General features: G+C 39.6%; 1 protein-coding gene across 1 annotated transcript; it reads right to left on the reverse strand.

Moving 5' to 3' along the window:
- Window positions 1–3773: 3773 nt before the first annotated feature.
- ATP10A (ATPase phospholipid transporting 10A (putative)) lies at window positions 3774–114426 on the reverse strand. Its single transcript, XM_036392339.1, has 21 exons — window positions 113914–114426; window positions 71377–71581; window positions 53870–53955; window positions 47321–47427; window positions 47089–47220; window positions 44615–44748; window positions 42743–42995; window positions 32471–32688; window positions 30789–30983; window positions 28752–29313; window positions 23346–23449; window positions 23049–23175; window positions 20813–20997; window positions 19132–19453; window positions 16732–16808; window positions 13253–13378; window positions 8788–8988; window positions 6499–6579; window positions 6304–6408; window positions 5766–5953; window positions 3774–5074 (listed from the first exon to the last, which is right to left on the reverse strand). The coding sequence occupies exons 1-21, from the start codon at window positions 114354–114356 to the stop codon at window positions 4369–4371; spliced, it is 4557 nt and encodes a 1518-aa protein (XP_036248232.1). The 5' UTR covers window positions 114357–114426; the 3' UTR covers window positions 3774–4368.
- Window positions 114427–144179: the final 29753 nt, after the last annotated feature.

Genomic DNA, 144179 nt, shown 5'->3' on the forward strand with positions numbered 1-144179 from the left:
AAGGTGGCTCAAGGCACAGCAAAGCAGTGCTTGTTGATTAAGTGGTAGAGCCTTCAGGAGATGTGCTGGGAGCAAGCACAGACTGCTGCCCTGAGCAGTGAATTGGGTGTGAATTAAATGATAAGACAAAGTTCAATGCAAGGTCATTGAGGAAGTCATGTAATAGAAGCAAGAGCAGTCTCTGAGTAATCTGAAAAGGTCTGAGGAAATTTTATTCAGGGTGTATGGTGTGTGGTTTCACAGCCAGAAAAGGAGGGTGGCAAGCAGATTCATGACTGAGCACACAGAACAGTGATGTATAGATGGAAAAGCCTGGAAAAAACACTGGAAGGTTGTTTTGTTCCTGTTTTGACAGTTATATGCCCAGTTCCACTGCCCTGGCATATTCATGAGGTATAATTTCTGAGATTAGAGAGCCATGCTGATAGAACACTCCTGTCTGTTTCTAAAAGATCTTTATACATCCAGAAGGAATTTTGGAAATGGATAAATCACTGAGAAGTTGGTTCACATAAATAAGACTAAGAAGTATGGATCTCTGTGGTGCTTAATTCACAACTCTCTTCCTCTCAGTCATTAATTTCATCTGGACTACTTCAGCCAGCAACATCAAGCAGACACAGAAGTGCTTGCAGAATTCAGTGCAAATATTTCAAACAGTGTACTGGGGGCTGTTGTTGGTAAAAGACCAAACATGGGTACTGTTTTAATTGCCTTGTGGAATCTTTTCATAAATAGTTGCATGCTTTTTGTGGATTAGCCTTGCACATTTAAAGCTTTGTTTTGCCTGATACAACAAGTGCTCAACTGCACCAACAGGAATAGCTTTACAAGTTTTTTCTATTTTATTAAAATCCATGTATACAGCTTCAAAAAGCAATTAGTGTTTATTTAGCTAAAATGTTTCAAATATTAATAGCAGCTTCAAAATGTTGACAAGTCCTAAAACCCAGCAAATAACATGCTTTGATGTGTTTGTCTTCTGGCTGCTGAAGGGAGAACTGATTTAAAATGTAAATAATTAGTTTGCTTAATATTTTCTTTCCAAATGTGGAATGTTTGCGCTTTTTTTCCCCTCCAAACTGTGGTTTAAATTACATTTTATTGATATTATTTTACAATGTATCTCAAAAAAAAATGCAGACAACTTGCTTGCTAACATCCAACTGACCTTGTTCTTGCCTTCAGGTAACTCTCTGTGCAGGTTTGGCACACGTTGGCCTCAGTGTGGCACATCTTCCTACCCATCTCTAGGCACACCAGCGACCCTGCTGAGGCCACTGCTCCATTCAGGTCAGCAGGATCATTTGGTTTATTTCAGATTAAAGTAATACATTTTTGAAGTATTGCTGCCACAATAAGGATATTTTATCTTTTAGTACGAAGGGATTAATTTACACCTTAGGTATTTCAAAATAGATCTCTAAAGATTTTTTAAAAATTTTTATTTTGCAACAAAATAGAGCAGTTCAGAGGCCTGATTCCCAGCTGGGGTAAGTCAGCTTGCAGATACTGGAGATGCTATGATGTTACAGCAGCTGAGGATTGAGATCTACAGTTTCCCTAAATATATGATGCAGATGTACAACTCACACCCACAGTGGCAACTTAACACATCTATCTGGCAGTGCATGAGCACCTCTCAGTCCCAAAGGAATCCTTCCATGCCTTACCTACAAAAATAATCTTTGAAACACTGAAAGCACAACAACTAAACCAAATCCTGTACTGCAAAGGCATGGCCAGAGAGGAATTTAGGTTCTTTCTGAAAAGAGTATAATGAAATATAGCCTTGAGCCAAACCCCAGTGATGCTCCAGCCCCTTCTGCTGCCAGCAAATCCCACGAAGGCCTGTGGGACACCAATCCTGCTGTGAAAAGGAGGTGACTGCTGAGGCAGAGGAGTCAAGAAGCTCAGGAGATACTTACCTGGCTGTTAGGGCTGCTACTGAGAGTAACTGAGAGAGGGCAAACACCTGCAACATCTCTAGCAAGCTCCTGCTATGACCCCGTGACACTCTTAGACTGCATTTAACATCCTGCAAACCTATGAACTCTGCCCACCCAGTATCTGACACTGTGTCCTTCTGTGAGATCCTGTTTTACAAGCAGATGAAGGTTTCTAACCAGATGGCAACATTTACACATTTCAAAGTGTCATTTGACTTCTCCTCTGACATTAAAAGACACTGCATCTCCACACAGATGAGTTATTTACAATGGCAATCTCTGCACAGGCCGTGTTCAATACAGCCAGCTAACCTTGCAAAAAGATTACCTGCAAAGTCATCCCAACAGTTACTATCCAGACTGAGCAGGCTGGTAGAGCAAGCAGAGATACCTGAACAGGGGCTGTCTCCCTCAGCTAGAGACCTTAGCAAAGGAGCTTTCTGCAGCTGAGCCAAGTCCTGCAGGCTCCTCACCAGTGAGTGGAGAGTGCTGTGACAGCACAGCACCTGCCCTGCTTCAGAGGGGTGTGCCAAGACCCACACTCCTGGCTCCTGGTGGCACTGACAGGGCAGATGCCCACCTGCCTTTGTGGAAACTGAGTGGCCACTCGAACTGCCCCATTTCTGTCACAATTTGTGTAGCACAGGAGTGCCAGCACCTTTGCAGCCAGTAATAAATGAGTCAATAGGTGTGCTTTCCTCCTAAAGCCATACATATAAACCAATGTTCCTCTTTATCTCAAGGGTAAAAGGAAGAAGTTCAGCTTCATTTTTTTTCAAATCAATCATGCTAAAAGCTGTTCACAGGAGGCTGAAATAGTGAGTCCCTTAGTGCCTTTCCCCTGTCCCTAGTCAATTCTAATCCCAAAATGCAGTTTAGTTACATGTGGATGTGTCATGTTTCATGAGGGTAACATATTTACAGGCTGACTGCTCTTATTTACATTGCTTTCATCTCTTCCTTTCATTGGCACTTTACAGTATCATATTATCAATTCAGCCTTTGGGAAAGAGGCCAGTGTATATAAATCTTTGAGGAAAAAAAAAAAGATCCTGAGTGAATTAGCAAGTGACAGATGGTAGGTACTGAGTCTTACCACGCTGAGGCAATCCACATGGCAGGCAGGTTGCCAGGCACAGAGCATGGCACGAACAAGTTGTGGCCTTAGAAAAACTGATGGCAAGCAATTAAAAGGCCATGAAATCCTGCAATGAGGAAAAGAAGTGCAGCAGATATTTCACATGTGGTCATGGTGACCAGGTGTGAAAGAACCAAGCAGCATTCCAGGCTAAAGCCCCTGGGATCCATCGGGCTGGCAGAGGGCAGCTGCACACCCCTGTACCCCTGGCAGTCTGGGGTTTACAACCACATGAGCTGGGCTCAGAGATAGCCTCAGAAAGCAGTGCAGCTTCCTGCTTTTGGGACTGGACATAGCCTGCTTTGCACCAGGCTCAAATAGCTCTGCTTAGCATGTACCCTCACAGCTGGTCATTCGGCTTCACCACCCACAAGGACTCCATTTAAGCTGACTGAAACCACAGCAAAGGTGTCTCACAAAATTCCACTCTGCCAGTCCTTCACCCCACCAACGAGCAGAACAGACCTCTTCCGTAGCAGTGGCTGTGGTAGTGCTCCAACACCCAAGATCACAGGCTTCCCAGCTCAAACTCTAAAGCAGACATGAGGCACCAGCTCTCTGCCACCAAATCCTTCCTTACGAACAAGCAGCAAGCTTTTTGTACAGCATGATGGAAGGCCATGCCCAGCCAGCCACCAGCTACTCCAAGGGAAGGGCTGAGTTACAATTAATGCCAGACTGGGAAGTCACTTTGCAATATGGATGTTCATTTATTTATTGTTTTATCATGGCACATCAAATGCTATGGCTGCAATATCAGAACATGGTGTCATTTATAAAATATCAGTATTATTAATACGGTGGTAAGATATTGTTAACATTTACAGAGAGGTGTATAATAATTCCATAGCTTTGCCTCAGTGACAAAATACACTGGCAAGCAGATGATGGATGGAATACAGTGACTCTTTATTATCATGGTTTTTCCTCCTTGATTACTGAATGGCCTATAATGATATCAATAATTGTTGCTGAATCTAATCCTTTCAAATATGGAAGATAGATCCTTTGCTTTTACAGTATGTGTCAGAATAAAAGAGAAGCATCTGAAAAATAAAGAAAAGGCATTTCTTTACAAAATGAGATGAAAAAATAAAACAATATAAATGGAACTTTCAAGTGTTTCTTTTTATATTTAAAGCTCTTAATAAACTGTATTTAAACATTCTTAAATAATCATTCTGTACCTTTGATTTTTTGTTTCACCTTTGGAAACAAATAGAGTAATCTCACTATAAATGTGTGCAAATAGAAAATATATAAATATATTTAAGGCCCACGTCATAAAAAGGTGGTCTCAGAATTGTCATTTTTACAATGATCAGTTGGGCTTCCTTTCATTTTGTTCTGCAAGTTATTTGAGCTCTCTTCTTTTAAGCCTTTGAAGTCCACATGCAAAGAAGAGCCAAGCACACACATACTGTCCTGTGCTTCATTTTGTAAACTGCTTGATGACACCTGTAAAACAGTCCCAATGTGACTGAACAGTGGAGTTGATGTGATCCACTTCAACAAACTGAAGTCTGCTTGGTCGACTGATGAGCTCCATGGGAATGTTGTTCCCATAGGCAACGACTCCACCTCTGAAGGGCCACACTGAACTTCATGAAACCCCATGGACCTTTCCAAAGCACTTGCTGATGAGGGGAGCTTGTTTTCCTCATACAACACAGCACCCTGGGGAGAGGCAGCTGCAGTCGGATCTGTTTTATGGTCTGCCTTTGTGTCCTCTCGGAGAAGTGACTCCCTTGTTTGAGGAGAGGCTGGCAGAGGAGTGCTTTGGTTATCAGCCTTGTAACAATCACTAGCATTTGAGGCAAGGCTCGGGGAGAAGCTGTCTGCAAAGAGTCGTGTCTGACACATTGTCTCCTTTACATTCAACTCGGTGAGAAGCTGGGCGCGAGTCTCTGGGGACAGTTTACTCAACTGGCGTCCAAGCTGAAGCTGGGTTGGGAATAGTGTTCCCTGAAGGGTTCTGTACAGGAATCTGCAAGATGACAACAGGTATGTGAGAAGAAATGAAAGAGGGAAATACCCAATACATTATTAAGGGAAAACATCCAAGAAAAAAGTACAACACAGAAAAATAAGACAGTTCTATGTGCTGTCCCTATGCTCCACACAAGAAAGCTTGCAGATGGACAGTTCTGGATGCTGTGCTAATATTTTGATGAATAACTTAATAGGCAGTGTAATAAATCTGTATCTTTAGCCAGTGATCCACCTTGTGATTACACACAGTCTGTCATCTTTCCTGATGAGGAAAGGCAATAAGGGTAAGTCTGCAGAGCAAGCTTCCTAGATCTACAAATAAGCAAGTATCTTCACAACATACTATCAGAATTAGGGTACTGTGCATTTTATGTGAGCATGGACTGAATCCAGAAGTATCACAGAAAACCTCACAGGGTAGCAAACCTCTGCATGGCAGGAGGTTTGACCAACAGTCTACAATTATCCCATTCCTGTGGTCTTTGGCCAGGAGCTGTGGTCTGTTCCTGCGGTCAGGAGCACAGAACAGGTTAGACAACCTGACTTCAAATAATCAGCTGCTGAAAGAAACTCAGTTGGCTGTTAGACAAAACAAAAGATGGGGAGTGGAAAATGTTCTTGCTCTCCCAATCATATGCATGGAGTGCCTGTACATACAAAACAAGACACGAGAGAAGATACAATACCTGGGCAGCAATGCAACAACTGGTGATATAATGCAAGTGAAATAGAACATAGGGTCTCCCATCAGCCTTTCCATGGTCCAGTAGGGATTGGATGGAGGATGGCAGACTGGGCAAGAAGCATTGTAAACCAGAGCCACAAAGAAAAATAAAACTATACTGAAGATGCAAGATGACCAGTGGAGAAAAGTCTAGAACAAAAACCAAAAAAATCAACAACATAAGTATAATGATTCTTTATTTATTCTGAGAAGTTTGCTGTGACTTATATTAAAACTCCTTAATTTCTGGAGTCAAATCCATGCACAGCAAAGAGTTTAGAGACTTGTATATTTAAAAATTCTTATAAATACAACACTACAAAGCTGTTTGCAGATCATATTTTAAAACCCTTTCCATGTTTTTTTAAAATGCCTGCTAAAAACAAAATGTGCTGAGGGAAAGGAGCAACCATCTTATGTTTTTGAAAGGTGGCACTAAGAGAAGAATTATGTCTATGCCAGTGGCTGGCATACATCTATGTAGGCTGTGGGTACCTTACCCAAGTTTTGGTTTCAATAGCCAAATGCAGGATGATGGTGAAAAGAGCTATTGTGGTGATGGGAGTTCCCCAGGAGAAGATATCCACCTCTGAATCATAGAAAGTCTGTAAGAAAGAAGACAGAATTTAGCCCAAGCTGTGTTGCCAGTTCTCCTCCAAATGCTTGAAATAGAATGGCTTAAACCAAACACTTACAAAATAGGGGATGAAGAAGCAAACCAGGCTTTGATACATAGCATCAATCATGTTCATCCAAAACATGTGTGGTTGGTACTCCTGTGTTGTTAAAAAAAACATTAAGAAGATCAGATCATAATGAAGATCCTCTCTGCCAGGATAGGTATTTTGAGGGGATATTTCAAGGGCAGTTTTAAGGGCTTGGGAAAATAGCTTCATAACTTTGCCAATCATTTAGCTACCCAGGGGGGTGAAGCATGAACAGCCTACCTACAAGTCACTCTTTTCTGGGGTATTTTGCCTCTTTTTTTTTTTTTTTTTTTTTTTTTTTTTTTTTTTTTTTTTTTTTTTCCTGACAGAGGATGTAATTTTAATCTGATTCTCAGGACAGGTAACATTTATGAAGGTGCCCTTTTTCATGCACTACAGTCAGACCACTAATGAACATGAATAAATGGGTTCTACATCACATAAGCACAAGAACAAGCACAGGGTATTGGTATTTATTAGCAGAAGAGAAAACAGAAATGCACATGTACTTAGAGAACATTCACAATAAAGGTCTTTAGTGGCAATTTATGCAGCAATGTATGCTACAAATATTTATATAAAACATATATATATATATATACACATATCTCTAATTATGTGCATAAAATTGCTTGCTAAAAACCAATATTAAACTAACATTTTGGTTTACAGAAATATACCATTGCAGGGATATGGATGGTCATATAACGGACCTAGATATAAAGAAAAATAGTTTATAAATGGAAAAATGGTTGTATAATTTTGATATATATTCTACATCTCTAACAACTGGGTTGATCAGGTCTTCTTCCTTTTATGGAAAATATCATTGCAGACTAAAAATGGGAATGGAAAGATGCTTAGAAAGAATTATGGTGTTACTTGGCCTCCTGAACTAACATGGTTAATTACTGCATCAGGTTGCTCAGAGGGATTGTGGAATCTCCAGTGCTGGAGACATTCAGAACTGGACTAGTTAAAGACCTGAGAAACCTCATTGTAGTTTGAAGCTGTTTTGACCAGGGGTCCAGATCAGATGGCCTCCAGAGCCATCTAAACTATTCTATAATACTATAGGCCCTTTTTGAGAGAGATCCCACCCCAAACAAGATTTTTAAGTTTTTAAAATCCCTTTTTAGGTAACTATAAAGGGAATACGATCTATAGATTAAAAAAAACCCAAAAAAGAAACAAACAAACAAAACAAAAAAAAACAAAAAAACAAAGAAAGAAAAAACCAAACAAACTTAGAATGATTTCTGGGCTTCTCTATGAGAAATATCTGTACTGTGAACCTGGGAGACTTCTCAGTTTGCCAGCTGAAGACAGGCAGGCATAACTTCCCAACAAGCCTTAAGGCATTACAAGATTTCTATCATCCTAAAAATGTGCAAGAGAGGAAGGTATTAATAGTACAGATCTTTCAAGTGTGATGCACTGAAACAGAAGAAATGTAGAAAACAGAAAACAACAGATGAAAAGGACAGAGTTTGGACTAATGGGCTAAAATACGTTATACGCAAATTCTCCTTTCATCTTTCCAGGAGGGTATCTAGCAATGCTACTACATGTGTGGGGTACCAAATACACGTGTACACTTGGAGGCAAAAACCACTTACTGTGTCCTCCAAGAGGACAGCTTTGTAAGACATTTTTAAGAAGGCTTTTGCCTTCAAAACAAGGTCCCCATATAGATAGTTTTGCCAAACAGCAAGATTTTCCCACGGTACACTGTACCTCTAATTACCAGGAATGGTTTGGCTCAAATTCCTCCTGCAATTCCTTTTGTTTTCATTGTGCAATTCAAGCAGATGGGGACAAGGTGTTTTCAATAGATATTTCAGCTGAATCTGTCATCTGTGACTACCTCCCTCAGAGACTAAGTTTAAGTGCTTACTACCAAGGCCATCTTTCTCTTCTTTTTGTAAAGGGCTGGAAGCTGAAGTTTTGAGTAACAACTGTGAGTTTATTCTGTAAAAGCCTGCACTAGCTACAAAGTGCAATCTGTTTTATTTTTTTGGTTATTTGTGAGCCTGGACCATGAAGGAGGTGTTCAGTTTAGGTTGAATTAAATAATCCAGCCTTCTCTCCTGACACATATTAAAAATATGGCTGGTTGGGGCTTTTTTGTTAGTGTGCCTTTTGTTTAGGTGTACTTTTGGCATTTTGACTCAGATAAGAAGTACCACAGAGTAATAACACTGACTTCTCAGGCCGGTTTTCAGTCAAAACTAAAGATGTTCAGGAAAGAAATTGCAGCAATCAAGAAGTTTTTACCTCCATATTCTGTCCACTTTTATAAAGCTGAGGTACAGCAATTAACACTTCAGCTGGCACATCCTTATCCAGCACACCAGTAACCAGTTGTGGAAGAGAAGAGAAGAATAAATTAAAGAAGATCAGATACCACTGATCAATCATTGATGAGCCAGAGAATCCGCAGTAGAACTGGTACCAGAAGAGAAGGGCCACAAACATCTGAAACAGAACAAGCAATGCTGTAAATATAACAAGATAAGGATGATCATCCTCCCACTGTGTTCTGAAACCATTCTGATTCCAGCTCTGCAAGAACTTATCTATGAATGCTGAACACGTGAGCAATCCTTGTGAGGATGCCTGCTCTTTAACTCACTTCCTGATGCATGGACCACTTGGATAAGCTGCAAACATCTGGCACACCTGCAACTCTTTGTGCTACTGCAACCTTAGATCTTGGGCATCACACAAAATTAACTTTCAGTTCAAGTGAAACATTGAGGTGCAATGTAACTAACTGTAAAAAGCTCTCCCAACCACCACTGACCTCTAGGTAAATGAGTACTGATGTCACAGCACTTACACAGCTACTGTAAGAACAAGAATTGACACAATAATGTCCTCTGCTGGCTGCATATGTTTTGGGAGACTTCTGCAGTCTACAACAGATAAATGCAGAGCTTTTTCTCAAGATCAACATGAGACCAGTAGCAGTAAGGAAGGTGAAACGGTAAGGTCTAGAAAAGTCATCTTAACTATTCAATCTTTGTGCTTTGACACTCAGCAAATTAGCAGTGCTGTAAAGATTCCTCAACTTCCCTTCTTCTTCAGCTCGAGAAAGAAATCAGCTGCATACACAGATGCAGAGGGGTTGTTCATCTACTTGGGTTGGAATCACCCAAAAAGAAACAAACCACGCAACTCGTTTTTTCTACAATGTCTTCAGCATGGAGAATCCAGAGGGTTCAATAAAGGTGCTGATTTCAGATGCTGATAAAGGATTTGAGGCCTAGAAAAAGATAGCCAGCTTCCTAGAGAAGGAAATAAGTTCCTGGGCTTGGTTCTTCTAAAACTAAAATTTTTATTATTCTTTGTAAAGTGATTAAAACCAGAAAACTGCTGGAAACTGTTGAGGGTTTTCCTCCTTTTAATGATGAAGATGGGAAATGACATGACCTCTCACTTCCTCTTCTTTTTGTATTCTGTTCTCAAAAAGCTTTCAGTCAGATGGAGAATGTTAATCCTTCATGAATTTTAGATATACAGAGAAAAACACAGATCTGTTGTATCTGTGTGCCCAAATGTGATTGAAAATTAAACATAGAAGGAAAAAAGAGGCTATAGTGTGCTTAGTCAGTGAAAGCTGCTTTAAGGAGAGTAAACCTGTCTTCTAAAGGGGAATTGCCACAGAATAAGAGGAAAGTCCTGCAGTACACAAATGTACATATGTGTATGTGTGTGTGTGTGTGTATAGATATATATGTGTGTGTGTGTGTGTGTGTGTGTGTGTGTGTGTGTACACACATATACACATAAAGTAGATAAATGCTCAGGGAAAGTTCACATACTACATTGAAGTGGCTTGTATATGAGCAGCAAATACACCTCACTCTTAGTGAACCCATTCTATAAATTACCCTAAGGAAAGTTAAATGGTAGTATTTTTCTAAACACAACCTCTAGAAATGTTTCTGTAAGTTTATTTCAAGAAAAATATCTTCCTATGGCCCAAACAAGACTGAGTTACCAAAGCTTACCCTCTTCAGTACAGTTGTCTGGGACATGGCAGTTTCATTCCAAAATTGAACATATTTTGAAAATTATTTCTTCTCCACACCAAAACAAAAAACAAATTTCTTGAGTAATTTCTCAAAAAGAAATTACAATAAATATGTGAATTTATGTACTTTTTTCTTGTTGTTTTAAAACAAAATGCAGCTAATCCTGGACATGGTGAATTTTCTCTCTTGAGCCTTGCTAACCTGCCTTGGGAAAAATTTGGTTCTGGCAAAAATAGGTAGTTTGATGAAAATACAGTCAGCTGAAAATCTTCTTACCACCTCTACTATGGGTCTTAATAGTGCTGCTGAAGAAAGCTTTACAAATAAATGAAGCTTAAATCAGATCTTTTTCTCCTGAAATTTTATTTTGTATTAAACAAGTTTTTTTATTTTATTTCAAATGTTCTGTCTTGCCTCTGTGTATTACCTCTCTGAAAAAGACAAAACAAATTTACATAAAGATTTTAAGTAAAAAAGGTTTCCCTTCTTCCCCTGCCAGATGAGACTGTTTTATGAATGTGGTCCCAGAGAGAATTTCTCAGTGAATGAAGTATATGTTAAAAATTTTTCAGTGCTGCCTTGCAGAGACAATGTATAAACAGGAAGATGTGCAGGTAAAATTTTGTTTATGTGAAATCCCTTTTCATCAAGCTCAGATATTGCCAGTCATGCTATGTTTTAGTTTATATTTTACTTGTATTTTTATCATCTCCATGAAGCTAAACATCTTCTTGGATAAGTCATCTAAGTTTTGAAATGACTTTTGCAGCAATGTGAAGATTAAATTGTAAATTAGCTAGGTTCTAGTGGAGAATGGAAAATTTCATAGTATGAACAAATGGGGAAAGAAATCACTTAAGCAAACAGAAAACTTGCAGAACATCTGCAGTGTAGGTATCTTGACTTTCTGTGGAGAACCATCCAGAATAGTCTCCTTGCAGAAGGTTCAGGTGCTCCTATCTTTCCATTTTTGACAATCTTTCCTTAAGGGCAGGCACTGTGTCAGACAAATTCATGTCTATATGCTGGATATCCAGCTACAGTTTTGAGTCAGAAGCAACAAGTATTTCTCAGGAAGCTTCGAAGGCTGCCAAAACACAGCCAACACAAAGAGATCTCTTCAGTTATTTTCTAGCCTTGAGGCAGTAGCTTCTGAAAATGTCTTATTAAAAATGGCATGAGAAATAATACTTGTAATCAAGGGCAGTTGTACCACAGAAAATGGAAGATTTTACCCAAGCTGAACAAAAGCATTGATGTATAAGCAGAATCTCTGGCTGCTGATTGCTGTAGTGTCTTATGTGCATTACTTGTGGGTTTATTTTTTTAATTTTTAGTATAATATTGTTATGCATACAGCTCTTGGAAGTTCAGATTTGAGAGTGTCAATGGGTACCTTGGAAACATCCAGCACTAAGGATGGGAGTACAGATGTTCAGCATCACTCAGGATTAAGTCTTAAAACTGATGCATCTGAACACCACCACGTTTCACTGCTGTACTTCAACAGGTGGCTCTCCACTCAGTGCAGCATTACTTAAATCTGCTTGCTATCTCTGACTCAAGCAGCAGCTCAGATTACAAAGTCCCTTCATTCTTCTGTGTCTGAAAGGGCACTTGCATGCAGTCCCTGCTCTGACCACAGAATGTAATTAAACATGCTTGTTTTAACAAAAAGACACTTCATTAATCCTTTAGCACCCTTTGGTATTCTGGTGATGTTCAAAATTTTGAGCAAATAATTGTTTTCCTCTGAAAAAAATTGAGGATTAGATTAAAATTGGAAAGCAACTTTTACAAAACTGAAAGCCACTTTTCTTCTGATACTGAGGACAAAATCCAGTCTCCTGCACACAATTCATGCATTGCCCTTTGGAGCAAACAGAGATATGAGAGCTCTATCTCTCCTCTTTTTCTTGCTTCTTCATATGCCTTGCTCCCAAAGTGATTTGTAGCTGTTGCAAGTGAACAAATATATGTGCCTGCCAGTGACTCCCACCCAGCTGGTGGTATTCTTGGTTTCCTTGTTAGGCTGTTTTCAATCAATCAACTTTGTATTCCAATATCAATGCAAAGGGCCTTTGTTGAGGCCAAGGAGTTGAGCTGCTTCTGGCTCACTGCCCAGTACTGGATTGAGTCCTGTTTCATACACCAGGGAGAAACACAGTCCCGTCATCTGTTCTTTACCACCGTGTGCTTCCTTTCTAATGAACTCTTTTGATTAGTTGGAAATAAGATAAATCAAGGGAAAAAAACCTTCCCAGTCTCTGCATCTGAGACACAGAGAGGACTCAAATTATCTCAAGGCACTAGGAAATATGTACAGTGATTCATAAACAATGATGAGATACAGTCAGGAAGAGAAAACACACTCAACTGCTACTTGGGACCAATGTTGGATGACTTTGGCATTGAAGACTCTCATATCCAGCCAGCTAAATTCTGCAAAACTGCTCAGTAAAGAAACTTTTCTTCAGCAGTGCTTGTTATTTGTGTTACCTAATTTGCACATTCAGCAGCACACTGTAGCTGTTATGGAGTGGGTCCCGTATTTCTGCAAATGGCAGCCAGCTGTCTTTCAGCTCTGCAAATTTCTTTGCAGCTTATTTATAAACCATTTGAAGGCTGACCTAATGCTCACTTAGCACAAAATAAACCCTGGAAACATGTGGTGCCATAAAGCTGCCAAGTCAAACACTTACTGCATTTTTGTAGAAGAAATACAGCACCATGTTGGCGAGTCGGGAATAACACCAGTGGCCATGAACAAGCAAAAGCTTCTCCAAATGCCTGAACCTCGGGATTGCAAAGTCGCTCGCCATCACCGCCTTTAATGAAACAAAGGTTGGAATCATTATTGTGAAGCACCACCTTCAACACTAACAATGAATCTAGTCATCTTCTCACCTTCTGCAGGCAGTGGAAGTTGTACTCATGAAGAATGAAACTCATGACTCTGCTTATGAAGTGCAGCTATTGCTGCATGGATCTGAAATATCCATGAGCTAATGTGGCAGGACACACAAGGCAACTCAGTCCTCATCCAGAGGAGATTACAGCCTACATTGCAGATGGTGATAAGCAACAACAAAAAGCAGGAGGTGGGAGAATGGCTGGCAATTGCAGTTGCACGAGCACGAAGGCCCAGGGTTCATGTGTGAAGACCCTGGCGGCTGTATCTTTGTCTGTAAAAACTACAGTGTACTTACAGGGCAAAATGAATTTCCAGAGAATAAGATAAGAACAGCACAATTAAGTGGTTGCATCATAATGATTTGACTTTAAAAGAAGAAAAACAATAAAAATATTAGTTTTAATTTAATTTGCAGACCTGGTTTATACAGTTTACTTGGCTGTCCTGAGATATCAGTATTTTGAGGGATTTTTAAAATCACACATTTTCTGTAACTGTGTATGTGTATTTTCTGTTACTGTGTAACTGAGAAAAAATCACACTAGATGAGAGTCTGGGACTGTGCAGATTGTCAGATGACATTGACAAAATGAATCACAGTTTCTCTCTAATTCTGACTAAATTTCAGGGTACTGTATATCTAGATGAGACCAACTTGTGCTATCAGGTGTGTTTCATGATTTTCCTTATCCCTAAGATCACACTAAGATTTAATTTAGTATTATTTTACATTTCTTTTTCTGTTTTGGTATCACCTTTCTTCTCACAATTCAGTTCAGCAAAAACAGGAGGAAAGGTGAAAACCTCCAAAGGAGCAGTATCTTCCTTACGCTCTGCTGGATATATTTTGGCTGTATTTTTAAATGAGAGACATATTTCCTTTTAAGTTTTCGTAATTCTCTTTCTTGGTAAAACATCAAAAGGGCTTAGTTTTCCCAAGTAGGTGCTTGTAGAAGCTAATAAAATCAACTCTAAAACAGTATGCAAGAGAAGGTGTAAAAATGCATTGCAATTTAAGCAGTAGATATATATGAGGACTGAGAAACTTTTTAATATGTTGACACATCCTAGGATTTCTCAGGTACTGAGACACAGTTGTTATAACCTCCCTGCACAGAAGTCTGATTTGTCTTGCAGACACACAGCTATCTTGCAGTTTGAGGAGAAAACAGCTATGCTATGTCTGCTTCCTTGTCCTCCACCCCATCTCAGCCTATTCCAATGTCAAAACAAACCCGTTAGCTTCATTTGTGCTTCTAACATAGTATTTCTCAGCAGGCTCTGAGAAGTGTCACGATTTTTTTTTTTAATTCCATTTTTATTATGGTGAGGAACATAGAGAGAAAGATATGTTATCCAGTTACATTTGCATGTTTACTTAGGCTCAAAATACCCACTTGATTTTCACATTTTTTTTTCTTCCGCTCCACATGCTTCCACAGAATGTGGAAAGAAAATAAATCAGACAGTATTGCTGTCTTAGGCATCTAAATGCTCAACACCTTCTGAGTACCTGCATGTGTGCAATTCTGACAGTTGTTCCTATTAAAGAGGTCTGTGTGGGTCCTTAGGACTTGCAGTAAGGGAAGGATCTATAAACATTTTCCACTCTGCTGAACTCTCATTTAGAAATAAAATCAGGTACTTTAATGAGTTAATGAGAAAACAGCTTTCAGACCTGGATACACTGCAAAAGCCAGAGGATTTGAGAACCAGTTATAAGTGTATGAGCTGAACTGAAAGTGGCATAAAGGGGCAAGGAGTAAAGAAAATGCTATGAACAGTTTATGTCTGTCTAGCATTAGGAAAAAAAGCATCTGAATTAATACATATATGATGGAGCTTATTGGTAAGTTCATAAGAGATGGTAAGACCCAAGAAAAATGTTTGCAGCATATTTTTTTGAATTTATAGGTTTAGAGGGGAGCAGACAAAACCAACCTTCTCTGAGCTCTCTGAAGCTTGGACTATCTGCAGGATTTGAAAATGCATACGCATTGAAAAGTGCATGACAAATAAGAAAAATATCCACTGACTTTTCTCCAGTGACCTGTCCTAGCTTCTGCTGATCAGGAGTCAGAAAATGCATAAAGTTGATACCCAAGTTCATAGCTCAATTACATTTTTGTTTTATAAGCTTTTTTGTGTCGACCCAAATAAATTACAGTGTTCATGAAATCCCATTAAATAAAACTCTACAGCCAACTTGTGCACTGTGTGAAGGAGGCCTCTCTTCCCTTTTGAGCAAAACATCCAGCCAATGTTGCAAAAAATGCAATTTGGGTCAGAGAACCACCCACTGGTAACTAAGTTAAGGAGCATGCTCATCTGCTCAGGTCCTCAGGATGGAAACACTTCCCACTTTCCTGGTAGAGCTATTTGACATATACTCAGCTACTCTGTTTTCTCTTGCAATCAGCCTGCCCAAATACAAGGCGGGTTGTGGAAATAAGGTATCCTTCTCATTCTCTGTGTCTTACTGCCACGTCTGGTCCTAACACTGCAACTGATCTGCACTAGCAGTAGAGGAGGCTGATATAATACATACATCCTATACAAATACATCCTCTCTTCTGGGGCTGAGAGAAGTACCTCTTACACAGGGGTAAATGCAGTAATCACAGGTGGAACACATCCAGGAGACTACAAGGCAAGCACCTACTATTCCCTGTGACTGGAAATGTGGCCAAACCAAGACTTGCTATAAGGTGTAAGGAGCAGTGGTTCTGCAAAGGGCCACAATTTCTACTTTATTTACTGTTTTGCTGTCTGAATAAGCTGAGTGAGTGAGATGTGTGGGTGGCTGGGCTAAGGGTCACCACCACACCATACAACTAGCTACATCAGTTGTACTGGCTTGCACAGCCACTCCATAGAAGAAGTATACCCAAGCAATACAGGAGAGAGGGGAATAACATGAACCTTTATTTCTTAAATAATGCATAGTTGAGTTTTTTCTTTCTCCTTTAAACAATTATTTAGCAAATTATTTCTTTAATCATATTGCTTAGAGAGATCTGGTAAGTTCAATCTTCTGAGAAGTCAGAGCGCTTCTAAACTTATCATATATCTCAGAACAAGTGTGAGCTCAAACTCAAGCTGCGAGAGCCCTTATAAGACAAAACTGGCACTGGCACTCCTCAGCACAAATGCTGCTTTTCCTTTACTTGTGCTGACTATCCAGAGGCAGTCTGAACAATCTGACCTATAGGAAGTGGCTGTTTCATGCCCTCATGGGAGTGCTTGCCACTGGATGAGCAACATTACCTGCATGCCTTCTTGACCAGAAATCCCCACACCAACATCTGCCACTTGGATCATGCTGACATCATTAGCACCATCACCTAAAGATGACAAAATGCAGTTTTGCTGTCACTAGCAGACCAACAACAGCTGGCAGCAACAAAACAAAGGAAAAACAGTTGTTATTGAGTGTTGGTTGAGTATAGTGAGAGAGACATTTACTAAGTGTTGGTTGTTTATAGTAAGGAAGATGTGCAGTAGGAGAGGATACACCTTTAGAATATAAGGTTCAAAGCTTGCAAAGTTTCCAAGACATTCTGATCTTTTTAGACATTTTTATCACAGGAAAATAACAATAAAACAAATCCATCTCTTTTAATAATACCTAAAATTTAGGTATCAGGCCTGAACTACACCAATAGTAAACAGTAGAATGATGAGAATAAGCATTCCCAATACTTCTGCTTCCTGATTAAGAGTCCGCCTGCAATCAGGTATGACTAAGAATTAAATGTGCAAGAAGGCCTAAAGCCAATGAAAATGTCTACACTGTAAAAAATACTAAAAAAGTTAAAATGATGAATGAAAGAAAAAGTCAAGAGAGTAGGGTTGACCAGTCCAAGATCTTCAGTACATGCAAGACTGGTAGATTTAATTGGAATGGTTGCAGAGCCACCACCCCCTACTCTGCTTCTAATTATGATCTCACAAGTGATAGGTGCTGTAGACAGGATACCAGAATGAGATATGTATCTAGTTCTTAACGTCTTACATTTACAGCCAGGGTACTAATGGAAAATGATGTGTTAGGTTATGACAAGACACTTGGTTTTAAACTTCAGTGGCTGAGGTTCTCACCACAGTTACCAGTCTCCTTGCTGTTGGCACATGTAAGAGTGGGATCCACTCACCAAAGCTGATGTCTTTGTGACTGTGTGATACAGAATCAGAGAATCACAAGGTTGGAAGAGACCTTCAAGATAATCAAGTCCAACCCATGCCCTTAACACCTCTACTAAACCATGGCACTGAGTGCCATACCCAATCTTTTTTTAAACACATCCAGGGATGGTGACTCCACCACCTCCCTGGGCAGACTATTCCAGTACTGTATCACTCTTTGTGTAAAAACTTTCTCCTAACATCCAACCTATATTTCCTTTTGTGCAGCTTAAGACTGTGTCCTCTCATTCTGTCAGCCGCTGCCTGGAGAGAGAGACCAACCCCCACCTGACTACAAGGAAGTAGTCCTTCCTTTCAGGGAGTTGTAGAGAGTGATAAGGTCACCCCTGAGTCTCCTTTTCTCCAGGCTACAACCTAAGTTAGCTCACGTTGGTTAAAAGGGAGGATGCATACAGCTAGGCTTTAAGCCAGAGCAGGAGCTTAAGCTCAACTTGTAGGCTCAAGATGCTCAGAAAGAATGAACATACAAGCTGCCCAGTCTCCACTACTGTTTTTAAGCATTCTGGATAATTCAAGTTAATGAGCCAGATGTTTTTTTTACAACATATGTAAATTATTATGTCCACAGTCAGTTAGCCAAAGATATAAATTCAGTGGGAGGGAGGCATATTTGAGCAAGATATAATACATTCAGCATGAAGATTGTAATAATCAGCACATATTTGGTGATGTTGATGTCACACAAGTCTGGCAATTTTTTATGTACTTAGGGTTTCTCACGGGCAGGTCCCACCCATGTGTGTTCCAGACATAATTTACCAACACAGATAGATGAAAACGAGGGTATTTCTGACAGTATATTGCTGAAATCATATCTTCAAATGAAACAGGAACCTAAACTTGAGATAGGGTAAGAAGAGCTGATTGACTTGTGTAAAAATCATAGAAACATGGAAGATCCTGTCAAACTTAAGAGAGATGGACTGCCAAAATCTCCCCTTTGCCAGTTGAGTGATTAGGTGGGAAGTGTAAGTGTTGCTATGATACCAGTTGTAAATCCACTCTCTATAATGACAAGGCCAAGTCATAGCCTGTGCTGTATGGGTGACTTGTGATGATAAACACAAAACCTTGAGTTTAGGCATGATTGGATGAAACAGCACTGAGCACAGTATTTTTGGGTGTAATACAGTGATTGCAAAATGGTGTTTTGCCCAGCATAAGATAACCCAGTTCTTCACAGCTGTGTTTAGACATGTCAAAACCTCTTAGCATAACTAGGTCCTGATTATCTAACTTCTGAAGGAAGAAATCCCAAATACTACTCCAGAGCTTTATCCTGGTTTTGAGTAAGTATGTTAGAATAAATATATTAGAATTGTTCAACATGTTTCCTGACAAAACTGGAAGGCTGCTTAACTTGTGAGGCAGCTGGGAGGGTCCTGTTGCATGTCAAAAAAAATCAAAATTTTCAAGACACAGTATACATCAAGGCAGACTAGTATGAACTGAGGTATTTACCTATTGCCAAGGTCATTGCTTTGAGTTTGTCTCTGACTAGTTTCACTACCATGCTCTTTTGGAGTGGGGTTGAGCGACAGCACAGGACTGAACGGCATCGCTTGGCTAGCGCAAGGAATTTATCTTCTAGTGTGGGTTCCAGGGCATAAGCTAGAGTCCTTCCATCAATGACTAGGCCCAAGCTGGAAAGCACAGGGGAAGAAGGTGGATAGAGAGGGGTGAACCCAACAGTCATGTTTCCAGTAGCTCCGTCTATTGTGTTGTTTGAAAACTTAGACTCTACGCATTGCAGACACTGTTCCAGCAAGACAGCACATGTCTCCTGAAAAGAAATTCAAAATAAAAGTGCTTGAGAAAAAAGAATATGTATTCAAAAGCTTCTGTTTGCTGTATGTTTAGGCATAACTAATATGGGGAATGTATTATTTGCTATGCTGTTGAAGTTTTAATTTCTAATAATCTTCTACTTGTTCTGAACACACTTAACTCTTGCAGAAGGTATGACAACAGTAAAGAGTAGAAAGGCTTAAAATCTAATTCTTCTTTAACATGTACTTTTGTATGCTAAATTTCTTTTAGCTCCTTCTCAGAATAACAGTGCTGAGAAATGATATATAATTGGTACCAAGTTAAGTATGGTGATGAACACCATTACGGTGATGAACACCATGTATACGCCCACAACTCAGATCAAAGAGTTATGCATTGTTAAAGGCCAATTAAAGGTTATTTAAGCTGAAATCTCTCTCCTAGCCATACTCAACTAGAAGATGTTATTGAGAATATAAGAACATTTAAAAGAAATGCTATTGGTCTTACAGAAAAGTATGACTAAAAAGAAAAACCATGGAAAATTAATTTACCAGTTCAGTTGATACACCCAAGAATGGAAATTGCTGTTATCTTTTCTTCCTTTTTGAAAGAAATTGGAGCTGAATACTGATGGCCTACCTCTCCTCTGCTGATCTGAAGTCCAATTTTATCACCCCATAAAAGGACTACAGCACTATCAGTCTGGTTCCTTGTATGTTAGACAATATCAGTAAACTCTTTGTGACTGCTTGCAACAAACTGAGCACAGGAAAGATCAGTAATTCAGAAGGATTAGAAAAGGTCTGTTAGGAAGCAAGGCATTATTGTAGATGTGGTTTTCTGCCTCTCAGTGTTAGTGTCAAAATTTAAATATTGCTTCTATCTCCAGAGAAAAAGCCACCTGAGAAAACATGAATGACTGAGTTATCTAAATACTACATTTCAGTGCATAAAGCAAAGCACAATTTCTCAACAGGTTATTAATTGCCTTCTTTCTCAACATGTACTTAATAACAGGTTGCTTTTAGACCCATTAGTGCCAATACACAGAAATAGGGATGTTTTGAGAATGCATACCAAAGAAAGTGATTTATGCTGCTAGGGCATATTTTCATTCATGGTGGAGTTCACTGCACACAGTTATATATTTTCAGTAAGGTAATGATACATGAGGCTATGGTTTAGAAGCATGATTCACTGAAAAGTATTCAAAGCCATGTCCTACCTGAAAATTATAGCTGAAGCAGAAAAAGAAGCAAAAAAAAAAAAAAAAAGGAAAAGGAAAAAAGCCATCAAACTTTTAATTGTAACAAGTTGAAAGTAAAGCGAAACTAGTTAATTAGTCAACTTGTATATTGGATCTGCTTACTGGTGATTCAGCATTCAAAGTGATAATTTCTTCATCATGATCTAGTAGCTTGCAGGCATATGCAATATTAACAGCTGTTTCTTGCTTGTCTCCAGTAAGAACCCAGATCTGCAACCCAGCTTTGCGCAAGCGCGCGATGGTTTCTGGAACACCATCCTGCAAGCGGTCCTCTATGCCAGTTGCACCTAAGCACATAAAAAAGGCAAAATATTCCATATTAAATGAACATTTAGGGCTGCCCTTGAATTTTAAGCTTAGATTACAAAAAAAAAACAAAAAACCACCCACAAAACCAGACCAGCAGCCACTTTTACTAGGAGACAGCTAAACTACCAATAGTTGCAAGATTTGGGCAGCTTTTGGGGGTATTGAGAAGGAAGAAAGGAAAGTAGCTGTGGTAAACAGTTGTAAATAACAAATCCAGAATTCAAAATGTCAAAAGCCACCAGATGCCACTCCTAGTTCCAGAGGTTCACAAGGCTAATTGTCTCTATGCTCTATATCTATATTATTTCTGCTGAATGTTGCTAGAGAAGTATTGGTCCTTGGAGATAATTTCAGTTCCTAAAGGTCTTAACTGCCTTTTCTCAGCAAGAAGAGAGTGGGTCACTAGAAATTTCTCTTTTGAAGGGGACTAATAGCAGGACTGCAGATTGGCAACATATTAGACTGCAAACATAAACCTTTTAGTGCCTTCTTGCTGCTCTTGACTCTTGCAGAAAGATGCTAGTGCCCAAATGAGATATAGCAGAGAATAAATCATAAATCTGTTGACCATGATGTGACAGTAAAATGTGCATTTTCATGCTTTCAATGCATCTTTCTACCTGTTACAAGACATTGGGTATCTGTTTTAAGCTTACATAAATCAATTGACTGAGACAAGATTTTCATATATATGAGAAGTGGCAAAAAGGCACTCAGGACCAAGCTCTGTGTCACCACTGGTACATCAGTATTCCACTGAGTGTCAGAGAGACTTCAATGTAAGGAAATGCAAACCCTGCCACTAGCAAATGAGGAAGTGACAGACATACAAGTTACCTGGAACAACAGGAAAAATAAATAAACTTTTCTCAGCTAATTATTTCTTCTATGGTTCTTCCTTGAAAAAAAAGAATTAACAATAGAAGTCCCCTTAACTCTGAGCACCAGTCATGAAAACACATTCTTAGGGAAATGTTGGGAAAGCTATTGCTATCCAAATAAAGAAAAATATATTCCATACTGAATTTTTACTCCCACAACCTAATGATTACTGATCATTGCAGGTTACAAACCACATTACGAGGTTCTTAGGGAATGACTGAACTGATCGTTTACTACTGGCCAGATTGCCAGAGCTCACTTTTTTCTTTTTTTTTTTTTTTTTTTTAATCTCAGAGTGCAGCCAGAGCCAACAGGTACACCCATGGTGGGATCTTGATTACTCTGGTCTGAATTAGGCAACTCATGCCCCCCTTTAAGTCAGGGAGAGAACCAGACACTTTAAGGCATGATTCATCTAATCCTAAAGCAGATATCTAAGTCAGATCAAATGAACTACACTTTTTTGTCTTCTCATTTTGTCTTCTCATCTATATGTCGAGCCTTAAAGATCTGTAGTAGACGCATTAGAAGTTGGGTGAGGTGGATCTGTCTCCCAGATCCATGCTGGCAATTAGTGAACATCTTTCAACATCTCAGCTTAAAAGAGTATGATTTACCTCTTGCAATACTTTTTTACATACACTGGTTTTAACTGCACTCCCCCTGCCATAGAATACACAGGCCCTGAGTGCATGCGCTGAACCTGATGTATATGAAAGTTGATGCCTCTCACAGATGCAGTTTGTGAGCTATGCTTTGTGTGTCTCTGGTGCCCCTGGAGTCAGGGAAGCCTCTGACACCTTGAAGCAGTACTGAACTAATGAAATTCTGTAGACAGCTTGGGCCAAGTCTTCCTCTTCTTTAAAGCAGCAGTTCCCATTTAGGATATTGTGTCAAATTCATCCCTGCTATTACTCCACTTACTTCACTAGTGATAAAATGAGGAGGAGCAGGAAAACAGGGTATGTCTTTTATGTTAATTATATCCTATTCCTTTGTGGTGCTGCACATGACAGCCATGATAAAGTCCCACGAAAGCCAATTGCTATACTGTCAGAAACAATTTAAGGGAAAGAACGGATTTCATAGCCAAGCTTTCAGAATTTTTATCACATTTTAATTTCATGTCCAGCTCTCATTTCATTACCTAGCAGATGCAGATTCTTCTCTAACCGCAGTGCTGACTGAAACAGAAGTTCTTCACGATTTTCAATAGAGGATTCTGCTTCTAAATGAGTTTTTAACCAACAGCCATACTCTTCCTTGCTGAGAACCTGTTACAAAGAGTATGTGAGGGCACAGTCAATATGATGCAAAGGCATCATACTTTACTGAATAAAATGAAAAAGAAGTTAGGAATCAAGAACAATAAAATAATAAATATCTTCAGTAATCTTTGTAAAGACTCTCCTTAAAAGCTAAGTAAAAGCCTGCATTTACTTACTCTTTTTGCAATACAGAGAGTCCGCAGCCCATCTACAGCATAAAGATTAAGGTAATTCTGGGTTTTGCTTCGTATTTTTTTTTGATGTTTGCCCCGAGGGTCATCTAGATAAGAATAAAACCATAAATTACTTGTTGAAAAATAACAGCAGCTGAATTGCCTCAGAGAATAAAAACTTGTATACAGTGCTTACTGTACCAGCACTTTATAACTGATACTTTTAAAGATGTGTTGATATTTCCTGGGAAACTCAAGTTGTTTTTTTTTAAAAAAAATATCTTTTTGTTTCTCTTCTGTTTTTCTTCTTCGAAAAAGTCACTGTGAAATTGAGAAAGACCTATTTTTTTACTCAAGTATTTCTTTCACCCGAGTATTTTAAGAAATCACTATAAACTTCACAGCAAACAATACTGTCAGAAATAGAAGTATGATTTCAAATATGCTACTAGCAAATGTTTTTCCTGCTTCTCCACAGCTCATCATGTGCAGAAAAACAACACTTAAAAATAGCACTCAGTCTTCCACCAAGGCTAATATCTGGAAAGAAGTGGAAACAGTGCTCTGTATTGAATATCTAAGTGCATGAAGGTCCTTTTGTCTGTTACTGCTGTACTGATACTTCCTATCAGACTGAATCAACACAAGTTCTGGGTGTGACTGTGATTTCATTTAGAGCAGAATTTGCACTTGCAGACCTCACAGCTAACTTCTACCTTGGATGTATCAGCAAGACTTCCACTTAGTTTAACCCTTCACTTAAAGCCATGTGTAACTACTCAAAATGAGGACTGAACATCTGTTTCTCTTCTCTCTTTAGCTGGGACTAGTGCACTGTGCTCACTCTGTGATCAACATAGAGTACTAAATATGATGGCAGCACATTTTGTTCCATCTTATTACATGAAAGAATGTCTCCAAAAATTAAAAACAAGAGGTAATGCATCTTTTTTATCATCTAGGATTGAGACAAGTTCATGAAAAATGTACTGTAGTAGTAATCTTTAATAATAAGAATTTTAGGTGAAGGTTAGGACTTAAGTAAATGTACAAGGGGGGAAATTTTTAGATCGGAGCCATTGAGTAAGAATGACTCGTACCTTCTGGTAGGTATTCTACTCCCTGATGTGATACATTTTTTTTAACTAAAGTCTGAATATTTTGGGGCAATGTAGAATCATTTCAGGATATAATTCTGCAACTAGAGCTGTTCCTAAGTGCAATATTTGAATTACTGGTACCTGAACAATAACCAGTCACTGAGTCAGGTGACCACTCCTCACCCAAAGTCTGGGCAGCTCAAGAGACCTACTACATACAGCACTGAATGTGCTCATCTCTCATACTGAGAGCCTGTGGGCACTATGCCATTATACTAAGCACTTAATACAGGTATACAAATTTGATGGCATAAGTAACTTACTGTTTATACTTTTCAGTGCCCATTAACCAGTGTGCACTCATACTGAATTTGATCTTGCTATATGTTGACTGCATACCTATATCTGTCTATAAAGTTACATAGCATTCAGCACTTTCATATTTATACAGCAGCAGAGTGCGTAATTGGGCCTCCAGATGCTCCAGACAAACTCATACAAGTATTGATTTTGTAGAAATAAGGGAACTGTGAGTTTGGAATCCAAATATTTGGTTTTTGTTCCATTTATCTCAACCATGTATGAGAACATTTAACTCACTGTACAGCTACTGTCTCACCTTTAAAGACTTTTCTGTCCTCTCTAGGTCTGCAAAGCTGACAGTATACGTACACAGTTGTTCCTAAGGGACTCTGAAGATAGTGGTATTTCCTGCATATGTTCATTTCAGCTCCATCTGATTAAAGTGATGTGGTGAACACTGACTGGTGGGAATATTCTCATGGGCCTGTCCATCTACCTGTTAATACTACCTATGCTATCAGCATTGATTGTCTCAAAGGGACAATACAGATATATTATTCCAGAAGGTCATCCCTACAAGTATTACTTGCAATTGGAAAGCCCTTTCTTACATTATATATGGAAATAAGCATATAAGAACCAGCAGCCTAACACAGTTTCATTTTGTTATTTTTCTACCAGTACATTATAACCTTTTTGGCACATGTGACTTTGCTGTGTAACATAGGAATTTTATTTTCTGGGAGAAGTACTGCAGCAAACCTTCTTCGGGGCTTCTTGTATTAGTGAGGGTTTTTTTTAACTTTACAACAATAAAGCAGGCAAGCATTCTTCCCAATTTATTGTGAAACATTAACATACTGGAGAAAAATGACATATTTTTTGCATATCCCACAAGAAATTATGTTATGGGAGTGGCTATTTCAGTGGCTCACTGACTTCAAATGATGCAAACTTCAATAGGTGCTTAAACACATCAAAAGCTGTTTCTATCCCTTTAAGGTTAAGTGGTGTTAATAATTTCAGATCTGTCTAAATACCACAGGTGCTAATGCAGTGATCATAATGTTAAATGCTCATACCTCCTTCAATGAACAAAGACAACAACTCTCTACAACTAGAGATGTGTATACTATTTTCTGAGCAAGTTCTCATTCCCGGCATAACAATGACAGCTAAAGCCCCTTACAGCTGTTCATATGCCTTATCAGTCCTACCCTGAGATTTATCTTGTGCTCAGAAGTTAGAAGGAGGGAAGGGATCTCATGCAGACAAAACACAGTTGCGGAGATGTTTTTTTTTAGCTGGGATGCAGTGTCTGCTCTGAGCAGTGTGACCACATGCCCCATGTCAGTGAAAAACAGCAAGGAAGTCCCCTCCAGAAGAATGATAGAGAGCTAGTGGCCTTCTGCTTCTTCATTTCCTTCCAATAATCTCGAGCTGCAATGACTGCAGCAAGGCAGTGCAGTCACTGTGTTCTCAATGATTAATGTTCACAGCTCCTGTGCGAGCTGGGTATTGACTCAAACAGTAACTTTCTTATTTATGAACATGGTGACTGGTGAGATAAAGTAAAAACAATACACTCTTGGGAATCATTTCAAGGCTTTTGGAAATATCTGTTTGCTATCAGAATACACTAGGTTCCTCAGTCTTAACTAGATATACAGGCAGAGCAAATGGAGTCAATTCATAATCTTTTTAAATTTTGAGGCTGATGACACTTTATACTTTTCTATAAGACATAAGGAAGCTAAAACATAATACTTCTGCTTCTGATTTCAGGCTCTTTCTCTCATTATATTCCAAAATACTTATCCTTCCAAACAGGAATCTTTGTTTCATGCCATGTGGTATTTGAGCTGGGAGACTGCAGACATGGTACTGCCTTGGTCCTTCAGTCTAAGGAGAGAAGTCTCAAGACACATGCTTAACTAGTGTACAGTTCACATGTCCCTGAAGCACTAAGAGAGCAAAGACCGAGTTATGGGATTAGCTGTCGTGTCCATTCACTTTTTAGTCATTTCCTTAAAATGATAAATGACTGAATTCTTGTAGCTCTACATCTCCCCATACACACATGTTCCACCATCACCAGTGAACTGGATAAAACCAACGACAGATCCCACAGTACAGATAACAGCCATAGCATAAATCTTTTTAGGCTCCCTCTACATCCATTGACACTAAGATACTTCAGGCAGAGACAGCAAATTCAGTTCCAGGCATGAAAGATACTCAAGAGAAATGTCAAATGCTTTACAGACAGATCTGCTGAAACATACAGAATTACTGAAGCCAGCAGGGGCTTAAGAGGACTAGAAAAAACAAGGGGAACTGCTTATGGTGTTCTAGTGGCTGCACTTTACATTGCTTGCAAAAGCAAAGCACACCAGAACTCATTCAATTTGGGCTAAAGAAACCCCAAACAAACAAAAAACCCAAATCAAAACAAAAACCTTCCCTCACAATTTCAGAACCACTTTCAATTTGCTTGCCTGTAATGATGGTGGAATCTGTATTTGCCCAGCTACAGACACTGCTCATTTCCACAGTGTCCTTCAGGAACTCTGCTTCTTCTCCGGCATATGTCACCTTTGATAATGTCACCATTTTAAATTTTCTAACTGGCCTTACTGTTTTTACCTAGGTGGGTTCTAGACCTGCCAGAAATTTCCCTGAAAATTCCTTAATCCATTGAGTCTACTGTGAATGGACATTGCAACTTTGAACACAGTCTGTTATATGGTGGCAAAAAATTTAAGACCTGGCATAAAATATTTTTTCTTTTCTAAATGTTCAGTTCTCATTCTCAGAAACTCATTTCCAATCGTTATTTTCTTGGTATTAGAAATTTTCAGTGCTAAAGATTCTCCATTAGTAGTTTGGAAGGAAAGAAGTTTCTATACATGATCTACATGCCTTCTGTAATATCAGATCTTTAATAGAAAATTATTCATGAATACTTTGTTGTTAGTTAAGGACAAGTTGTTCTTAATTTTTTTGGCTCAGCTTTGATTTATATGGCTGAAACCAGAAAACTAATGCCAACATTTTTTCTGTGTTTTGTTAAACTAAAATTACACAGTGTAAGCCTTTCACAATTGTTTACTCCAACTAATGTCAAAATAACCACAAAGTCAATGCTTTAGTGAAACATGGGAAGTAACTTTAGCACTTTGGGGCTCTGTCCATTCATATTGGGGTAATCTTTAAACACTGCATGAAATTCAGTGTTGAAAATACAGTAAATTAGATGCAAACTGATTAATGCAAACTGAAACCCATGAGTTTCCTCTAACTTATGAAAACTTACAGGATTCTTTTTGAAACCAACTGATTACAATTAGCTATTTAAAGTTATCCCTGCTTCCCAGGACATTTGGTTGCTGAAGAATTCTCCATGCTTTAGGGAAATTCCATGTTCACAGCTACATGTCTGTTTCTTGCTAGTCAATTATGTATTTGAAGCCAAGATTTCTTGTCTGAACAGCATCTCTCCATCTTTTGCCACAACCTTTCTGTTTTGATGGCTGATTGATTCACACTGCCCTTTAGCAGCATAGTTAAACATGAAAAAATGTGCTGCTTAATGCAACATATTTCAGCAAATGGATGTAAGGACTTACAAATGAAACAGAGGGAAATAGGAATAAAAAGTACTTCAGTTTCATATAAAATATTCAACTGTCCAAGCATTGCCAGGCAGGTTTTTCTAAAGAAATGTAAATTGCTTTGTCTCAGTTGTAAGAAATTCCTTTAAAATAAAGCTTACAAGTAGAAGATCTTCTACAGAAATTATCTTCATTCTTGTGAAGTAAGGAACCAGTAATTTGTTACAGAAAATTTGCAATAATTACAAAGTATTATAAAAGAAGAGTAATGGTTGCCATTCTACAAAATTAAAAGCATGCAAATCTACTTGCTAGACAAGGCATTAAGATATTATGAGATCTTCAGCAATTGACTGGCCCCCAACCCCCCCAAAGGTAAGTAAGAGGTGTACCTGAAGAGCAGGGAAGAAGAAGATCCATAACAACTGAATCTGCTCCTTTAGTGTAAACATTTATTTCATCTGTGAGAGGATGCCTGACCACTACTGACATCCTCTTCCTGACGGAATCAAAGCCCAATGTATGTAATACTTCAAAGTTTAAGGTTCCCAGGTGAGGTAGCTCCACTGATACCTGGTCAGACAGCCTTCCAACCAGAGAACAGTTATATGCCCTTGCTGCATAGACGAGAGCAGCTTCATCCGGACTCTCTGCTTCATAACGGAGTTCTCCTTCCTCAGGTGCACCCCCCAAAGCTGTCCTGCCTTGCTGGGAGCTGTAGCCATTGTTATTCATCTGTGCAGAGCATGCCAGCTTCTCTTCCAGTTTCAATAAAGTGCTATCTGTAGATGTAGATGAAAGCGTGCTCAGACCAAACCTGTGCATTGATTTGCTTGTAGCTAGACTAGAGGAACTGCTGCTGTTAGAGCCAGAGGTCAAGCGACTTGGAGTGAATCTTCGTATGAAGTCTTCAATGGTTTTTACTGGAGATTTTAGTTCAAATCGGTCTCTAACCTTGAGATGAAGAAAACCCACCAATGAACGAATGCCAAAGAAAAGTTGAACAAGAATTCTGACACTGATAGTCAGTCTAAGCATCTCCAACTAAAGAGTACAATTTCTTTGAGGACAAAAAGTAATGGTATTTGTATTTTGAGAAATGAAAGTAAATGGACAACACTGATATAACAACAACAAAAAACTCACTAGAACTTCAGAATTATACCTGTGTACGAAAGCACATATGTTTGTATTAAACCAGTTTTTTTCTTCTTTCACCTCTTCAGCTACGACAAATAGATAGTCTATCAATGTTGCACCATCACCATCAGCAGTGCATACTAGAAGCTACCATTAGTATGAACTTGTCATCCTTCATGCATATTCAGAGAAGGTAGTGAAAAAAAAGTTAATGCAGTATTTTTCTATTGAGCAGGGTGGTATCTTGCAGAAGTAAAGTTTAATGAGAATATGCCAACGTTGAAAATATTCTCAAAAGACACATGTTGCGACAAGTAATTTCCCCCATCGCTTTCAGCATTGAAGCATTTTGCTTCAGACTTACCATTCATCTCAGTTCACACAAATCTGTTCTAAAGACACAGCAGCAACACTAGTAATAGCATATTCATAGTAATATATATTATATTATTGTATAACAGTGTAGCATTCCTGAAATAGCCGAACTGAGCATTCTCCAAATGTTTCCTTGGCACAAAACCACATCATTTTGCAGACTAGTTCACTTTTTATTCCAATCTGGAACAGAAGCAAAGTGCAGAATTTTCTCCAGAATGGAAATTCCAGCTGCTGGCGAGCTTTAATATTACATTCCATTATAGTTTTGTCTTACAGATCATCTTGGGAATGCATTCTTGAAAGTCTCATTCATCAATTACACTAGTTAAAGGCCAATTTAAGCCCTAACGATCATTATTTCTCATAATGAGCTTAAGATGCATCTTTTACATAATTTGAAAGTTTTAAGTGATGTTTTTCAGGTATATTTCTCTTTTTAAACTTTTTAAAAATATCTCATCATTTTCTTAATTTAATCCATATATATGAAATATTTATTCACTGACAGCTTATATCCCTTTCTGGTAAGTTTTGCACATTTACAAATGAGTTTCCACACATGCTTACATATTTATGCTTATTAAATGAATAAATTACAAGAAATCCGGAGAGTTTCAGAGGTATCTTAAAATTGTCAATGAAAGAATATCTTGTCATGGAGGCAAGTGAAATAGCTGACACGCTCCATTCAGCTAATGCATTATTAAACTCACTCAGTTCTACAAGTCATCAGCGCCCTAGCTGTTTCTCAGTAGAACAGGAGGTTTTCATTTCCCTAGCTTACCAGGGATAATTTAGTAATTGGCAATAATTAATTTGATAATTTAGTATCAAGGCAAATAAAATAATTTGATAATTTAGTATCAAGGCAAAAGAAGCCTGAACTCTCTTCTCCTTTTTCTTTAACTTACCTTCTGTCGGGGCTGATTAGGTGCAGTAACCACGACTGTGTTACAAATAGTCAAAGCTATGAAGAAGTCGAAAACGTCGCACAGTTCTGGACTCAGATGGGATAATGGCTGTTCGTGGCTCCTCATGACCTCCAGATGCTTTGCACATTCATTCACCTTTTCTAACAACCTGGGGTCAGGTGTGATGTCCTTCTCCTAGTAACAAATACCAGTGATTAATATCTGTGCTTCTACATTTCCAAAGCAGCAACGTGCAATTAAAGCATCCACAGCAGTGTCAATATTAAGAGTTTTTTGTGTGTTTTACATCACAGAGTAGAGGTGGAAAGAACTGTAACACACCCATTCTAGACAATAAACAGTTAACAATGAGCCTACTGGTAGAAATGATGTGAAATATTTATAGCAGCAATATTTATCTACTTTGGAGGTAGTGGAAAGGAGGAGAGTTACATCCTAATTTTCCTCCCTCTTTCCTGTTTAATTCAAGACATTTATTATCTAATACTAAAGTATGGTACACTGCAGACCAGAGGTGTGGAAAAAATAGACGGCAATGACATTTAAAGTTTGGCTTTACATCAGCACTGTAGAAAATAAAACCATCTTCAATTGTTTCTTAGAGAACAACAACCACCCACACATTTGAAGTTAATTCATGAGGGTTTTTTACACTGAAACATTGAGCCCTTTCAAGTCTATTTCATCAGTATTTTCCACTTATTTAATAGAATTCTTGTCAGAGCAAACTCCAGTATTTTGCAACACAGAGGGAGGCAAGGATACAAAAGATTAAAAGATAAACTGATCTAAGCCTCTTTTCTCAGTAGAATATTATCTCTTGATGCTCAGCAGCTGATGAATATGAGCAACCAAAGAACTCCATGTATAAAATCTGCAGCTTGGAATTTTATCAAAAGAGCTTACTCTTCTTGAATGAAATCAAGAAATTCACCAGTGCAAAAAGCATCTTTCATTGTCTATATTTGTAATTTGCTTTAAGGGTGAATTATTGTCAACAGTGCAACAATGCAAAATCCTGAATAGACACAACTTGGCTCCTCTCTCCTCTTATTACCTTTTAGCTGATGTAAAACTTACACAGAGTCACAGCAGTATAAAATAAACCAAATGAAGTTGTAAGGACATAAAGTCAGCAACATTTTGAAATGTAAAGATGTTTAGTTTTCAAAATACAACACATGCAGTCGACTGATAACTACTGAAACACACTAAAAATTATGCTATGGTGTATGCCAACAGTGTCTAAGAATTGTAATACATGGTGTCCACCCCAGCACTTGATAGTTTTAAAATTCTCTGACAAAATATAAAATAATTTGCATATGCAAACAATTCAAGTCCTTGACCTCAATGCTATTCTGAGCTTCTGTAGATAAAAGGAAGACATACATTTTCTTTCCAAACTCAAATTATAACTCAAACCAACGTTTCAGATTGTCTTTACCTTCAGCTTGTTTGCGCAGACAAGGCATTTTGATAAGATCTATGCCAAGACTTCATTGTTTTTGTACAAACAGCTGTGACTACAGAAGGAAAACACCAAGATGAAATCTATAAAGAGTCACACAATGTGCTATGGATTTCTTTGCCTTTTTCTTTCCAAGACATGGTTCTATTACAAGATACAGGACACTGTGCATTTAGTTCTCATGACTTACCATTGGGCTACTGAATGCAGTGTGCTTCGAGAGTATGCTGGCTCTTTTTGCTTCAGCTCTGCTCCCCGTGCGCCGGTGGGTTTTGGTGCTCTGGCTCCTGTGAATCACTTTGATGCTCTGATGGCTACAGATACTGTCCCGCTGGGACAGAGTTCCTCCTTTTGGGGCTGCCTCTTCTTCTTCTGAATCAGGTTCTTGGTACATTGCTAAGCGTTTGGCTATCAGTAAAAAAAAAAGAGGGACAAATGTTGCATATGTTCAAAGTTGCTTAGAAAGAGGGAGAGGGACATGGTGACTTTTTTTCAGGTGATCTGATTTTAATATTATGCTGTGCTTTCTCAGTAATAATCTCCATTACCAGGAGATATAGTGTAGTCTTAATTGAATGGTAGTATCTAATGGAGGATGCAGATAACATAATTAGAAATGTAACACAATGCACTGTCTCCCTTGTCATCACATTCTCTCTGAAAGGCAGTTAGACTCTGCAGTAATTCAGTGCATCCCTGAAGACTATTCTCCAGCTCTGCCTGATGAAATTAACCAAATAATTTGGTCTTCACTTGAAATCTGAGTAGGAAATAAACAATCCAGAAATTTTTCATGTCATTTCCAACACAAATTTCAAATTAAGTATTTTCCAGCCAACATGTCACATCTACTGAGTACCAGTTACTGACACCTGAAATGTACCCAGAACACCACACCTACAGAGCACTACTGGTTTTGCTTTACACACAGAGATGAGGTACAGACAGCATTAAAGCCTTGCTTAAGCTCAGGGCCATTTGCTGCAGAGTGGAGACATGAACCCAAATTCTAGCCTAGTGTTAAAACCACTGTGGAGCCTGTGCCTTCTTCTCTGCATGACAGGACAATGCAGCATGCAGTATGAAAAGCAGGGGACCCTCACCTACTGCAACACTTGTTCCTATCACCATCTGCTGCAGTGACCAATTCCTGGTTTACACAGAATGAGTTATTCCAAATGATATATTTTAGATGAATACTTCCTCAGTGAAGAATCCAACCAAGTCAATTAATGCTAGAAAACAATCCTGGCAGTTGGATATAGAGAAATCAAAAAGGAAACAGAAAGCAGAGGTGTGAAACAGCTGTGGAATCCCACCCTTCTAATGACAGGCTGTACAAAAGCCTGTTGTACAGGCTATATACAAAAATATGTATAACATATTTTTTCATTCCTAAAGACCATGGACATTTAGTATCTGGGTGATTCATTAGGCAGGCAAATGCCACTCTAACAGGTATCTATTTATTCCTTCATTATGTATTCATTGAAAAGTTTTTCATTATGCTTTCAAAATAATCTACACCATACAGTACAAGTTACATACTTGTGGCTCAGTTTGCTTTGGTTATCCAGTGTAACAAATTAGATTTTCATAATAGCAAATGATAAATCACTAGCATGTAAGTTAATTATTCAGGCCTTTAACAAACAAAGAAATTATTTCAAAATACTTCCTGAGAATAATCTTGCATTTTATAGGGTGAGTTTGGCACATGATCGCTTTTATTGTAGCTGGCTTTACAAAGAAAAACCCACCCTCACTATCCACTGCAATTTCCAAACACGTTTTAGCTGTCAAAAAGCAGCTGGAGGAGTTGAAAGCAGACCACACACAGTACATGGTGATAGCTCTATCACTACAGTATCATGCATCAGAGGTTTTTTCAACTCCATTTGAAACATGTATAGGCTTTGTCTGAAATCCAGGAAACGGGAGTTTCTCAGTCCTGGCTGTGACTGCTCACCTGGTCACTGCTCTAACTCTGTGCCTAAATATGCAATTCCTCCACTGCACTCTGGCTCCTCCTGGCAAAAAATTCAGACCATGGATGAAGAATGGACCATAGCACATTTGGAGACAGAAAGGACACACTGCAGTTCACTTCTGCCCCACAGCTTGAATAGAGCCCTGCAGCCCAGGTCCTGAGGCTGATGGTGAATGACTGGGGAGTTTTCTTCATTAGCATTATTTGGTGGGATTCATGTTCCTCTGTGTCATGTGGCAGGAGGCTGAGCAACATCACATTCACTGCTGTGTAGGCAGCTGCTCCTTGAGCCACACAGCTTCCAAGAGAATACCACAGCACTGCTGCCTTTTCCTTTCAGGACCTGCCTAGTTCTATGATTTGTATTACAGAACCTACAGGACAGCTCAAAGAATTAGGGAGGCCACTGGTCTCCTTGGCCCTTTTATTGCATGGTAATGAGCTACAAGTAAATGAAGTTCATTTCACCTCCAAAGGCTGCTTCCTGCAATTTCATGCATGTGCTTTTGGCCGGTGCAGTTCTAACCTCTCCCATCACTTCTGCCAACTAGTTCCCACTTTCTTCTGCTCTGTAAGCTTCTGTGTATTTTCCCAGTGGAAATGCAGATCCCTATAGTGTGAATTTAATTCAACTGATTATAGGTTTGTCTCTCTCAGAAGCAGTCTACACTGAGGGTTGAAACTGAACTGCAGCACCTACTAAGCAGAGATCCAGGCCCTGGATCAAGAGGAGACCCAGACTGTGCCAGACTGCTTGCTGCTCAGGAAGGGAGGAAGGAGCCATGCGGATATCACAGTATGTTAATTTAAGATGATGCCTCAAGAACCAGAATGGACCATCACACTGAAGAGCTTTTGTCCTTCTCTCTACTGGGGAGGTATGATGGAGTGCACACCCCAGGATGAGACCCATGCAAGGGCAGTGCCCAGTCAGACAGTGCAACGTCTGCCTTCATGATCTTCTGCAGGCTCCTTGCTACACACTGCTAACCCCAGGCTGAAAAAACATTGCTCAAGATGACACAGCAGTAAGGTTTTCCACACTTTACCAACATTTAAGATTTAAATCAAGTGTAAGAAAAACATTTCTGTGGCTCATTTTCTCTAGAAGCAAAACCAGCCTCAAGCAGAACTAGTGCTGCCTATGGACATGGCCACTCTCAGGAAAAGCATAAGAAAAGTTTGGATTTGCCACAGGGATAATATTTTCACTATAGATGCTGGACATTTGAATGCTAGACAGAAATCTGAGCTGCTTCTTCTCATAACAGGTAACATGCCTTGACAGGGAAAGAGATGTTACAATTACTTCAGCTTTGCAAAATGTGCCACTTAGTTGGTCCAACTCCCTTACAAGCAGAGGTTTTTTTTAAAAGGATACATTTTCTTTAATAATCACACCTACTTTAGGTTTCTGCTCTGAAAATACGTCTTGAGATATAAGACCTCAAAGATCCTGAACTGAATATAATTTTATTCCCTGTATAAAAACCCTATGGTTAAGCAGAGAATGCATTTCATGTACAATACAGTTATGGCTGCATACCATATCTCTGGATTCCTCATTGCTCTTTCTTCTATTACATCTAAACATATTTTGTTTATTCAACATAGCAAAAGCTGTTTCCTAATGCAGCAGTTTATTTATTAGCATTACACTGATAGTGTGGTTCTTTTTAGTCTCTATAATAATAGCTATCTCTTGCTCCCTATACAGGTTTTATTGTAACACATCCATTTAATTGTCCTTGCCCCTGAGAAAAAGGAGGAAAAAGGAAAGTAGGAACAAGACTAGAATCTCATTTAACCAAATCAAATGCAATTCTTTTGATACAAATGGTGTTATTTCAGTTTATACCAAGGAAAACCTGACAGCAACAACAAAAAACAAGCCTGAGCACCTTTCAGCATTTTCTCAAGTGCAGTCTTACACATTATGCAGCAAGAATTGAAGAGTTTAAAGAAATAATGAAGCGCGGTTCAATCGTTATGCTCTGGCTAAGGTTCACACTGCTTCAGCTGTGCAGTGCGTGCCTCTCTGGGAACATGCTGTTCTCTCCACCCACTCAGCTCCCTCCAATTGAGAGCCTTTTCCTGTGAACATTATAACCTGAGAGACATTGTTGTGGGATACTTTTCAGTTTCAGCACTAAAAATTGATGGCCTTGATCTTTTTTTCTATCCAGTTTCTTATTAAGGGCAAAGACACAAACAACTTTGGTAACACAGCAATGCAATTTATGAAAGTCAGATTGCACTATCCTGTACTCCATTTTTCATTTATGACACAAAGAAGAAACAACAGTTAATACTTATTCCATTAACCTTCTTTTATTTTTCATAAGACTGCAGAAGCTATAAATAAAACTCCTGTAATAGCTGCCAAGTATTGAGAAAATAAATTCTTTATCTTCTTGAAGATAAATTCTTTTTATTTTAAAAATCCTTTTCTTTAATTTCATTTTGATTTTGGTTTTTTTTTTTCTGTTTTACCTTCCATGCCATATATGCTCTATGACAAGGAGTCAATTTCTCAGGCTGACAGAGACTGTTGCCACACAGCCAGATGTTCCACGAACTTGAAATGTGAGATTGGGAACCTGTAAAGAATTTCCCTTCAAGCAGCATGAAACTGCAGACCCCTCAAGCCAGAATACTTAAGCTGTCTCATTGTGTGGGCACTATTTCACCATGGAAAAATTCCATTTTGCCACAAACCAGTCAATAAGGCTGCTACTGAACTGTCACTAAGTAAATCTGTATGTGCAGCACTTACACCATCACACCATTTTATTTCTTTATTATTTTATAAGTGCAAGTTTATTTCACTCTAAAGTGCACTCTAGCGTCTACATAAAGATTGAGACAAGCAGCTAGAATGCTATAAATTTGTACAAGTTGGCTAACATAAATTATTTTGCTGGAACTTGCCCATAAGAGCAAGCCTTGAGATAAGAAAGCACCAGAGATTTCCCTTCCTCTAACCTTTTGACATCCCCTGACATCCCCAGGGGCTTAATAACCTTAAGTCCTCTGTTAAGAACCCTTTACTCAGAAACTGAGATGATTCCTTTTTTTCTTGAGATTTTTCAGAGAAAATGTTAGTGTAGGTATATGGTTAGAGAGAAGTAGAGTAGTACTTGTCTCTAGGGATGAATTATTCTGTCTTTTATAGGATTTAAAATGGGGCACTCACTCCCTATGTACTGAGTTTTACATCTCCTCATACTGGCTCTCTCCTTAGTTACCAATTAGAAATTTCCAAAAAAGCAGTAAGAAAGGTAAAGAGAAAGTACAAAAAAGCTACACAGAATGCCTGAAGCACCCAGTTCTGCTAAAGATTTTCAGCTTTCCGGGAAAGGCTAGATGGACTATCCTGGTTTCTGAAGCTTGTCAAATGTTAAAGGTGGCAGATGAGAAATCCCTTTGGAAGCAACCACTGCATTTATGGAAAAGGTTTTTCAATTTCTATATCCTAAAGAAAAAATAATTCTCTAATATGTCTGGACTATGCAAGCTATGTTCTCATGACTGCACACAAAAAGAGTGAGAAAATTCCACTACAAAACAGCCCCCTGAAGTAGGAAAGATTTTTTTTTAACATAATGTATTTTCCTGTAAAAATTAGTTGCTAGCCAACCTTCATCAAGAAAAACTGGACAGCAGTAAGAAACTCATTCTCTCTCAGATTTAGTGATTGAGAAACTTTGTTAAACAAGAGAAAATCACTGAGGTTTTTATCATCTACCTTCACTTCCATAAACTTCTCTTATTGTTATTTTGTCTATAGTTTTTTCAGTCATTGGAAGGAAAGGGGAGGAATTCAAAGAATGAAAAATTCAGATTTTTCAGATTTGTGTGGTTGTACTCATGGAGATTCAATTTGTGTTTTGTCAACAGCTTCATACAATGGTAGCTAAAACTAGAAAAACAGATCACATCCTATAGGCAAGAGGGTGATTAATGCAGCATTTGGAAAACAACTACAACAAATGTCAGGCCAAGACCATCTGGTTGTAGCTAAATCATGTAAGGACTTTCAGAAGCACAGTGGGCTTTTGGGCACCTACTGTCTCTGGGATTAGCAGGCAAACTTGGGGCATGGCCAGTTCTAAGAATTGTTAGGAGCTGCCTCCTAGTCTGAAAGAAGAGTGCTGGTATGGCCATGCAATTTGACATATAGGGAAAGAACACATTTTCTCTTTTTTTTTTTATGCTACCATTCTTTTGGGCTAGAAGGTAGTACTGATTGGAAGAGTAATTCTGGCATTTAAGCATTGTATAGTGCCAATGGGTATTCTGTAAATACCCAAGACACTTATGAATGGGAAAATCATTCTTCTACATGGAATGGTCCATGGCATACCCTGCTCCTAAATTAACACTCTGCCAGCCAAGAAGAACCTTTGGAGAAAATAATAGTCATACAGACATGAGGTGGGAATTCTCTTTGTCTGTACAGAGAATTCTACACGACAGAGAAATAGGTACGATGGTACTAGAGAATCATCATAGATGACTAAAAAAAATCTGATAAATTACATCCCTGAAGTGTTTAATTTTCTCCAGTAACTGTAAACTTATCGGATTACTATCCTCCACGCAAATATCAGCAATTAGGTAACTAGTATCCCATCCTTGTCAATACAGTCTCCACAGGAACTAAATGCGCAGTGCGAATTCCCATAGTTTGATCCAAATCAGTGCATAATCCACCACCAAAATACTGTAAATGACCTCAACAGTGACGGGTATTTCATAGTGCTTCCATCATGGAACTATTATTACGTATGCTACATTCCTGGATTCCTCTTCAGTGCTAAGCTTTTGCATAGCAGAACCTATGAGTAATACTTTGTACTACCTCCAGCTCATTCTGTCTCACACTAGTGCAATTTATTGCCCTCTATTATTTATGCTTTTGTCACCTCTTGTCTAGACTATAACAATGCAATACTCTTAGGCAAAGCGCCATCGACCAGTCATAAGAAACTTGGAGCTTATAGAGAATTCTGGAGGAAAATGTTTTCTCCAGAACATTCATGAAAACTTGCTTCCCATGCCTAAAAATGTATTAAGTCTCACTCAGGGTTTCTGTTTTTATGTTAAAGCATGTAATAATTGCTTCAACCCTGCACAAGGTCCGCATAAACCTCTGTGATGAAAATCATAATTAACACGTCCATGTCTGATGCAAAACAGAACTCTCCCTCATAATCATAAAGCTCACCTTTCACATGGGGAATTTATACAGCTTTGTGGTATGAATTTACAAAGAAAAAAAAGGATAGTCCCACCACTCAAGAAAAAGACATGCTTCCTCAAGTATGCCAAACTGAACACAGCATAGAATACACCTTTAAAGTAGCTCCCAACCCCCCAGAATTGTGTAATGCATTTGTAGGGAGAGGAAGAAGGGGAAAGATCAATCTCCATGTCAGGGAACGCACGTGCATTGCTTAATGCACTCCCTGGGTGCAAGAAAGTGAGATATGACAATGTCAAATGCAGTATAGCAACAAGTAGAACAGAAAAAAATGGGATAATTTCTCATAACTGAATAAATTTTAGGGAGAAGAGCTTATAAAGCAGCATAGAGGAAATTTATGATGGCTATTCACAATCTGTTGGTTGAGTAATTAACAGATATGCAGTAGTCCTAGATTATGCAGAAAAAAAATGCTTTAAAAGAGAATAAGAGTTCAAAAGTTCGGAAATTTCAGACCTCAATTTGCCAGTGTAGACAGAACTCTCCTGCTCTGTTTGTGTGCGTGGCTTAGCCCAAGAACATAGGGCCTCCAACTTACTTCAGTGGAAAAATTGCCAGAAAATCTTGCCATGGGAAAAAAGTCTGCTACATCTTAACCTTGTTCTTGGATATGGCTGAATGGTGCTGTTATAACTGAAATTTCTCTCCTAAAATTTATGCCTGAGGCAAACATCTGGCATGACAAATTTGAAAGGATAGTTAAAAGTTTTGTCCAGCTATCCAAAACTGAAAACAGGATCTTATCATGAGCAGAGTCAAGCAACTGAAATGACAGGCACTGCTACCCCACCATAGCAGAATAACAACTTAAATGAAAGAGCTCAGATCGAGATTATTTCCATCCTTAGACATCTACTTTTACAGTGCTAAATGACCTGTTATTGGCAGCTTTTGCATCCTGACCCAGGTACACTAATTTTAAATTAACTTCTTCATATAAAGTGCTACTCAAAGTTTGATTCCAAGAAAAAAACCACTGTGCATGAAAAAAATACTTGGATATGTGAAGATGTAGTGTCATCTCTGAAACAGATCAAAAAAGGCAAATGCATTTTACTTGATTTTCTAGCATATATGGCAGACTCAGATCACCCCCTAAGTGAAAGATTTTAGAATTTTCTATTTCACTAAACCTGAGGTGGAGAGCAGGATGGCATCAGTTATAATGTATGCAGGAAATTCAGATACTCTGGTACAAGACACAGAAAAGTGGCTGACAAATAATTTGCAAGTAAGCACACAGCAATGAAATGTTGTTGATGCACACCCTAAAACCAGAAAGAACTGTGATAGACATTTTATCATATCTAAACAAGAAGGCTGCAGAAAAGATAACAGATGGTTATAAAACCAAACTGCAGAACAGAGTTAACAAAATACTTGAATGAAGAATAGTATTTATTGTGGTATTTATACTGTTATAGAGTACAAAATAAATAGAAATTATCACAATTTATATAAAGAATTATAGAGAAAGACCTATTTCCTTACAGGGAAAACAACAAAAGAATAAAATGCTGTGTAAATATTCTGTGTCAATTTAAAAATTATATTTGTCAGAAATTTTATACTGACTGGAGTTACAATGAAGCCCAAACAAAGCCATAGGTGAAAAGAAGGACTGAAAAAATCAATACGTTTATGTATCTGAAACTTTTGTTTGTAGTGACATTCACTCTGTTTTCTTTAACTTTTATATTGTAATATGAAATCATAAGAGGAAAGCGTGCACAAACATAGATTTCTGTTAAATTCACTACATCTGAAGAAAAAAGATCTGAACATTCAACACTCAAGGGCCTGAGTTCAGCTGACATATCATCAGATGATACCAAGCTCATAAAAATACCTTTTCTGAACTGTTTTAATTGGCAATAATATCATTCTTGAGAGGAACAGAATACACTATGAAATTAGTATAAACAAGCAAACAATCAATGGAAGAGAAGAAGCAAAAGGGAATGAATTATCAAGAGTGTCATAGGCAGATTTAGTAATCCAGTAACATTCTCTAATTCTTTTCTCTTTCTTACCTACTGTACAGAGGTAGAAAGTCACAGGTTGTCCCTCAGTCCTTTCCATAACACTCATAACACTACCCAAAGGTCTAGCTTCTTGAAAAAAAAAAGTGCCTTAAATGTAAGGTCTCAGTAATGCTTTAAAGTAGGAGAAAAAAAAACAGAACAATCCACTACCTCAAAATATTTTTTTTCTGTTTAAGATTGTGTCATCTTTCTAAAGCATGTTTTAGAGTTCCCAGTCTATTTTGATTCTTTATCTTATTCTGTATCTTATTTGTAAGCTGAAATTCTGTAGTGTTCTTTGAGAAAACTTCCTAATCAGATATCTTTATGTGTTGTGTAGAATAAGAAACTTATTTTTTGCAAAGAAGAATATTGTAGTTGTCAATATTTTCCTGCATACAGAATATGATTTGAAGAGTTAAGATCTGTTCTTTCAAAAATGATAATGATTGTATGTTAGAGAAAAATAACACAAACCACAAACATTGTAAAATAGGAAATCATAATTTTAAAAGGATGAAGAAATAACACAGGGATGATAGTTCTCACATTGCCTTGTGAAAAATAGTAATCTTTTACTGTTTTAAGAGGCTGATACTTGAATGTGGATATTCTCTCCACCGCAGTGTTCATAGAGCAAGCATACCTAACACACACACTTTTCACACAGGAACACTGAAAAGAATCTGACAAAAGTAAATAAAATATGCAATTCTATCCAATTATGTTTCTTGTTATTATGAAAACTGCTATCTTTGCATTTATTTCTCAGTACAAAAGGATAATCTCATTGCAGGTATTCAATCAGACACTAATCTGCACTCATCTGGCTGTATGCTTAAAATCATTATTTTATACTGTATACTTCAAATACACCAAAGAAGAATACCAGCAGCACCATTCAATTTTCTTGCATCAGCCATGCACTCAAGTGCTTTATTACATCAGGAGCTAAAGCCAGAAGCTTTAAATGCCTTGACAACATACTGTAGATATTACAGAACACTCTGGTAAGATTGTCATTGCTAGCTGAACATAGCCATCGAATTACACTGATCTGACAATAGCTGCTAAATTTCTTTTGTTTTCCTTTTTGATTTAAGATTACAGCAACTTTTATGACTAATTCAGGTTGCTCAAAGTACAACTGTTAGATAGAAAACGTGACCATGAGCTCACCGTTATCATCATGGGAATACTCTATTCCAGAAACAGTACATCTTCGGAAAACCATCTTGTTTTCTGTCAGTGTCCCAGTCTTGTCTGAAAAGATAAACTGCACCTGCCCCAAGTCTTCTGTGATATTTAAAGCTCGGCACTGCAGCTGAGAGTCTGTTTCTTCATCATATAAATCTTTATCTTGATGAATAAAGTATACTTGGCAGATTTTAACTATTTCAATAGATACATACAAAGAAATTGGAATCAGAACCTAGAGTACACAAAAGGAAAGAATTAGGAGAAAACAGAAGCAAGAACACAATTATTAAAGCTAATTAATTTGGTACTAGACTGGAACATAAAGAGGCTATGTACTTTAAACATTTATTCTAAGGTTATTATCATGTTTAAAGAGTTTATTTACTGTGTTAGATGAGGAAAACCTATGGTGAATTGTAGAGCTGGAATGCATTATTATGTCTAGAAAACTGATTATCAAAACATGGACAGAAGCAAATATTTCTTAGGTTAATAAGCTGAGCTTTAAACTAGGTGGGAAAGGAAAAGAAAAAAAAAAACAACCCAAATCAGACCATGCAATCAGAATACTGTAGATGTGAAAGGATTGAATAAAATTGTTCTGCATAAATAGACTGTTTACAAATTCACTTTGCAGGAATACAAGAAACAAAATGAGAAATGTTAATCTCTGCATAGGAACAATATCTTTGGCCTTGACTTTTGTACTGCAAGTTATTTGAATGAAGATCACATTTTATAAGTGCTGAAGAAGGAGAGATGAAAAGATTTTCAACTGTTTCTTGAGGATTGTCAAAACTACAAAAAATATATAATTTGTCCATGAGTTTGTCTCTGCAGATTTATTTTCAGGATAGAAATTCCTGACTGCATACATTGTTTAGTTTTCTGAATTAGATATGTGGGAGAAATTATAGCATGGCTGTGGGTGGTGAATGTGGTCATTTAAACAAAAACTACAGTGAAATGTAGGTGTTTAAAGAAATCAGCGGTGAATTTTCTTAACCAGTATCATAACCCAATCCCTCAGGGTAAAAATTATTTTTACAGCCTTTTTCATTCCCTTTTATAAACAAGTTGCTGCCTCCAGTAAAGCAACCTCCTCCAGTGTCTCACTTGGCAAACTTCCATATATCTCAGTGACATGAGGTTCTTTTACTTCTCTGAAATTAAACACCTCTCCATTCAAGATGTTTCTCCTCAGGACCAAGAAACTTTTAACATAGTTTGTTACCTGGCTGACATACTATTTTGCTAAGAGAAATATATCTGAAAACCTGTTAAAAAGTATAAAATATATTTTCATAGCAGAACACTGTACCCAAAGTGGCATCCTCAGTCTTTGAGGTGCTGTTCTACAGTAGGTAGATAGGAAGAGCAAAGCTTGTTTTCTGGTTCATGGGGTTGTTCCTCCCCAGGTGCAGAACCCTGCACTTGCCTTTGTTGAATTTCAGGCAGTGCTCCTCTGAGCATCTCTCCAACCTGCCAAGGTTCTTCTGAAGGGCTGCACAGCCCTCTGGGTACTGGCCACTCCTCCCAGCTTGGTGACAGTGAACTTGCTGAGGAGGCATCTGCCCTTCATACAAGTTATTGGTGAGTAAGTTAAACAACACTGGGCCCAGTGTTGAACCCTGGGGGACATCAATAGTGACAGGCCTCCAAATAGACCCTGTGCTACTGATTACAACCCTCTGGGATCTTTTTATTTATGGACATATATATTTATTTATCTAGTGCTTGATTAGCTTCTTACATGCCTTAGTGGTGAAATAAGTACTACATATATTGCACATATCTAACTTTATTGCAGCCAACTAGGAAGAGAGGTGACAGCATGTGCAACTTGATTACCTGGAACACTATGATCATTGTCAGAAATAAATACACTGAAGCTAAAACAGGTGACAAATATTTGCCATCGGGCCCTGGAACATCAAAAATTGGTTTCTTCTTCTCACCATATTGCCATACCCATAGTCCGTGACCTGCATAAAAATTAGAAGAGAGAAAAAAGAAAATCAACTCCAAGAAAAAAAGCTTCTGGTATGACTTTGTTCTTAAGAGTTATGTGGGAAATTGTTCTTTGTTTTCAAATATTCTGCATGACTTCTGAAAAATGCCTCAAACCCATGGGTTTTTCTGCCTTGGGATTTGGGATTTGAGAAAGGGCTTTGGCTGTCCTCAAGCCATGCAAGACTAATTTGTCATAACTTTATCTAAATAAAGTGAGCTGGCTAGTCTAAATTAGTAGTTTAGACTGTTTCTGTCATCACCAAAGAAAACTACACTTCTTCAGAAAATGATCTATTTCATTGATATGCTGTGTGTTAAAATGAAAGAACTGACTGGACTAGATATATGTACCAGTCAGCTATCAGTAAACTAGATTTAGAAGAAACTTTAATTTTACTGTGTAAATTATATCCACCACATGCACAGAACTAATGAAGTAACAGTATCAACAGAGTCAATAGCATGGAAGCTGAGGAATGAAGAGCAAAAGAAATTATAGGTCTTGCTCAAAATGTTGGGTTTTTTTTTTAATTGACTGTGCTGATAGCTAAATAAATATAAAATTTTTATTGTTTTGGGAAAATTACATTCTTGCTAGAGATAGAACGTTGCCTTTTTAAGTATAGCACTAAGATTTAAAATCCTAAAATCCCTAAAATGGTATGCCTAATGTTTTTTAGGCGTAAAAACAAAGAAGAATTCTTCTGCAACAAAAAGCATTTAAACTATCACTATAGTAAAAATTATTCTGATTCTGAAAATCAGAAATAAAGGACAAATGTCTACTTTAACAGTAATCTTCTGTAAATTATCCTTTGACAAGATCCTTTACATATTGATAGATAAACCCAGTACTGAGTGCTTGAAAAATAAAAACACGTAAGTGAGCACATTATTTTGTCTCTATACTACCAATATGAGATCACACACATGATGTCTTTATCGATGTATATATTTTTATTCTCGAGAGCAAAAATAGAAAGGTCCACACTGAGAATGATCTACATTAAGGTTTGTTTTATAAATGTCCTTATATTTTCGAAATAATTAAGTGTCATATCTCCAGTTATACTTCATTGACAGAAGGTGCGCAAATGGCCTCATTTCTACAAAGCACGAGGCAACTCAAAGGGCCCGAGCAAATTTCTTTCCAGCTGTTTGTGGCTGTCAGCACCTCGAGCAGTTTGCTCTGGCCCTCTGCTGGCGGCTTCCAGGCTTGTAGCAGACGGGACAGAAGGGAAGGCGCACTTGTCACCTACTGAGTGCCACCTCTGGGGGAGGCTGAAGCCACTCAGAGGGAGCAGCCGCTGCTGCTGCTCTGGGGACACCGCACAGAGGGCACTGGCAGGGGGGACAGCTGCAGGCAGTAGCGCCCTGCCATGAAGCCTCACCACGACACTGCAGCCCTGAGGACTGGGCTCCCCAACACTGAAACACTACCAAAGCGTGTCATGAACTCAGTGGAAACAAATAAGCTGGCTGGTTCACAACTGGAAATACTCATCTTTAAGCACTTAACAATACCTGGAAAAAGGCACAAAGAGATATATTAAAGTGGCATAAGATTGTTATTAAACTACACCATGGTTGTTAAGAAACATTCTGGTGTTTATGCCATATGACTCACATGCAAACATTACAGAACACAAATATTAAGGAAATGGAATTCACATGCCGTATATAATTTTTTTTTTTTGTGCCAAATGTAAAACGCAATTCTTTCTCACAAATGAACAGAAAAAAGGCCTGAGGAGACATAACCTGAACTGCAGCATTTCCTTAAACACTCCCAGAAGTTTAGAGAGTATTCTGCTTGGATTTATGCAAACTTTTGCTTATTTCTTCTACATTATGACTGCAGCCTTACGGACAGTGAGTCCATGTTGTGCACTGTGCTCTCAATTTAATAAGTAGTACTGGACCGTGCTGATTTTGTTTACTCTCTGCTCATAAATTACTCTATTGCCTGATTAATGACAAGTTACACTCTACCACCTGTAATTTTGAGGGGACTACATATAAACTGGGGACTTTTTTGGGCTTGACATTTTTGGATGCTATCAAGGGTAGTATAATCTAAGCCTTCAGATCTCTGGTACTAATAGCATATATTTTATTGAGATTAAGAAGGTATTCAGATCAGGTTGTGTATCAAGACATTTTAATTTTTGACAAAAATAAGTATGGAGACAGCTTTATGGATTTTATGTGTTGGCAGATGTATGTTTTTTGATAAAGCTGCATGCATGAATCCCAAGACAGTGTAATATTTAACTTAAATAGCAGTGTTTCTACTAGTGAAGAGCACTTACCAATGGCAGAAAACAGACACATGATTAGAAGTATGAGGACACACCAAAGGACATCGGCATTCATCTGCCTTTCCAACTTACTGCGCTTGTAACGTGGTCCATTATTATTTAACAAGGCTTTGGTCTCATGCCCTGCAGAAAGAATTGCACCAAACATGTCATATGGAACTTGGCTATTATTTTATAGCTATAAACAGGTGGTATGCCTGTAAGACAGAAAAGCAGCTCTTACCTGCATAGATTACTATTCCTGCAACTTCTTCTGTGTTTCTAACGGTACATCCACGTAACAAAAGATTCTCTTTGAACAGTCCATCCTTTTTTCCACTTTTATGAATACTAAAGAGAATTTAAAAACAGAACAAAATACAGCATGTCAAAACATTAAGCTTGTTACATCATACTTGTAATATAACAAACCCAAGATCTTCAGTGTTTAAGAAGTTTTTCAATTTGATGGCAAAATATTTCATTGGATCCTCCTCCTGGGAAGGTTCTCTGTTGGATTTTGAAAACTGAGATTACTTACCCAAGGATCCCTGACATGCATCAGCCCAGCTGGAGCAGCACCAGTTGCTGTTGGATATACAAATGTCCTGGACAAATGCTCACTAGAGATACGTAGGCCAAATCGACAGCATGTGTGCAGCCTAGCTAATGCTTGGAAAAGGCACTGGACTTCCTGTGCATGTGTAAACTGACTGAGCAATCACAGTTAATCCAGTCCACCTCAAAGCAGCTGTGTACTGGATAGAATTAACCCACTATTCACATGTGCTTACTAAAGAAATCCTAGAAAGTGAAATTGGGAAATGACTGTGCTTCACAAGTAGTGATACTAAGGAAGATGTGCCAGGGATAAGACACATCAGTTCAGTGAAAAGAAAAGGAAAAGTATTCTGTGTTTTTATTCCATGTATTAGTGAGAACAAGAGAAATTATTTTCAGAACTGTCTCACCAACTATCTAAGAACGGCCTGCACCCTGAGGATTCTTGTTGACTAACACCAAAACACAGGAGAAAAATGGAATGAAGTCACATTTCTACTACAACTTATTATCTGCTGGGCATGGACTGCCTGGAATTTCAGCTGACAGAGAAATACAGAAAATAGCCTTATGAGAATTAACAGGGAAATGCTAAAAAAAGAAATAGGAATTAAAATTTAGAATTTTTACTATGAAAAAAAGACAAATCAAATAATAATTTAAAGCTGATTTCAAATGAATAAAATTTCATTTTATCAGCTGAAGTACCCCAATGCCTCACAGAAGACTAAAGCAAGTCTGGATTGTTTAAATGTTGCCCTCACTTTCAGACCATCAAAACCATCACTTTCAATATGCTACACTAAAATTAACATTGTGCTGCTGGAACACCAAATCTTATGTCTACATGGATTTGAGCACTTAAAATCCTCTGTCCCCTGAAATCTGCAAACTGGCTTAAATTTGTCCTTTTTATGTAAAGGTGGAGTTCTTTTCATTTGCTTCCTATTTTCTAAGCCTTCACATCTGGGTTATATATACATGCATTTCCCTGTTAGGTTCATCTCTTTTCCTAAATGAGGACCAAAATTGTAATTGAAGTATATACTTCTAGGATCTCAGGCCTAGGAACTACACCAAATATACTGAGATTTGTAAGAAGAAAAGCTTCACATTGGTGAGTTCTCTGTACTTGTCCCAGTCTAGTAGGACTACTTGCAGAATATTCTGTAATGCTGGTTATGCTACGTAACCTCAACAGTCAATGCTTTTAGTGAGCAGAATGCACCTGTGTGTATATACACACATATATACAGCCTTTTTTAGTTCAGCACAATATATTATACCCAGCCTTTGCTCAAAATATATACATATATATTGAAAGTATTGGTGCTTCAACAAGTATGCTTAGCCTTTCTCTGCAGGGATGGAGAAGAAGCATTGGGTTTGACTACTGAGGTAGCAGCCACACTGATAACATTTGACTAGAGGCCAGAAACAGAGAAAGAAAGAAGTGGGTAACACCAAATTTGCGATTCTGACACGAAAGTCAAAGGTGGTTTTTTAGTCAGGAGACAACTTCCCCTGCTCAGCCCATCCTCCCTGCCAGTCTCAGACAGAAGAACAGAGCTTTTACTTCTGTTCTTTCCAGCAAACCTCCTTAACCCACTGTCTCACCTTTTGCCAAAGCAGCATCAGCTGGGGGGCTGCCCAATATCCCTCTGGCAGAATGTCAGTAGGTGTCAATTTGTCTGTGCTTGAACTATGGGAAATAATTTCTTAATGATTCCATACTGTCAAAATTACACTGCTACCAGGATTCTGTCATTCCTCTGATTTTTAAGGCTAAATTCTGCATTAGGCTTTCTTATAAATGGTGAAAATGTTTGAATTTCCAATAAAATCTCCAAATGACAGTTATGATTCCTGTTAATAAATGAGACTTTGCAGAGATAAACCTTCTTAACTGGTACTTGCTCTGGCTTATAGTTTTATAAGCTTTGTTAGTTTTTTACCCTTCACAGTAACAGTGGACTGTGCAAGGTATATTGCACATGGCAAACTTCATATACAATTACTTGTATATTTGTTCTATAAAATGGTATATTTGTTCTTACTATCTTAGCTTACAAAACAACTCCAAAACAATTCTGCAACATCTGATGTTAACCTGTAGGTGTTGAAACCACAATCTACTGCCCTCACCCACAGGCTGAGCCTTCTTAGCACATCTCATCCTTACATGCATTTGGTACTGCTTTTTACTTTTCCATATCCAAATGAAGTCAGAGAACTCAACTGTTGCTCACCAGACCTTTAGAAAATATGGATGAAATCAAAAGCTGGAAGAAAGAAGCCAGCAGAGGCTGGAGGAAACTCATCATTTGCCTCTTGTCTACAATCACTCCCAGTGACTCAGTATCACAACGTACACATAAAACAGTTGGACACTGATGATAAAAGGAAGGAAAAATTGCAGACATGAAGGTCTGGATTAAAAAATAATGAAAACTAGAGTTAGATAAAACTGCTCACTTTGATAACAAACCTGCCAATTGTAAACTTTGGTTTGAGAGACAGCATAGTTCCTATTTCTAGCCCTGGAGAGTTATAAACCTCAAACCTGCTAAAAAGGCTGAAGAGTCTGTTTTCCCCTTTCTGGATTCTGGCCAGTGTAAGTTACAGGCAAAGAAGGAAAATTTTCTCTGTCATTCTTTAGAACAGTGTCTGGCTGAAGCCACTCAGATGCTTGGAATGCAAAGGCTAAGCCGTGAGGAAACGCACTGGCAAGTGTGGGTGCAATGCTCTTTTTCTCTGCAATTTCTCACATGGATGACACTGCAAAAATGTGGTATCTTCACATCTAAAATACAAATGCACCACAAATTAGGAGAAGTGGGCAGATAATTTGCAGTTAACTACTATTATGTTACAGTACTCTGAAAGTCTTTAGACAGAAGTAAGCCTCTGGTTTAATACAGCAATGCAAAAATTAGCTCACTTCAGCTTTCTGTTGTTTCTATTCAGCTTTCTAACAGTTTCAACTTGTTACTTATGTGTCTTGTTAACTTACTTGTTAACTTATGTGTCTACCAGCATTAAATAACAAGTAACCAATGATAACTGTATTCAAAAGAGAGTATTTTCTTTCAAATTTTGGTTTAGCAAGTGTCTTACAAAGGAAATGGTACAGCTGGCATTACTTTCCAAGGCTTGACACTCCCAAAGAAAATATTCAACAATCTTAAACATGATATCAGTTAACATTAACAGTCAGAAACTTCCTGGCTCTCAATTGATGCAAATTAGTCTAGGTTGCTTTGGGCTTTTATTCCAGGATTGGATCTGTTACTATAGCACATTAAAGAGCCATCACTATAGATTTATATTTGTTTTTTCTTAAAAAGTTGTAACATGCTTTTCTATTAATTTGGTTTTGTTACATTATGACAACCTTTGAAATAGAAATACACACATGTATTCATAGCCTTCTTCTTCTTCTTACAATTCCAAGCTATACTTATTTTGGTATGATCAGATAAAATTTTACATTCTTGTCTAAGAATAAAATTTATTATTATTAATATTATTATTTTCAAAAAGCTGAAAAGTCAGATTCCCAATTACAAGTTCTCTTTTTCCCTTGCCCATATATACACAAAAAGGTACAAACAAGATTTTAAAGCAAATATTTCTATTTTTGGAACCTGGAATTGGATTTTTGAATGTTTGCCATGCATACTGTACATAATCTGGCTAGACACATATAGGCAGGGGGCATGTTAGGTTTTGTTCTATTCCTCTTACAGAGAATATGTTTATAGGGGACATAAAAGTGAGTGGATGTGCTTGGGTTATTTGGGGGTGCAGAAACTGTAACAGAGAATTAAAGCAAGCACCTGAATAGAACTGGTAGTCTGCCTGTGCATCTGCACACCCCAAGTGTGTTCAATGCAGATTCTGCCAATGCATCTGAAGAATTCAGCTGCAGTGATGTGCATGTACACTTTTTCAGATACAGGATAGGGCTAGGCCCATCTCAATGCATTTTGCAGGTTTTTTTTTCTTCATTATAATTTCTCCTTTTATCCTGGCCTGCCTCTGCTACATTGGCTACCTATAGTGATTTTGTTTCAGGAAAACTGTGGGGAACAGAATTTTTTACATGTTTACAGCATACACACACAAAAATATTTCTATTTCCTGAAAGATTTGTCAGCACAGACATTAAAACCAAAGACCACATTTGATACAGTAAAAAAAAAATCTGAATCAAAACTGGAAACCTACTAAGTAGTCAAAATGTCTAGGAAAATTTGGTAATAATGTTTCAGCACAGCTTTTACATATGAATCGGTTCAAAGTCTATTATTTCACGGGATTCCTATTTAATATTTTGGTATCATTTCAGTTGAGCTATTATTGGCTGGTAGCTATTTGATCCATTATTTCAAGCAGCAGCTACCAGCAAAATTTTGAACAAGAATTAAGATCTGAGTTTGACATGACAATGCCATGTTTCAATTTAGATATGTTAATTGCTATTCATTTGTTAATGTATTATTTGAAATAGACTCCTGATTCCATTATACTAATGAAGGAACTCTAAAAAGTTGGGGGGGAAGTCTTCTTCTGTGATAAATTAAGGGACTGAGAGTTTATTTGTTGAGGGGTTGCTCCCCACTCTCTAATTCTCATGGCCCATGGGCCTTTAGCTGTAAATCTCTTGGAACATAGCTGATGAGAGCTGGAAATCACCTGATGCTTTCTGCCAGATTCAAAATTTGTGTCAAAACATATTCACATCATTTGTGAAACTACAAAATACAAAGAAGATTAAATATAATCAATACTAAACAATAGTCATCAAAAAGATAATAAATACCATGTTTTCTTCTATGTAATTCAAATGGTTCTGTAACTTACATGCCACAGCCCTTTCCACATGGAGTAAATAAGTAAATATATAATGGAAGAAAAATTCATGCATACTTTCTACAGTATTCTGCTCAATATTTTGGGGACTAAGATTCACACATAAAGTGCACTAGAAAAGCTGCCAAACTTTCCATTTCCATATCTGGAAATGGCATGTCTACAGTAGAGCAGGCTCTCTATTACACACCCTCATGCAGTAATGTCTAATACTAAACTTTTTTTCTTCACATGAACTGTAGAGCTTTGTGCTGCTAAATAAAGGAACACATTTTCCCACACTACAACTTGATGTAGTTTAAAGAAACTGTCCTGATTTACACCAGTTGACAGTACATCCTACACAATCTGTGACATCTGAGAGTAGTAACTATGGTGGTAAATGGCATCACTATAAAAAAACTCCCCAAGCTCCAGCAATTTACCTTGTGACATTTACACAATTTAATACTGCTTATCACTCCTAATCAACATGGGTGGTAAATCATTGTATTTGAAATGGAATTAGTGTCAGTTTAACACTCATCATTAAAATTTGGGCAGAAATTATGTATCCTGGGCTCTCACTCTCCCTGAGGTTAACAGACTGTAGAAAAATAAGTCATGCAAGAGTGCATTTCCTAAGCCACCACAATCAACATACCTTCACACTACAGACCAGGCTACATAAGAAGCAAATCCTAAAACTTTTGCACATCCTAAACCATTTGTTCTTGCACATCCTAAAACATTTGTTTCTGAGCAGGACTGATTGGCCAGAGATGAGTACCCTGTTAATGTAGTTCTGTTTATTTAGAATTAAGTCAAATGAGCATAGGTGATGTGGTAATGTACAGGCATACCCATTGTGTGAGCCAATAATTTCATTTTACCTGAATGAGAAGAAACAAACAGTGCCATGGCTAGAGAAATATCAGTTCTGCCTTCTGATTTTCCTCAATGACACATGTATTAAAAGAAACATCCAACAGACCCATCTTCATGAAAGTGTACAACAGATTCTGCTTGTTTGTTGCCTCTCTTGACTTGTTTTCTATTTCTTCCCAATTGCAGATGGGCTTTTTTGATCCATGGAGGAAAAGGAGAAGAGTGCCTGTAAATGCAGCGCTTCATACATTCATTTCTGTAGTGTAAGCTGATTGCAGGTAGCAAATAAATCCATCCTAAGGAATGGAAATATGAGATTCCCATCTCACCTTGAAGAGAGGATCCTCTAAAAGATCCTTAAATATGCAGCCCTATTTAGATGTGATGATGATGCAACTTATAGAAGACAGCCCAAAGCAAACAAGCATTTATTTTATTCCATATTACAGAAAAGGAGTGTAGACTGAAGGATACTATATGAAATACTCACATGTAACCTCGAAACCTACTTAAGTCATTGTTTGGCTTCTCACATTCAATCACACTGGTGAACTTCAAGGGGTCAAATTCTGAGTCCTAGAATAATAAGACAGTTCATTATTTAGAGCAAAGACATGAAAATTATATCCAAAATCACTTTCTTTTCTAATTTTTGTAATATGATAAAGTCCAATTTTTTTCCAAAGGCAATGAAAGCAAAGATGCAGACCACTGGCACTGAAAATCAAAGGAACCTGGGGAAAAAAATTCCAAAGATGCCTCCCAACATATCCCTTACAAGGATCACTTCTGTTCTGCAACTGGAATATGCCAAATGATTTTGATCTGCAGTGGAAAAATGAAATTTACCTGAAAAATCTCAAAATCTTAAACATTATCATTATCCTTCATATTCAGTGAAGCCAGTGAAAATTTAGAACAATGTAAGTCAATACACTGCCAATTATCAAAAAGCTAACAGGAGCTTTTGAAATATTAGCAAGCCTACTTAATTGCTTTATGCCAACTGAGATGAATTAGTCTACTATAGTAAATTACACATTTGGCAGAATAACTTTTTCTTAATTATCACTTAAAAACCTTCTTGATTGTCTAACTCGTTACTCTGAAACTGGTATTGTTGCTGACTATTTAAGTTTACCTGTAGTTAGCACCTTGTTGTGTTTGAGAAAAAACATCTTATCACAGCAGAATTACCTTGTTAAATAAAAATCAAGGTTCTCCTTTTTTTGCTAGCTCAAACTACACATTGAAAGCAGAAATATCTGATCCTGGTGCTGCAGAGAAGGCTGTTTATCTCCATCAGTGAAGATGACTTCTATAAAACTGCTTTACATAGCATTTGAAGCCAAGAACTAATAGTGAATTATATTATTAAGTTTTCAATAGTGACAGCACTTCATATGTTATATTTTATAATGGTTTTGCTGAGCTGCTGGATACCCCAACCACTACTTTTTAGAGTAAACTTGTGAGAATAGTTGACAGAACCAGTAATCACAGGACAGACACAATCTTATTGCCAGTTTCTCTGAAACACACAGGTGTCTCCGGGGTTTTTTGATGTTGACTCTATTCAGGTGAAAGAAACCAGATTTTGAGTAAGAGATAAAAGAAACTAGAGGATATGTCAGGATCAAAACCAACACCCTCCATTTTTCTGCTGGTTACACCTGGAAGAAAGACAGACTTACACTATATATGTGACAATTCAAACCACCCACACCTGAGACTTTTGAAAACCTTTTCTGTATTTTCAAGAAACACGAGATGATAAAGAAAACTGTGAAAATGGGCTGTCACTTAGAGACAGCTACAGCCCACTGGAGGAATGAAAAATTCTGACGTGCAGAATTCAGCCTGTAAACAAGGAGAAAAAAAAGTAGTAAAAACAAAGGACAGCTCTGAGTTGAGACTGCTTTGCTGAGAATCAGACTCCTCAAATTACACCAAGCTTGGCAGTCAAGAACCTGAGCCTTAGCAAGAAATAACACCTGCCTGTTGTCCCAGATGATCTTTTCCTTCCTTGCCCCAGTATGTTCCTTGGCAGAAGAAAAAAAAATAAAAGGTAAAGGAAAAATAATCTACAAATATTCACCACTGTAGCTTAAACTGCATTTATAAATTGGATGGAATGGGAAGCATTTCTTTTCTCCTTATTATAACATAATATATATCTAATACATTTAATTTAGCACAAATTTTTATTCAATGGTCTTAAAAAAGAAAAGAAATAAATCCTAACATATTTGATGAATGTCTGTGAGGGAATCCTAGATACACCTAATCATAAACCCCAATGTAATGAAATGCAGGTTTTGTATGGCTGCTGAACTCAGGAGAGAGTGTGGTTGGACACATTACCTTCTAAGACAGCTGAGCTCCCTTTCTGATAAGAAAACCTGCCACTAAGGTTTATATTTCACAAATAAAGATTAATAAAAAAGTACTTAAATCTAGAGCCTCCGAAAGTCTTCACAAAAAAAGACAGATCTTGTCAAGATCAGAGAGGACTACATGCACCCAACCTCCCCATCAGTACCATGCAATGCAATATTGTCTTTCTCCTTCCTTTGTTTGTTGATCGCTTTTCATTTATGACTCAGTTTTGGAACTAAAAGTCCTTTATCATTAAATCTGTCTGTATATTTGTGTTCTGTTACAATTAACTTGAAATATGTGATTATGGTCTTTACCAAGATAATATCTGGGAGTGAAAATCCAATTAGAATAGTAGTTTATGTAAGGAAAAAAAGCTGATGAATTCTGATTTATGGCAAAAGCTCTTTGGTTTATTAATAAATCAAACTGCTCCACCTCTTCTCTGTGAAGTGCAAGGGCAAATATACACTGTATATTCCAGCTGATGACACTGTTTTGATGTGAAAATACCTTCTGGTAAATGAAAGAACAAATATGTAAAACACAGCCTGTGTGTGACTGCTTTCAGTGGTTACAAAGAAGCACAAATTTAATGTAAGATTTCACAATGATCAAAGTATAGCTCTTTTTAATGCTGATACTCACACTTCGGCAGCAATTGAAACACAAACTGTGATGATATTCTCATGTATTAGCAGCTAAGAGAAGCTGCAGTTTGACAGAAGATAAAGCCAAAACTGTTGTTTTTAGAGCACACATATTTGCTCTTTTTTTCTTGGTAAAAGTCCATGAAAAAAAAAATTCTCCACCACTACCTTTATTTTTCTCTTACACTGAATTTCTGCATCACTGTTAAGACACAAGAAATAAGATCAAAATATGGTCAAACACTGAACTGGCCCAGAGCTTTGTGCAGTAGTTACCTGATGTGCCTGATTTTGTGTATCTTCCCACTTGGAGAACTGCTGGGCATTAAAGCTGTCCCAGTACCAAGAGGGATGAAAAGCTCCATGCCTATACAGACTGCAGTCTGAGATGAGGCTTTCCAGTGCCTCATCTCCCTGAAATCTTGACTTCTGGGGTGTTCTCATCATCCCCCTGTGCACATCAACAAGGCTGGGTAATACACAAAAAGCAGCTGGGGGCATCTTTTAATTTTCTGAAGACATGTATCATTTTTTTATCTGGTACCTCGGCATCTTTTCCAAACTTTTGCCTTGTGCACCACCGGCCTGACCAACTGACTCTGGCTGATAAGAACTGGGGAGAGATTCACTGATTGTACATAAGCTCCCCAGAGTATTTTACAAAACTGTAGGGTAGCAAAGGCCAGGGCTAAATTCTGTTCATGTCTGTCACATTATTTCTGTTAAACAACCAGTTCTACTTTTGCTGCAATGTACATTTTACTTGCTATGACTATTTCTAAGGATAAGCCCCCATAAAATAAAGTAAAGCAAAACTTACTGCTTTCACTCAAGGCAGATGTTTTGCTACTAGGTAGAGCTTAAGAGCACTACCCATTAGGGCCCAGACCCACGCTCTAATAATCTACTATGCTTCAGAAGAGTATTAAATTATGCTTGAGATATATTGGAGGAGTAAAATCCACTTCTTGCTCAACTTTTCTGCCATATTATGTCATATCAAAATGAAAAAAAAAAACAGGAAAAGAAAAAAAAATAAGGGCTTTGATTGAATAAGAAACTGACTTCCATCAAATCCCTGACTCTACTTTTTGATTTTGCCAAGATAGCTTTAGTCCACTGCTTTTCATGGAAAAAAAAAATGCTGACTTCTTAGGAAGTCAGAATACCTTCATAGGTATTTCTGAAAGTTTGAAATTTGTCAAGAGGACACATGGTGATACTTACATTGGGTATTTTATATACTTAGGGATTCCATGGAATGTATTTCATTTCTTCAGGACTCTTCTTGCTAGAAAAATGTTTAACATCCTATACATATATCCTATTTCTTCCACTTTCTTAAAGCCTTGCGAAATTCATTCTTAGTCTAAATGCAGCAGTGGAAAAGCTTGTTTTCCTTACATAAGCAGATCTAGTCAAACTGCAAAAACCTACTAAATATTGATTCCTTCAAAGTTGAATTTCAAATTAAAGTTAAATTGCAGATGCAAAGGGTTTTGTGACTAGCCTTTTAACAATGCACTAGCTAGTAAATCTGACAAAAAGTTAAATTTAAAACAATATCTTAGGTCTGCAGTAATTGGGCTGTGTCTTATACCCTAAAAAGACGAAGTATTGAGGGGAAGAAAATGTTACAATGTCTTTATAGAGTGGGAAACCAACAGGTAGACAGATGAAGACAGTATAAAGATTTGTCACAAAAAAAGCAGACTGAATTTAGCTGTCTCCAATACAACTTTGTAGCTTCAGCTGTAAGATGATTCTGAATCTCCACAGTGAAATGCCAACCTTTTCAGTTCTGCTGGCAACCTCACGAAACTGTCATAGCTCAAGAAGCAAAGCATGCCAGATGAGTCAGTTTGACAATTACACAATGTTCAAACAACATATTTCCCTTCATTAAATGCCTGTTGTATGGGTGATTTAATAGCCTGCTAGTGATATTAATAATACATAGTTATTAAAATGTTTTCCTGTATTCATCTGCCCTACTTTACTGCTGCAGAAACCTGACTTTGATGTTCAGTCCTTCCCCCCAATAGGACAGCAGTGGGCACCCAGGATGCCCTTGGGTGACAGTGACAGCTACTTGCTTATCACATTGTGTTTACTGCCTAGGCTGGGGATCTTATCCAGACTTCTCCCTGCAGTGCAGGGCTGATGAGGGCTCTGGGATTTGTTTTGGCGTGTATGTCTGGAGGAAACAAAAAAAGGAGAAATGGAGTCATGGGGACAACTCAAAGAAAATATTTAATAGACAAAAATCTGCCTGAGCTGGAAAAATAGCTTTTCCAGTTTAAAAGCTTTTAAGTGCACTAAGAACTCAGCCTGTTAATGCATTGGTCCATCTGTAACTGCTTTATATAGCAGTACCCTGCCTTTATCATATATAATTCATCTGACCTCTTATTAGTGGGCAACTGGAATTGCATACTGATGTATCCAAAGCATTTGAACTGTTTATATACTGGAAGAGTGAAATGTTTTCATGTCTGAACTGTATTAGTCTCTATGGTACAATTTATCTGTGTCACTAATTCACAAGAAAAGGAAGAAACAGTTGGATCTATGCTGTTTAGGAACTAAGAAGATCCAGCTGTACATCAGAATTTAACTATTCTGTTTTTCACACTTAAAATTACTACTATAATTGGATTTTTTTTCAGTATTGTTTGTTTAAAAGTAACACATGTTCATTACTCAGAAACACTGGAACAACTGAGCAAGTCAAATACATTTTTTGGAAGCTGATCTTCCTCTGGCTGACCAAAGTTTTCCTCTTTGTAGAAAATAATATGAGGGAACAGTGCAATATCCAGGTTGCAGGAAAGAAAATGTATTGCTTGCAAGGTCTAGGAAGATCTCAATAATTCTGTAACAGGCAGCTGAAGAAACTGGTGTTAGTCAATCACAGAACAAAAGTACCAAAAAAAATGTCAACAACACTGAAAATACAAACATGCAAGTTTTAATGTCCCTCAGGCTGATGGCCACCCTTAGCAATGCACTGAAAATTATGGTGGTGTGAATGAATTCATTTATGGACTACAGTAGTGCTGGAGAGTGGTAAGGGAACAGTGTATGTCAAGGCTGAAATACAGACCTTGATCTGGACATATTAGAAAGTGGTATCTGCCTGTTCCAAAAGCCAGTCACTGAAATAAATGAATGGGTGCATAGTCTTTAAGAGCCAGCCTTAGTATTAGCTCAGTGCTTCAACTAAACCACAAGCCAAGATTCTCAAGGACTCCCAAAACTCTGTGTACAACCCACAGTGCTACTGCAGAGGCCTCTCGCTTCACATTCACAGACAGATGTAACTCTCCCCACCCTCCAGTGCTTTCTCCTTTCTGGAAAGATTTCTAGCAGTCTTTCTGCTCCATTTCTTATGTGCTGGAAGAAAACTGCCGTTGATTAGTGGCAAAAACATTGCACAGTTATTTTAAAATACTAGCACAACAGCTCAGGTCAGCTTCTGAATATACCTTGTCCTGCTCCTGCTCTAGTCCAGACTGCTGGACAGTCTGCCTTCTTGTGGGATGAAGTTCTGCCAGAAGAAATGGCTATGGGAAGGACTAAGATCCTTCACCCAGAAGAGAGAAATGCCAAGCACTGCTCTTACATCATTCCACAAATAAAACCCAAAACACTGGAGTCCTGACGGGAAAGAGAGTGGTTAGTAATGCAAGAATTTTCTTGTGAACAGTAAAACCTAACAGTAGCAGCTGCAGTGTCGGGATGCAGTTAAACACACCAAAGCCTGATGACCCTACCACAGCCTGGAGACAGGGAATCTGGATAAAAGCAGCTTCACCTTACAAAGTATCATGTTTAAGAAACATCTCTAGGATGTGAGGGAAACCTGTAACATACAGCAATCGCCTAAGGAACTGAGAGACTCCAGCTCCTGGCAGCTGCAGGGCGGGCACAGAGGGAAAGAAGCAGTCCTAATGAAAAGGCACCTTTTATTCCAAATAGTACAGGGCAGCATTTATATCAGCACTATCACAGTTTTGTCAGTCTTTCCATGAGCATCTCCAGCATGAGAAGGCGTTACAATCAAGAGAAAACTCCCCAAGCTGGACACTGGCACACTGTCTTCTCTTGGATTCATATTTTTTATCAACATTTACCATCACATGCCTGTCCTACTGCAAACATGGCATTCAGAGTGAACCTTCTCCACTTAATCCCAGCTGTTTCTGGTTTTGTCTCTTAGCTCTGTGGAGAGGGTGGAGGTGCAGCTGTGAAGATTAACAGTCAGTCTGAGGCCAGCAGGCTGTGGTTGGCATACACAGAACAGGGGGGAAGTTGGGATGGCTGCAGAACACGTTCGGTTAGCAGCTTCCCCTCTGGTCTATTTTCATCTGCTATCTATTCTACTGAAGAAGTTGCTTTGCAATTAACATGTTAAAGTTACCACTAGCAAAATGAAGAACACCTTCTCAAGGAATTCAAAGGCGTTTTATTTTTCAGACACCAGCTGATTTCATGAATCTTATGAAAGGAAACTCACAATAGTCTTGTCAGGTTCCAAAACTAGCAAATGAGCTGAGGGGAATGAAAATGTATCGTTATGGCAGAGACTGAGGTTTGCTTCCCTTTTTAGCTCTCTAGACAGCCTCAATCTTCAGGCAAGCACAAAGACTACAAAGTTCCTGCACAGTCTTGTCTTCAGGAGTCTGTATGCTTTGTTCAGATAAGTGTGGAAATCAAACATACATGAATATGTATATATATATATATGAATATGACCTGTTGAATTAGATCATAGCAGCACAGCAGAGTCTATTACTCCTGTGCAGGCTTTCCTCACCACCTGTCTTACCCTCTGTGTAGAAATCAACTACTTGGACTTCTGCTTTGATATGGTCTTCTGTCTTGATTTGGCCTGTTAGATGGGTAAGGAATTGGCTGGATGGCCACATCCAAAGAGTTATAGTCAATGGTTTGGTGTCCAGATGGAAGCCAGCAAATGGTGATCCTCAAGGGTTTGTATTGGGGACCAGTACCATTCATCAGTGACACAGACAGTGGGATTGAATGCACTCTCAGAAGTTTGCAGATGACACCAAGCTGTGTGGTGTGTTTGGCATGCTGGAGGGAAGGGTCTATACACACCTCATGAGTAAGGCCATGTGCATGTGGGTTGGGGCAATTACCAATATCAATACAGACTGGGGGATGAATGGATTGACAGCGGCCCTGGGGAGTAGTGCTAGAAATATCAATGGATGAAAAATTGGATATGAGCTGGAATTCTTTGTGGCAACTCAGAAAGCCAGCTGTATCCTGGGTTGCATCAAAAAAGTGTGGCCATCAAGTTGAGAGAGGTGATTCTTCCCTTCTACTCCCTGCTACTCTCATAAGACCCCACCTGGAGTGCTGTGTCCAGCTCTGGTATAAGTAAGACACGTAACAGGTAAGTCTGGTTTCAGAAAAGAGCCACAAAAAGGATCCAAGGGCTGAAGCACTTCTCATATGAAGAAAGGTTGAGGGAGTTGTGGTTGAGCCTGGAGAAGGCTCCAGAGAGACCTCACTGAGACCTTTCAATAAAAAGCAGCTTTTAAGAAAGACCAAGAGAGACTTTTACCAAGACTTGCAGTGACAGGACAAGGGGCAACATTTTTAAACTGACAGTAGATTTAGATTAGACAAAAAATACATTTTTTACTAAAAGGATGGTAAAATACTGAAACAGTTTGCCTAGAGAAGCTGTGGATATCCCATTACTGAGGTTTCAGATTCAAGTTAAACACGGCTTTGAGAACACTGATCTAATGAAAGATGTCCCTGCCTTTGACAGGAGTGTTGGATTAAATGGTCTTTAAAAGTTCCCTTAGAACCCAAATTACTCCATGATTATATGATTCTTATGCATATATTCATTATTATAAGCATTCAAAAAATGTGAGATGTTTAAGGGCAACCAATGAGAACAAATGTCACACAAAAGACCAACAGGGAGAACATCAATTGAAAAAACAGTTTGTTTCATTTTTCTTCCATGTCATTATTAGTTATCTAACCTACAGATCACAAACTTCATATGAAGTACCTGGAGACAGCTTTTTGTTTCTTAGTAGCTGACATGACTCCCCACCATGCAGCTGCTAGCAAGACAGTCCTTTTCAGCCTTTCCTATTACACTGCAGCAGCCTGTAAGTCAGATCCCCATGATCTCAGCCGTGCAGGTCACGTTGCTGTACAGGTATATGAGACCATTTTGGGTATAGCTTTCAATCTGTTTTTAAATCAAATCATACAAAAAATACAGTATGTAGAGAAGCTTGGAAAAGTTAATGAGAGGAGGGGAAAATGCTTAAGACAACTAATATGCTTTTTTGAACCATGTTGCATCTTAATCAAATTCTCTTTCTCTTGGAAGCCAAAAGGCTGTGTTCCCTGCTTTGATGTAAACCAGTCTATTTTCTGTACCATTAAGAAACTTGAATTAGGGTATTAGCACTGCTGTCTATAAATCTCCATGCACTACTGATATTTTTAATTCAACACCAAGTAGAAGCGTAAGCATTATAGTGCTGTGTGGAGAAGAGTATCTTGTCCAGTCACATACCTGCAGGACAACCACAGCTCTCTCTCTCTCATGAGCACACATATGTAATGGAAAGTATCTGACCATCACAGAGTCATAGCAGAGCTTGAAAGTATGAACCCAAGTATAACCAATGAACAGAAATGTTCATGGTTTCATTGAAATATCAGTTTTGAGACATACAGCCAGCCACTTCCCATGTAGGTAACATTTCAATGCAAATTTCTAATGACCACCATAGCTTATCACCACTAAACTGTGTAAAAGACTTGGAGATTAGCAGCAGGTGGAGAAAAGAGAAGTGGGATGAGAGTTCACATCCTTGATGCTGAAATAAATACAGGAGTTCCTCATACTGTTCCTCTCCCTTTTCTGGCAGAAAAGCAGACCCCTTCTCCACCTCAGTACTCTCAAAGGAAAGTGAGACCATACCAATGTAACTGGGGTTATATATGGCTCAATACTGAGAACCCTTCTGCTCTGGAAAAGAAGGTCTTTCCATCCCTTCCTAACCACCAATACTGCCATCTGGGGTTGTGGTTTCAGAGACCAGTGTAACATGACATGTTTCCAGCTCAAAAATCCTGGCCCTAAAATCATGAGTTCTCAGTGCTACATTGCAAAAACTCGTTTCCAAGAACATATATTCCAGGTATTTCCTGTTCTCAGGCCAATGAATGGATAAGGAATAAACAGTTCTAGAAATAAACATTTATTCAGTAAAATTGAATTAGGCAATATCAGAAAAGTAAAAAAAAAAAATGGAAAATCTCTTCTTAACTTGCTTTAAATGTGAATGTTAACTTTTATAACAGGAAAGCAGTACAGCATTTTATTTTTTCTATGGACCTGAAATGCTCTTTTGTTTTCTAATACTTCTACAGGAAAACAGCAAAATGGAGAAATCCTGGGTTACTGATACAGAGAATGAAATTTCCTGCCTCTACAGAGCTTTAATACATTTCCTTACATGGATTCACCACTGTTCCACCAGTGCTGGAAGGATTACCCGAGGGATGAGAAGTCCTTCACAGCCATGACACTCAAACTTAGATTCATCAATTTAGCCCCTTTAACCTACATTTAAACACAAAACCAAACATCTAATGCTAATGGTAAAAGTCAACTACTCAGCACTCTTCAAACTCTCATGACTCTTCATTTACTCTCCCCCTCCCAGCTATAGCTTAGATTACTATAGCCAAAATTTCCTCTTACAGTTATTCAAATTCTTTGTCTCTCTAATGATGCTCTCTCAAAATGCAAACTTGTGGCCTGGACACCTGTGCAATGGAAACTAGAAGGAGGTGACAACAGTGCCCAAAGCTGACCAAGGAGGAAGTGAACCATCATTCTTAAGTTTTTTTTATTTCCCCATGCCTCCCAGTGTAGGAGTGCCAAGGTTAGGTGTGGAGTGAAAAATTGTTCTCAGCCTTCCTTTAGCACGTTTGGCTCAGACAGAGTTTGCCACAGCACCGACTTGGGTCATTCTCTGCACCAGGTCGTTCTGCACGCATCTGTTATATGCTTGTTTCTCTGTTAGAGAGACAGCAGTTGCTTCCTCTTCAACTAGACATGTCCACAGTTTCCATACAAGTCATCTCTGAACAAGATACTATCCAAAAAGAGATACAACAATATAGGTGTAGAGATTTTCGTAACAATTCACTCCTATCAAAGAAACCTACTGAATGCTCAAGGCATTACCTCCGAAAAAAGTCTTTCTCAGGGTGTGACATGTTTGAATCTTGCACAGATGAACACAAGTCTTTTTACAGGACTTTTTTCTCTAAAATCTTAAGCTAAATGTAAAACTAAAAACCAGTAGGTTTTAATTTAATATTCTGGTAGTGCACTGCAAAAACCATTGTTTACTTTCGCTTGTTTTGTTCATTTTTTAAACTTTCTTTTCCCTTGGGAAAATTAATTTTGGCAACACCTGTGGGATGGAGCACTAATCTGATGTTTTGACATGTGCATGTCTGGAATTTTCAAGCCAATTTTCATCACTTTCTGAACCTTCTCAAAATACTGCAAAAAAAAGAACTGCACAAGGGATAACTTCCAAAAGATGCAAGAGAGGTAGTTGCTGTTATTGTGGCCTGATTCTAGCTTATTAAAATAATCACAGTCAAAACAACCCTGAGTCAAACAACAGTGAGTATGCTGATTAATTCCTATCTACTAGATTATAATAGTGTACTATTCCCACTAATTGCAGGTGGATGGTTGCCTGAGGGTACTAGTCACACAAGAGTTAATAGGGTGAATATAGCAATACCTCTCTTGTCTTGCTTTAGAAGTCTCATTCAGACTCTTTGAGATAAGAAGCTCATATGAACAGGTAAGTTGAAAACTATTCTGCCTAGAAGTTGAGCTGGTTTAGCTTCAACTGTTCCCTCAAACTGGGCTAGTTTAGACAATGCAGATTGATGCACAAGAAATCTTAGCTCAGTTTAGGCTAAACTAACATTTGAAAATTGTTTTATTTTCTCTTTTTTTAAAAAAATTTTCTTTGAGTGTGTAAAAAAACTGAATGCAAAAGCAACATCTACACTGAGATACCAAGGCTGCCCTGTGAGCTGTTTACACACAATCAGCATGAGTTGCTCTTGCCAAAGTACCTCATACACAGAGCAGCCTGGATTCACTAAGTCAGGCTTATAGTAAAGCCCTTCTAGAAACCAATCTTCTCTTCTGGGCTAGCTTCTGCCTGGGACTCACAGGGAAAAAAAGAAATTATATAAATGGCTTAATGATTCAAACAGGGAGCTGTGGGACTGTTTCTCTAAATCCAGCTGTAGCCAATGTATTTCCAGCACAGTGCAGGACCAGGAAAGGCTGGAATAAAAGCTGGATCTGTCAATTTAGCCCAACTTCCAGTCTGGGACTGATGAAAAAATATGTTGGCAGTAAGCATAGGCTCTGCATTTATACATATTCCAGAAGTGTTCACAAACTGACTTGTAAGGAAATCAGATTCATCAGTTATTTTGGTGCTAGTCTGCATGCAAATGAACCTCCCAAACAGGCAGACACCAAATTCAGATGTGCTTTTCAGACAAAGTAAATAAGCAGTCACAAAGTAATTTGCAAGGCTTATCTAAACCTGTTTAATCATGCCAGTAATAAGTTTGTTTTGAACGAAGTTCTACTCTTAGGAGAAAATGAGAAGGAAAAAAATGCATCTCCTACCCCCCACCAGCCCCACAGGGATACATGCACCTTCTCACAGGGGATGGCAGCTGCTACATTTAGCTTAGCTTTCAGCTGAACTGAAGCTTTCCACATAAACATCCAGGACAGGGGCAGTGGTTAATAAACCATAAGCTGCTCCAGAATCCACAGTGAGTCTTTGTGGATTTTGTTAAAAGGCATACTGAGTAAAAACAGTGGAGCACGGAAATGTAAATGTTTTTCATGAGTCTAGATTCATACTATCAAAATATCCTAAATCAAGTTTATGAAATCTGAAAGGGAGTTTTGAGCTCTCGCAGCCCGAGCTGTATCTGCTTATCCACTCTCTGAAGAGCAGCTGACATGACGTCTCAGATGGATGGAAAACATTCCATAAGCAACTGCAGAGGGTGTGGTGGCACGGCAGCTTGCAGAGTAGCACAGAAAACACATTGATTCCTCCTGCCTACTGTGTCTCCTGTTAGGTCCAGTGCACCAGAAATGGCTGCTGTGACTTGGCAGCAGTGAGGGTGGGCTTGAAATTAGGAGGAAATGGGCAGAATACCCAGAATACCAATGCAAAGAGTTGGTTTGGGTTTTGTTTGGTTGGGTTTTTTTTCCGAGAGATGTTTACTGGTCATGGCTAACATTGTTAGACCACAAACAGTGGGGTTTAGCACAGTGCTTTCTCCTAGCTGCACTTGCCAGTGAGTCACGCTACACACATGAACCTGATCTGTATTTCAGGGTGAAGACAGTCCACTATCCTGTTCATTTTAAAAACATAGCATGCAGAAGTATGGCTATGGCTATTTTAAACATTTCTAACACATCCTGTTGCTGTAGTAGCAGAATAACAAGAACACAGTATTTAAAGTCTTGGAGAAAAAAATGTCAAGGCCTTTGTAAAATCTCCTGTTTTTTTTTCTTTTTTTAATCTACTCACTGAGTGATTTTCTTTTCTCTTGTCTATTTTGAGACTACAACAACAAGGTATAATTCAAACTGATGTCTTCAGACATGTAAGCCAGAGGAATGTATCAGTGACTCTTCTCACAGCTTGTGTATTGATAAGGTGTAGAATCACATACACAAAGTACAGGTTTATGTCTGACAGACTGCATTTGTTAACAAACGTGCAAAGCTAACAAGCAGTATGTTCCCAGTCTACTACAAATTACTCAGACAACTCAAAGCAGCACTAAAATAAGTAGTATTTATGGTCACTTGCACTATAAAGGAAAATAGTTTCCTGGAATTCACAAGTGGGGAGATGCAATCCAAGCCCACAAATGCTGATCCTGGATCTTCTGAACATATGTTCAGAGTAAAATAATGCCGGCAAAGCACCAGAGATAAGGATAGAGAAAAGCTTCTATAATTTCTTATTGCTTCTGTGAGAATCAGGCTAAAAAGGTTTCAGAATGCTACTTTTCTGAACAAAGGTTTGGAAGAGGGAAACAGTAAGGCCTTTTCCTTTCTGAGACTATGGACCTTATGCTGTTACTGCTGAAAAGAAATCACAAAGATCCTTCAGAGGATGCTGGAGGAACAGTGGCCTTTCCAGAGGACAGTTGTACCCAACGTAACAGTGCTGCCTTGCTGGCCTTTGGAGAAAATGTAGTGGCTGCAAGTGCCCAGTGCAGACGCCACTTCAGCGACCCCAAATTGGCAACCAGGCTGTCTGAGAGCTCAGCACAGACCTTCAGGGCTGTAAATTGTGTGGGTGCACACAAGGCAGGAACAGAGTCAAGAAAGCACAGCATTAGCTTAAAACAACAGTTCCTGCTGCCACCCCCACTCCATTCCCATGCCCAGCTGAATGACAGGTATAGAAATAGCTATCCTTCACTGACCTGCTTCACAGGCATGTGCTCCAAAGTTATCAGTTAGCTCATATATGAAGCACAGACAAGTCAACCTTTGTAAAAGTTTCTTTTAAAAACTTGAGAAACTGATACAGAGACATTATTCAAAGACAGCTGTTAACAGCTGATACTTTGAAAAGAAGCTTCCCAAAAATCTGGTTTTTGTCCTGTGATAAGCCACATGACAAGGCATGTCATCTGTAAGGGAGGTGGGGAAAGTGTTTAGCAGTGTGGGAAAGAGAGGGTCATGACTTACATAATTTATTTGTTTGTTTTCCTGCTTGAACAACAGGGCTGCAGAATGACACAGAACCAGCTATAAACATAACTGAGAGTTGTTCTTCTGAGCAGAGTGTTAATACAAAAATTAAAAAAATTCTCAGCCAATGCATGAACAGGTTGGGATGCAGGTCTTGTAAGAGACTTGGGAATAAGCTTCTCTGAGGCTTGGCAAAAGGATGGGTTAGCATTAGGTGCAAGAAAATTTTGGTCATCCGAAGTATTTTATGAGACCTAGCACTAAGTTCTCTCCAGTTGTGACAACTTAAGACATATCCAGAGAGGAAGTGAACTTCAGCCCAACAGACAGGCATCACCTTCTTATTCCACGCTACTTGGCTGTCCTCCTACTATTCATCCAACATTTTCCAAGCACCTCCCTCCATCCCACTGCTGAGTGTCTCTCAGCAAGGCAATACCTTCAAGAATCAGTAAGAGCCTATCCTTACTAGTATGGAGTGTGAAAGCTAATGCTGCTGCATGAATTAAATTAACAGTATGCTTAGAGAGGTTTTGGCCAGGATTTTAATGAGGATGGCAAGTATTCTGCTGGATAACGTATGGAGTGCTGTTACAGAGAGATTCTGTGATGCTGCAGCTGCTGAAGACTTCTTACTTGCAACTGTGCACTCTGCCTACAACTTAGTTGATGTAGGAACCCAGGCTTGGATATTTCCTGCTTTCTCAGCTATTTTAAGAGAGGGGAGGTAATCACATGTGGTTTTCTTACAAGTTCTCTTTCAATACTTGCCTCCTTGAGGACCAGTCCTGTTTTCATTGGAATGAATGAGCTTTTTGTCACTGACCTCAGTTTAACCCCTGACAATTTACTATGGACCTCACAGCTACTGTAGCTTGGCACCTTGTGATCTAAAATTTATTTTTAAAAAATATTTATCCACATTTTTCTGAGCCCACTTCTGAAATAGAAAAGTTCCATAATCATCTTATGATACAAAGAACTAAGATATGGAAGGAGGATGGGCTGGAGATCCAAGGTGTGCTAGGTGTCTACAAAGCTGACTGCAAGTATCTACAAGGCAAATAACTTCCTCAGTAAAGCAGGGGATGCTGAGCTAGCCATGCCACATACACTGTGATGTGCTTGGCACATAGAGCTAGCTATGCTTCCCTAGGCAGGAACTGTTTCCTCAGCCTTCTTCCTCAATGAGGCCCAATTCAGTCTTTGATAATCTTTAACCTGTTTGAGGAGGAAATGGCCACTCACTTACACACAACAGCCTAAAGGCTGCAGGTCTTGCCAAACTGTACAAACTTCAGAGCTGAAGTCTTTAGCTGCCTGGTTTTGATCAGCAATTTAAACCTCATTGAGTATGCCAAAGATAATGTTGCTGGGGTACTCCCTCCTGGTTTACCTGCTGTGTTAATGCATGCATGGGATCTCTGGTTGAAGACACAGAATTAACTCCACAACTGATGGGCTCAGGCACACATCTAGGTGCCACAGCTCACAGGAGCAGGGCAGTCTGTAGGGCTGGCAGATGTCCTCTCAGCCTGACAGCTTCCAGGAATACTGAATCAATACCCTGCTGCCATGGAGCTGAGGATCCCAAGACAGTATAAGGAACTCCTTTGGGCAGCAAGGGTCTTCAAAGCCAGTTTTCTGATAATTTGTAGTTGGACATATCGATTCCTTTCACCATGTTTACCATCATCTATTGATGTGTGTCCAGTGGTCTCAGGTCGCAGAAACCCAACCATCTGCTGTAGATGAGTGGAGGAGCTGGTGCCTTCCCTTTGAGACAGAGCTGGAATGTGGCCTTAGCTTATAATTGTATCCACAAATGCAAAAATACACCTGTGTTCAGGTACCTAAATGAAACCTACAGTTTTTGTCCCACAAAATGTACCTGAAGTAACGTAAGAAGTCTGCATTAGCAGAAAACTGATACATCATCTGAGCACCTCCCTGAAGCTCTATCCAATGGGAGAGATTTCCTCTCAGCAGGAACAGGATGGGAGGTTTGAGCAGCAATTCAATTAACTTTGAAACAATAAGAGTCTTTGAAACATTTGGCCTGTAGCTGATTGAGCTTGTTGCCACAGTGGTAGGCGTCGTGTCATGTCTAAATTCTGTGTGGAAATCACTGATCATTAAACAAGTCCTTATCTCACATTTCTACAAGCTATTTAGGGAAAAGGTCTACCTACCATAAACAATTATTTGGAGGGCACATTGACTTTCATCCTGTTTGTTGGATAATAACTTCATTAATGTTGATCTTTCTTAATACAACCACAGGCTTCTGTAGTTACCTTTGATGACAGTGGTAAGGGCAACAGCTCCCATTGTTTGCAAAATCCCTCAAATTAGAACTGCTACTAGGAGAATCAATGTAGCTGAGTTCTAAAAAATATTTTTTTTTCCTGACAAATACAGGAAGCTGGACTTAGTTGGCAAGAGGGATGGGAGAGGAGGGCATACAAATAAATACTATTTCAATACGATCATTAAAGCAAGTAAAACTTCAGGTAATTTCCTCTAATTCTGCTGTCAGTAACTGATCTGGATTATGTTTTGTTTCAAAATAGTGCTGTTGGGGAGAGATAAGCACAGTGAGAGAGCAGTAAAACAGCTTTTGAGCACAGATACCTCCAGAACGAATGCCTGCTGTCCCTTTAAATCTTACAAGCTTTAATGCTCCAAGTGCTGGAGGGATATTCTCCAACACAGAGTTTGAGGCAAATTCCTAATTGAAACTGATCTGGTTTGCAGGCAGGAAAAGTACATGTTTATATTTAAGTATCTTCTTCTTGGGCAGTTAAAATGTGTTTTCAAGAATCAAGCTACAATAGGAGCCACTAAAATCCTCCAACATTTTCCAACCACGCACAATTGCCCCAAATAATTCCCATTCAGATTCAGGGAAAAATGATGGTAAAACTTCTGATACTATGATGAGGTCAGTTGTTGGCAAGTGCTAGCATTTTAATGACAACCATAACAGTAGCTCATCAGCACTATTAGATCAAGCAGATTTAGCTGGTGTGGAGCATATTGGTAACCAGCTACTTTCTTGAAAGAAATTGTTACCTTAAATGTGAGTTAGGAATGGAGACTTACCAGCTCTAAGAACCTCCTCACCACCTGTCTTTGCTTTAAGTTAGTTTCACCATCCAGGTTGGCTGTTTCTATGTGGCACAGCCCATCAGGATCACTTGAGGAGAGCAGCAATATGTCGGCAGGTATAATTTCATTACAGCGAAGCTGCACAAAGTCTCCAACTTTCACTTCTTTCCAGTATCTGCTTATATATTTCTTCTCAGTTCTGAAAAAAAAATATATATACAAGCCTTTTAGTGAAAAAAAAAATGCACAGATTGAGATGCTTCTGATAAATCTGGTTTGATTTGAAACAGGAATATCTGTTACAGGAGTGCCTTTGGAAGGTGCTCAGGAACTCTCAAGTTACCCTGGGAATAGTCGATGCAGAGTGCCAAGAGGCCATTTCCCAGTGACTCAAAAACAGGTCTGAGTTACCAAGACCCTCTTTTAAGATCCAGAGGAAAACATGTTGATGTCAGACTTGACTAAGCAGGGTAAACATGAGCTTCACACATTCTCCTTTCTCTCCCTGTATACTCTGAGTCACCCGTATGACCCCAAGAAGGAGAGGCGTGCCCATACTGCATGCAAAGGAGTCACTTTTAGGAGACACAAGAACAGGTCTGGGCCCAAGACACCTGCTAGGAATGGCTCATGAATGTTCTCCTCATGTTCCACCCTCTGATGCACCCTCACATAGCTTCCCCTTGTTCCCTTTTTCCAACAGGGAGAAATTCTGTATACTGCTGCACGTCATAGCTGGACAAAGATCCCTAAATGAGAGGAATTTCATCACTAAATCTAGAACTAAAAGGACATGTTGTGTGGTAAAATGCAATCCTAACTACTCTACTGGGAAAGGACACTCTAATTTCTTTTAAGTATTTCTAGACTATTCCCATTCTAGCCAGAGTGCTGTCTGTTACATAGCTGATTCTTGCTTAGTTACCCTGAACCTTTCATTTTGGAGTACAAACACTAAATCTCTCTAGTTTTAAAGGCCATGCTAGTTTGCTACTTTTTTAGTTTTTAACTTTTTCTTGAGAGCAAGAGGAAAAAAGAACAGGTGACTGCTCAATTAATTTTAGCTAAAATATCAGGTTTTAGTTTTACAGCAGGCACAGACTCACGTGCTTTCCTGGCATTGCAGAAAGTGATTTATTCTGTTGCGATTTTGAAAGAAATCAATTTCAAAACAGCCCCAATATTGACTTGTTAAAATACCTCCTGAAAATGGGAAGCTAATATACTGACACTTTTCTGAGCCATTAGAAGGCTTTCTGCTGTGTGAAGACCAAGATAATTGTCAGTGCTAGCACAGTCACCAGAGACTGTCTCCTGGGACAGCACTTTAACTGGCAGAATGGGATTCTGATGAGGGGTGGGGAGAGGTGGCAGCAGCTGTTTTATCTTGTTTAAATTATATTATTTTTAAAAACATCACTTTCAGCAGTAATGTGAATAGATTTGTAACAAAGTGAAACAGGGAAATCCTGACAGTGTTGTTACTTTGGAGTTACTGATAGTTATGCTTTCACTAGTGTTAGAGGAATTAGTAACTAAATTGGCATTTATTCATGTATTTAGCCAAAATCCTAAACAATAAAGGATCAGGTATCAGATCAGGTTATATCCCCCAGAATTTCTTCCCTTTAACATCCAGTTTATAAGGGGAAGAATGAAAATTATAATTGTGATTTCTATTTTGATAAAACCTGAAAAGGATTAGTATGTACCAAGTGTAAAACATGATAGTCTCTAACAAAGGCAAGTAATACACCTACTAGGTGCTGAAATTACACATTTTCTTCATAATCAGGCTGAAACAAACATTTAACTTTCTCTGCTAATGAGTATGAATTGCTTTGAAACCAAGTGTGCCATAATACAGTACAAATTACCGCACTGCAGATCTGAAGGGTTTGTTAGCTCTGCAATCTGTAACTCCAAATCCCTTTAAATGTGTCTGTTGTTCTTCATCCTTTTTAATTTAACTGTGAAACTGGGTGATGTACAAATGCATGTACAAGGAGCAGCAGCACAAAAGCATGATCAGGATAAAAATAGCAAGTAGTCCCATACTATGCTATAAGCACTACTATTTTTTATTTAATTTCTATTGTTTGAAATGGCATTGCTATTTTAGCATTTCCTCATCCCTCACATGCTTAGCAACTGCCACAACTATATACACGGTGGCAGGAAGGGTGGATATTAAGCAACACAAGGCCAAAATGGCTCTACGGGAATAAATGAAGCTGTTCAGCCTGGAAAACAGAAGGCTGCAGGGTGAGAGACTACCTTATTGTGGTCTTTCAATATACAAAGGGGACTTGTGAAAAAGACAATTATTACCAGTGCCAATAGCCACAAGACAAGGGGTAATGATTTTAAACTGAAAAAGGAGAGGTTTAGATGAGGGAGAAATAAGGGAGAAATTTCTTATGGTGAGGCTGCTGGGACCCTAGAACAGGTTGCCCAGTGAAGCTGTGGATGCCCCATCCTCGAAGTGTTCAAAATGGGGCTTTGAGCAAACTGATATATTGAAGATTGTCCCTGCTCCTGGCAGGAGTATTGGACTAAGCGATCTTTAAAGGTCCTTACCAAGACAAACCATTCTATGATTCAATAAATCTATGAATCTAAGACCTCTCAGATATGCACCAGGGCCCAGGGCACAGCCCCCTTCATTAGGCACACGGGAACAATTTGGCCCCATATTCCACTTGATCAGCTCTTTGCTAACAAGGGTCAGTAGTGGATGGAAAATTACTGTCTTCATGGAAAATTACTTCCTAATCCTCTTTACACGGGGTTGCTCTGTGTCCTCTAGCAGAGCTCTGAACTGAGACTTGTCTCACTGCAGCCAGTGAATGGTCACTGCGAGCCTTCTCTGCAGAGTATGGCATGACACTGTCTTCACATGAGGTGGTTCAGAAACTATCTGGACCATGACTACATCAGGCTCGATGAAGCTTTCCTTTAACATTCTCTGAACATGCAGGTTAGCTCACCTTGAGACAGCCATCATATTCTGCAGACAGTACAAACACACCAAGTGACCCCATTGATAAGGTTAAGCTTTTTCCATTGATTCTGCAGAGACAGGACTTTGTTGTCCAAGTTTTATATTACCTACTAAATGTTTATTCTTGCTGTTATATTGTGCCAGTAAGATTATATAATATAGAGAGTTAGAAAAGCCAGACTTTCTACAAGAGAAGGAGCCCAAAAGGATGGCAGTCCTCTGCAGTCTCAGTACAGGGCTTCTGTGGTGGCGCGTTCCCTACCCCCTGGGATCTGCTCTACCTCCTCAAGACTGTCCTACAATTTCAATAATTCTCATTAGGCCTTGGCTTTTGTGTAATGAGTTGGGCAGAGAAATGTCTCTTGACCATACCAGGAACCTCTGCACAGCTAAGGTGGAGTGGCACTGCTTATATCAGGGACACGTTCTATCTGACCAAGGAGGGCAATGAGAAATAATCAGTCACTCCTTAATACCCTTGGAATATTACCCACCTGAATCATAACTCCAGTGAATCTGGGCTTTTGAATAATTTCAGTATTATCAACTTGGGTTACAGTCAGGATGGAAATGGACTAATGAAAAAAATGCCAGTCATCTTGTGACCTTACAGACAGCGGTCCTGTGCGAGGCCCTTTGACTTCTACCAGACCACAGGAGACTGTACCAGCATGTCCCTCAAAATGGGATGCCACTCAGAGCTTGCAAACTATCAAGACTCAGAGGACTGTCACCAAAAGCTGATGAATTGGCCTGGGCCAACACCCACAGTCCTTGACACTCAAGCCTCTCCCATTGAGAAATGCCAAGACATTCAATGTGAGTAATTCACTGACACTGCAGTGAAACAAAGTGGAACTTTTAACAAGTACCTCTGTGCCTATATATAAATATATACACACACGTGCACACACATCTTTGTGTCTGTGTGAGTGTATGTATGAATTGATTTAAACACCCTACAGATAACTGAGTTACTATTTTGATTAAGGTTAGTCCTATTTAATCACTCTGTAAATATTAAATTAGTCAATTACTGAGTGCTGCTAAATCCTTCAGACATAAAGCATTTCCCAGGTCTGATGCTAAGACTGGACTCAGCAGGCTGCATCTGAAGTTTAGAAAGCAAAAAACTTCAGGCTGCATCTGAAGTTTAGAAAGCAAGGGAATCCATTCTAAATCTTGTGACCCGACAGCAGGATTTCCCCATTAAATCCTTTAGATATCCAATGGATGAAGACTGAGATGAAGTTTGGATCGAGCTGCACTTAGGCTCCTCAGAAGTTTAGAAAGCAAGGGGGCCCACTCCATAACTCATGACTCAATGGAGATATCTCCCTTACCCCATGTACTCTTACCCTGGTCCTTGCATAAAATATGCAAAATTCATTATAATTCTACTTTCCCTGTATGCTTCCTCTCTGTAATAATAGAGTGAACCTTGCCATCAAACTCTTTTCATCAAACTGCACATTTTAAAAATGTGCATCCTCCTGCACACAACCTAATCTTTATCAATATACTTGCATGCAAAGAATGTATCTGTGAGCTGTGGTTTAAACCCACAGTCACGTCAATCTTCATGCTCGTCTCTGCCACAATTGGAAGTAGAACTTTCCAGTGCTTTCACATTTCTGAGCATGTTGTTACAGGTAAACATTGACAGAAATCTAAAGAGGAATAGCTGAAAAGTCAGCTGATACAGCTGCATTTACATCAACACTTTTGCTAGCCAACAACAAATGTGGCCCTGACAGGAGTCAAATTGTAATGATAAAGTGCCATTATCCTAGCGTATCTGCTCTTGAATATACACGCAAAAAGGTCTGAAACATCCTTTCAAGTGTATGAACACAGAGAAAAATACTCTCTTTGCTATCAAAAATTTGTATTAGTCTACTATTAGTCTATTGCATATATTTGGCCAATGCTCTGTTTTGAAGCAGAACAGCCTGCAGGTGAGTGCCAAATTTGAGACTTCAGTTAGCAGCAAAACTGCTACTTTGTTCAGCAAAAACTGAACGAACCAAAAATACTGGTTTTAAAAATGACAGTTTCTAATTTAGAAACACAGAAACTCATAAATGACATTTTCTTTTCATATTAGTTATGCTTTTTCTTCTTCTAGTCTCTTTTGCAATATGAGCTGATAAAGATCATGCTCATAATTTTGCTTTCTGGACATGCAGACTGTCCAGAAGACAGACTATCAAGTGGTGACTTGGTATATACAAAAGGCTGAAGATTTTCAAACTGTCTCAATTCAGAGATCACAAAAATAATTGTTTACTTCTTTTGAAAGTATTTTAACTTTTTTGGCACAATAAGGATTTTTAAAGAATTACTTAAGATAACATATATATAATAATAGCTTAAGATAAAATGTGTCTTGCTTTTTCTCTAGAATTTCTTTTTTAAGTTTGGGAAAATAATCATAAGCAATACTTGGCGAAGAAATATGAAGGCCATGCAGCTGTAATCTGTTCCACTTGTGTAAGGTCTGCATGCCAGAAATTTTATATATTAAATTGAGAGGATGGGGACTACTAGATAATCATTTCTTACTTCATGTACTTCTCCACTGACAGAAATTACAGTTAATGAGTGAGAATGGCTGATGCAGATTTGCTCCATCAGATCCAGTGGCTGGGGCACCTGTGCTTCTAAGTAGTGCTGCCCTAGCTTAGTCCCAGCACAGTCTCCTACATTCACCTGAGCAGGGCTTGTAAAAACACATGTACCAGAAGTTTGGAAGATGTTCTCTTGTACTTTTTGGGGTGTTCAACCTGTTTGACCTGGCTTATAGAGCATACCCCTTCCTGCATGCATTCCAGCTGCAACCCAGAGGTTTCCAAGCCTCTCAAAACATTCAGATAAAATGCCATTTCCCAGTCTAAACCCATCCGCTGACCTGCTTTTGAAGTAACAATCTTCTTTACTTCAAAAGAAATCTGACTCCTTTGCCTTCCCTGCCAGCTGAGGTTGGCCAGTAGGATTTTAAAGAAACAGCAAGAAATTAAGTCTGTGGAAGAGGAAAAGCCCTCCATAAAAGACAGTCAAAGATCTGTTGTGCATGTACAAAGCATACTTTGTATCTGTTCTTGATGTCAGCCTGGCCTTTCCTTTTCATCTCAGGAGGTAGAAATAGATTGGGGTAGCACAAAAGAATGATTCAGGTACATCTCTGCTTCCAGTGATTTAAAATATGTTCCAATCAATTGCCCACAAGTGCTGTGACAAATCTTCTGGTTAGGTACGAGCTAACTAAAAAAAACTTGGGAGCTAATTAGCAGGGCCCAAATAGAGCAGCAACTTCTGAAGAAGAACCTCAAACTAATGCAAACAGAAGTGTCACATCAGGCCAAACTATCTTTAGGGAGGCTCCAGCATCTAGCTGTTTCTCCATAGGTCCTTTATGCTCATACAGTTTCCCCAAATCATCAGTTCTTTCTCTTTCTTGCCTGGTCTGGAGCCTTCACCTTCAGTCCCTAGACCTGCTCGTGTGGAGAGGGTTCCCACTAAGGGAGCCCATAGCACTCTATGAACACTTCAGTGGCAAGCAGAGATGTTGCAAAATTCATCAGAAGCTAAAAAATAAGAGCTGGTGGACAGCACTGAAATATATGAACAAAACTGCTGTGTTATAACCAGTATCAATTATGATTTGAAAACTCTGGGTGTAGCAGATCTCAGAGTTTAAAAAAAGTGCTATCTGTGAGACCAAGGCATACACTGCACAAAGTCTGAACATGTCAAGTATCTATGGAAACATGTTGAGAACCATTTGGGTACAATTACTATGTTATGGCAAATGAAGGAAAAGCATGTAGCATAAGTTAATGCCAAAGGAGATTACATAATGCCCAGAATATGTCTCCATTGCACCACAAATGATAACATCTGTTTCTATGAAAATAAATCACTAAGAGACTCTGAATCTGATACTAATCAGACAAAACAGATTAGTAGAGTGTGTTTTTGAGAAACACTGAAGAGAATGAAATGTCTCCATAACTGAAGTTTCTAAATAGACTCCATAATCTTCATGTTATTTTAGGGGCATTATTTTCATAATATTCAAATATCACTTCAAATATTCTTTTTTTCTTTTTAGGAGTATGAGCATGTGCAAATGTCTGTTACAGTTGCTAGAAGCAAATATGCATGTATAGTGGTGATGAGGTATAAAGGTGCCTTTATCAAATTCATACTTTCTGGAAACTGCTATTTTTTTTTTGCTACTAATGAAACTTTCTATGAAAGGTACCCAGGGAACCTCAATGATTCAGGCTTATAACGTGGAAGTAGTAATTTAACTTCTCTTGGCAGTGTTATCTCCATTACACCTCATGTTGAAAGAAACCTCACTATTGTTAACTATAATGAAACATTTACTACCCGGAATAAATGATTTTTCGGCCAAGAAACTTGTTGTGATAACAACATGAAACATAAAAGCAGAACATGTAATGAGACTTTACACAAACTGAAGAAAGCAAAGCTGTCTTCTAGAACTTGATTTTAAAACAAGACTGTTCCAGAGAGACATTTAGTATTAGGGTTTCTGTAAGTGGCATGATTCTCAACCTCAAGCATTTTTGCTGCCAAAAATGCTAAAAAAGTTCTATCACTCTTCCAGTAAACAAATATATTGGGAGAGAAGAATATCAGTTGCTTTATATATAGCAGGACAGACAGATCACAGTTAGTATTGAGGCTTTCTAAATGGTATCACACAAGGAGGTGGAAATGGAAGAACAGCCTGGATGTGACCTGGCTCACATCCAGGTAAGATTCTCATCCTGATTTTCAGAGCTATCACAGATATTAACATTGAATATTTCTGTTAAAGTGCTGCTCCAAGCCACCGCAAAAAGATTCAGCAGAGCTTGATGTTCTGAAAACATAGAAGAAGAAATAACACCCTGCTGAAGGGAACTCACTGAAATAGTAGATGCCCAATGACACAAACCTCCTGAATCTGTGCCTGCTGTCTAAACAATTAAAGAAAGGGCAGGAACTCTTCCTAGGGAGAACTTAGGTGCCAAATTTTGATAAGACTTGAGCTCCATGAAGGAGCTTTCCAGAGTCCTTGTTCTCTAAACAAATAATTAATGGCTTGAGAAGACTTAGGAATACTCTCTGAGTACTTAAAATTCAGGTGCAAGATAGATGAACAAATCTGGTGGACTACACCCTTCTTTTGGTGCATCCCCACTCATTTAAGGCAGTGCAATCAGATGACCATTCCAAGGGAGCTCTTCATATCTTAAAGGTACATTTTAAAAGGTAAATTAAAAGGTAAATTAATTACCTTATTAAAGGTAATTTTAAAAGGTAAATTTAAAAGGTAAATTTAAAAGGTAAATTACATTTTAAAAGGTAAATTAAAAGGTACATTTTAAAAGGTAAAAAAGGTAAATTTTTAAAGGTAAATTAAATGGTTCTGCCCAGTTACTGAGGAAAATGCCATTCTTTAAAAGTTTCAGACACTTCAGTGGAAATTTTATTCCTTATCATTCCTCTTGTTCTGCAAATCTGCCTCATTTGATCTCAGGACAGCTTGACCCAGGACATAAAAAAAGCATTAATATATTCATTAAGTATACACAAAAAGCCATTTACAAAGACCTTCTAAAGACAAGTACTTAAGAAGTGCAGCTGGTTTTATTTGAAAAAAATCATTCCAGTTCTTTTAAATAAACATGTAAAAACTGAAAGAATTTTTATCAGGAAAGGTATACACTGCTAATTACATTCACAGTCCTGATGGAGTTGTTCAGTTACACTCAGCTTGGGAAACTATTTTTCTCTATGTAACTGTGCCATACATCTCCTTTAAAACTCTGAAGGCCACATTTTACCTAATCACTGCAGTAAAGCACTCTAGAAGTTAATACAGCTTGGCTATTTAATGTTAACCAGAACATTAATAATTTATCACTTTTATATTTAACAGGAAAAACCAACATCTCAGACCAAATATAAGCATTCAACCTTCTCCAGATCCTCCTAAAACTATTAAGTTCTACATTTTCCTTCTGGTTCTGTTCTTGTCTGTGCAACATCCATCCATGACATCCATCTCATTTGGATGTTCTCATCTGCGTTGATCTGGACAATCTAAAGTACAGCTTGAGGGTAGTAAAAATACTGAGTACCAGCTAAGATCTCAGTGGGTTCCAGAGTGCAATGCTTACATTCAGAACAACTGAGATTCTATTGTTGTCTCAGAGTTTCCTCTGGCAGCAGTTCCAGGAAGCAGCTTTAGCCCATACAGCAGACTTTGCTATTACAGTGCCAGACAAAATTAAACTGCTTAAAGAACTGGTATTGATTTTAAAAAAAGATAAAAAAAGAGAGAGGAAGGAAGGAAGTGGCAGAAGGAAGTGGCGGAAGGAAGGAAGCAGTGGAAGGAAGTGGAAGAAAGAAAGAAAGAAAGAAAGAAAGAAAGAAAGAAAGAAAGAAAGAAAGAAAGAAAGAAAGAAAGAAAGAAAGAAAGAAAGAAAGAAAGAAAGAAAGAAAGAAAGAAAGAAAGAAAGAAAGAAAGAAAGAAAGAAAGAAAGAAAGAAAGAAAGAAAGAAAGAAAGAAAGAAAGAAAGAAAGAAAGAAAGAAAGAAAGAAAGAAAGAAAGAAAGAAAGAAAGAAAGAAAGAAAGAAAGAAAGAAAGAAAGAAAGAAGGAAAGAAAGAAAGAAAGAAAGAAAGAAAGAAAGAAAGAAAGAAAGAAAGAAAGAAAGAAAGAAAGAAAGAAAGAAAGAAAGAAAGAAAGAAAGAAAGAAAGAAAGAAAGAAAGAAAGAAAGAAAGAAAGAAAGAAAGAAAGAAAGAAAGAAAGAAAGAAAGAAAAGCTCTTGGCTGTAATATTATTGGAAGAATCTTGCAGAAGAAAAATCTGGATGCTACTATATATTTGCAGAACAGTTTTTTCTGCTATGAGGTAGCAGAAAGGTGTAATATGTGGGTTACTGACTTTCAAGGATATTGGAAGCATGTATTGGTGTACATATTTCTCAATTCGTATGAATTATATTTAACTGCAGAGTTACTAAGGAATTCCTTTCCTCTGTCCAATGAGGATGTGCATTCAATGGAGACTGAATAAACAGGAAAACCTGGAACTCAGACACACTTATGTTGGCACCAAGGTGTACAAAGGGAGACTTAAGGTGCTATCCTGGATAAAATTGTGGTCTATCTCCACATCCATTCAGTTAGAGGCCTGCACCAAACACCCCCAGGCAGGTACAACAAAAGGAGCAGCTTAACCTGGCCATTGTGCACGTCTTGGCTATCAGGCAAAGCAAACTGGGACACTTCTGTGTGCTTCTAACAGTGATGGCGGAAAGGTTTGGCAGGATTTGTAGGCAAACATTGACCTTACCTTGAATGCCAACTTGCAAATGGAAGAGGCCCCAGAGTAGTCAGAAGTCAGCCAAAATGTGTATCACAATAGCATTTGGCAAACTTTTGTTGATCAGATGCTGCATGCCACTTTTAGAACTCAGCCACTGGTATGACTGGCTGTCCTATGCCCTGAGATGAATTCCCAGTGGGGTGAGATAAAACTTCACTTGTGAGCCACTGCTCTTGCCCCATCACGTCCTCCTAACCGGCTGCGGCTCAGCAGAAAGGAGGGCAACAAGTCTGTGGTAACCAAGTTCTCAGAATCTCTTCCTAATCTGGAGGAACGGAACAGATGGCTAAGGACCTGAAAAACGAACATGAAGATCTTTCTTTGAAAGCTTTATTTTTTTATTATTTACTATTACTGTCTCTTCTTTGCTGCTATTTTCCATGCAGTTTCTTACACACAAGAGCTATGTGTGTAAGATGTCTCTTCTCAGAAGAGACATCTCTATCATGCTGACTGAACCAAACACGGATGAGCAGCAGGTTCCTGCAGTGCTCCTGCCAGTGCTCACACTGGTAGCCAGAGAGCTGCCTGACATTTTACATTTAGCTCTATGAAGTCACTGTGTGAGAAGAAAGACACTGAAGTTCTGGAGTGTCTCCAGATAACTGTAGTGGAGCTGGTGAGGGCTCTAGAGCACAGGTAGCATGAGAGGAGGCTGAGAGAGCTGGGGTTGTTGAGTCTCAAGAAAACAAGGCTCAGAGGGAATTAATTGCTCTCTACAACCCCCTGAAAGGAGGCTGCAGCCAGGTGGGGGTTGTCCTCCCAGGCAGCCAGAGACAAGACAAGACGAAATGGCCTCAAGCTGTGCCAGGGAAGTCTTAGGTTGGCTGTTCAGTAAGATTGGTTCAGTGAAAGGGTGGTTAGGCATTGGAACAGGCTGCTCAGGGAAGTGTGGAGTCACCATCCCTGGAGGTATTTAAGACATGCAGATGTGGCACTTGGGGACATGGTGTAGTGATGGACTTGGCAGCGCTACACTTGGACTCAACAATCTTGTTCAATCTTGGACAAAGTTGGACTTAATGATTCTGTGACCAATCCCTGATGTGATGCACAAACACTGTGACCCCCTGATCTGAAGCAGAAATATCTCCAGCATCAGTACCTTTGCAAGAAGGAAGGAGTAAAAGGGTAAAATGCACTACAACTCAGAAGAATCCTAATTTGTCCATGTAGCTGGTAGAGAATAAGCCTTAACTTGTACTTCAGGCTGATCTGAGAAGCACAGTTGAAGTTTTAAATGTAGTGACTTATCTTAGGCTGTATCTGGCCAATTTTTCTGTGTTCAGCTGCTCTCATAGGTTATACAGCCTGTCTTTACATTTCTGGATCACTGCTTGCCCCAACAAGACAAGAATACAAATGCAAGGAAAAGCAAACAGCCTCAGGCTCTTAGTACTAAGACATGTTTAAATTAGCATATTGTTCTCAAAACAAAATTTAAAAATATTAAAATCTCTAAAATTCTGGTATAAAATAATAATGACGGATTTCCCAAAAATGGTTTCTTAATGATGACCATTAAAGTCCCATCTAAACTGGGTCCTTGAAGCACTTCCCAACAGTCCTACCTGAGTACACAGACTGGGTTGGATCATACATTAGATTGAAATCTGGGTGTGTGTAAGCCTCAATTTGCTATGCTCTAATTCCTAATGCAATTTGAATACAGCCTTATATAAGGCCATCTTAAAGAAATTCACAGAATATAAAAATGTTCCTCACTTCCATCAAAGAAGAATTAGAAGACCAAACTCCATGCAAATCATATGCAGTGATATGAATCTTTGAAGGTTTGAGTCAAAACAAGTATGCCTAGAGATGCAAATTTTATATTCAAAAGTCTTGGTGAAAGTAAATAATAGAGATATTGAAGAAGTGAGAACCAGGAAATGTAAAATCCTACTATTTAAAGGAAATGTAGGTTGCCTTTAGTAACATTTTAGTAGTTCAGATTGAAAACTAGACTGACACTGCAGGTATCTATATTAAAAAAAATCAGGATAAAAACTCATTTAAAACTTTTAATGTCAACTTGACTGTTTTCACACTACCTGCTGTTTCCTCTGAATTAAGGATGAGAGTCTTAATCTCATTAATATTCCAAACATAGCCAGTCAATGAGTATAGTTGAATATGAAATACTAAGCTAGAATAATACTTTTCACAATAATGTGTTCACAGAGAGAAATGTAGTCCTTTCCTGTCCTGCTGATTTACAATCAAAATGACTATGAATTATGTAGCTCATAGTTCCAATGGCATTATGAGATACAGTCAGCTCACACAGACAGTACATCTCAACCTGTTAACAGAGTTCTTCAGAGACCTTGTAATTATAGAGTTCTGCAGGGAAGCACGTCATCTTTTCCACTTGTCCACAACTACTGAACTATCATAAATAAAAAAGCTAATTTATAAAGAACAATATACCATCAGTACAAATTTTGATAGCCTGTTCCCATCACTTTACCAGACAATACATTTTCAAAATGAAGTGTATGTTACCATAATAATTCCCACAGCAATTATCCACACTTCTAAAAAATCATTGTCAGCTATAACCCAGATATTTTCAAGAGCTTGTTAGCTGACAGATTTGTACATAGTTAAACAAAAAGCTTGTAAATATACTCTTCTTCACTATTGCCCTATTACAAAGAAATAGTGTCATCTGTGAACCCTGTTTCACAGGAACTCTTTTTTAATTAATTTTGAAGAATTTAAAATCTAAGCAGGCCAACTATTAGGAGTGGATACTGTCCTTTGTTTCTTTTTACATGAAAGGTTACTTCATCAAGCTCAGTCTTTCTTGGAAATGACTGAATTAATTTGTTGGCAAATATTGTTCTCACATTTAGAAAAACATTTAAAAAAACAATTTCCATGCATGATTTTCACTTATTGTTCACTGAACTCCAAAACCAGGCTACAAATCTTGGCTCAAATTCAGAAACATATCTAAACAGATGTCTAAACTCAGGCAGAAAAGCACTCTTTCTGGCCAAACTCCATAATGACAACTTCTCTGCAGTTCACATTCATACCTTCCTTGCGGGAAAAATGATAAAACACTGAAATTCAATATCCTAGGAAAAAAAAATAAAATTCAAGGTCTTTTTTGTATCCAGAAGAAGAAAGTGACTAGTTTTTGAAACATCCAGAAACTGAGCTTAGAGCAAGCAATTTCAAAGAGAATATTTATTCAAAGCGTTTGAATCATGGAAGGGGAACAAGCAGCCTAAAAGAGGTGCTAAAAGAGCTCCAGAGATCTGAAGTACCTCAGCAAGTGGCAGCCACCTTGTTCATAGACAGAAAAAAACAGTATTAAGCAGCCTGGCAGACACAAACCAAAACGTTTGTGTCACAACCTCTAATCAGAAACTAGTTTAAAGGTGAGAGTTTTAAAACTGAACTTCAATCTGATCTCACAATAGGGTATTCCAAATTAAAGCAGTCTAGTCCTGCAGATAAAAGTTGTGGATCTAATGAAAGCAATTTTTACCCAGAACCCTTCCCCACAAGTCTGAAAGAAATACAAAAGAAATGAAAATATTTGAATCTCAGCTTTTTAGAGCTGGCACATGACCATTTTCAACTCTGTTACGCAAAGCTGTAACTGAGGGTTATTTTTCACTCCTAACCCCATCCTAAAAAAAACCACACCTTAAATGTCTGCCTTTCTTTCTCTCCCTTAAGCAAACCTCTTATCAAGACATTCACTTCCAGTCTTTTCTCCATCCTTTTTCCATAATTGTTTTCCTACATGTTCCTTCTTCATCTGCAGCAATTAATGGCTTTGAACACTCTGGCTCCTCATTGCTACATCCAGTTGAGTGCTAAATCCTCTCCAAAACACCTTCCTCCTCCTTATCTAGTGATTGCTATATCTCTGTAGACAGCGATCTTTCTTGCTAGTACCTCCTGATTGATTATGTATCTTTTTTTAGGACTCCTCTAGTGGATAAAACATTTTTCCAGACATTAAGTGGATTGCACTTAGCTCCATATCTGTGAGGTTAACTAAGGAGAAGCCTTTGTAAAGAAGATACCCCAGCTTGTAAAATTCCTAAAACTGAAAGTCATGGTTACAATTCCCTTGTGATGTAGATCTTACTCATCAGAGGAAAGTAATTTTTCATCTGTAGGCACGAATTCAGACCAAGCTGCTTTGTAAACACACAGCACAAATTCTGTAAATGCTTTTCCGACTACCTGTGATACAATCCATTTCTTTTGTAAACATATGTCAAGAGTTACTTTTGCCACCACGACAGAAATCCAGTCTAGACATGTTCCAAAATACATCAGGTCACTCTGTCAGCATGCTACTGGCTTGTGTGCTGCCTACAGCTTGGTCTGTCTACGGAGACAAAAGCCATACACCACTGGCACTTTCAGAAACCCGACTTACATATAAGCTATGACATCAGAGCAAGAGTGTGGTATGAGAAAGATGTATAAATTCTTCAGGGTTAAGCTATCTAAATTTTTTTAATGTAATCAAAACAAGCATTTTTCCTAGACATTTTTAGACTTAATAGTAATTTATTCTGCATAAAAATAAGTCGAATGTTTTACAAAGCATTCAAAAGAATCTTTAGTCATTTTTTGTTTAAGATGAGTAAAAAAAAATTGCTGTTGGCTCAAAATCTTGTTTGAGAACTCTACATACAGAGCATCATTTTCCTTCATCTTTTCAAACAAGACACAGCAGAAATAGTGACATGATCTTAATCTAGGTGGAAAATGCTGTGGGCATCTCCAAATACCTCCTGTGACTACAGAGAATGCCTTCCAAAAATCCAACCTGATAAATTCTAAAAACAAAAGCAAACCACCGAGTTCTGAAAAGTGGTTGTTGCATACATATTAATTTCTAACAAACACTGAGTTCTGAAAAGTGGTTGTTGCATACATATTAATTTATAATAACATACAGTTTTTGTTAGACCATATTAATGACAGGAATATTTAGATTCTGGACACTATCAAATGGACCACCCGAAAAGGAGGCATTCTCTAGCAAACGGGTTTTAGAGCCTGTGCTACTGGCCATAAACTGCTCCACTGCAGCTGGCAACCCACTGCAGACCAGACCATTGTTTGTAATACAAAGTTAGTCTGAAGCAGCACCAAATGAGAGACCTGCAAGAAACTCCATTTGATACTTTGTGCAATGAAGGCACATTTGGGAAAGGTACCTGTGGAATCAAACTAGCAGTTAAAATGCAACTACTTTACAATTCAGACTAAAAGAGGGCTTGTAATCCTTCTAATCCTTAGCCCTTGACTAGGAAGAATTTCTCTCCTTTCTTACCATCTTTGCATCAATAAGCAGATCCCTCCTAGGATAGATCGATATCTTTCTAGGAGAACTCTGATTTTACACATATGTCAGACACCGATGAAGAGACAGACAGTGGAAGAGTCTGCTAGAAGGGAACAGAGAAATGAGAAGTGTATGAGAATTGAGAAGAGGTACATGAGATACACACAGAAGAGTAAAGTGTGAGATATACATGGAGGAAAGTGTAAAGAAGGTTAAAAACAGAGAAAGGGAACTACTGGCCACTTGAAAACATAGAGGAAGGAACATTAAGGAAATAATTTAACTCAAGTGAGATCACAGACATTTCGCTTTAGGAAAAATTCAGTCCAGTTTGAAAGTGGGGAGAAACTAAGGCTGGTTAGTATTAAAAAATTATCTCTGTGACTTTACTTTTGCTGGGGACTTCTGAGCTTTATTGCTTAACCTGCAAAACAGGGCAGTACTGTGCAGCTCTGTCTTCTGGATCTGCTGTTAGTTTTTGAGACTCTAGCAGTTTGTGGGCTGCAATGGTCTTTGGAGATGTAGACTGTGAATTAAACTTACATGCTGAATATATAGTGAGGGCTGCACTTTTGGAGTGACTTTCATGCAAGCCAACAGGAGACATTAAAGATAATCTCAATGGACTATTCCCATTCAGTTTCATATAGGTGGCATATTAGTTTTCAGAGAGAGGCTAAAGCAAAACGTACCTTAGTAAATGTGCAAAGATCCACCTAGGAGCAGAGAGACTTGTTTAGTTACTCCCAAGAAAAACAAGAAGATAGAAGAGATTTCTCTATTTGTGTCTTTCACAGCCAGCCTTAGTTCACTTGGTAAAGCATCTTTAGTTCTGTACGTTTAATGATATATAAAAGTAAAGGAAACAGGAATAATTGTATGCCCAATATATACAATAAATCCTATTAGACTTAGTTATCAATCACACTTTACTTCCATATCAGTTCAATTGGGAAACATTACAGAAAATTTATAGATACATTTTTCCTGCTTTGATTTAGAATGAATTTGAATGTATTTTTAATCAATCTGGAAACTGAGGCTGATGAGACTAAGAAGTCTTACCAAAGGATAGAGGTAAAATTATATAACCCACAGTTTGGGATTTTAAAATAATATTGTTTATCAGTAGACTCTTTCTTATTAGAGTGAATTTTATGTAAAGAAATCCAGCAATCAAAACCAAGATGAGGCTGTATCATTCTAGCTGGTCAGCCCAGATACAGTAGTCTCTGGCTTTCCTTCAGTCCTAACAGAGACACAAGTAAATCATGGCAACATATGGGAAAGTAGGAATCCAGCAGGATCCCATTTTTCTGTGAAAATATTTTGTCTTTTCACATGTGCATATTGATAGCTATCTTTGAGTTAGAAAGCCTCAAATTATTTAACCTTGCAGTGTTAATAATGTTCTTTACTCAGCTTAACCACCTCAAACTTCAGTGCTGAGCTCAGCAGAGCTCTATCAGCTGACCCAGAAAGTTACCCAGTATTTAGCTGGACTCAGGTACCTGGCACTCAGGCTGGACTCAGTAATTCCCCAGCAAACCATTACAAGACATTTCAGGCCATACAAGCCCAGACTGGACTGCAAAACCTATTTGTATTTTGATAATTTATTTGAGCTGGCATGCGCTTCAACTGCTTAAAAATGAAAGGTTTTAAATATGGGTGTGGGACTCTGGTAGTCTTATGTTTATCACAGACTATGAATCTGTCCAGTAAAGCACTAAAACTGAGAGAGCCTTAGCCAAACTCCAGCATCTACCAGCTACAGAAGTGTCAAAGTAGTGACAGGCTGTGCTTAGAACTGACTGCTTAGCCTAAACCAAAATAAGTTATGTTTGGCACAAGGCTAAAATCATCATCTGCTGAAATACAGAGAAAATGAACAAAGATGACACCTTGTTTTCTAAAACCAAGAAACATATGAAATAGTAGAAAACAATCAAAGTTGCCAGATCATAAAACACTGGAACAAAGTATTTTAAAATCATGTGATCTCACTTTAAACAAATCTGCATAAGTAGGTTTGTATATCCTCCTCAGGTGGCAGATGTCCCTATCCAAAAAAACCTAGGACATTTTAATGATCTTGCTGTCATTTTGCTTTTAATGGAAACTTGTCTTAAAGGGTCCCTGATAGACAGAATGTCTGTATCTCAATAGAGGATGGAATACCACCTTTAAGCATCACTAGATTTATTATTCCCAGTCTAACAAAACCTATTGCATATAGCTCAGAAAATACAGAAAGGTGTTCCTCTGAGGTTAATCAATTATTTTGACCAAATCTAAGAAATTATCCAAAGTTCAATATTAATGCCTACAATCTATGGAGGTAAATATAAATTCTCTGATTTCTTTACACTAAAAACCTATGGCTCCTATTTATACAAAGATATTCAATCCTTTCTTCAAGCAGAATCATATGCTATTTTTTTAAGATAGCTTAGTGGAAGAATGAGAACAGATATAATTGTCTACAGACTGTTTACAGACTATTTAACTGTTAACACGTCTCATTCAACGCTGTGCCTAAAGTAGATGACTCAGCAAAGTTATCATGTATGTCCTTGGCTATACTAATAAATCCCTGTGAATAAAACTACTGATCGTATTGTACTGATTATTATTTTATAGTGTCTGGCCAATTTTTAACTAAAAAAATTTTTTTTTGCAGTCTCTGAGAAACTGGAGTTTATGTAAAGATGTGAACTATTATGGTGGTCAAAATGACATCTGTTAACTGAAGTGGCATTATGAGAAATGTGAGTCTAGATTTTGTTACCAGTAATAGAGTATACAGATACACTCAAAAATCTTCTTGGGTTTGGTTGGGTTTTTTTTTAGTTTAAAAAAAGACTATGAGTTTCAAAACTTGCAATCATATTTTTAGGGTGATGGTATAACACATGAAATACATTAAATGTCAGAATGAATAACAGCATCAAAAGAATCACAGACTTCTCAAAGAGTTTCATGTCAAAATTCTCACTGATGACAACTGCAGATTTTTGGCTGACCTTTCTGGCATTAAAAAACTGCAGAAAAACACCTAAAAGTGTGTAATTCTAAATGTGATTGCATTTCCAAAAGCTTTAATGTACAAAAAGAAAAGACAAGACATAAAAGTCTGACTAAGTGCTGTCATCAATATAGTATTTCACAAAAGCTTTCTGAAAATGTTACTTTTAATAGCATCAGGTGTAAAGAGGGGTGTAATATGGCTTATAAATTACCAGAAGGGCTGTTGATACAGGTTAATAATAAACGACAGCATATGCAGTAGAGAGTCAGAGAGGAATGCTTGCTAACTCCAGTTTTAGTCACCATTAAAGCTAATGATCTGTAGACAGTGCATGCATCATGGTAAACTAGACCTATCAAATACAAAGTACAGGACCTACTGAGGTAAGTTATCTTCTATCTGCTTTATTACACAGGCATAGCCATGTTAAATTAAACTGATGGTTTTATTAGCACTAGGCTGTATTGAGCACTAGGTTTTAAGACAGCTCCTTCATTTCAACTCTCTCATTTCAGAAAGCGGTTCTTAATTCAGTGCTTGCAGAAAGATGCAACTGCTCTCCTGAAAACCCTCTGAAAATCAGACTCATGAAGAAGAAATTAAATAAGCTCCTAAATACAACACCTAAGCATGGACTTGCAGACTGTGTGGGGAAGAGGGCTGTGATATCCGCTGGTTATGTCACACGTGTAGGTGACACAGGGGTTAGACACAAGAACACACCAAAGCACGAGTACTACTCACACAGCATGAGGGTGTGGATGGCAATGCTACCTTTCAACACAGCAGTTGAAGGTCAGCAAAATTTGTAGCTAAACACAGAGATTATTCCATCATAGCAGGGATTTCTATTCCTCTGACTGCTCTGCAGTTTGAAATATTGCCAGGGACCTCAGCAGTCCCTGGAATGAAAGGGATGAGAATCTGGGCAGAGTTCAGAGAACACAAACACGGCAAGATCTTTATTAGGAAATATAAAAATAACTCAGTATGTCGCACAGTGCATTCAAATCATTTGCAGAGGTGTGATAACCTTACAAATACTGGAGCTGTCAAGTGAAAGAGGGAAGGCATTTTAAGTGTGGTACAAAGAGGAAAAGACAGAGCAAAAGAATGAAAATCCATTCAGAGGACCTGTCTGCTGCATCTGGGCAGCAAATACACAAATATTAACCATTAGACTGGGGCTACAAGACCAGGACTGCTACAGTGCCCAAGCAGCACAACACCCACACATGTTGATAGAAACTTTGTGTTACTTCATGTTTGCCCAGTGCTGCTTTAGAAGGGCTTTGCCTGCTCTGAGTACAGCTGGGGCAAGTTCACTGGTTACCCTCTGCAGCTCACCACAGACAGCTCACCACTGCCTTCCTGTAAGATGTGACTGATCATCACTTCAATTTCTGGAACAACTGCTGCTTCTTAGGTCAGGTCAGTTAGAAAGAAAAAATAATTCCACTATTAGAAGTGCTGGAGTTCTTCTGGATCATTTTGACTGAGCTATGCTAGGAAGAAACCTTAAGAGCAGCTAAACTGAGCAGCTGAGGAAGTGGAAGGGGATCCTGGGGGCAACCAGACCTGAAGCACTCAGCTGAAACTGGAACAGGATGTGTAACCACACTGCTGTCCTCTGCTTTCTGTCACAGAGGATGTTTCTACTGGAGGCAAGCAATTCTTCTTCCAGCCTGTGCAAGCCCTTTTGGCTGAGAAAGCATCACAGTTTCCAGTAATTATGGTGGCCTGTCCACTGCTCACTAAGCTAGGACCACAAACTATCCAACACCTCAATTACTACCAGCAAATAAGGAATGCTCCTTATTGTTACCAGTCTGCACAGGATTAAAAAAGAACCCTACAAACAAAACCAGACAATCCGCCTCAAATAAGAAACTCTACCATGTTTATGATACCCTGCCCCATCTACTATTTTACCTTAACTAAGTATGACATGAGGAAAACAAAAACAACCTCCCTGACCCCTCCACATTCTCCAAAAGTTATTTTTCTGGAGGTTTACTTGACACTTAGCTCAGAAATGAGGTGTTGAACAGAACTGCTAAAGGAAGATGTCTGTCATGGACAAGCATCTCTAAAACTGTTAGTACAAACCCAACCCTGACCACAGTGACTTCCACTACACCTACTGGCTTTGAGAGCTGTGACCTTTCAGTGATCCAGCTTTGTCCCTAATGCACTATAACACACTCAGAATGCTCTGTTAGGAGGATAAATGAGTTTAATGAGTAGTTCCATTCTGGGAGACTGCCCCTGCCAGTATATTCTGGGCTGTGTGGCTCATTTCTTAAACTAAAATATTCCCTAGAGGAAAAAAAAAAAAAAAAGGACAATTCTTGGCTGCAGGGTGGATACAGAAAGGTGGTTTTCCTAAATAATAAATTAGGTCAGTCTTTAAATAAGTCATCTCCTTCTGCCTGGATAAATATTTACTCCTTCCAAACTAATATTAGGCTTATGTGTCTCCCAAAAACTTCTTTCTTTTCTGGTTTTCATTAGGAGTTCTGGAGTCAGTCACAACAGAAATTAACTAGATGGCTTCAGGGTATTAAAAAAAAGGAACACCAAAATAACAAAAAAACCCACTTGGGCTTTTAGTTTTCAATAAAACCAGCCACTGTTCATTCAGCACACAGATAAATTATTTCCCCAACAAAAATGACAGCTGGATCAAATTAAACCCAAAATTTTCTAAATGGAACTTAAACACTGAAAAGCAGGAGTTTGCATTTTCAAAACCAGCCGATAATTTACTACAAATTGAATATTAGAGAGGCCTTATTCTTCCAAAGTCCAGGGCTCCAAAAGCTATTGTGTCAAAGACAGGTAGAGAAGGAATATTTTGAGGATACAAGGCCCCGCTGTATATACACAGGGCCCAGGGAGTAGGGGGAGAAAGAAGGCCAGCAAAAAATTAGCATTAGACAGTCCAGAGGAGAGGCATGAAATTATTAGAGAAGAAAAACAATGATTACCTTAGAATGAAAAATTCAAGAGAAGGCTATTTCACAGAACACTGTGAATCTTAAAGATCCCTGATGGCAGAGAAATTGTCATTTTCACAAGTTGGATGCTTTTCTGGTTTACAATAATTTTTGTTTCAAATTGCTGTTCCCTAATGATTATAGTTCCTCATAGAATCACAGAATGATTGGGATTGGAAGGGACCTTAAAGATCATCTTGTTCCAAGCCCCCTGCCATGGGCAGGGATGCCATTCATTAAATCAGGTTGCTCAGGGCCCCATCCACCCTGGCCTTGAATGAACCTGACCTTCATCCAGAGTGAGGAACAACTTCAAGTATTTTAGTGATCCTTTTGTGTTCATTAGAAAGCTTCTGGTTTCATTTTAACTTTTTAAAATTATCTAAAAGTAAACCAAAGAAACATTTCTTTTCCACTATGTTCGGTTGTCTTGGGGAAGAAAACAAAGCCAAGTGAGTTGCTCCATTACTCCCATCAGAGTAAGTTTCAGAGGAAGCACATGGGTGTTTAACTGCAAGGGGGTAAATCCTTGGATAAGACCAAGTATAGAAGTGTCCATGAAAAAACTAAGGCTGGAAAGAATGGGATTTCTGAGGACTGGGGGATGGTACAGGAGGGCAGTGGGTGCACAAGCACTTCAAGGCAGAGTGTGGTGCACTCATGAAGGAGGTTGTTTGACAGGTAGCATGGACAGGGTGCCATGTCATCTCAGTCACACAGTAACAGTTTCTGAAAATGAAGACCCTGACATTACAGGGAACCCTAGATAGCCCTGGGCTTCTACTGGCAGGCAAGTTTCTGTCCTTACTGAGCTCAGGTAAGGCATTGACACCCATGTCTTTACAGTACTTTATTTTCCGATATGCTGAGCACCAGCAATTTTAAAATGCTCAGCTAAAGGAAACTTATCATCAGGCATTGCTGCAATTCACAGCTCCTCCCTCTACAGAAAAAAGCCTAACAAAAAAACTGAGGAATGTAAATTTGATCACTTACCCTTGAATTTTAGGATAACAAAACAAGAGAATTTACTAATCTCTATATATGCTTCCTTAAAACTTGGAATTATAAGAGGAAATAGACCTGGTATGAGAAAGCCTTACATGCCCGAAAAGCCAAGCAAGAGCAACCTAAGACAGGTTAAGTTCTCAGTGGCTTTTATGAAAACAGTTTTGAATGTAGGTTTTCTTGTTCTGGAACAAGTACAAAGCTGTACTTGTTTATCCCTTCTGCTATAGAGTGTGTGCATAGCTGAAGCAGAACAATCAGCTTGAGGAAACATTCCTAAAAAAAAAAAAGGTCTCATTTTTTTATTATTCAAAAGAGGGGAGAAAAACAAACATGTAATTTCAGTATACGCCCAAGAGCTTTTTTTCCAAAAACATTTTTATTTGTTATTAGATCAGTAAGTATGCTTTGCTGGCCACATCAAAGCTCTTTAATTTATCTGTGATCAATCAGGAGTAAGCTTGTAAGATAATTTTTGTTTTCCCATCAACTAAAAAGAGTAAGCAGGAAAAAAAAATATCCTAGACATCAAACTAATCAAATACATGTTATTGGTCTCTAACAGCTTCTTAAAAGTGATTTTGGAGAACAAAGTGGTCTGCTTTAAAATTACTTACAATTAGAAATATTTGCCATTTATTTTCCTTTCAGGAAATTCCAGTGCTTTATCCCAAACTCACTGATGTCACTGAGGTTTTTTCACAATGATTTCTGTGTGTTTTGGAGCAGATCTCTGTTGCATTCGGACTTCTGTCAAGCAAAAATCTCTGAATTAACCCCTACGCTAGGATAGGTGGGAATGTGCTCAGAATATCTTGCACAATGTCTGACACTGCAAATTTTCCCCTACATTAATAGATGACTGGCTATTAGGCAAAATATAGTAGTGAAAAACAGAACATGTGCAAAGTAATGTGTAATCTGTGGTCTTAAAAAATGACAAATAGAATAATTTACCTTAACTGTTTGCATTTCTCCTGATGCTTATGGTTTTATAATGCAAAAAGAGGAAACTAATCCTGCATTCATTAGGAATACTGAGACTTGTGCTATTCTGTCCTAGAAGGACAAGCCTCTAGATTCTTTTGGAATTATTCATAATTTGGGTTGTCAAGAATTGATTAACAGTTAAGTGAAGAACTTTACTTTGTAATCTCAACAGATAAAATGCAGCTATGTAGGAGAAAAACCTAACTACACCTTGACCTTGTGCATAATGGAGATAATGCCAAGTTTCTATACCATGGGTCAATTAAATTAATTAATTAGTTAGGGACAAGAATTGACCTAATCAAAACTTGTTAAGAGCTATTCAACGCAGGGATTTCTGAGGGAAGTGATGAGGCAAGAAAAGAGCAAGGTGCACTAGTTAAGGCCTTAATCTAAAGGAAGTTCAGACAGAAAACAACGTGCAAGTTTTTCATTATACCAACAGGATAACTTCAAAAGGATCTGCATTCAGTTGTAATCTTTAAAATAGAATTTTCCGCATCAAACAGCAGATTATGCAGAAATCTTTTTTAAAAGTCGCATCCCATGTCTTGAAGACAATATAATTATCAGACAACAATTATCTTGATATCACTAACTGTAATCTGTTTTCCATGGTGCACCGCCTTTATATTTTTTTGACTTTGATCAAAACATAGGTTTTTGTACCTGGTGTGCCCATCAATGCTAGCAACATGCTCTGCTCCAGCATGGAGGTCTTGAAACTACATGTAAATGACTATTTCTAGTGACAGATCAGAAATAGGAAACTCTTAATTTGTAGGAGAATGTCTTTAAAATTCAGGTTCCTTACACCATTTTCCTTCTTAATTAGGAAAACAGTAGTGAAATTAGGCATTTGTTGATTGTGATTCTTAGAATTACTGGGATGCCTCTGCAATCTGAAAGGTTAAAGCAGCTTTCTTTCAAAACACCTGCTGTGTTATTACTGGAAATAGTGCTTTTCTACAGCAATTCGCACTCTAATCACTTCCCATCCGAGGAATGTCTGACTACCAATATTACCCCTCAAAAATTGTAATGAGATTGAAGCACAGTGTGAAAATGAAACTTATACAGATAGTTGAAACCCTTCCATTTTCTGTTTATTTGTTTGGCTTTTTTTTTTTCCCCAAGAGAAAGCAATTAAGTACTCTCTGGAGTAAAGAGGCTTTACCCATCACCCTTACCTGTTGAGTAAAGATCTCTCTACTTGAGGCATGCCACACAGCCCTCCTTAAATAAAATGTGCAAGTCAGCGTAGGTTGTATTTATAGAATAAACTTACAGCTTCTCACCCTGAAGAAACACCAAGAACCCCTTTTGTTCAACACTGCCCTATCTGGAAATAAACAATGGCATGACAGCAGTAGGTGTGATAACAGAAATAATTGAGTACAGGGGTTTTTTTTCCCAGTAAATGAGATTCTACCCACTTGTTATAGTTGCAATGTTCCAAAATTGCGCAAAAGGGTGCTGGGGCAGCAGCTTAGCTGAGATGAATCAAAATAGCTGAACTGGATAGGATCAAATAAGGTGACTGTCTCATAGTCTTTGCAGTGTTCAGCCCCCAAACTGGAAGCAGTTGCAGTCCCAAATAGAAGACAGCAGGAAATCTACTTTCTTACTTGGCATAAGTGACAGCAGAGGTTTTTGTGATTTCTCTTATTTTTTACGTGCAAGCATTTTTCTCGTGAAGTACAGATCCAGCCCTTCAAGCCTTCTGATAACAAGCTTGTTTTTATTTTTCACAGAACCTGTGTGTAATGCCTCCCGCATCTCCTGGGATTTGTGTAGATGCAGGTGGAAAATTACTGCTGGGTGCATTTCAGGAGATGTCCAAGAGAACACAGGCCGACTGCCAGAGCTGGGAAAAGGAACAGACTCTAACACTGCTGAGCCCCAGCATTTGAGTGCACTGCTACAGTCCAAAGCCCTTCTATAGGAGTGGCAGGACTCAGATATGCTCACAGCTTTTGAAAGCCTCTGTTTCTTCAATGAAAATGGTGGCAGAGGTACACAAGAAGAAAGGCTCCATCCACTAGTAACATGAGGCTGACATTGGAGGGCTCCCTTGGCACCATGCTGATCCAGGCTGGGTCTGCACTTGCTGCTTAGTTTGCTAGCGTCAATCACACTTGATAAGAAAAGTGAGGTCAATCCAGAGAAAAATGAAGCATGACAACTGCTAGAAAAACAGCAGGTACACTAAAAAAAACACAGGAGTTCTGACAAAATTTGGCCTCTAATGGAGCACAGGATTTAGTATTACAAAGCATCTTAGTGATACTTGCAGCTACTTGAGAAGACCTGTACATCCCAGCTTGTATAAAGCGATAGAGCAGCACTAATTAGGCCTAATATTTAGGTTAAAACTGCTAACAAAGTTTGATATTTACAAGAAACAGGGCATGGGTCTGTTAGTATGATTCAATATTCTAATTATCAGTATAAAAGTAAAATACTATCCTGTTAAGACCATCTTTATGCACATCCACATCTACCCCCCTATGTCATTCCACCTTATTCAAGCTGTCCAGATGTGAGGGACCTCATCTGTCCTACTTGCATAGATGTCTCCATGTCAGATGGCAAGAGGAGGGAGGACAGCTTTGGTGGGTGGTTCTTCTTAGCAGAAGATGGATAGGACCAACAGCTCTCTGGAGATGCCCATATTTTTGCCCAGGACAGTGTGAAGGACTACAAGTTTAGTGGGACTGGTTGCCTAATATCCAAATGGCTTAAGACTTGCTAGAGAAATCTCAGGTTGATCTAGGTGGTTTCAGAGAACACCAAGCAACTTCAATGGTATAAACCAAGTTTGGCTGGTGGATATAGAGGCTAGTTTTTGCTTTAATCTCACCCTTTCTGAGAATCCCAGCTTTCCCTCTGAGCAGATATTCACGTTCAAGTCATTTATTTTGCTGCATATAATTAGAGAACGGTTTAGACTGGAAGGGATCTTCAAAGATGATCTAGTCCAACCTCTCAGCTGTGGGCAGGGATGCCTTCAACTGAACCAGGTTGCTTAAAGCCCTATCCAACCTGTCTTTGAACACTTCTAGGGATGGGGCACCCACACGTTCTCTGGGCAACCTGTTCCAGTGACACACCACCCTTAAAGAATCTCTTCTTAATGTCCAATCTAATCTTGGAGGTTAAAACTGTTGCATAGTCCAACCCTAGGGAAGGTAAGTGAACACTGAATTTGGCTTAGCATTTCCCTCACTTATCAGCACCCTCTTCAAACAAGTTTTCCGAAACCACTCCACCTTGTTTTCAGGCTTATGGCATAAGTGATCCTCATGCCTGGGTGTTTGCAGAACTCCTCATTACCTAGAGTTAAAACCTGTAAGACTATTGCATGAGAAAAGTTTCTCAGCTCCTGAAATATTTTCAGAATAAACATTCTAGAGACAGTTTCAGTATTACCCTTTTTGCTTTGAAGTCTTTTTTTATTTGACCTTTGGAACAAATATTTCACAGGATTATTTGTAGCTAAGGAACATGATGGAGAACTTGAAATATTCTCTCTTTCTGCCTGTAATTTGTTACTGTACATACGTTTTATTCTGAATTGCACCTCCACTTCCAAAGTGTTCCATCTCTACCAGCTGGCAACTGTTATTGTGCAGTAACATTTCTTCAGTAAAGAGGCATTTCAAAAGTGATTATTTCTGCACATGGCACCTCCAAATGTTTTGCTTTGTCTGAACTAAATGCCCACCTTTTTTTTCTGGGGTGCCTGACAATGACCTTTTAATTTTTTTTTTATTTCAGAGTTTCCCTGAGGATTGTGGGAGAAGTACAATAATGATAATCCATTTACCACAGTAGTGTTGGTACTCATCTGGCCCTTACAGATGGTAGATACAGGTTTCTTTATAAATGAAACTGTAATTTTCCCATAACCTATTTGCTACTCCATTTGAAACAGTTGTGAAATCAAATCACAACCCAAAAATAAAAAAAAACAAACAAACCAGACATTTTCACATAAGATAGCAGATTTGAATATTGCTGAAATGAGAAAGTCAAAACTCTGAACTCTTATTCAGCTTTAAGAGGAATCAAATCACAACAAAGACCTCTTTTAGAAGTCCTGCCTCAAACTGCAAAAACTCTATGAAATAAATCACAGTTTTCCCATTTTGAGGACTATGACTTTGACACACAGGAACACACAGGAAGGGTCATGCAACTTGCCTTTTGAAGACCCAAGTGGGGACCTGGTAACTCCATTTAAGTGTCTTCAAGATTCAACACTGTCCCCTTTCCAAAAACGATTGCCAAATCCTTTCAGCAATTCAGCAAGACAATAGACCAAACAAGAAAAGGAAAAAAGGGTGAGGAGGGAACACATTTCCTGCACAAATGGGTTACTTAAAAGTGTTCTGGGTAACAGGATGGAAACAGTAAGCGCATCTTCATTCACTGATGCCCTTGAAGCTCTGACTTGGGGGGAGGATATAGGTTGCCTTGGGACCTCTGATTTTTGCATACAGGTGATGTTCCCACCTTGCTGCAAGGAGAGTTAATGTGCTTGTGAGGTGAAAGCAATTTGTCATGATGTAGAAAAGTGTCCATCAAAAAAGAAATCAAGGGTTGGATGTAAATCAAAACCCCAGAGCCCTAGTTTATTCCCAGGGCTCATTTCAAGACCCAGATACAAAGCTTTAAGAATTATTTTTACTGATATTAGAGGCTGGAACCACATTTGTCTTTTCCTTAGCTTTTAGTTTATCTTAACATCGGTCTTAAGGGGCCTTGTAATAATCAAATTTTGCATATTTTTCTTCAACTTCCATAGCTGATCTCTACAGTACTAACTAAAAAGCCACTGGTTTTTCAATCTTGCAGATACAATGTCTTGTTCTTCCCACAGCAGCTGGGAAGAAGCATTTTGTTTGTGAAAACATGTAAGCAGAAAATAAACTCAAGAATTCTGATGCAAAAAATAACTTGTTTTGGCAAGTTAAAGTATTTTGTGTGTGTGTATCTGCAAGGTGTTGGTAGGAAAGCTAATTTCTAGTTCATCCAAAATATTGTAGAAGAATAACCAAAACAAAATACAAAACCCCCTAAATACCAGTGCTTGCCAAGTGGTAGAAAAACAAAACAAAACAAAACAAACCTACCTGTAGCAAAAAAATATTTACTACCCAGCATCTAAAGTTGTTATGGGCATTAGAGAGCATTTAGGAAAATGCCTTTTAAAAAACCACTGAAGTGTTATTTTAATAACTTGAAACAGGAGACAGAGTCAGTGCTACTGATGCATGAAGTTTGGCTCTGTTCTTTCCTCTCCTAGCAGGTTGAATTTAGGACTGCCAGTACCACCCTTGCAGACTGATCTCTTTGCTAGCCATCAGCCCTCTCTGTGCCAAGAGAGTTCAAAACACAACTTCAGAAGTAAAGTGCCTCTCTTGGAAATGTAAAACCAGGACCAAATGTTTGAGGTGGCCAAAGAATAATCCCAGGATATGACAAAAATATTTGATTTCCAATTTCTTGGCTGTTGTGTGTTGCCTATCTTCAATACCATGAAAACACTGGTTATTTCAGCCATCAGTTTCTGGACACTGAAGGCCTGTGGAAAAAGACCTACCTCTGCTATTTTATCATGGCTCCCCAACAGGGGCTGTCTGCGGTCTATTGCGCAGCTGTACAAAAAGACAGCTGTCCCAGCATACAAACTGCTAACTTGCTATGTGTGAGGCCACACTTTCTCTTGACAAGACAGCAAAACTGTCACCCTGGCCATTTTCTCTTGTACCTACTGTGTTGTAACGCACGTGACTGATGTTTAAAAAACACCCTCTGCTTCCTTACAGAAAAAAAAAAAACTATGACTACACTTAAATCCATTTAAAGACTTATAAAACTCCCAATCGTATTTTTAATATTTTCTCAGTCCAAAGACTGCTGATTTCACGGTGCTATATACAGCTGTAAACATTGTAACCTCAATACTCCTACTTGATTGGTGTATGTAAACCAGACTCAGAGAGACTTCTGAGGTGCAAAATAATCTGAAACTCCAGTTGGAGACTTTTGAACCAAGGGCTGTGCAACGAGCTTTCCTCTCCAGGCAGTGTGACAGTGCCAAGGCGTTCCGTGCCTCACGCTGGATGTCAGTGCTTACTGAGCAGCTCAGAGATCTCATCAGAGGCATTCTGTGCACACCAACACAGCAGCCCGCTGCAGCACCCATGCAGACCTGCAGGGTGGAATGAATGTGCCTCTGAGTTCCCCACACAAACCACCAGGGACTGCCCCTACAATTAGAGACAGATGCACACAGATACCAAGTATAAAAGCCAGTGATGTTTAAGGCTATGGGAGGTGATCCTGTAAATCATAAGGAAGGCCTGACTTGCAAAAAGTGTCTTATTTCTGAAAGCCAGGTGAAAACTCATGGCTCAAATAGAGTTCTCCTGCAGACTTCTTGCAGGGTAAACATTATCTGGAACATGAGCTGCCTACGCTGCTGTGACATGAACAGGCGACTTTTTTGAACTTCATAAAACTCCTAAGAATGTTGTGCTGCATTCCTAAGAATTTAACAGCAGCTTTTCCACTTAAGTTCTCAGTAAAAATGAATTAAGATGGCAGAAATATGATATAAGGATAACAACTTGCAGTAGCACTTGCTTACATCTGCTTCACTTGAATATCTTAAGCTTATAGCCAGCTTGTTTCATTTGCTTTTCAACCCTTAATCATCAGTCTCCTGGTAATTTGGTATGTGCTGATGTAGCAAATCACACTTATTATCTGTGTGTGTCTTAAAAGGAAAAGGACTGTTTGACAGGATTTTTTTTCATAAAATTTACTTTCTGATCCAAAGTTATTAGGGAAATAGTGCTGCATTAACTGCCAGATATATGGTTTGCTATCCATTTGGTCGCAGTTAAATTGAAATAACCCTCTCTAAATTAAGCAGACTCATCTAATGTGTATATGCATTTATATGAATGCAATTTTTTCTTACTGGGTTTTATCAGTCTAAGGACAATAAATTAGAGGAGGGTGCAGGGTTGTCCCCACCAGCTGTGCCCCATCCACACACAGAAAGTGTTAGACATGTGAACTTGGCTGTGTTTGAGCTGACAAACCCTGCTAAGAGACAGGACAGCAGTAATGATCCAAACTGCTTCCAGAGCAGCAAGCACCTCTGCATGGGGCTCTGAGGGTATTGAGATCCACCAGCTGGGACAGCTGTGATTCGTGCTCAATGTGTGCTGCATAAACACACCTTTCACAGCTGACAGTTTTAAGAACTAGCACTCATGTAACCAGCTGTGTAAGAAGTCACACTTGAAAGAACTTGACAAACCTCTTCTGGGTTTTGCCTCTTATTTGAGTTAGACTTGGGCAAAGAGATGCAAAGACTAAGCTTTCTAAATACCTGGTGCATATTGCACATTGCCTTAGAGCTCCCATTAACCATGCATGGGTGTAAATTAATTACAGCACAGTAATAAAAGTTACAGAAAACACTGACTGGGAACCTCTCCTACACAGACTTTGTTTTCATATTGTCTATGCTCTTGGTGGATGAACTGCTGTGGAATCTAACTGGAGCTCATGAGTTACAAGTACAGGTCAGAAAGGAGTTAGACATCAATGAGGACATATCCCAAATATGTCTTGGGCTTATGGGATGTATGCTCAGTAACTGGAAAAATAAAAACTGTGCTCCAAGTGCTCATCAATCAGGTTTGCATCTAACATGAATACTGCTCAACTAGCAGGGACAGTGGATCACAGGTCTTGACCACTTCTGTGTCTACATTTGGCTGTCTTTCCATACTGCCTACCAGTGGTAAAGAGTATGCCTTGTAGCTTTCTTGCTTGAAACTTTTTGCTAGGGTGCAGCACTGCCAACTCAGGCATGCTTTCTGCAAACACAAATAGTGGTTAAAAAACCAAACCAAAACAAAAAAAACCACCCAAACTTGAAAATCTTTCTAGAAGTTGCCAGATAGAAGAGCTGAAGGGAATGTTATTATGACTAAGAGGCTGAATTCCATGCACAAAACAGCTATTTCTAGTGATAAAGCATAAAGGTTAAACAACTAAGGACAAGACTGCCAGATGTAAAATGGAAAGTTTCCAATTTAGGAGCAGCAGAGGAAGAACATGAATTAATATGGAAAGACCAAATTAGCATTATAAAAATCCTCCGAGCCAAACCAAATGCCATTGAAAATAAACTCAGGAACTCTCCCCCTTTTCTGCTCCCTGCATTCCAAGGAGGATTGAATTTAGAACAACCATAGGGAATTTTAGGGAAATCTTACACTTAAATGCAGAGCAAAGGCTTTAAAAGTTAGAGACTGTATGTGCTTCAAAAACACTATTAATCATTCTAGATTCTTCTTCAGTACTGCTGTTTAAAAGGATATAAGTATTTTGGACATAAGTTTTCTCATTAGTTTTATCTTTAGTGAAATTGCTGAAGATCAGGCTGATTCTTCAACAGTTTTGAAACTGGGACATTAAAGGATAATTTCTACTTTTTTCTTCTACTGGAAGAAAAAACAAATACACACACACACACAAAACCAACAAAATAAAAACCACATTAACAACCAAACACTTTGCAAATACAAAAAAATCCACAGGTCGTTGGGTTTCCAACCTAGACTACATTCCAGTGCTAGCTTTGTTAGCTCTACATGCAGAGATACACTGTCAGTCTGGGTGTCCTGCACTGCAATATTCTTTGCAGATGGCTCTTACTGGTCTCACACACACTTTTTAGGCATGAGCTGGCAGATATCAGTTCACTGTGCTATTCCTCAAATTGAAGATATGTCATGGATTGTTCAGTCCCTAAAAGTCTATTACAGACTTTAAACTGGACTCCTGGAACCTGGATGTAGCAGATTGAACATCAGCGCTGCTAGACTGATGGCTGGCTCAGCTGTGGTACACCTTTTCTGTTGAGCTTGAATTTAAGAAAGCTCCCACAGGATCTGACAGCAAGAAGAGCTTCCTCACAGCCAGGATCCACAAAAAAGCAGACATGCAGGGAACTACTCTGAAAATAAATGAGGGATATATGTAAGAAAAAACCTGATAGGATTCAAGATATTTAAGCCTAAAAGGATCAGGAAGAGCAGAGTGTCAAATGTTGCAATTAGATGAACAGACTTCAGGACTCTGAAGACAGCAAAGAGTGGCATGATGTCTTATGCCACTGCACCTCTTATATGGCTCCATGGTATATCTGCAAGAGCCTGTGCTCCTATATAGATGGACACTGAAATTCCAGCATAGAAATTGGTCACCACAGGTAAGTCAGCAGTACTCAAAATTAGCAGAATAATTTTGCCATTGATCCCTCTGATTCAACCCCTGATCACCTAGCAACATCACCTGCAAGTCTGAACATCTGAACCTACAGGGCAAAACCCAGAAGCCTTATCTGACATTTATGAGACACCTGACAATGAAGCCCCACTTTCATTCTTGTAGCATCCATGATTATGTCAAACACACAACTGCCCTCTGCATTTTAGAAGTTAAAGAACAAGTAAGATCCCCAAAATACCAAGATTCCCTACATTATGAGGACAGTCTGAAAGACTCCAAACATTGCAGAAATGCAAATATAATCAATCATTCAAATAAGAAAATTTTTCATTGACAACATCTAATCTTATATTGTTTCTCAACACTGTGATACATTTTATGGGTATGAACAATAAGTTAATTGCTATTGCTGAAGGCAGAACGTGGCAGGAGATGAAACAGTGGATATTTGGTTAGCCTCTTCACCTGACAGGTGAACTTACCCATACCTGTGACTCTCAAATAATAGTTCTTAAATAAATCATTAAGTATATTGAGTAGGATAAGCTACTTACTCTTCTACAGTCAAAAAATAGTATGGAGTGTTAATTGAGAGGAAGTAAAATCTATTCCCTCTAAGCTTACTAATGGGATTCATCTCACCTAAACTTAGCTGTGTAAGTGACCATCTAGTTCAGCTTCACCTGTATCACCACTGGAGTGTGGTAAGAACCTCTTGATTCAAACTTACCTAAGGTGTCTTAAATAAGCTGGAAAGATTTCCCCTTCCTCCCTGAAACCATTCAATGCTCTCCATGGATTTTGGCACAAGTGTAGGTGATTTGGTCAGATGGGACACGTACCGTTTAGCTAAAAGACACGTGACATAAATCTCACCTCATGTTCCAGAAAGAATATTACAAATTCCTTTAGAAAAGACCCTTGTCAGGTAAGAGAGAACCTCATTAGCACTTAAGAGGGCTTCTTGCAAGGGAGCTACAATCATTGGCTCACTACTGTTTACAGGGGAAGCAACTACTGGCATTTGCAGAAGAGTCAAGATGCAAATCAGTGGCTCTGTTGGGATATAGGTATGCCAGTCCATGCTTCTCTGATAAAACTGGAACCCAGGACTGTGAAGGAAGAAAGATCTACATGCTCTCTAACATGCAGATAAAACCAATGTATGTCTTTATCTGGTAAAGGGTGTAAGATCAGGCTTTAGCTTCACAGCTCTACAGTTATACAGCAGAGGCAAGTACAGCAGGGAGAAGCTGACAATGAGAACATGGGAATCCTAAAAAGGGAGGAAAAGAAAATACAAGAATCATCCAAACCTCCAAATATAAGTGTAAGCCAATGCAAAAATAATGCACTACAACTGTGGGATCAGACTTAGGAGGATTATACTTGATTTCTTATAATGTACTTTCACCCAAAATAGATTACATCTTTCTAACATAGTTAATTAACTTTCTGCATATCTAAGGATTTGGCTGATAGTCTGCCTGCTAAAATTTCAAAATTTGTTCACTGGCAAATTTTCTGAGGCCTCTTATTCCATGTCTAGATATTGAGAACATACTCACAGATGTATTAAGGTGATTGCTGTTCTCACCTTCCTGTGTTGGCATCAATATTTTGATAGATTTCACAACAACCTTCCAAGTGACTTGCTAGGGAACACACAAAATCAGCTAACATGGCCCAAACTGGCATATTCAGGTTGCTACTGGAAGGTGGGAAGGTGAACAGACAGGAGCTGAGGATATAGGTATATGGCTGTGAGACCCAGAAAAAGCCCAGGAAGCATAAGGTAATACACAAAGATAAAAGACCTCTGCTTACAAAAACTGTCACTTCAGAGAGGACTTTCTCTTTTTAGTCAAAAAGTCAAAACTAAAACCTCCGTGGAAAATACAGAAATACCAAATATTCTGCAATAGTGTTCACACACTCAGTGTTGATGTGACAGCACAAACATGTAAGAACTGAAGTCAGTTATCAGCCAAGGAGTTAAACTCTTCCTTGAAGTAGGTCACTATTTCCAGACAACCAGAACATAAAAAAAAAAACCAAGTGACCTCCATGTCTGTTAAAATAAATCTCCAGCAGAGTCTGGGTTTATAAAATGACTGGGCATGATGCAAATATTGGCCACTGAACTGAAGACTGAACTGAAGAGTGGCCTACTTGTCACTCTTGAGAAATTGTGGTCAGACAAAATAGCACTGGAGATGGAAGATGTATCCTACCCTTGAAAACACGTGCCTTGCCAGTTCAGGACTGTCCTTTAACCAGCCCAGGATGTGGGCTAACCATGGCAGAGATGTTCACCTGCAACTGTTCCAAAACAGAGTTAAAATACTGCTCCTGTTGGAGCAAAGAACTAGATGGTAGTTTGACAGCTCCAAAGGGGTAGATTATCCCCAGCAGCCCACAGGACAGACCACCCTATCAGCTGGGGTGGCTAGCCTGTTATGGACAGGCTGTGTATCTGCATCCTTGAAAGAGTAAAAAAGAGAAAGATGTTCCTCTCAGCTCACATCCGACAGGCACTGCAAGCTCTTTGAAGCCCCCTCACTCCCACTTCCTGTACAGACAGCAAAGATAAAACCAATTCACTCAGAAACATGCAGGTCATTTCCAGCTAAATCTGAGGTTTGCTTTATCTGATTTTTCAGAATCAAAGATATACTTGGAAATGTACATTTTCTCAGTTGATCTCAATGTTAGGGCTATTCATGCTCCTCCTTTGCATTTCTTCTCCCCTGCATACCACCACTAGCACCTGCTTAGGAGAAGCTAAAAGCTAGCATCTTTCACAAGTATGCTTTCATTGTGGCTGAATTTTGGCAGTGAGTCAACTTTTGTGCTTGATGTGCAACAGAGGAAGCTGCTGCCCACAACTACCAAATTTACCCATGAGAGGCAACTGTCCTGGTTTTTAGCAGGCTCCTCAATTTATGCCATTCACTGAAATGCACTCTCCCTAGTCCACTGCATGGAGAATCTGTCTTGCTTCCACATTCTGGTGAGATAAAGTGAGGCAGTGCTGGTGGGTACAAATTAAGTTTCTGCTATGGATCTCTTCCGGGTACAAACATGACTGGCTGCTACCACAGCCACATTAGTGACAACTCCCAAAGTAAGAACACTAAGGCTGAAGGTAAGCCATGGAAACTAGTTCACCTCCACAACTAAGTGAAGTGAAAGAAATTGTTCTGCTTTTCATGTACTTAATTGCTTTCAATATATGCAATTGCTAAAACCAAGCCTGCACAGCATAAGTCCTGCAAACTGGATGTAATCCTGAAGCTGTGCATTTGGCTTCTCAGTTGCATTGACCTTAATGTGTCCATACACAAAAGCACCACATTCCCAAAAGACCTGGTGCTGTGGGGAAACAGGAGAGATACCCCTGAGACTGCTCTTACATAGAGTAACTACCCCACAAATTGGAAGCAGGCTGGATTACACAGCAGGGAGATGCAGCACTTGGACTTCTCCTGGTGCTGTGTCAAGGTAAGCAACCTGCCCATGAGGGTTGTGTAAGCCTGGAGCAGGTACCTGTAAAAGTCCTGCCCAGTGACTCTAATTATTACTCCTGGAGGACTGATCTGCTTGTGAGAGGAATGTCCTGGCTAAGTTATGCCATGCTAGCTAGTAAGCAGTTCCATAAATATTAATTTTTGCATTGCTGTCAAGAGTTTCAATTCTGATTTTCAGTTCTGCTGACTACGTGATACATGGAAGGTGAAATCACAATACTAGGCAGCGTTTAACAGTACATGCAATTCTTTTCTCTTGTGTATTCTCTTAGGAAATGCACTCTGACAGAATCAAATAGAGCTGTTATTCTTTGGCCACCTCTAACAATAATCATGCTCTCAAGTTAATAAAGACAAACAACAGCAAGGAGATCTTCACACAAGGTGGCCACCTATAATTTGGAGCTGTGGTCTGCTTAGCACAAGAGATTACGGTGTCTCTCTGGAGGGGCAGCATGTAAAAACAAAAATTTATTTGGGGACATCACCAGGTCTTTCAGTGGAGATTAACAGCATCTTCTTTGGCAGTCAGCCAGAGGCATGTGAAACAGCTTACAACAGCTTTCATGACATCCAATACAAATGAAAGAGCTTAGCAACAAGAGTCAAGCATTTTTCTTTTCCAATAAGGAAGCTCAGGCACTTAGAAAATTTACCCTACACTGAACAGCAAATAAAACGCATACATACAGTTGGACAGAGAGATAGGTTCTCTTGTGCATTCCAGCTGGCTACATCTCTGAAGATTAGCACAGACATCCCTTGCTACTTGGATAAACTCTACTGCAGAATAAAACTACTCCCTATCAGTCTAACAGAGGAGCCTCTACTACATTGCTCACTGAGTTTATTCACTGCCATCCTGGCTCAAACTGAAGTGAAGCACAAAGACACAGTAAGATGAACAGAGATGCATCTTTCTGAAACTCAGGAAGGAACACTGACTTCAACAGATTCAGGCCACTACTTCCTGCTTTCAGCTCTTTGTACACCAAATTCACTCACAAAGGAAACTGAGTAATCCCAGGTAGTTTCCTTTTGAATCACATCTAGTGACATTTGTGTTTTTGAAGGGGGACAAACTTGCTTCTTCTACTGAGAAATGTCTTATCTGCCAGCACGTTTTGGGACAAGAAGCTGCTCTTGACTATGGTAGTAGTGGGAGATACAACCTAATTTGACTGGTGTTGCTAACAAAATAAGGCACCTAAGAGTGAAGTGGTTGCAAGCAAGTCATCATCTGGCTATTTTTGAGGCCATGAGTGGGATCTACTGTGCATTCGTCAGGATTTGGTAATATTACTGTATCTTTTTCCTCCAAGGCTGGAATGGCTTTCACAGCTGGGCTGGCAAAGGGAAGAAGGGACTGTATTTTTGAAATTATAGGAAATGTTGCCCACATCAAACTCTCTGCTCTCCGCCCCTTCAGGTTTGCAGAAAGAAATTAACATTTAATGTAAAACAGCCTGCTTTGATAGTTGTCTGAATGCCCCATTAAACTTTTTCCATACCTCAGGGGTGACAAGTATCCGGTCATAAATTGCAATTTTTCATGGATTTTCTAAGTTACAGGTTGATATAAGAAGCAGTTATCACTCTCTGATCAGTATGTAGAGATATTACACTCTTTAGCAGTACTCTTTGATAGACACAGCAAGAGTTAAATAGATTTAAAAAGCAAAGCCCTTTGGTTTTGAACATATGGCTCATAGAAAAATGTTAGCAGAGATTATTTCACCAGCACAGCCCTGAGACAGCAATAAAATGTAATTCCATGATGGACAAGTGCCATTATTTGTTGTGATTGTAGTTATCACTATTCATCTTCTATTTACATGTCATGTAAACATATACCATATTTTGTAACAGCACACTGAAATCAAAGCCTCTGCCCCAGTGACAAATTCAGTTCTATCAAATATTTAACAGCAGACATTTACATGTGCCATCCACAACTCCAATGAGAGCCGGTGAGCACTGGAGGACATAACTGCAAAGAAAACATCACCCTTCCATCCTCCCAAGTCCAAGATAGTAACACAGATTTCACTGTTAGGATTGCAAATGTGTAATCTCCAGTCTTCAACCTCAATCCATGGGTGATAGAAATGAGAAGAGGAACAAAGAGAGGAGACTAAGGTAATCACAGGTTTGCAAAAACAATTTTCTGCAGGCAAGGCCCTAATGCCTTTGTAACTTCCCTCCATTTAAATCAACTAAGTGTTCTGGCTGTCATCCAGCATTCCTAGCTTAAGCACCTGTACAGAATTGAAATTCTAGGTGACCTGTGAAGCCATCCTCCTAAAGTAAGTGCCTCATTTCCTCTGTATTGCCAGATGAGAGAGGTGCCCTAAAGGCCTCTGGAAAGAGGCCTTATTAGCTCCTCCTGGCTAAGAAATCTTCCTCAAAACTCTGCCTGTTCTTATAGACAGACCTGCAAAGTCCATCACAGAGCAACACAAGTCTGCAATTCTCCTGTGTGTTTCATTCCTCGACATAAGCTGCCAATTCAAACTCAATAGCTTCTTTCAATTTATTCAAAGAATCAGGTCTTATCCCTTTCCATCTGACTCTAGAAAGCAACAATCTTCTGAGCTACTTTCCACTCTCCACAACATCCAGGACTCCTAATTGAAAACTGTCTTCTTTCTGTCAAAACAAGCTGCATTGCTCTTCAACTTCTTACTTTAGGTTGCATCATCTTTTGCTGTTTTGTTGTCTCATAAGTGTTGCCAACTCTGAGCCACGGAGTCATTGATTCTGCAGTGGCTGTATGAGAACGGGTCATCTGAGTCCACTGGGCAGGCAGGAGGAAGAAGGCCAGCTGTCAAGCAGTCAGCAGAGCAGAGAACAGTATTTTCCAACAGACCAGCTCTTGACATGATCTGCCTGTGCAGGCTGTGCCAGAGCACCAGGCAGTGGACACTGCTGGAGTCATGTAGAACCTCCTCCTGATGAGCTGCCCTAGGCTCTGCCTATCCTTGCATTCTCTCTGTCCTGTAGCTTTTGCATCACTAAAAGCTGCCTATATCTAACAGAGGACAGGTACTTCAGCAGCCAGGAAAACATGTATGGATTACACACAAAAAGGATACATGGCAGAATACACGGTATCCAACCTGAATCTTTACTTGGTGACTAAACAACATGGAACATGAAACAGAGGGCTTTTCTCTACTGCTGAAGCCAAAGTCCCTGTCTCCATTTGCTGACTTATAATTCAATGTTATTTTGCTGCAGTGTGTTTGAATGCTGTAGTCTGTATTTGAGGCAGCTCTAGCAGCTGTATGGAAGGCCGGCAGGAAAGGGAGCCCAACACAGCACAGAGTCCTGGTACTCAGACACATCCCATCTTGCAGAAGGCCTCTTTCCAAGCTATGAACAACTGACCAGCAAGAGTTACTGCTCCCTGACAGTGCTAGGGCAACACAGGACTGCAGCAATGTTCATTAACCTACAACAGCATTTCTATCGAGGACAGCATTTGCATCAAAGTCTGCCCTACCACAAGGAAGTGGCAAGTAGGGGGAGGGAGAGACAGTCTGGTAGTAAAACTAATAAGGGATCAGCATTAAATCCATCGGAGGAGAAAGCTGTCATTTATTACTTCCTTACGGACACGCTTCAACATTCTTCCAGAAACAAAGAGACTAAGGAAACAAAGTAAATATCAGGATCAATCCCTTGTGTTTCTCCTGGCATGACACCTCTCTAAGAAAACAGCTTTTCTGAACTCACGCCCAGCAACTTCAATGACCTTGATACAAATCTCTCAATCTTGGTACCCCGTCACAGGAGTTTGCAAGAATCTTAGCTCTTATCTGCAGAAGTAGCAAGTTTCTAGTCTCATCTCGCTCACTGGAGCTGGAGGGTGTTTAAAAAGGTGACTTGGTGAAGTTTATAAAAAGCTACAAAAGAATAAAAAGTGGGCAGATTAAAAACATGTGAGCAAATTACTTTAACCACATGTTTTGATTGCATTTTTTAATTGTGGGAGGGAAGCCTTCCCTAGCGACTGCTGGAAGGTGAAAATGGGTGAGCTGCTGCTGGGGACCATGCTTCTCTTGCAGGCTGTAAGTGCACACCATTCAGCTCTGCACCCAGCCAGAAAGCTGTGTCTGAATAGGTGACAGAGCTCTCACACTTCCATGTTTGCTGCCCCACAGGGATTTGGCCGATGTGGGCCTTTGATGCCAATGCAAAGGAAACCCACTCCCAAATTTATCTGTGTAAGTGTCACTCAGCAGCAATCTGAACTCTGCAGTAATAGGAACAATTCTGACTTACTCTGTAAAAGCACAAGCATGACAAAGGGTAGTGCACTTAGCTGGGACTCACAAAAGACCTCAAGTGATGTTAACATCAAAGGTACATCTTTTCTCATAGTCACATCTACTTATTGGCAGCAGAGAGGGACTGGAAATTGCTGGGGGAAAAGCATTCCAGAATTAATATCCCAGTACTGGTACTTGTTATATTTTAAACATCTTCTGCACTGGGCACTTAGCGCTTTTCAACCTAGGAGACACAAGAGCTTATTTCTAAGCTGATTTTGTTTGGAAAAGGTTAGATTAACCATCCTTATTATCACTGTTTTACTTTCTGCATGAATAGCCCCTTACAAGACCTTCTGCAATCAATCTTCCTCAACACCAGAAGTGTTCAGAGTTCTACAGACAAGCAAGGCACTAGACACAGGCACAGGTTGGCAGCAACTACGTGTGTGACTTGATTGGGTTGTTTTTGGTTTAGTTTACAGAAATAAGGCTATTTTACTTATGTTTTCATGCATGCATATCTACCGGTGGAGGAATATCGCTGGGTAAGATTTCTTACATGATACCAGTACCAGTTTGTTAAATAACAAGCTGAGTCTGCTGATGTTGGAAAAGCAGCCTTTTCTGAGTTCTTTTTCAGTGAATTTTTTTTCTCATGCCTTTCTTGCAATAGGAGAGTTGCTCTCTGTCTCATGCTTACGTCAGCCCAGAAGACCCTCCCAGACAGTCTGTGGAATCCGAGTGTAAGTTTCTTGGCACGTGTTTAATTTCTTTTAGACTTAGAAGCATCAGAAATGAAACTGAATCTGCTTTCTCAGAAAATATATTCTTCTCTCATTCCCCAGGAAACCTTAGCCTTAGACTACTAAGAGATGACTGGCACTTGGAGGAAAGCAAAACAAAAATTTTGTAAAGCTGGCTTCTAAGCACATAAATGTTGATGCAAAAGTAATTTCAGTCTGATTTACAAACAGTAAGGCAGTGCTCTAAATGTATTGCCCAGATCATTAGAAAAACTAATTCTGAGAGACATAAATGACCTAATGCTCCATCACAAGCACTGGGAAAGAGCAGTCACAGGGAATGATGACACTTGATATATAAAAAACATTCCCTTAAAAGTAAATGTTCAATGGAAAGACTGGCTCATTCTTTAGAAAGGCAAAGTTTGGGTTCACTAATTTCATATCATGAAATCTCACACACCTTATCGAAAATTAAGAAGCCTCCGGCCTCCATCCTTCATTGAAGATTTTATAGCAGACTGCGTGAGTTCTCATGTTATTATAATGAAATTAATACCTGAAACTATACACGAGTGTAATTTACTGCACACACTGGGAAGTGTTTGCATAAAGTGATTTACTGCCAGACCCCACCAGTCAGAGCGGATTCACTTCCACCTGTAGGTACAGGACTGTATGAACTCCCGCAGCTCTGAGTTAAGAGTTGGGAGACACCAGTTCCACGAGAACTGGAAGTTTCTTTGCACTTAAAGTGGAAACGAAAGCCCTCCACAATGGACCTGCTCAGTACCTTCTGAGAGCTGGTGCCAGGCGGGACCCCAGCGCTGTGTGCCCAGCAGGGCGCTGCGGTCCCCTGCCCTCACCCTCTGTGCCTCACCTGCTGTACACCAGGCACTCCATGTGGTTGATCTCCTTGTCGGAGCGGTAGCGGCTGTAATCCTCCCACAGGTCCTTGATGGCGGTGACCGCCAAGATGAAGAGCACGGGAGCCAAGGCCAGCTCCGGCTGGAAGGCATTGACGGCCGGCACGAAGTTGAGGAGGGCGATGAACACAAAGTAGACGTTGGCCAGGCGGTGGAACTGCTCGAAGAGGTTCTTGGGCAGGAAGGACAATGCCGTGTACTTGGTGGTCTTGAGCCGGTTGCAGGCCAGGACCGTCCCCTTGGATTTCTCCGGCTCGGCCTCAGGTAACAGCAGGCTGGAGCGCACCAGCCGCGTCTTACTCTCCTTCTTCTTCCTCCGCCTCCTCTTCCTCTGCCTCTCCTTCCCCTCCGGCAGCACCTGGGGCGCTCCCTCTCCTCCTGCCGTGCCCTGGGACATCGCTGCCGCCCCGGTGTCCTACCCGGCCAGGGCGGGCAGCTCCCACGGGCAGGCACGGCCCTAAGTTATCATCGTCCGCCGCCCGCCACGGCTCTCCTTTCCTCTTCCCCTCCGGGGGCGGGCGGGGGGAGGAGGGCTCTCTCGAACCCGCTCCTAGCCGCTCTGTCGGGACCTCTCTCGCTTTCTCCTCCTCCTCCTGGCCGGGGAGGGGACGTGGGCAGGCGGGGAGCCGAGCCCTCCTCCCGCGGGCCTCTCCCGTCCCGGGCCCGGGGGATGCGGGGGCCGCCGTCCCGCGGACAGGGCCGGGGCAGCGGGAAACGGGAGCGGCCCTTCCGCGCTCAGCCTGCCCCGAGCGCCGGCCCGGCCCGCCGGGCACACCCGGCAGCGCACTTCAGCGGCGGCTTTTGACTTTGAGTTGCGTGTGGGACGGGGAAAGAGGTTCGAGCGGGGAAAGAGAAAATTCCCGCTGAAGCGTCGGCGCTGCGCGCGGGCCTTTATCCACGGTGCCCCAGCAGCAGCAGCTGGTGGGAGTTTTTACCGGCTGACTCAGGGCGAAACTCCACTTTCTGCCTGAATCCGTGTGCCACGTTGATACCCATCCCCGTGCTGAGCCTGGAAGCTACAGCACATCATCTCCCGGCTCTTCACGTCTGCCTGGTACGCCAGCGCTGCTGGTGGCGGCCGTGGTGCCTGGGACAGCCCCACAGGTGGGAACCAGAAAAATGAGGTTTCAGATGGAAAACATTCGGCACTGCCACCTCCGCACACGCCCTGGCAGCGGTGTGCTGTAACGCACGTTCGCCTCTGTGGATTTTCCTATTCCCTCGTGGTAGGGTAGGTCTTACCAGCAAGGACTGGAAAATGCCAATCTCTTGCTCTGTGGTTTACGCTCTGCGCTTTCTGGAGAAAGATACAGTTATGGGTCATGATGGATAGACGAGAAATACAGAAGGGAAGATAATTTAGATTGGAAGATTTAGTCTAAAATCATAAGTGAACAAATGTAGTGAATCAATGCAGAGATTTAATAAACACATAATAAAAAAAATAAAATTTTTGCTGCTAGGTGTGACATGAGTCTTTACTGCATGGTTTTAGGTTGGGATTTAAGAGCAGACCCTTTGGATTCCACAGGTCACTCCAGGCTGTGTCTAACCTGTAGCACAGATGCATTTTATGCGGGGACCCGTGTCCTGATCCTGTGATATCCCAAGGTGGGATCATACTGCATACAAAAGCAAGCCCTTCATACCTGTCAGCATGTTTCTTGTTGTTGCAGAAAATGGGCATGGAGTATAAACATCTAGTACTTGATATCAGGTCATATCAAGTACGGGGGCATTTTTTGGGAAAGTACCTAGTCCCACAACTCAGACGCTGCCATGGCGAATTCCATGAAGACCAAGAAGTGAAAGCCATTTTACCCGAACCTCATTGATTGTATGTGCTGCTATGTTTTCATCCTTCCTTCTCCCATTTGCAGCATGTTTGCAATTGCTCTTTGAAGTGTCCTTTTCAGCCCCTGAGGCACTATTGTGAGTGCTAGTTCAGCCCATGACCTGGTACTGGCACTGTGTGAAGCCACAAACCCTTTACTAATCCGTCTACTCTTCTGATGCTGCTTCAAACTTAGCAGGGATTTCCTGGGTTTCTCAGCTCTTGGAATATAGACACAACAAGGTTTTGGTGCACAGGGAAAAGGGAAAATTGGCCTGTTTTGTTTGTTTGTTTTTTTTTTTTGTTTTTTTTTTTTTTTGCAAAGTCTGCTCCTTTGTTGATAAGGGAAAAGGACAAAATGTTAAGAGAAAAAAAAGAAGACAAATTTACAAATCCCGCCTAATTTCAATTTTCAGTGGGTTTTTTTTGTTTGTTTGTTTGTTTCTGTTTGCTTACACTTGGGTTAACTTAAAGGCGAAGCTGGAATGAACAAACATCCTTTTTCTGTGCTTTGGAAATGCTGAAATGGGATGAGGAGGACATTTTATCATTGTGCAATATTCCCATAAACTGAGCTTCATCCATCCAAGGGCTCCTTGCAGGCAGCAGTGGATACTCCAAAAAGTGAATTGCTGGGTTTTTTGCCACTGGCCTGCCAGCCACTGCAACCTCTATTTTGTAGGTCTCTGGTTCATCCCAGCCCTCTAGGAGCTGAAACACTGTTCAGGCTTCATTTTTCCTCTAGATGGCCCTCCAACTTGTTTACACAGATTAGAGGAGAAGCAACAGTAATATTTGTTCCTTTCTCTTGCCAAAGCACATCGCCTCTTAGAATAAACTGTTCATATCTTTATCAATGCCAGATGACTCACCTGGCATTCCAGGTATACTCAAATGTCTTGAGTATAGCACATCTGAGTGGAAAGATGGTGCACACACAAGTGTTGTGGAGTTGTGAGAGCCTGTGCTGGCAGGAGAAGTAAGCCAGGTGCTCAGTCACTGAGTCCATCACATAAAAATGATGTGTAAATCATCAAAAAATGGTGTCTAGATCGGGTTTAGCAGTGCATATTCAGCAAACTTTCAGTAACTGTAAGTAAATTAAGGGTTAGATGTGTAGCAACACCAAACAACAAACAGAGTGCTCAAGGCAAGGTAAGAAAGACAATTCTCACATTCCCCTTAAGCTACTTGTTTAAGGCAAACACCTGTGCAAGTTTGGAGAGCCTAACCTGGGATACTATTTAAGGATACCACTTACACCTTCTGGTATCCAAACCTGTGACGCCAGATATCCCAAAATTGTCAGTTACAATCCCACAATTATAAAAAATGGTCTATAAGTCAGTGGGCTAGACTTTAAAACCTGTTTTACTTGCATAGTCTTGGAGTGCTCAGGATTCACATTAGCAAGATTTCTTTTGGAACAGAATAACAGGAGAGAAACTTAAAGATTTTGAGAACCTGAAAGTTTTTATGTAATTCCCATGAGCTGAGTTTTACAAACAGATATAGCAGCAGAAAGAAAATAAACAGTTGGGTGGGAGCCTCTGAAAAATTATGCATTTGTTTACTAAATTGTTTATTTAAAAGCAATTTAAAGCCTTTGTATTTGAGTATGTATTGGCAGAGTTAAGTGCCACCCTTGGAAAGTTTCACTATAAAAAAAAGGTAGAAATTATGCCACACCCCACTGGTCAAGAGCTAAAAAGCTCTTCTCATATCATTGACCAGGACTTACTTTGTTGCTAGTAAATTGCTTTTTAACTGATACAGGCAAGCTAAAGTATTGCAAGGCAGTGCCACGTGGAAAGGATGTGGCACCCCTCTGCTTTCTGTGTTGTCACATGAGGAGTCCAAAATTCTGGATATTTGTGCTAAAACCTGACAAAATGTAATCCATGATAAATAAAAACAAGAGTTACCCTTACTTCAAAAAGCCTTTAAAAACTAATGTTAGGCTTTTCTAGCCAAAAAATTTGTCAATTTAGACACTCCCAAGAATTTAGTCCTTCCTTTCCATTTGCAAATAAAACTGTGCAGAAAGGGTTTGCGAAAGCATGAATATTTGCATCTAAACTCACATCTGACTTCTCCCTGCCCACACAGTTCAAGTATGTGAGGTTGGAAATAAGAGGCAGGCAGCAAATTCAGCTTTCAACTGGTACAAAATACACATGCACAAGTCTGGCTTTAGCTTTTGAGTACAAAAGGACAAGTGTGTTGCTTTTGTTGTTAACTGCAGTACACCTGCATCTTCTTTTTATGGAGTCTTCTGGAGGAAAGGAGGTGCAAAGAAATTGGCTTTAAATAATTCTCAATGATTCATGGATCCTACAGAGTATCACCCTCAAGAAACAGAAGCAAAATGTTTTGAAAAGCTGGAGGAGCCAAGAGCCAAAGACTAGATTTACCAGATAACCTGAACTAAAATGTGGACTCTACTGTTTTTCAGGGTCATTGGAGTGAAGCACTAAACCCAGGTGATGTCTGCAGATTGCTCTGTGCTTTAATTGCTCCCTGCACCCATTGATGTCTCCTTCCCATCCAGAGGTCTTCCTTTATTGTCACATGGCTTTTTTGCAGTGTCCTTCATCTCACTGCATTTTGCTTGGTATCTGATCTCTAATTTCTCCTGCCATTTACCTGAATCCAGCCTCTGATGCCCAATATCTCTTGAAATTCAAGCTCTCTCCGGAGCCTTTCCCAGTGCCTGACTCCTTTTTTTCAACTGTGCACATTTTCTTCAGATCAAAGACTAAAATTGAAAAAGGAGAGATGTTCTAAGCATCACTTATGCTGATAATATACCTAGTGAGCTCTTTGATAGCCTGGGCCACTAAAAGCTGAGCCTTAAGGTATGGCACTGCCTTTAAGGCTAGGAGGAACTACAGGATTTTCTGGCCCAAGATACTGTACTAACTTGGCCTTTTGAATGCCACACGTGCTAGAGCTTGCAATCATTATTGAACTATTATGTGAACAGGCTGCTTGCTCAGAGACCAGATAACCAGTTTTATTACTCTTCTCAGGGTCCTCAGCCCCGATTACGTTTGAACTATTTTAAATGGCATGAGGTTTTGTCAAGAATCATTACATCATTACATCATTACATCAACCAAAAAATGCCTTTAGCCTGATGGTTGTGTCAAACAGCTGGAAATTGGCATCCACCTGAATGCTAAGGATGAAAACACCATAGACATAGAGATAAGATCACATAGACATTACTGATATAATAACTCCTGATTTGACTTGTCATGGTTTTTGAAAGCTTGGAGTTACCATTATTCCATTTTAACAATTGGCTTCTTCCTATCATAAGAAAGTGAAGCAAACCTAATTTTAACATAGTCTAATTTACTAGGCCACTTTTGTAATATTTATATGATCCTAAAATAAAGATTTCCCATGTTGGATATTGCCGGAAACATCTGTCAAATTACTCGTGATTCTCCTTTGGTCCAGAGAAGTTATTTTAATATTAACATGCTTAATATTATGGAACCACCCAGAGGTCTTAGTTGGAATCTAGGACTTTAAGAACTATAAAAATAACTGTAAAGACATGGTACCACACATCAGACAAAATCTGTTCTGCCCTTTGCAGATGAGGCGTATCCCATCTGGCTTCCTGTAAAGGGGACAGGCATACATGTTTTGAACAAGCAGAAAAAAGGCAAGAGGCTTTCAGTGTGAACAGCCTGCTGAAAATGCCAGAATTTGATGAGGCGAGACAGCAGCCAAAATGGCATTATTCCTCATTTCCTTCTAGTCTGCAGGAGATACATAGATATACACTCATGCACATACAGAAGGTGTATGTGTGTGTGTGTTTATGTATATATACACCACAAGCAGTCTCATAGAATCATAGAATGGCTTGGGCTGGAAGGGACCTTAAAGATCATCTAGTTCTAATCTCACTGTTATGGGCAGGGATGCCACCCACAAGAAAAGATTGCTCAGGGCTCCATTCAAATTGATCTTGAGCATCCTGCCAGGGATGGGGCATCCACAGCTTCTCTGGGCAACCTGTCCCAGTGCCTCTGTAAAGAATTTCTTCCTAACACCAAATTTCTTGTTTTTCAGTTTAAACCATTACCCCATGTTCTTTCAATATTTGACCGTGTAAAAAGTTACTGTCCCTCTTTTTTATAAACCTCCTTTAAGTACTGGAAGAATCCAATGAGGTCTCTGTGGGGGGATGGAATGTAAGAGAATAGAGATAGTGCAGAAAGCAATCTCATGCCTGAGGAGTTGCAGCTGTACTAATTACAAAGGAGTAGGAACAGGCTTGCCTTTAATAGGCCACAGCTATGTCCAATAAGGATGAGTGCTATAAAAAAAGCCGGTTAGCTGGTTGAGAGGAGAGTTGGTGTTTTTTGGCTGTGCTATGAGGAGAAGCCCATGAGAAATCACTGAAAGGGTATGGAATTTTTGTGATAGAATAACAACAGGTCTTCCCAGAGCATTCTCTTCTCCAGACTGATCAACCTCAACTGTCTCATCCTGACTTTTTAGAAAAGGTGCTCCAGCTCTCTGATAATCTTCATGCCATGCCCCTCCTTCAAACAGGTCCTTGTCTTTCTTGTGCTGAGGACTCACTCCAGAACTGGAGACAATCCTCCAGGTGGAGTCTCACAATAGTGGAGCAGAGGGGCAGAATCAGCTCCCTTGACCTGCTGGCCATGCCTCCTTTGGATCAGCCCAGTATGTGGTTGACTTGTGGCTGCAGGTGCATGTTGACAGGTCATGTCCAGTTTTTCCTCCACCAGAACCTCTTAGTCATTCTCTGCAGGGCTGCTTTCAATAAGTTCTCCCAGTCTGTACTCATCTCTGGGATTGCTCTGGCCCTGATGCAGCACCTTTCACTTGGTCTTGTTGAATCTCATGAGGTTCTTGTGGGCTGACTTTTCAGGGTTTTCCAGGTCTCTCAGGAATGCATCCCCTCCTTCAGTCGTGTCAACTGTACTGTGCAACTTTGTGTCCCCTTGGTAACTCAATCTCACTATCCCTGTAATTGATGAAGATGTTGAAGAACGCTGGTCCCAAGACAGAGCCCTGGAGGACACCACCCATCACTGACCTCCACCTGGACATAGATCCATTGAGCACAACTCTGTCTACATCCAGAGAAATCCCACTCCTTTGTTTCTCAATGGGCAGAGAGGGGAGATTTGTCCCAGGGTGAGCAGGAGCTGTGTGACAAGGAGGCATGTTCAGTGTTGCAGCACTAAGGGAAGTCAGTCTTGTTCAGGGCCTGAGCAGCCCTGCTGGGCCTTTTCAGTGCAATGGTAAGACATCATTGAGGAACAGACTCTACCTTTTGGAAGCCAGAGCAGTGCTACCTAGCAAGCCTCTCACATTCTGCATACATTTCACTGAAATGTTTCTCCCACCTACCATACCCCAAGGGCACCTGCATCTCACATTCTGCCAGGTACATGTTGCAGGATCTGCTCACCAGCTGTTTCTGATGAGGGATTCATAGAGGCTGTCTGGTGTGCAAGGGGCTGGAGGGGGAAGGAGGCTACAACACTGTGGAATGCATACCTTTGAGTGGTGTCTTGTGTGGAAAGAAGCCTGTTCAGAGAGTAGAGGGCTGCCATGCCCTTTCCTCCATCACCTGAACAGCCATGTCCATTCTATGACCCTGTTTGCATGCAGACACCTGGCAAATGAGCCAACTGACCTGTTAAGCCTCAGGAATGGCAGATTTGGAAATTGGTAGTTCTGTATAATGAACTAGATAAAAAACTAGTCAAGGCGTAGGAAGGACAGCTGTAAATCAAAGACACAGCATTCAGGTATCTGAAGTTAGCTTGTGTTATAAATGATCAAATCCGGAGCCAAATTTATAAGAAAATTTAGCAATGATTTATTAGATTATCAGCGAAAGAGAATTTCGATCAGAAAAAACACCCACCACAGCCTAGGGCAGCATCGAGCCCAGGATCGGCGCTGGGTGAACACACGGGTCTGACACCCCAATGTCAGAGTCTCCCCCTCAGTTCACACTGGCTGCTTTGCACAGCGAGTTCTTATACAGTTTATTCCACCTGAGGCAGAAATGACCGAATGTTCCTTTGTGTCCCTTCACATGCAGGACCGGGGCCATACACGTGCAGGGTTAGACAAAAGTCCAGTCCAGGTGTCTGGATGTTGTCAGAGCACTCCGGAGAAGTCGCATTCACACATAACAGGGTGGCGCCCCCCCGGCAATCACTGTAGTAGATGCAATCTTCAAGGTTCGAAATCACTCTTTAGTGGCCTGGACATTCCAGGGAAGTCAGTGATCATCGCTCAGGAAGACTCCATACTTACATTAAAAGACCTGATATTATCTTAACATAGTCCGGGAAGTTGAATAAGACTCTGCTCCCAGCTGGGGTGGTCAAAAGACATAGCTTGGATCTTACAATATTTTATACATTAATGGCATGAATTATCTATACCCTATACTACAGCTTGTAAGCATGGTACTAGTGAAAAACTTTGCAAATGCTTAATAACTATTAATATTTGAGATGCAAGGAATAGCCATACAGAGCCATTGATCAGCATTTAGAGCTTTCAGATCTGGAAGTTTCCTCTAGTAATCTCAACTGAAAAAGTGCTGCCATAATTGGTGGAGAAAGACTGCCACTTCTAGGACATCAAGAACATCCCAAAATGTGTCCGTAGGTAAATGGATCAGTGAAGCCCATGCTCAAAAAAGCACTTCATTTCCCACTGACTGCAGAAGTCATAAGTGATTAGTGCAGAGGAAGGTGTTTCCTTGGTGGTATCCAAAGCTAGGCAAAGTAAACTTGCTCCTTTATATCCTGCCCAAGCCAGTCCACAGCAGAGCAACCAACGCTCCACTGTAAAAGACAAGGCTGAATTGCATGGGACACATGGGACACTCACTATACAAGATGAGTGCAGGAGAACCCCCAGCCATGTGAGAAACCTGTGGTCACTGAGTTGTGCCTGGCACACCAGCCAAAAAGTTAATACACAGTGGCAAGTTGATCCCTTAAGCAGTGGGAAATCAGAGACAGCTCTTTACCTACTAAACCTCCCCACTCGCAGAAATGCTTTTTTTTAATATCCAAGGCATTTACAGGGGGAAATCCATAAGCATTGCTTCAGTCCATCAACTAACTTACACAGGGACACTGCAGAAGAGGAAATGCAGGAAAACCTATGTAATTAACTGCAGGAGTCAAAGCAGACATGCTATTTATAGAAACTGCAGTTTGTGAGGAAATGAAAGTTAATATCCTTACTGTGGAGCTGCCAACTCTTGCTATTTCATGGTGAGTCTCACAGTATTTGTTGCTGTTCTTAAAGCTGAATATCCTTGCATAATGGGATCTTGCAACAAGCTCAGCTTGCTAAGGCAAAAAAACGTGGTTGGAAAAAAGAAGCAGAAAATAAAGAGACTATAAAAAGACTTAATGTTTTTGGAAGCACTGTGATTCTTAAAGCAATTCTGTGACTTTTTAAAATCCTGGTAATTTTTAACACCAAGCACTTGAAGTGATTGTCTTTGTACAGGAGCTGCTGTGGGATTTCCTGTATGTGTGGAGTCAAAACATATTTCACATCTCTCTAGAAAGAAAATACTGACTCAGGATATTGTTCCTGAATGGCAAATTGGGTGTCTCTTCAAATTAAGAGATATTTAATGACTTGTCATGCTTATATTTTTCTATATCTAGATTTCTTAAAAAACTTTGCCCAAAAAAGCTAATTAAAGATACTTGAATGAGTTTTTACAAGAATTTGTCTGAGGAGAGCTTGCTATGCCTTCGGTGGAGAATTAACAAAGGGAAGCTGGGGCTCTTGCTATTTTGTTGTTAGTCAGGTTTGCTCGAAGAGAAAGTTGTGCAAGCCAATGTTTTCTTGCTGGCTAGTCACTAGAGTCAGATTTGCCTCTGGATTTTGTGACTCTGCACGGCAAAACAAGACTTCCATTCAGCTCAGATGCAAAGTAGCTGCAGGCTCTTACTGCTTCTGGGAAGCCGGGTGCTGCTTTCAGTCTGCTGAGGGTCTAGGGCAGCACTGATTGATTGTCTCCTGCCTAGAGCTGACTCAGAATGGCCAGGCTTAGTACAAAATGGTGTAAATGGGCTGTAAACAACCAGATTTGAAAAGAAAAGGAAGAAAAAACTTCAACAGCAGGAGAGTGAAAGGGTGACTTTCCCGCCTTTGGGGAACTCATCTGTAAGTAGAACTGATTGGGAAAAAAATCTCGTTCATTGAGCCTGACTGCTTTGTTGGAATCTAGTAGCCTGGAGAGCTTTTGCTGAAATTAAGGCAACATTTTCAGCACTAGCTGCTGGGTGTGTCGGAGTCTTGTGATACTGCTTAAGGGGGGGTTTGCCCAGTCTGCTTTTCCACTTGCCCCGGCAGCAAGGGATGCCCTAATGTATGGGATCCCTGACTCTGCAGCACTCGTCTTGGTAGCTGGGGCCATTCTAGCTGGTCTGGAAGCTTGCAGGCTTCTTAATGTGTCTGCTAGTATCACCAAAGAAACTGGCAATTGCAGTATTTTAGTGACTTGCATCCTGAAAAATATTTCAAGTAAAGCAGTACTTTGGGACTAGTTCAGACTATGTATAAAATAATGTAGTCCAGAGTAGAGAATTACTTGTAGTAGAGCAACACAAGCTTCTGACTAGTCCTGTTTTTAATCCTTGTGTCCAAAATTCATGTCTGAATGCCAAGATCCAAACATACATTTGTTTGCTACATACTTTAGGAACACTGCGGTGTATGTCAAACTTACTGTCTCTGTTTATATTATATGCCACTGACCATAAGAGTAACTCATCCTTTTAGCCTACTAAAACTAAGGAACTTCGGTGGAGACTTGCTTTTAACAGCTATTTAACCAGGTGTTTCTGCACTGCTAGAATAGATCTGATCTGACTTCTACTGAAGTGGGTAGAGAGACCAATCTAACTTACAAATTCCCTATAATTTCCCAACTGGTTAAAAACCTATAAAGACTCAGAGAGACTCATTATTTGGTTTTTGGTGGTTTGTTTGGGTCTTTTTCCTGGTGTAATCCTCTGTGTGTAGTGACTGTTCTGTAGACCTCTCCATGATGTAGCAGGCAATAGCTATTCAAGGCTGTATGACAGGTAGAGTGTATGTAAGCATCAGTTATATCAGGGAATTTTTATCACAGAAACAGCTGAAAGATTACTTCTAATTCAGCATTCACTAATGCAGTAAATATTAAGACTGTATAAGACTTGTATATAAGATGGTATATTAAAATGGGAGGGGAGGCTTTTTATAATCAATTAGCTTTTGCTGTGTTTGGAAAAACAGAGGACTAGTGCTGGCTCTCTTCTGATCTGAAAGTAACTCTCAGGCGTGGAAAAAATTGATATTCCTTCCACCCTGTTGTCCAGAAGATGAAAGTTCCAACCACTTCCCCATAACAGTGCTTCCATGGTGCTGTGCTGGTTTATTGACTTGGGAAATTGCTGCTTCTGCTTTGTCAGCTTGTGTCAGTGATCCATGTTTCTTTCCTTTCCCTACTTACTCTTCCCAGCTGGCCTTAATTTAAACAGGTTTTTATTGTCTGTGTTTTTATATTATCAGGTAACACTACTAATCCCTACCTGAATGAGAGTGACCATAAATAGGCTCTATATATAATGTACAGCACCCACCATATGTGCACAATATGAGCACACACATGCACCCACTGTATGCATACACAGTCTCTGTGGACACACACTGGACTGATCTCTGCAAAGTGTACAGGGTGACTTTTGATGTTCAGAGATGTTCAGAGATGTGATAATCTGCTGTGTGTAGTAATGATATTGTAATCTGAGAGATTTCTGTAGGCATTGCTTTCTTCTAGTAATTTAGTTACATTCATTAAGCGAAAGCTATTATTTCATACTGCAACTCAAGCTCTTGTATGCTTTGCTTGCAAGAAAAGCAGTGGACTTGAGGTAACTAACGTTTTAAATAAATAAGATGTGGGAAACCAGAAGGAATGCCAGTGAAAGGGTGGTGTTTCAACAGTAGTTAGGAGAAATCTGAAGAGCAGCCAGCATAATAAGTTTAAAGGGTGGAGGAGAATTACAATGGCAACACAATGTTTTGATCAAAATAAAGCAATTTTTATGTGTAATGAAGCACTAGCCCACAATTTTTAAAGACCCGTTCAACAACCACAGGCTGCCTTTCAAGTTTACAGGCTACTATGTTTCATATTAAGGATATAGTTTATAATTCTCTTTCAACAAAACACCAGATAGTTAACACGTCAATGAAAAACAGACCTGAAAAAAAAAAAAAAACCAAATCCTGGTGAGTACTGTTTATTCTGTTTATTCTTGATTTGTTGATTTTTTTATCCACTATTACTCACTCTCTGCTTGGTTACAGTATGAAAATCTCTCTGCTCTTCTGCTTTCTGACCCTCCTTTCCTGCTACTCTAACTCCCTTTTTCCTAACACAGACCTTGGCCAGCAGCATGACAGACTATTGCAAGGTATGTGCATCAATCAGGGGAGTGCTGAAGTGTGATCTGCAGCCAGCACAGCTGTGCCAGCAGAGCCCTCTCGTATGGATTAAGACATATCAGCAAAAGTGCTCTTTTACAGAATGATATATTTTTTCTCAGAAGGTCAGCAACAAGTTCTACCAGCAGAAGTGGAGTTTTCTCACTCTAAAGTGCAACTGGAGTGTGCCCAAATGTAGCCTATCGACACCAAGCTACCTCATACAGCACTTGGCATAAAATTGGCTTTCTGCACTTCACAGGTTAATAAGAATATCTCCTGAACTCATACCATGGTCGTGGCTCTCTGCCCTCTTCACTCACTCTTCTGCTTGGCCTCTATAATTTATCTCAAATTTATCCATATTTTTGAATTTCACCTCACCACCATTTATTCTGTGTACTCTGATCTTTTTTGTCACATTCTCCACATACTTTTTGGTACCTCCTACCTGCCCGTAGAAAATTATTTTCCTATTTCCTAGATATGAGCATTTTTGTATCAGACTGGCAATGCAAGGCATATAAAAGTGAATCTTTTTATTCCCTAAGCTCCCATAATGTACAGAAGAAAAATAGCATATTTGTGTCTTTTTTTTTACTTGTCATCTAGTATTTGGAATGTTGGAACTTATTTTCATGCAATCAGTTCTAAATTCCTGCTTTAGTGTCTATATTAAAACTGATATTCTCATATAATAACACAATCTGAGTATTTGGGGACTTGAGGATTATTAATTTTCATCACCTGTCACTTACAGAACAAACAGGTTCAAATCTTGCAGCATTTGTTCTCTGTCTGAAACCAGTGAAAACCACCTAATCCCTCTTCAGATTCCAAAACTATGTCAATGAGGGGAGAGAGTGGCAAGAAGAGGCACCCAGACTTGAGCTGCAGTTCCACTGCTGGTGCCTGTGTATACTGAAATGATCAACAATTTACACAATGCCACTGGAGCTGAAGAGTTACCCTCCAGCTTCAGTGCTAAGAAACCATTCACCACAAGGGAGCTGATTTGGGATGGAAAAGATGTCTCATTCTGTCAGAGGAGCTTCTTCTTGTTCTGCTGTGCATGCAGGGTGAGCCTGAGGGGTTAGACTCGTGCTGGTATACTGAGGATTTAACATCTGAGTGAGGAGCTAAGAACCCAGAAAATAAAGAGGTCTTCATAAAAGGGGCTTAATCTATTGTCATAACACAGTGGTCACTGACTGCCAGGCCCAAAATCCTACCTTTTAGCAGGCATGCATGAAGCCATGGGGTTTTTCTGGGAAACTGTGAACTTACATGAGAATGTTATGTAAATATCACATGACTCAGTTTGACTGATGCAATCCTTGGTGCAGAAGTCTGTCTTCCTTGACTCCTCTATGCTTAAAAACAAAGCAGAAATAAACCATGGGCATATGATCACCTGGAATGGTTAATTTTTAGCTCAGTTTTTGGTCCCAAATATTGGTTTGGTTGATGCCACCTACCAGTCTTTCAGGCTATATTTGGCCAATGGTTTGGACCATAATGTGTACCAGATTTTTGGGAAAGGATTATAAAAGAGACAGTTTAGCTCTTCAAAAGTGAATACTACTGTCCTAATAGCCTGCAGAGATTGGGCCTGGCGTATTTTATTGATTATTATTACAAGTAGCCTCTGAGGCTGAATTTCTGTCCTTTCACACTTCTGTTTAACCCATGAGTTTTATGCCTTTCATTTATATTCTCTTCTCCACCTAATTTTCTTTGTCCACACAGTGAACAAAGAAACAGATTTTTCCTACCTGCAGACACCTTTCACCCTAATTTTCACATCCATGTAACACTCAGCAGAATTAGGTAGTGCACTAACTCCTAGCCTCTCAAAGAATAAAGAAAGCTCAGGAAGCATTTGCTGATTTTTTTGTTGGACAAACCAATCCTTGAATCTCTTTGCAGATAAAATATTCTTTGCAGATCATTGACCATCACACAAAAAAGCCACTGCTGTACTTCATTTTCACATCCTCAACAAATTGCGGCACAGCTGGGAACTCATCCCTCTGCTCCAGATGTTTCACTCCACTTTCTTTTCTTCCCACTATATAAAATTCTCTTCTGTTATTTTTTCCCTCTAGTGGTGGTTTTATTCACCTTACAGAAAACTTTAGGTGAGATTTGTTGTTTGCCCTGCAAATTAAGGAGTCCAAAAGACCCCAGGAGAAGGTCAAAATAACGCTTTGAGCTGGTATTTAATTAGCATTTATCAACAAACAGATTTTAAAGCAAATATTAGTACAGGCTTACTAATAAAAGGGAAGTGTTTGTGTAGTGTCACTCCCACTCATTTTCACCTTGAGGTATTTTAGGAATTGATGACCTGGAAAAGTGAGCAAGCAGTAAGTACTGTACAGACTGTGGGCAGTAGGAAAAACTGTTTGTCTAAATTCAGTGTTGTGACAACTTTGTGATAGAGACATCAGGCCCTGGTGTCCTTGGAATGTAGGTGGGTGAGTGAGTCACTTATTGCTGTCCTGACATGCCATAAGTAGGTGGCTGTTCCCCGTTTTCTGAGTACGGTCCTTCAATTTTTATTCAGTGAGAGACATCACCATTTAAAAATGGATTTATTTTGGCTCACACTTGAATAACTGATGTCATTTTTCATTCTGAGCAAGGAGCTTCTTAAAAACAATACACTTTAGACCTGTCTACAGCCATTTACCAGTTCCATAGCCTTGAACCATTTTGTCTGCTTTAAAACAGTGCCAGGTGTCTGAATGCAGATGATATGTTTGGAAGTAAAATTGCAGCCAAAAACTACCTTGGACAAATGCTGTGCTATAATTGTCTTTTATCACTGGTCATGCTTCCTATGACAGAAGCCATGCATAGGAAAAGATGCAGGAAAAATGAGTAAGTAGCACTATGGTTAATATGGTTATCTTATCCCAGACATCATTTCCTCAAAAGACTAGAAAAATGTGCATATGGAAGAAACCTGGCATTTCTGCTGTCTAAATGGGAGTTTAGCACTGGGTTCCCTGAAATAGTTTTAGTTAATTGGGAAAACCAGTCAGAATTATTAGCACACTATATTGAAAGAAACATCAGAATTTCTAGTTGCCTCCAGTGAACTTCTGCAGAGCTTGTAGTCCTTTTGCTAAGGAGCAAATGACTAAATGATTTCCAGGGGTCCCTTCCAACCCCAAACATTCTGTGACTCTGTGAAATACTGCCCACTAACAAACATATGGCTGAGGAGGGCTGTTGCAGGGCTGTTCCAGAGGGGTTCATTAACTGACGGTCTTCTGTTACCTTTATTAAAAATGAAATACTCATCCACACTGACAGATATTTCTGCTAGAAACCCAAATTCTTAATTTTGTGACAGACTGGAAAAAACTGCTGAAAATGTAGGACAAAGTACTATAAATGTCTGAATCATTAGCATCCAAACCAGCCAGTCACAGTATGACAGATTGAAGGACCTGTAGTCAAGCTGAAAGATACTTGGTCAAAACCATCATTCCTCTTTCTGAGAGTCCTCCTTCATGACTCTGCTGTTAGGAAGGTGGATGCAGACCCCAAAAGCAGCACCCATTCTGCAGCCCTAGCAAGTTTCAGATTTAGTAACTGGTTATCTGGCTTTGGGGTAGTTTTTCTTCTTAGGGAAGAAGATTATGCTTAATTTATCCTCCCTATTGTGTTCAATACAGAACTTTCCTTGGATATGGCCAGTTGCAGACCCATTTCTGTATTTCAGCCAGCACAGCCTGGCCTAGGAGCTGCTTGGCCTTGTTCCAGAGTGAAAGGACCTTTCCCTGTTCCTTAGATATGCATCTCTGCTGCACTAGCATCCTGGTCCTCAAGGGCTGCAGGCATGGCTACTACCTCTGAACACATTCAGCCTTCCCTAAGCAGTCTTTTTCTCTTCCATTTCTTCCTTCCAGCTCCCATGTTTTACTCATCGTGTATCAGAATCACTTCACTCACCCTCATCAATTCAACCCTAGCCATGGGCAGTTTGCTTCTCGCTGAAGGCTGCAAGCATCTCGCCTCCTTTGCTTTCTCATGGTTCCTGTTTTTCTTGCACTCAAGAGAGTTCACTTTGTTCCTCCTTTTCAAAAGAAAAAACGCCTGAGAACTTGTACCTACACACCTATTCTTCCTAATGCTGCTAGCTCAGCTTACAGTCTTAAAAACCATAGCTAAATAATTCTGTCTTTGAAAGATATGGGCAAATTTGAGTTTGGTACAAGAAGTCAAAACACCATTAATGCTAATAGATTTATACCATGGAAAAATTAGTCTAAATTGTCTGTTTCCCATTTAAAATAACCATCCAGAATAGATGTGCACTCTGTCCAGCTACCCAGCTCATTCATCCTCATTGCCTGTGTCTCATGTGGCAGAATGTTCTTTTTAAAGATTTCAGTAATCGTAAATGTTTCCATTTCTAGTAATACTCTATTGTTTGCAAGTTGGACAATCCAGCATACTTTTGGTAAGCTTCTAAGGATTCGTTTCTACGTTCTGCATGCTTATTTTAGTACAAAAAGACTTATGCATACTTCCTAAGTTATAATTGAATTTGCTGTTAGATGTAAATCCCTATAAATACAACATTATTTTGAAAACTAGTAATGTAGAGAATAGTATGTGTAGTGAATATTTAAAGTTTTGCTCCAGTTTTTTGCCAAAAACTAAGAGTGAACATAAATGGCATTTGGAATAGAATTAGCAAATGACATTATATTTAGAATTGAAAGTACAGCTTTCTTATCTTTCTAGCATCCGTTGTGGCAAATCTGATAGTAAAACTGCCTCATTTTCTGATACTTCTTTTTGAACATTTCCTTCACTTGAAAAAATGCATGTGATTTTTAAAAATCAGTTTAGTGACCCAGTGAGTTACATGCATGCAGAATTTAAAAAGAGAAATCTTTGTTCAATTTGTTGGCTGCCCCAGATATGGGATCAAGATTGCAAGCAACCTGCCTGTCCCAAGGACAGCAGGGTATTGCATGGCCTTCACCAAAAAAGGGAGCATTCTGGATCATGGTTGAATACTTCTGGTCAAGGAAGTTTCCAAGAAGTCTGCTTTTAACCTGTGCCAGGTTCTAGGTGGTACTCCACTGATTGTGCTCTGCCTTTCATGTTCTGAACCTAATCTACCCACACACCATAGTGGACAGGGTTTTGTAGAACAATTGTAGAAAACTAATATGAGGTTTTTTCCTTGTTTTTGTTATGGATCTCTCTGAAGATGGATGTCCTTAATCTGTCACTAGTGACAGGGCTGTGTCAGCTTCCTGTCCCACCAGTTCTTGACTTCATCTGTTTCCTAATTAGCTCCTTAGGTGTTACCTGGCATAAGGACCACCTCTCACTGTGGATGAATTTAACAGCATATTGCACAAAGTGTCCTTAATCTTCTTCAGTGTGTATTTGTATTCACCAGTTTGTATTTGAGTACCACCAGCCTGAGAGTTTAATACAAAAAACATGGTTACTGCTGGAGTCCCTGGGCGCTCGTGCTCGTATGTGGCACTCATCTTTGACATTTGTGCTGCTTCTTCCTTCCTTCCCAGCCTCTTGTCCCTGTTCCTTTGCTGTAGGTCACCTGCCCCAAAACTGAGATGGCCGAGCAGTGCATGTGAGCTTCAGCAGAAGCCTGGTCATGTAACTCAGCCCCCCACACAGCAGCGGCCTTTTTCTTCATATATCACGGAAGGTTTTGGTGCTTTCTTCTGATGACCAGCCTCAGCAGAGAGGTGAGGACAAGCACTGGGGACAAGATGGGGTGGGAACACCTCAGGAAGCTGCATCTGTCTGCTACCTGAGCTCTATGAAATAACTTTCATCAGTGTTTGTTCTGCACTCAGTCTGCAGGCAGCACATGAAGTAGCACAACTTCAGAGCTTCATGCTGCTACAGCAGCAGATCTGCTTCTGACTCATGCAAACCAGTGGTTTGTCACCTGTAAACATAAGAAGAAAAGTGACAGGAGAGAACAGAGCCAGATGAGAACCCAGAAGAAACCCAGGGAGAATCACAACTTGCACAGTAGTCCAGAGAAACCACTACAGATACTTAAGGCAAAATGATTCTGCTTTTTCTCCTATTTTACACCTCTTGGGTGCACGTGGATCAGTGGCTTCAAAGTAGTACTGATAGTTGTACAAGCAGTACATTACTGATAGTAATGGACATGGTGGTTCAGTGAACAGCAGTGGGAGAGCAGAGAAACATACAGCAGTAGTGGTCCAAAGATAGGGGAAAAAAACATTCAGAAAGCTACATTTATAGAGAAATGCTACCAAGAGATGTGTGTATGAACCTAATCCATTGACAAGAGTGTACAAAGCTAACTATTCCCCCAATACATCACTCAGGATCTGCTTGGTAATGCTGGAATATAGCTGGCTTTGTGCAAGATGTTGGCTGCAGTGTGGAAAAATACAAAGGAGAATAAAACATTTAAAATTTGAAGCTGTCAAATGTAAGAGACAGTGTAGCATGAATGGCCTCATTTGGAGCAGATTCCCATTAATGAGATTTTGGAGGAAAAGCTGTCAGACTTGTGCTGATTTGATTTCCTGTAGATAAACAACAGAGTATTGACCACATTGGTTTAAGACAAGTCTGACAGGACATTACTAGAATTCTTACTTCATTCAAATATTTAATGTCCACATTTAAGACACTAGAAGGAAAAAGAGCCATTCAAGGAACAAACTATTGCACTTAGGAAGCCCTCAAGCTCTTGTAGTCTTGCAAGGAGTGACTAGGGTGAAGAAATCTCTATTCTGTATCAGTATCTATCTGTCTTTTTTTCTTCCATGCCTGTAATTTCTCCTGCCTGTGCCCTTCACTTTTGTCAGATACCTCTACCAAAGTGAATGGATGCTGACACATGCTGTTTTGTTATCATTGAAGTCCGTATGTGTGTGTATATATATATATATACACATACACTTACATACTGCCAGCTTGGCAGTAGTCTGCGATTTAGAACAAGAAGTTGCCCAGTGTGCCTTGATATTTACACCAGGAACAATTTTTCTATGGCTACATTTAATGCCAGATGCTTCTTGTTACCTTCCAGTTTCAGTTCAGGTAATACCTGACTAGTGTATCTTGACTGAAACCCCCTTTTCTCTGTGCCCTTTCTTTTTCCAGCTGAAATATTTCCTTGCACTGGTCATCTCTTCACAATCCAGAACAATGCAAAACAAATAAATGGGAATGGAGGGACAGAAGGCTTCAATATAAGGAGCATTAATTATATCCAAGGGACTTTTTTAATGGAAAAAAACCCTACCCTTCTTTTAATAGCTGTCATCTGCTGGGAGGACAGGCACTCATGTCAGTACATTCACAGTCTTATCAAACTTCAAACTGTAGTTTTTTAAACTTTGGAGCATAGTTATAGTGAGCATGTGACCAGAGGTTAAAAGCAGGAGGATAGGTCAGCGGCTGTGTTCTTCTTGCCTTTCCATGCTTCTTGGTGCATGTTAAGGATTGTAAACAGAAACTACTCAGATAACTTCTGGAAAACAAACAAACCTCAAATCTACCCGTAGAGCAACCAAACAACAAAAAAGCCACAACAGAAAGTATATACTCTTAAGTCAGTGCAAACTAATTATGGCAACTCTGTGCCAAGCTGTCATAAGCTCCAAACTGAGCATGCATGGCTTTGGGGAGAAGGACCTGGGATGAGTGTTTCTGTCCTGCAGCTATCTCCCTGGCTCTCAGGCCATAGCTGTGTGCTATTGTGATTGAAGCCATGAATAAAAATCTCTTTGCTCCCCAGGTTTTACATTATGTGAAGCTCAGTGGCAACCCAGACCTAACCTTGTGGGCCTCTGGGGAGGTCAGGCTGACAAGGTCAGATAATGATGGGAATTCATGTTTCCTGTAATTTTGATTTATTTCTTGTGTAAAATTCACTCATCTTAATAAAGATGCATGGCTATTGTGAACCTACATAAACTGTTTCATGCTCATCAATAAAATGGTTTGAGGGGCATGTGGTGAATGTAGCTTCTCTGCAGCTAGTTCAGTATTTAATTCCTGCTAATGTACACCGTGAGATTGTGTCTAATTCAATTTGCAAAAATGTAAAGTGCCATTTAAGGGGAACTCATCTATGGTTAGATAAATGTGTAACCCAGATGCCTCTGTAATCCTTTCAATGTCATTAATTTGATATTCTGAATTGTTATTTACAGACTCTAGTTCCATACAAAAGAGAATAAACCTCAGAAAAGTAACCACAGTAAGTGCTTTTAGGAGTTTGGTTTTTTTCAGTCGTAGTGCAGTAGACTGAGGAATGCTGATGTCTCTTCATATCTTGTCTTCAGCATTGTAGGTTCATAAATATCATTACACAGAAATATCGCACACTGACAAATAATAAAAACACCACACCCAAAAATACCCTGAGAAATTACTGAGATTTATTTTATTTACTTAGTTATCACTGTAGTTCTATGAGTGTCAGAATCAGTAATAGTGAAGTCAAGAGAATATAGGTCTCAATGTATCACAAGTGTAACAGTAACATAGTGTACTGGTATCACAGCTCGGCCTCTGACAGTCCTTTTTAAATTATTTTGTGTGACTTGTTGCATGTGTGATCTTCCCAGTTGCTGCAAGATCAAGCTGACTAAAAAACCCAGCTCAACCTTTTTTTCAGCCAGTCAATTTGATGCAGGGAACAAGGGTGCCATTTTTACATTCCCAAGCCGCAGAACTAACCTCAGTTTTGAAGTCTTTCTCTGTATTTTGCTTTCTATATTTTATTTCCCTGGAGGCAATATAGCTTTAACCCTCCCAGACTGACTGCATCCCATTCAGCTGGATTAAAATCTGACTATTATTAATGAACTTGAACTTGGAGAGTGATGGGCTCAGGAAGCAGCAAACTCACCCTCATGTACAGCAAACAAGGCAAATGAACAGTGAAAATATGCTGAGGGTATACCTGGGTTAGTTATAAACACTCATGTTTGAAAATTACATAAATGCTTCTTGGAAATTCTAGAACAACTTCTCTTGCATCCAGCGGTGTGTACTATCACTGGAAGAGGTTGTGTTAAAATACATTTGTAGAACAAAACAGTTGGTCCTCAAGAAATGACAGACAGGATGCATTGCTGGGAATTTTTACTTTGGACTAGTTCTGCCTTTGTCCCACAGTCTGGATGCCCATTGGAGGCCATAGTGGTATGACAGGAAAAGCATGGATGGAGGAGATAGCCAGGATATCAGCACCAAAAGCACAATTTGGATCTGAACTGCCAGTGTAGGCAGGAGCTGCCCAGAAATTAAATCTTTGCATGGGAAGCTCAGCTGTGTCACTGGAGTTTCCGAGGAATTAAGAGTGGGACAGACTGCTTGGTTTGAAGTCAAAATGTAAATAAGAGGCATGAAAAGCAGCCAAAGAATGTGCAAGAGAAGAAGATAGTAACAAAACAAGTCTTAGGTAAGGTAGTCAGAAATAATGAAAAATATATGGGGGAAAGCTAAAGGCAAAGAAAATACTTTCCTTAACATTTAATTGTTATTATCCTCACAAAGGCATGCTCATTTAGAAAAATTCTGTAAAAAAAATCCAAACCATTAAATGGGAAGGGCTCCACTTACCCATAAAAAACATATAACACTTTTCCTTTACTCAGGATATCTGAGTGCAGAACTTGTGAACATAGGTTCTGTTGAATATTTTTTTCTGGTTCATCCCTCATTAAGTGGTAAGTGCTGGGGAAAGAAATGAGCCTTATCTAGTTTGCTACCCGCCTAACCATTATCAGCTGGCATCAGGTAAAGAAATGAGCCTGAAAGAGTGAAGGATAGGTGCAGATGCTGGAATTCAGTGAGGTCAAATGGATGGATGAAAGGAGTGAGAAATTTTCTTAATGCTTGTTTTCAAATGAGCAGCTCTAGCAGCAGGAGCAGCAACAAAGTGTGCTTTGCCAGAGGACTTGTGTGTCATGGCTGGATTCTCAGGTGTCTAATAAAGTAGAAGCAGTAATCTGAGGTTTTTTCTCTGAGATGGGGTATTCATAATATTTATCAGGTGCAATTTCCTGTGATTGATGGGTTGAGCTAATGCCAGGGGCCTCTCTTTGGTTACTGTGTTTTTAACAATCTCTCCCTTTACTTGTTAGGCTAGTCCCATAAAAACTGGTTGGGTCTTAGTATTACTGTGGTTTTGATCTTCATATCAAATTTTATTGAAATAACTAAATGATTTAAGATTTAGTGTGTTGGAGGGTGGTATAGGGCAGGTGAGGAACAAGGGATACACAGTGTAATATAATAAAATTGCAGAATTCTTTTTTCCTTTAGAAACCAGGCCTAAAAAAATAGAGAGTAGCAAGCTCTGAAAGAACATGCTTTCTAGATTCTTGGCATTTTTGATTTTGATTAGAGAGACTGAATGAAAAATTAAGACTACCACCCAAAAATGTGCAGCTGCTGCATGTCATTATTTGAGTGTTTTGCATTAAGTTTTTTTCTGGAGTTTGGTAAAGGAGGTGAGTTTAACTGCCTCCTCCTTTGGATTCCTCATAGAAATCTGAAAGTGCATCTTTAAATGATATGTTTTGAACAAGGGAAGGAGGCTGCTGCCATGGCACTGGGATCTGAAGAAGAAAATACCTGCTTGACTGAGCTGCCCTTTTCATCCAGAATAGTGTGAGACAAACTCACTGAATCAAAGCCTGAGCTCCAGATGCCTTGTGCAGTTGGAGATGGCTTCCTGCCAACGAGTTTCCAAAGCAAACAAGGAAGAGCAAATTTGCGTAGCATGAAGTGCAGCCACACAGGGAGGCAGTGAACAGGGTGGTTCCCTTCAGTGTGGAAGGGAATGTTAAGTGCTTTAATACAATGTTGTTTTCGAACAAACCAGACCCTGAAAGAAAAAATATAATTTTCAACTGTGATCTTAAGTTTTCTGAATTTAACCAAGTTAGTCAATGACATTTTGACTAGGGGTGGTGTAATACAGTGTCTGTGGCTTGCTTTAAAGCATGTCTCCATGAGTGAGTGGTTTCTGATATAATAGAATCAGAGACTTGTAGAATGGTTTGCGTTGAAAGGGACTCTAAAGATCATTTAGTTCCAATGCCTCTGCCGTGGGCAGGGATGCCTTTCTCTTCAGAACCCCATCCAAATGTCCTTGAGCACTTCCAGGAGAGGGGCATTCAGAACTTCTCTCAGCAACCTGTTCCAGTGCTCATCACCTTCACAGTAAAGAATGTTTTCCTCATATTTAATCTAAACCTAGCTCAGTTTAAAAACATTTCCCCTTCTCCTCTCACTATGCGCTCTTGTAAATAGGCTGTCATCAATAACCAACCTAGCACTGAAGTAGATTGGAAGTAAACTCTAGGTCAGACTTGCTGGGGCCAAACAGACTCCAATGCCTTTGTTAATAAACCTTGATTGGCAAGATCTGCAGATCCATGCAGTTGGCCATATCAGCTAATAAGATAACTTCTAATCTCCAGCTAAGTGTACAGAGATTCCATGTAAGCAAATCCTGGATATACCCATTGGTGTTAAGATGCTTTCCATGTCTAGTATAGTGAAGGAATAATAGTGTTGAAAATAAGCATGATCTAACAGAAGATTTTTGTGTTGTTTACCTTCTTGCCATATGTGCTTATCGACTTCAGGAGTGGTCTTTTCTAAATGCTGAAAACAGTTCCTACTTTGTAGCCTTCTTTGATGATACTGTTGGATTCCAACAATTGTATGATTCTGTGCTGAGAGAGCTGACTGACTTCTTCATCTGTCTGCCACAGAAGCACCTGGCTCCAGATCACAGTTTAGAAACCTCAGTTCTTGTTATTTGTGAATTTGCCCTTACTGCTGAAGAGCCTGTTTAAAAAGAAAAATAAATGAATACATCAGTTCTACAGCAGCCCATCTGGGAATTTTATGATGGTATTCCGTCTTCACAGGAATAACTGTGGACGATTGCAGATTGAAAACAATGGCTTCAGTTTGTTACAGCTGAGGTCTGGGTAGCAGGAGACTTAGTACAGGATAACAATTTGATATCTGAGACTGTGATTCATTCAGAGACTACAGTTCCCTTCTGTACCCTTCTCTGCCTGGTTATCCATTGAACTAAGAAAAATAAACCACAGAAACTTAATGAGAAACAAATGTTGCTGCTGAGTTGGTCTGTAATGGGAAGCCAAACTGTAGAAATTATTTTGTTACTGTTTCAGTCACTTTGTTTTTAAAGGTAGTTAAATAATTCTGAGTTGTCTGTGAGTCATGAACTTTGGGAACCTCATCATAGACTGATCTGTGTCCTATATGCAGGCTTGGTCAAGAAAACATGAAATTGAAGGCAACAGTGTAGTCTGAGATCCGAGTGACAGTGTACCAGAGGCAAACACAAGCACCTTTGAACAAGTAGTGGAAAGGATGTTTGTTACTTATGGCACACAGCAGCACCACTCCTGCTAACAGGGTATGTGAGGCCCTTCTGCAATTGTTTACTGTGATTGCATGGGAAAAGGGGAATCCCGAAAAGTGCCTAAGCAGGTTGGTCTGCCTCCCTGTATTGGATAGGTGTGCTCCCTACAGAAGTGTGCTGGAATCTTGGGCATTGAAACAACTACCACATGTAATGAGATGCCTCAAAATTGGGCAATAAGGTGTAATTTCTCTGGGACTTTTGCAGCTCTCTTGGATCCCTAAAAGGATTCAAGTGTCAGTTGCTAGGTGAAAGAGCAAATGCCATTTCAGAGGGACTTGTAGCGAGATTACTGAGCTGCCCAACATGGCTTTAAAGAAAAGGGTCTGAATTGTTTAAGTTGTGTTGGGCCCCAGCTTTCAGTTCATGTTCTTTTTATTATCTTGGACCATGCCAAAACAGCAAAACCGCTCAAAATTAATGTTTTCATATTTTTTTATTTTGTTTTGACAAGACTTGCCATAGAGATTCTAGTCATATACATGGTAAAAATCAATGCTCACTAGTTTCTGTAGCATTGATATATATGTGCATTACCAGAACTTATATATTTAAGTCTTTAGTGCTCTTTGAAAAAACAATTATTTTGGAAACAAAAGGCTAGTACATCAATTTGCCATTCTGCCCAAGTGGGCACTGGGTTTTTACCTTGTTAAAAATAAAAAATAACACACCACTATCTTTAAACTACAGATTTCTCTCATATTTTTATTCCTACTCTTCTCCTAATGCTGCATAGTACATAAAGTTTTAACTTGAGCACATTGGTGCCACCTGATCCCAAAGTGTCTCTAGGTTTTTTTCTACAGCTCTGTCTGCTTAGTGATTGCTTTTTTATGGTGCAGCATTTTAGAGTTGGTTGGATTGAAAAATCAGGGTGAACCCATTTTAGACAGGGTCTCTATATATATAAATATATTATTTGTATGTGTGTGTACATTCACACACAACCATATTTAAAACAATGTTTTTTCCAAGAGCAGAAAAACCCCTTAAGCACTGCAAATATGGATTCAGTGTATTTCTTGCAACACAATGATATGAAGATGCAGGGACCTGTTATATTAAAAAACACAGCCACATTCCATTTTAGGAGCCTAGTATGTTAAATTATATTTTGGAATAATTTGTTACTTAAACAGCCCTGATGGTTCAGTGTGAATTGGGATTTTAATAGCAGCTCCCAGCTGAAATGAATGGTGTTTGCTTGACTGAGCATCTTTGTCAACTTCAAAAATTTTAAATCTGGTTGTATCCCTCATGGCCTTTTGGGTTCTCTGAGGAACAAACCCAACTGTCCTTGCAAGGCATCCCTGCTCAGGGGAAGGCAGACAGGTGATGGCACCTGGTGATCAAAGATGCCAAAGTCATCAGGGAGCTCTACAGATACCACTTTGGGAGCTTGTTCACGGATACAGCCTGGAGCAGATTGCAAGCCAGAGCCATCTGTGTAATCTTAGGGATGTAAGCAAAGCTGAAGCCAACTAAATGAGAACATCAAGCTTTTCTAATACATCACAGCCTTAACCACAATATGGAAGTTTGTGCAAGTCTGTCTTTGCCAGATTGTCAACCTCAAGTGACAGCTGTCCAAGCAAAGGCTTGCAGCACTGTCTGACATGCTGCAAAGAATCCCATACTTCTTCATCCACCTTCATCAGCCAACAAAGAGGCAGAAGTCCAAAAACCTGATTTCTTTAAAAATATGAAGTAAAATCCCAGCAGATCCAGAAACTCAATGTCTGGGTACAGAGTAACAGCAGGCAGAATTAGAGGGTAGGAGAAAAAAAATAGAACTGACGCTATGGTTCTCCCAAACTCCATGGTCAGCTACTGCAGGTAGCAGTCCTCACTTGGTTGTCACTTGTCATTCAGCAGCTGCAGACTGCATTGAACTGAAGCCTTCCCAAAAATTCTTGTTCAATGCTGCAGTGGCGTTGCTTCTGGGAGGAAATGGTTGTGGATGAGCTGTCTCAGAGGCAGCACTGAGACCCTTGTGTTGCTCTTCTTTGTGTACTGCCTTAGATATGGCACACAAAACCTAAACTAAGCAGTTTTTCCCAAAACCAGTAAGACACTTTCTAGAGGGATCACCAGAGTGATGTCTCTCCCATAACAGAGGTAGCACATTTACATCTTCATCTTGGGGAAAGCTATTCACAAGTATGTAAGAAAGAGTTTTGCTAAAAATGATGAGCATCTGTTTTTCACTGACAGAAGTTACTGAGCAGAGAGAAGCTTGCACGTGACCTACGTGTTGCACACTGACTGATAAAGCCATGGACAGAACCCAGACACCTCCCTCCAAAACCCAAACCTTTCTGAAGACTCCCCTGTCTTCCATGTAGTTATGGTCCACTCTGGCCAGTGGGGAACTGGTTATCCTGGAAAATACATGTATTTTTCAGTGTTTTGTGCTCCTTAAAAATTAGCACATGGTCTCCGCACTTCTGTAGTGTAAGTACTGTAGCTAATACTGCAAGTATTTTTAGTCTATTACCCTCTGTGTTTCTCCAGCCTTTTCTTTGGATTCTGGGTGCTGAAGTTGCTGAGAGAAGGAACATTACACAACCCAGAAATGTATAAAAAAATCAGTTCAAGCCTGTAGTGTGAGCATCTGGGGTAGGCAGAAATGTGAAGGCATGCCTGACAGCAAGTGTACACACTGTATAGTGCCACACGGGGAAGAGCAGCCAAGATTACCCCAAGTGGTGTCTCTCTGACATAGCATAGCACCATGAAAAAACCTTACTCCCTTCACACTGGCTGTGTTGTGCCTAAGGATCTCTGTCTTGAACTTCACCATGCAATATAAGTGTGCACAGTTACCAGCAGTCCCTGGCATGCCAGCAGCACCATCCACATCCAGGCTTACCTGCAGCTAAGTATCATCAATTCACCTCAGCCAAAGTGTGTCTGGCTTTGGGAGTGCAGGCCTAAGTCCAGGCACGGCTTGCACTCGGAGCTGTGGTGAGGACAAAGGCAGCTCTTGGAGTGTATCTAGTCTTTCTCAGAAAGAGAGGAAATTCACACTGCATTCTACTGGGAAAAAGCATCTCTGCTCGTGCAGGAAAGGATGCAACCCCTTGAGTCTTAATAATTCCTTGGGAAATGAAGTGCCAGTGATGTCATAGACAATAAGGGAACGCTAGAGTTTGCCCAGTCACTTCTGGGTTATTTCTGCACTCAATCTCACTTTCAAGTCATTGTTGTCTCCAGAGCTCTGGGGTCCCCTAATCTTTAGTACAATTTAGTTGCAAGGCACCAAATCCTTTCTTCCTTCAAATGTTTATGAGCTGCAACCTCTTATGAATAAATAACTTCTTCACAGAAGGGTTTTCAGTGGAGAAGATGTTTTCCAGTCTTACTTTGATCAGTGTATGGCCCATCAGGATGACTGATTAAAGGCCTCAATGTTTTCTCAGGTTGCTGTCTGAGAAAACTTTATGCTGAGAAAGTCAGACCATATTTCTTCTTTGTTTACAGTGATGGTACTGGCTTTTCACAGAGGAGCAGTTAATTTGAGGAGAACTTTTATGGGGCAATAGGTCAGGATGTCATACAACACTCTTCCTCTGCAGCCCCATGAAAACAACTGGATAGGAGGACATATCTCTGCCTGACGGCCTTCCAGCTCCCTAATGGTTAGATGGTGAAGTGTGATTCCTTTTCAGCCTTTGAGAGATTTGAAGACAAATTTCAGGCTTTTTTTTCTGCCCAAACTGAATGCAAATATCTGGACAACAAGCAGTGTCCTTCTGAAGAAGGAGCTGCAGAAGCAGTCATGCACCATGGTAAGGATGGCTCAGGGTGTCTTTGAAAGTCCTGTGAGCTGAACTCTGCTGGCAATTATCAGAACACTGAGACAAGGGTTTCCTGCTCCACTGGGGAAGTGCCCAAGACCCTTGCTGGCACGTGCAGCCATGAGGTGATGCCAGGATGGCTGGCCTGTTCAAAGTGCTGCAGCTGAAATGCTGTCAGGAGCTAAAACCTTCCCTCCCAGTGCTCAGCCTGGCCTCTTTCTGTTTACATCTGGGTTGGGCTGATAGCATTTCTCAAGGACAGGGAAGACCCCTGGGTGTGCCAGTCCACTCCCCAGGATGTTGGAGTCTAGCCAGTGGGGTTGGATAGGGGCAGCTTGCAGAAACCTTAGAGGCAGTGGCCCAGCAGGCAGAGGGAGGTTGTTCTTTGCTAAGGGAATGTTTTGAGGCTGAGCTGCAGCTGGACTGTCCTCCAGCACACGGCAGGCAATGTAGAGTTGACAGAACATTGAAAAGCCCATGTCCCAGTGAGCAGGGTGGAGATGAGCACCTCTGACAGATGCCCTCCACCTGTTTCACAAGGGACTTGGGGGCATGTGGAGGCCACAGTAGTATGGCTGTGTGCCCACTGTCTTCCTTGAAGAGGGTCTTGAAGTGCGGTACAGACAATGTGATTTTTGCTATCTGCATGGGTACAAAGGGCAGTGCTGCTGCATGCTGTTTTAATGTCCACCCTTCCTGCTCACTCTGTTCTTTTACTACACTCTGAAGAGCATGGTTGGACCTGTCCTACAACCTCATACATCAGGGACAGTGGAAGGGAGTTTCACCCAGCATGACAACAGAGATGCTCCAAGCTTTGTACCCACAGTCAAATCCTGGACTTCCTAAAATAAGGCTTCTAAATCAGTGGGGAGAGATAAACACACTTGGGAGTGGGGAATCTTTCCACCATCTCAGATGCTGATTGCAGAGGAATCCTTCTCCAGCTATGCCTTGTCTCTCCTTGTTGGCTGCAGACCGATGCCAGCTGACTTGTTTTAGAGCCGGCAGAAACTTCTGAAAGGATAAATTTAGATGAAGCCAATTCCCTCTGAGAGCATAAGCTTGCATAGCTGTTGTCTGGTCCTTATGTTTTAGTAATGTCCTTTTCCTCTCTCGGAAGGCTAAAGAGCACATACTCCTACTCTTTTTCAGTTATTGCTCAAAGACTTTCCTCACTCTGGGCAACTGCTTGAAAAAAAGCCATCCAGCTGAGGGCAAAAAGAGGGAGTGCAAGGCTGACTGAAAGGAGAGGGCTGGAGCTGGAATTTCAAAGAGTGCCACAGGAAAGTAGAACAAGAGTCACTGTCCACAGAAATATTTATTTATTCTAAGTCACTATGCAAACACAAGACAGCTGTTGGCTTTAATTGTGGAGACTGTGATTGGTAACACTATCCGTCTGTAACCTGTGAAGGAATTATTTTACAACTTTTTACAGTCTTTTTAAGGATTTTTAAACTTTATTCCAGGGAAACTGGCAGGCTTTAGTCACAGACACTTTTTACATTTTAAACTGAACAGAATGAGTGCAAATATCCTACTAAGAAAAAAATGTTTGTCCCCAAAGTATTGATAAAC

This window comes from Molothrus ater, chromosome 2 (genome assembly GCF_012460135.2).
Source record: "Molothrus ater isolate BHLD 08-10-18 breed brown headed cowbird chromosome 2, BPBGC_Mater_1.1, whole genome shotgun sequence".
Taxonomy (NCBI): Eukaryota; Metazoa; Chordata; class Aves; order Passeriformes; family Icteridae; genus Molothrus; species Molothrus ater.

Coding starts and splice junctions, on each gene's coding strand:
- ATP10A (XM_036392339.1), bottom strand. CDS start 114,356: ATGTCCCAGGGCACGGCAGGAGGAGAGGGAGCGCCCCAGGTGCTGCCG. Junction 29,314..30,788: donor CTAATCAGCCCCGACAGAAG/GTAAGTTAAAGA, acceptor CTTCATCTCAAG/GTTAGAGACCGATTTGAACT. Junction 6,580..8,787: donor AAAGTGGACAGAATATGGAG/GTAAAAACTTCT, acceptor TTAACAACACAG/GAGTACCAACCACACATGTT.